This window comes from Staurois parvus, unplaced genomic scaffold (genome assembly GCF_062004578.1).
Source record: "Staurois parvus isolate SC_StPar_1 unplaced genomic scaffold, SC_StPar_1.0 ptg000746l, whole genome shotgun sequence".
In the NCBI taxonomy this organism is placed as follows: domain Eukaryota; kingdom Metazoa; phylum Chordata; class Amphibia; order Anura; family Ranidae; genus Staurois; species Staurois parvus.
The window spans coordinates 5,425,294-5,567,539 of record NW_028318542.1 but is presented as its reverse complement, the minus strand read 5'-3'; the positions used below and the strand labels follow the sequence as shown (position 1 = coordinate 5,567,539).

The following is a 142,246-nucleotide window of genomic DNA, read 5'->3' as shown; positions in this document are numbered from 1 at the left end:
AGCTCGGCCATGGAATCCCATTCCATGAAGCTCGCTATGCACTGTTGTACTAATCTGAAGGCCACATGAAGTTTGGAGGTCTTTAGCTATTGTCAGGGATCCCAGGCTGTACCGCGGCGCGCGAGTCTGCGCATGCGCGGTACGCCAAGGCGCACTAGCGTGCGGGCACTAGCACCTGGGCGCCCGCGACGGCAACAGCAGTCGCGCATATGCACTCGCGATCACGGACACGCACCCGGCACCAATGAGCGTGCAGGGCGCCCTATTTAAACAGACACTAAATATGTTCAAGTTGCCGTATGGTCTTTTCCTGTATCCTGTGTCCTGAGAGATTGCTTTTCTGCTGACCCTGTCTGACCCTGATTCGTTGACTGTCTCCTGGTCTGATCCCTGGCTTGCCTGACCATTCTCCTGTCTAATCCTGTATGTTTGATCTCCTGTTGCCGAACCTGGACCGTGACCCGTTTATTCTTCTGCCTGCCGCTTGTACCGACCTGCCTCCGCTGTTACCGACCTGGCCTGTCTGACTTTGCTCACTCCACCTCCTCACATCAGACTCTCACCTGCTACGTACCACCGACAAGTGCTTCTACCACAGCTGGTTGCACCCAGGGGCCGCAATCTGGTTTCGGCTTGCTCCAAGTCCATCCCCACCATCAGGGGCCCTGGTGAACAAGCAGGTCGGGACTTAGATTCCGCGCCCTGGGGAATTCTGGTCTGTGGAGCGTTAGAGGCTACCGCCAGTCGGTCCATAACAGCTATTGACTCTGCAGACAGTTGGCGACATCTGTGTACTGTGCACTTCAGCATGCACTGACCCTGCTTTGCCATTTTTTTGTGGCCGAGTTGCTTCCATTTTGTTATAATACCACTAATAGTTGACCGTGGAATATTTAATTCAAATATTTATTACATTTTCATATTTATAATTACATATAAAAAGAAAAAAGAGGAAAAAGAAATAAGAACATAACAATACATTTCATCTACAGTCTCATATAACATATAAAATTCTTAATCTTATCTCCTTCTGTTACCTCCTTTTTCTTCTTTTTCCCTTACCTCTACCCCTACACCCTACCACATCCCTCCACCCTCCCACTCTGCATTTTTCTCTTACTTCCTTCTCTATAAAATCAAGAAACTTCTCTTATCATTGCTTCATGTATATTCATTTGGTGTACAAAATCTTCCCATTTCTCCCATCTCCTATTATATATCTCCATCTTATCCTCCTGGATATAGTACAGTTTCTCCATTTTACTAATCTGATTTACTCTCTCTACCCAGTCCTTTTCTCTCGGTACCTCTAAACTATGCCAGAATTTAGGTATCAAACCCTTTGCTGCATTCACAAAGTACCATATACCCGAGTTTTTATATTTATTCACTGGTAAATCTGTTTTATGTAGTAAGCACACTTGTGGATCTAATCCTATCTTTATCCCTGAGATTTTCTCTATTAAGTTGACCGTTGTCTCCCAAAACTTTTGAATGCTTGGGCACTCCCACCAAATATGAATCCACGTGCCAGTCTCTCCACACCCACGCCAGCACTCTTGTGTTCTCTCTACGCCCATTTTGTGTTCCACAATTGGTGTAATGTGCCTTCTTACCAAACTCTTATAATTTACCTCCACCTCTCTCATGCTAATGTTCTCGTGTGTGAGTCTATATATTTTCCTCTGTTTATCCCCATCTATCTCTACCCCCAAATCCTTTTCCGATTTTTCTATGTACCTTGGTTTTACTTCCGTGACTAACTCAGTGAGAATTTTATAGATTTTTGCCGTGCTGACCGTGGAATATTTAGTAGCAAGGAAATTTCCAGGTGGCAACCTATCCTGGTACCACACTTGAATTCACTGAGCTCCTGAGAGTGACCTATTCTTTCACAAATGTTTGTAGTAGCAGTCTACATGCCTAGGTGCCACCTATGGCCATAGAGGTGATTGGAACACCTGAATGACAATATAGTGTATCTCCCTGGCACTAGCAATCTTTTCACTTTAGGTTGGGGAAGCAGACGCTTCATCATACTCAACATTGCATACATCCTCATCTGGGATATTTACAATAATGTCCTTTGAATGTCGGAGGTCTGTTCTACATGCCTGGCCTCCTCCCTCCAGAATCTGGGAAAATTGTGTCCCACTATCACAGGATATAGCAGTTTTCTTACCAGCCCAACCTCATATTAACCGGTGTACGACCGCCCTATAGTAGATATACTCCCACAGGGCCGCACTGTGCGTAGGATCACATATATATACGTCATTCTGCATTTCCGGGTAGGGGGCGAGCACCCTACCTGCGCTACCGATCATGGCCCTGGGTGTTAGTCACCTGATCCCGGTTGGTGATTACCCACCAGTGCCCGGTGATTACCAGTGGTCACTAACAGGGAGGAGGGCTGCATTGTTTATCAACAGCCCTCCTCCCTGTCAGTTTGGGCACACTGCTCTGGATGACTAGTAGAGCCATCCAGAGCAGTGTGCTTACAGTGCAGTGATTTCTTTCTTTTTTTAGCCCTGATCATTGTATTGGTGTTACTGTGGTTGCCAGTGACACTAAGTCAGTTCCCCCCAGTGTCAGAATGCCTGCCACAGTCCCGCTATAAGTCGCTGATCGCCACCATTATTAGTATTAAAAAAAATTTCCAGTATCTATGTTTCCATTTGTAAACACTGTAACTTTCACGTAAACCAATTCATTTGCATGTACTGGGATTTTTTTTAGCAAAGATATGTCGCAAAATACATTTTGGCCTAAATTTATGAGGAAATTGGATCTTTAAATTTTTTTACTGGACATGTTTAATAGCAAAAAGTCCAAAATATTGTTTTTTTTTTTTATAGCATGAAAAATAAAAAGAGCACAGGTGATCAAATACTACAGAAAGAAAACTCTATTTGTGTTAATAAAAAAACGTAAATTTAGATGGGTTCAGCATTGCATGACCGTGCAATTATCAGTTGAAATAATGCAGCACTGTATAGTAAAAAGAGGCCTGATCATTAACGAAGGTAAATCCTCAGGAGGGCAAGTGGTTAAATAGTTTCACAGATGGTGTTCAAGAACATGAGCATCAGTGGGTAGGTCCTTGTAACTCTATAAAGGCAGGTAACCCAAAATGTCTTTGTCATTGGCTGAACCTCAATAAGCAGGTTGTCCTCTAGCAGGGTCACCATACTCTCTTAGACCAGGAGAGCTGTAACCGAAACCCAGTTGTTGATCACAATGCATTTAAAGGACCCCTCTCCTTCAATGGGTTGTGCAGTACAGTCTTCCCGGGCAAAGAGAGACTGCAGAGAGCCTCACGTCAGCTGCTCAAATACAGAACACCACAAGAACGTATAAGTTGCAATACCATCCCTGAAATATGAAACGACAAGCAAGTAAAAATGTGAAAGCTGCTCTCGCTGCTTTAGGTAAAAGTCACAATCATAGATAAACACAGACTAAGGGCTTGTGTCAACGACATTATCTGAGATCATTTACATTGACAGGTGAAATTGAAAAGTCATTACATGTCTTTTTAACAGCCAAATACAACATTTTTGAAGTTCATTCAAGGGCACAGGATTCTTGGACAGCTGGGTCATACTGCCACCTACACGAGGATTACATGCTAGTGAACAAAAAAATGCCTATGCAGTATAACGAATATAATAATGATGTAGCGCTGTGTTAACTGTTTTAACCCTTAGGCAATAGAGATGTCAATATACTGTCAACCAAGTATATACTGTGATACTAATAAGTGATACATGCAGTATAAGACAAACATATATTTATCCAAGTGATCGTATAATCATAATCGTGGCACACAGTGATTCCCTACACAGGGATATGCATCACCTTAAAAGGGTGATCTATATAAATAGTAAAACAGTCCACAATATTTGGTGTTTAGCTTGTGTAACAATAGCCCACACAACAAATGACAAACTGCATGCTCCTGTGCCAGTGCAGGTAGTGAGTGATGCTCATATATGGCAGGCGTGCCCGCTCACCTTCCCCCTGCGACCCACAGGGGCCAAAAAGCCTTATGGATCACCCAGAATCCTACACAATTTGTCCAGACACGGATTGGCTCCACCGCCTTTAATGAGCTTTCCTCCACCTTCCACTATTCCTCCATGGCCAGGTAACAATATGGATGCTCATATATAGATATGATGTTTGGTAATCATACAACAGAAAAGCAGAGATCCTCCATAGTGTAATACAGCATATAAAGCTTTAATATATGAAAAACGCCAAGCAAAACTCACATTGCAGTTGCAGTACAAAACGCCTGTGTCACCTCACATGGGTGTACTAAGAACTTGCTGGTGTACAAAGATGGCGCTGGACCGGAAGTATGTTGTGCGTCATACGTCACCACGTCGCGTCTACACGTTACTCCACGCCCCTCGTAGCTTCATCAGGATCCTGACGCACGACGTACTCCCTTGCCTAAAATACACTTTATACATTCAATGATAGGTGGGCCTCCAGCACTACATGGGATAACAGATTCTGTGATGTGCCTGTCTATGCAGCTTTCCATTGAAATTAAAGGCATACACACCTAATGTCAGGAATTGGACTTGCCAATAATGGTGAGACTCACCTGCCTTGTGGGCTGCAGTACCAGGGCTGGCCAGCGGGTGCTCTCAGCAATCAGAGACTCACCCCTGCAATCAGCCAAACACCTGAAGCTGATTGCAGGGGTTGTATTTAAGGAATGGCCAGACTCACAGTCAGGGCCTTGGTGTGTGTTTTTCCATGGGCCCCTGTACCTTGTATCCTGTATTCCTGTTCCTGTCTGACTTGTTGCCGACCCTGCCTGATCCTGACCTCTGCTGACTTCTCCTGCTTGATCCCTGGCTTGTGACCCTGACCATTCTCTGCCTGACCCTCTGTACTGCGTTGCCCGTGAGTTACTGAACCCAGCTTGTGACCCCGACCATTCTCCCGCCTGTTCCTGGTACTCCGTTTGCCCGTTTGCTACTGACCCGGCCTGCCTGACTACTCTTTGTATTGTATGTATTGTTATCGGTGGGTGGTTTGGTTTGTTTGCACTGTGTTTATGTTTAGTTTTGCACTGCGTTTTGTATTGTTAGTCTTAATAAATTATATTGTTTATACCATATCTGAAGCCTGCGTTTCCCTGTGTCAGTCCACACACCTCTGGTCATACCTGGAGCCCTGACACCTAATATTCCATTCCTGCTGAGGTCCCTAGTGTCATTCCATCAAGGTAACCCCAAAAATGCCAATACTACTGGGAAACCAAGGTTTAAACAAATGCAAAATGGATAAGGTTTGAAAATATTTTTACATGTTGACATATTGATCACTCTTTTGCACCTCTAGACACTGGTTGGAGTTTGGTATTCATAAAAATTAGTTAGGGTATGTAGAAGGAGATCAGATGTAATACACTGAGGGAGGTCGTACATTGTATATAGCAGGAGGTCTGAAATTGTATACATGTTGGCGCGTGCAGTTAGCTTGTCTGCCACTAGATGGCTCTGGTCCCAGATAGTATGTAAAGGGAAAGTTGTAATTAGGTGTTAGCTGCCCTGTTAGGGAAATCCCCCTTCTAGTACTGCATTGGATGGGGCTTGTGCTCACAAGTGTTTGGTGGAGCCCAGGAGAGATAAGGTATGTGAGAAAACACCTCAGGGTTACTGAGATGTAATCTCCTGTGGTATTCATCTAAAGGGACAAAATAAAAATAGAAAAAAAAACAGCATTTTTAGTACTCTATAAAAACAACTATAAATAAATAAATCAGTAAAATAAGTCAAATTAAGTCAAACAGAATCAGGAAAGTAGCTGCTTCCCAACTGTGCATTCACTCCACAGTGTTAACAAATCTAAACCAAATACTAATATAATAAAGGGTTATGCAATGAGGATATATGATATTTGATTTGTTACGTCCTAAAGAGCCCTTTGCAGGGTTGAAGTCCCATGGAGGGGCCATGGGAGGCCTGGACAGAGTTCTCTTATGGAGTAGTGGTGGAAACCTGGGAATGTGTGCACCATCTGGGAGCATGGCCATCTGGACAGAGTCATAGAGGGATATTGGGAAAAGACTGATATATTATAGAAGGTGTTTGATCCCCCTGACACCCAGCTCCAGGTCCTGTGATGAGGTGATGGATGCTAATACTGTGGGAAGTGGTCCAAACACAGGGAAGTGGTCCAAAGACAGTGATGATCCCAAGGAGGAAAGGAGGTGTAAAGGGAAGATGGCTTAAATGTGCTTGTGTTCTACGCAGAAATGACAGGTACAGAATGTCTACTCCTAAGTGTGGCATTCCTTGATGAAGAATTCTGCTAGTATATCAAATGTGATGTCAAATGTGACAGAATCTTTGTGAAGTTACAGTAAATTGCAGAAAGTGCATTTTATATGTGGACATTCCTTTAATCTCATACTAAGGCCTATGACCAGCAGTATATCACAATATGGTGGAGGATAATCCAACTACAGGTGGGTGGCTGTCCTATCCAAGAAGAAGCAGGGTAGGGACTTGTACAGTTTGGTGCCAACAGCTGATCAATCATAGTCCCCCTTACACATAAAGGAAGGTTGAAAATTGTACAGCATATGGTTGGTCATGGTACATAGAGGGTGGTAGAAGATCAGTCATGGTACCTAAATGGTTGTTGGTCATGAGAGGGAAGTCAGTCACTGTACATAGATGGAGGTTTTATTTATATATATATATATATATATATATATATATACAGTGGGGAAAATAATTATTTGAACCCCTGCAGATTTTGTAAGTTTACCCACTTACAAAGGAATTAAGGGTCTATAATTTTATCATAGGTGTATTTTAAATGATAGAGACAGAATATCAACCAAAAATCCAGAAAAAAAATACATTATACAAATGTTATAAATTGAGTTGCAGTTCATTGAGTAAAATAAGTATTTGATCCCCAAGCAAAACATGATTTAGTACTTGGTGGAGAAACCCTTGTTGGCAAGCACAGAGGTAAGATGTCTCATGTAGTTGGTTACCAGGTTTGCACTCATCTCAGGAGGGATTTTGGTCCACTCTTCTTTACAGATCTTCTCTAAATCCTTAAAGTTTCTTGGCTGTCTCTTGGCAACTCGAAGGTTCAGCTACCTCCATAAATTTTCTATAGGATTATGGTTTGGAGACTGGCTAGGCCACTCCATGACCCTAATGTGCTTCTTCTTGAGAAACTCCTTTGTTGCCTTGCATGCTGGAATGCTGGCATGCTGGAAGACCATCTATGCCCCTTCTTCACTGTTCTGGCTGAGGGAAGAAGGTTCTCATCCATTATTTTACAATACATGGCCCGTCCATTGGCCCCTCATTGCGGCAAAGCCAGCCTGTACCTTTAACAGAAAAACAGCCCAAAAGCATAATGTTTCCACCTCCGTGCTTGGCTGTAGGGATGGTGTTCTTAGGGTCATAGTCAGCATTTTTCTTCCTCCAAACATGGCGAGTCGAGTTAATGCCAAAGAGCTTCATTTTGGTCTCATTTGACCCCAGCACATTCTCTCAAGCTTTCTCTTAATCATTTAGATGTTCCTTGGCAAACTTCAGATGGGCCTGCACATGTGCCTTCTTGAGGAGGGGGACCTTGCGTGCACTGCAGGATTTCAATCCATGGCAGCGTATCGTGTTACCAATGGTTTGTTGGGTGGCTGTGGTCCCAACTGCCTTGAGATAATTCACAAGCTCCTTCCATGTAGTTCTGGGATGATCCCTCACTTTTCTCATGATCATCCTTGCCCCATGAGGCGATAACTTGCATGGAGCTCCAGACTGAGGGCAATTGATGGTTATTTTGTATTTCTTCCATTTGCAAATAATTGCTCCAACAGTTGTCTCCTTCTCACCAAGCTTCTTGCTGTTGGTCTTGTAACCCATTCCAGCCTTGTGCAGGTCCACACTCTTGTCCCTGATGTCCTGTGACAGCTCTTTGGTCTCATGGTGGTGCCCAAGAAAGAGATTTTGGGACAGGTGTATTTTATACACATAATGAGTTGTCGTTAGGAGCAAATTCTTAAATTGACAGGACTAATCTGTGTGCCACATGAGCACATAGCCAGTCCATGGGAACCAGAATTATTGTTGGTTGGTAAGGGATCAAATACTTATTTTGCTCACTGAACTGCAACTCAATTTACAATTTTTTTTAATGGATTTTTGGTTGATATTCTGTCTCCATCATTTAAAATACACTTATGATAAAAATGATAGACCCTTCATTTCTTTGTATTTGGGCAAAATTACAAAGTCTGCAGGGGATCAAATAATTATTTTCCCCACTGTATATATATATATATATATATATATACAGTTGCAAGAAAAAGTATGTGAACCCCTTGGGATTACGTGGAGTTTTGCATGAATTGGGCATAAAATGTGCTCTGAACGTCATCTAAGTCACAACAATAGAAGAACACAGTCTGCTGCACATAATACTACACAAACATTAGATGTTGCCATGGTTTAATTGCACATAACATGTAAACATTCACAGTGCAGGGAGGAAAAAGTATGTGAGGCCCTAGCTTAATAACTTCTCCCAGAGCTAATTGGAGCCAGGAGTGAGCCAACCTTGACTCCAATCAGTGTGATGATATTGGATGTGTTGCTGACAGCTGTCCTGCCCTTAAAAAACACACACCTGTTTTGGGTTTACTGGTTTCAAGAAGCACTGTCTGATGTGAACCATGCCTCGCAGAAAAGAGCTCTCAGAAGACCTACGATCAAGAATTGTTGACTTACATGAAGCTGGAAAGGGTTACAAAAGTATCTCCAAAAGCCTTGATGTTCATGTGTCCACGGTAAGACAGACTGTCTACAAATGGAGAAAGTTTAGCACTGTTGCTACTCTCCCTAGGCGTTGTCGTCCTGTAAAAATGACTGCAAGAGCACAGCGCAGAATGCTGCATGAGGTAAAGAAGAATCCCAGAGTGTCAGCTAAAGACCTACAGAAATCTCTGGCACATGCTAACATTTTTTTTGACACATCTATAATAAGGAAAACATTAAACAAGAATGGAGTACATGGGAGGACACCACGGAGGAAGCCATTGCTGTCCAAAAAGAATATTGCAGCACGTTTGAAGTTTGCAAAAGAGCACCTGGATGTTCCACAGCACTACTGGCAAAATATACTGTGGACAGATGAAACCAAGATTGAGTTGTTTGGTAAGAACACACAACACTATGTGTGGAGAAAAAAAGGCACAGCACACCAACATCAAAACCTCATCCCCACTGTAAAACATGGCGGAGGGAGCATCATGGTTTGGGGCTGCTTTGCTGCCTCAGGGCCTGGACGGATTGTTGTCATTGATGGGAAAATGAATTTCAGAGTTTATTTATTTTGCAGGAAGACGTACGACCATTTGTCCGCCAACTGAAGCTCCGCAGAGGATGGGTGATGCAACAGGACAATGACCCAAAGCATACAAGTAATTCAACAAAACAATGGCTGCAACAGCACAGAATACGCCTTCTGGAGTGGCCCAGTCAGAGTCCTGACCTCAACCCGATTGAAATGCTGTGGCATGACCTTAAGAGAGCGATTCACACCAGACATCCCAAGAATATTGCTACACTGAAACAGTTTTGTGAAGAGGAGTGGTCCAAAATGACTCCAGATCGTTGTGCAGGTCTGATCTGCAACTACAGGAAACGTTTGGTTGAGGTTATTGCTGCCAAAGGAGGGTCAACTAGTTATTAAGTCCAAAGGTTCACATACTTTTTCCTCGCTGCACTGTGAATGTTTACATGTTATGTGCAATTAAACCATGGCAATATCTAATGTTTGTGTAGTATTATGTTCAGCAAACTGTGTCCTTCTATTGTTGTGACTCAGATGACGTTCAGAGCACATTTTATGCCCAAATCATGCAAAACTCCACATAATCCCAAGGGGTTCACATACTTTTTCTTGCAACTGTATATATATATATATATATATATATATACCGATCAGCCATAACACCGATCATCCATAACGTTCTGATCACTGACAAAGTGAATAACATTGATTATCTCTTTAAAATGGCACCTGGAAGTGGGTGGGATATATTATTCTGCAGGTGAACATTGATGCCCAAAACTGAACTGCATATTCCAGATGAGGTCTTACTAATGATTTGTACAGGGGTAAAATGATATCTCTCTCTCTGGAGTCTATACCTCTTTGAATACAAGAGAGGATTTTGCTCGCTTTAGAAACCTCAGCTTGGCATTGCATGCCATTATTAAGCTTGTGATCCACCAGAACTCCCAGATCCTTCTCCACCATTGATTCCCCCAGTTGTACCCCCCCTAGTATGTATGATGCATGCATATTCTTAGCCCCCAAGTGCAGAACCTTACATTTATCAACTGGAAGAACGGTCTGGATAAAAGCGCACAGATGTGTCCCAAAGGAAATAAGTGAATGGTATATGTCACCTATGATTGGTGGAGAAAAAACTCACTGCTGCCATGGTAAAAACACATTGGTTTGTGGGAGGTATAAACAGGAGCCAGGCGCTGTGTAGTTTTGTGATAAAAATAATACACCTTGTATGGAGGTGTGCCTTTAATAATTCATATGGTAAAAAAAATAAATAACCAGCCTATGGCTTTAGGAAGGCAGGTTCCAAGATGGATGGCCCGTCCACTCAGAGGGAAGCAGTGGAGTAGAATTCCTGTCAGTGCAGGAACCACATGTACCCGACGTCCCAGCATCCTGGATGACGTCACCACGATGTGGAGAGATGGAGGGGGGGAACTCTTGCTGGAGCCACAGCTTTAGAAGGAAGAGGCCGGTTGCCGGGACAACATGTTTTTGCATGCGCTTTGTCAAGTCTCTGAGATACCGGGGAGCAACCAAGGTGGGGGTCGGTAAAGGGGATACCGGGGAGGGACCAAGGAGGGTGCTGGGAAAGGGATAACAGGAAGGGACCAATGTGTGTGTGTGTGATATTTAAGGGGAGGGGGGATACAGGAAATTAATATTACTGCCAAGGCAACAAAGGAGTGGCCCAAGAAGAAGCACATTAAGGTCATGGAATGGCCTAGCCAGTCTCCAGACCTTAATCCTATAGAAAAGTTAGAAGGGAACTGAAACTTTGAGGTTGCTAAGTGACAGCTGAGAAACCTTAAGAATTTAGAGAAGATCTGTAAAGAAGAGTGGACTAAAATCCCTCCTGAGATGTGTACAAACCTGGTACCCATCTACAAGAAATGACTTACCTCTGTGTTTGCCAACAAGGGTTTCTCCACCAAGTACTAAGTCATGTTTTGCTTGAGGATCAAATACATATATTACTCACTGAACTGCAACTAAATTTATAACATTTGTATCATATGTTTTTTCTGGATTTTTGGTTGATATTCTGTCTCTATCATTTAAAATACACCTATGATAAAAATTATAGACCCTTCATTTCTTTGTAAGTGGGCAAACTGACAAAATCTGCGGGGGATCAAATCGTTTTCACTTCTGTACAGAATATATGCAGAGGTATGAAGTGAGAGAACTATGTTACAAATCAAATAGATAAGGCATTTACTGAGGAGATGTTGAAGGCCCAGAACCAAAAATCATTCACAGTACAAATTGGCAAGACAGAAAATCTTTTGGACTAGATTCCCATGTGGAGAAGCCTCCAGAAAAGAGAAATAAAGGCCCTTATTTGGCTGCCACCAGAGCACTGAAGGTAAACAGTCGGGTGGTACATTATATGATGATTCAGCTTCTAAAGGATAAGCTCACCTTTGGAATGGGTTACACCCATTTTTTAGTTTTTGGATTTTGGATAAGTGTATTGGTTTGTTAAAACTTGGATATGCTACAGGAAATTTTTGGCAAGGCAATGCGAGATCAATACAGCTTGACAACCTGTAAACTTTGTGTTTGGTTGCAGCTGCCCGAAATGGTGACCACCTGTAGGCAGAATATTGCCCAAAAAACAAGGGTCTTTGAGTGCTATTCATTATCCAATGCAGTGTGAACAAGACCTACACAAGTAGAATGCCAGTGCTGATCTGCTATTTATTTGTGGGAAATAATATCTTGATGTGTGAGATATTTTTAGTGCTACTCTGTTGGAATGAACGCAGAGGAAGTTACTTTGTTCAAGTAGTCAGCAAGCATTCAGGAATAATATAAACATTATAGCAGGGTTTTATTTTATTGAGAAACACACATATACATCTGCACAGTAAATCATGTTGAGATTTTATATTTTATTGCCAGTGGAATTGATAAATGCAACTCTAAAAATATAATTTTCTGTCTGATGAATAATGATGCAATAGAAAAGAAGCATTTGCTGTGAGATTTGTTGTCCAGGAAGCTAATGCCTTGACCTGACCCCCCTTCCACACTAAGCACCACTCTTATACAGTACATAACTGTCACACTGCTACTGTACCCAGTGGGAGCTGGTGTTGATCATTGTGCTGTTTCCCCTATGAAGCAAAGGCCAGGAAGCAGGGTGAGTAGCCTTTCTCACATCAGCTCTAGATATCTTCCCTAATGAATGACAAAGAAATTCACTGTATTGTTTATTTAACCACTTGCCTATGGGGCACTTTCATCCCCTTCCTACCCAGGACAATTTTTAGCTTTCAGCTTTCATGGAACACTGCCCATGTGACATTTTTTATCTTTTTTTGCTTTGTTTTGTTTTTTTTTTTCTTTTTAGATAGAGCTAACTTTTGGTGGTATTTAATCACCACTGGGTTTTTTTAATTTTTTTTCTAAACAAATGAAAGGACTGAAGATTTTGAAAAACCCTTTTTCTTAGTTTCTGTTATAAAAATTTGCAACTATGTAAGTTTTCTTCTTCACTGATGTGTGCTGATGAGGCTGCACTGATGGGTTCTGATAGGCTTCACTGATAGGACACATTGATGGGCACTAATAGGCTGTATTTGTGGGCACTGATGAGGCTGCACTGATGGGGCTGTACTGATGCAGCAGCACTGATGGCTACTGATGAGGCTGCTGTGATGGGCACCATCAGGGGCGGACCGACCATTCAAGCACTCGGGCACTGCTCGAGGGCCCCAGAGTCAATAGGGGGCCCCATGAAATGCCCCTGGTACCTTTTATAAGTTTTTTTGAGTATGGGCAAGGACACAAGGGCCCAATGATCCCCTATTGCCCAGTGGCCCCATGAGTTGTCAGTCCGCCCCTGGGCACCATTAGGCTGAGTGATGGACATTGAGCACTGATGAAAAGGCAAGGATGAGGCTGCATATCAGTGCAAGGTAGCACTGATATGCTGCACTGATGGCATTGATATGCTGCACTGATGGACAATGATTGGCTTTGATGAGGCTGTACTGGTAATCAGGGCACTGATGAGGCTATATGTCACCCCAAAATATCATATTTCTGATATGTGCCTGTCGTACCATGTACTTGGATGTTCTCCTTATATGCTTCTTTTGTGCAAAATGCCGTGTGTTCCTTCCAGCCCCCTGGTTTCCTATTTTAAACTGACTGCACTAGGCATGAGAGCCCAATGTGATCAGTTTTCTAGCTGTGCTGATAACTCAGCCTGCTCTCCTCCATTGATCAGACTTGTGCTCACACTCCTCCCCCGCAGCCATTTACTGGGAAGACCAGCGTGATGCTGCTTTTTCCCCAGCTCTCTAAGATCCGTATGCAACTGAGAACAGAGGGTATGTGATCACTTATAAAAAATGGGAAAAATATATTTATAATGATTTTTATCTATACACAAATGTTTTGCTTTTCATTTCTATTTTAAACTGAATGGGATTTTTTCTAAGGTGTGGGTTCACATATACTTTAATTTTATTTCAGTGTCTCAACCAGAAAAATCCATAACAGGAAGAAGGGAGCTGCTTGTGGGAAAGATGGGGTGGTTCCTTGAGGTAGGCAACATTCTATAAAACTCGAGGGATGAAAAACATCTCATAAAATCTGGGGACATTGGCAAATCCTGTCATGGTGGGTTTGATATCCTCATCTGTTAATTTAGTCTTAGAAACCAGTTTGAAGTTCTGTAGGATATTTGTTAGGAAAAGAAACAGCTCCATACGGGCCAGAGCTTCTCCAACACAGAATCTCTTTCCTATTAAAAAAAGAAAAAAAAAGACAGTTACATTTTGCTCTATATTTTTTTTACTAAGTGACTTCTCCACAAATGCTACTTTTCAATTTTGTAGTACAAGTCATGAAACAAAAGTAACAACTTGTTATTGGAGGATGAAAAGGAATTTGTAAACACTTGTTTTCAGGGCTTTTTTTTCAGAGAATAGGTGCAGGAACTCCCCCATTTTAGAGAATGCAGAACCAAGTATCATTTTTTGCTGCTAAATAGTTTTTTTGGAATTTGTTAATAGCAAAGGCAGTAAAATAGATCCTCTGTAGTTAGCAATAGACCCCCCCCCCATCAGCATAGTTTCCCTCCAGTAATAATAGATCCCCCAGCAGCCAGCAACAATAGACCTCCCCAGCAACAATAGCCCCTCCCCCCAGCAACAATGGACCCTCCAGTGATAATAGATCCACCCTAGCAATAATAGGCTCCCAACACCCAGCATCACTAGACCCTCCAGCAGCCAGCAACAATAGTTCTCCCCAGTAACAATAGCCCTTCCCCCAGCAACAATGGACCCTCCAGTGCCAATAGATCCACCCAGCAACAATAGATTCCCAACAGCTAGCATCAATAGAAGCCAGCAACAATAGACTCCTGCTTCAACAGTAGATCCCTCCAAGCAATTATGGATCCCCAGCAATAAAAGACCCATCACTATCAAAAATAGATACCCCACCAGCAACAATAGACCCTCCCACAAAAATAGATCCCCTCCAGCAGCCTAGATCCCCCAGTAGCCATCATCAATAGACCCTCCAGCATCCCTGGTCATTACTTACATTCAGTGCTGGAGGTGCCTGTGTTCCCACTGAAAAAAAGCCCTGTTTCATTTGTAGAAAATACTTCAAAAGTGTTGAGACCCTAGAAGGCTAAAGTGTTACCAAACTCACAACAGTAAAATTAGTCTGTATGTGCAGTAAAGCATGCTTGTTATACTCACTGTGGAACCTAAGGGGTTAATCCTCTGCATTGTGTAAAAGGGCTGTTTGATCCTGACTTCCCTTCCCCTCCTCTTGTTTGAAGCTGATAAGACAGACTGAACCTGTAACCCTTCTGCACATGATCAATTTAGTGTGTATTGCTAGATAAGTTTTTTTTTTCCTTGTGAGAGTGCATGAAATCAGCACAGGGCCAATCAGCACTGTCCAGACAGAGGTCAGGGATTTTGCATCCTCCTAGAGAAAACTCCTCCTACAAGCTTTAACCAGTGCTCAGCTGAAGTCACAAGATTACTATATAATGCTGATGGGAAAAGGTATTTAGCAGTTTATATTTAATAAAATAATTGCATTTCCATGTTCTGTGTACTGTGGGAGACTGGATATAGAGAATGCAGGGTCCGGGGAGACCAGATATAGTGAATGCAGGGTCCTGGGTTTAGTAACACTTTAAGCAACTAGCTTTTTAAAAAAAGTGGATTAGCAAAGGAAGCCTCCATATTTTTATAGGTCATCTGTCAGCGGGTTTGCCAGGACTGTTTTTCTGAAGCAAGCACTGAATCCTTGTTAGTGAGTTGAGATGTGAGGTCCAGAGGGATTGAGTCACTTCATCCAATCTTCTGAATATCATATTGTGGAATATGGGCTTAGAGCAGGTGCTGAGCAATGGCCTGCATTAGGACACTCAGGGTCACTGATAGGGGGCTAGCACTTGTCCTCCTGTACTGGGTCCGGGCCAGCAGAGGGAATCGTATGTGGGCAGGGAGGGTGATTGGCACTGGGGAGAGGGGGGCAATTACTGTAACCGATCCCCTGTACGGCGGTCAAGGCAGCAGCTGAAAGCTAGCTTCTTCTCTACTCATTTTGACTTGCAGCTGATACAGAAAGAGCCATACAGGGGATTGGCTCCAGCAATTTCCCCACATGCACCAATCACCCTCCTTGTGCACCATATGATTCTCCCTGCTGCCCAGTCACCCTGCCCCCCCCACCAGAGGGCTTCCAGCTACCTCCTCTTCTTCCATTCGGCAGCTGCAGGCACACAGTTGAATCCTTGAAGATGGAGAACGGGGGGGGGGGGAAGGGGCCAGTAAATATGTCACATTTTCTGCCCATTCCTTTCCTGAATGAACCCAATGAGTGATCAGTATTGATCACTCACTGTGTTCATTCATAACCAAAGCATAGTAAACTGTGTTTACTATGCTTCCATTTGTGAATGAGCAGAGGCCTCTGCATAGACCACTTTCTGTTCATTCACTAGTCTATGCAGCTATAATGTTGCAGAGAAAGGGACTGAGGAATGTATATCCTGTCAGGTCAGCAGTCTTTCCTATGATTGAGATTCCTACTGAACCAGACTGAGAGACCATTTAAAGGCTCAGGAACCCTTTGCAGGTGCTATGGCTTAATTAGCTGATTAGAGTGGGACACTTTGAGCCGAGAATATTGCACCTTTTCACAATATTCTAATTTTCTGAGATTGTGGATTTGGGGTTTTCATGAGCTGTAAGCCATAATCATCACAATTATGACAAATCACAGCTTGAACTATCTTGCTTTGCATGGAATGAGTCTATCTCATATATTAGTTTCACCGTTTAAGTTGCATTACTGAAATAAATGAACTTTTGCACGATATTCTAATTTTTCGAGTTTCACTTGTAAGTGATGATTGTCTTTTTTAAAAGATCCTTTGTAACCTTTTTGTCATAGGAAACATGTCAGAGGAAACATTAAATAGGAACTTCATTAGAAAGATTTAATTCCAAGAACTGAATTTATTCTCTTTTGAGAAGAGGAGATTTAGGGGGGATATGATCTCCATGTATAATACATAAGGGGGGATATGATCTCCATGTATAAATACATCAGTGATTCATATAGTGAACTCGGTGTAGAGTTATTCCCCCTGAGGTCATCACAGAGGACAAGGGGCCGCTCTTTACATCTGGAGAAAAAGAAATGTAATCTCCAAACACAGAAAAGGTTTCTTTACAGTGAGAGCTGTGAAAATGTGGAATAGACTCCCTCAAGTGTTGGTTCTGGCCAGCTCAGTGGATTGCTTCAAAAAAGTCCTGGATTCTTTCCTAGATACACAGAATATAACTGAATACTAACATTTATAGGTAAAGTTGATCCAGGGAATATCCGATTGCCTCTCGGGGGATCAGGAAGGAATTGTTTCCCCTGCAGGAGCAAATTGGATCATGCTTTGCTGGGTTTTTTGCTTTCCTCTGGATCAGCTGTGGGTGTAGGATTATAACTTTTTTTTTTATGGTTGAACTGGATGGACTTTTGTCTTTTTTCAGCCAAACTAGATATATCAGACTTTCATCAAGAAGGATACTAAAAAACAGGGCCCTTCACATTTTGAGAATTGTAAATGTGCCTGCAAAGAGTGACATAAAGGCTTCTTCTTAAAACAGCCATTGCATCAATCAGGTACTTCACAAACAAAGGATTATCAAGAAGGGTACCAAAAAAGCAAAACCTCTCTTATTTTGAATAAGAGAAAAAGTATTCATACTCCTGTATTGGTAGGTTTGCAGTTGTGCCATACGCTTTCTATTTACAGATGACGAATTGAACAGTGCTCCGTGAGATGTTCAAAGCTTGGGATATTTTTTATAACCTAACCCTGCTTTAAACATCCCCACAACTTTATCCCTGACCTGTCTGGTGTGTTCCTTGGCCTTCATGATACTGTTTATTCACTAATATTCTCTAACATACCTCAGAGCGCTTCACAGAACAGCTGTATTTACACTGAGATTAAATCACACACAGGTGGACTCTATTTCCTAATTAGGTGATTTCTAAAGGCAATTGGTTCCACTAGATTTTAGTTAGGGGCCATCAAGAAGGATAGTAAAAATCAGAGCCCCTGATTTTGAGTATAGTTTCACTTTAACCTAAGAATGTGGTGTCTGTTTAAAATGTAAATGTACCTGTAGAGAATGGAATAATGGCTTAGTTTTTCCTTAAAGCAGACAGGTTGCATCCATCAGGTTCTTCACAAAGGGTCATCAAGAAGGATACCAAAAACAGGACCCCTCTCATTTTGAGTATACTGACACTTTAACCTTTGAATTCAATGTCTGGTTACAATGTAAATGTACCTGCAGAGAATGGCATAAAGGCTTCATTCTTCTTAAAGCAGCCATTGCTGTCCAGGAAATGATTGGGGTTGAACATAGTGGGAGTAGTAAACTTCTTGGGGTCTTGGTGAACAGAACACAGTAATGGATAGACATCTGTACCCTAAAGACATACAAAAGGCTGAGTGACCCTGAAGGAGATGGCTTTAAAAAAATAAGAATTTAAAATAATATTTAAACAACAATTATGCATATTGTTAGGACGGAGTAAAAAAATACTTGATAAATAAAATATAAAACACCCCCTTAATGATTTCATATTTAGACCAAAAATTGTTATTTTTTTTGTCATAACTAGGGATGCACCGAAGTTCCGGTGGCCAAAACATTTCGGCCAAAAACACCCCTTTCGACTGTTGGCCGAAATGAAAAAAAGCACCGATAAAGGTGCCGAACTAACCCCGCCCCTCAAAGCTGCCCGTCCGCCACCGCCCAGGCCGCCGCTCGGTAGTTCAGTCTACCTTATGCGTTGGGCATAGAGATGAGTGAAGGAAAGATGGCTGCCACACATTTCTATGCCCTTGGAGGACCAGAGCAATGTCACTTCTGGTTCCGGCGTCTTTTTTTTTTTTAAAAGCACTAGATGAATACTTTTTTTTAATCTAGTGCTTTACATTGCGGAGGAGAGATGTGGGTCCTATTGACCCAATATCTCTCCATAAAGAGGACCTGTCACTAATTATTTCTATCACAAGGCATGCATGCATTTCTTGTGATAAGAATAAAAGTGATTACAATTTTTTTAAAAGGAACAGTGCAAAAAAAAATTTAATTTTTTTTTAAAGTTTAAAGTGCCCCCGTCCCCCCGTGCTCAGACACAGTGGTGAACGCATACGTAGACCATGCCCATATATGTAAATGGTGTTCAAATCACACATGTGAGGTATCGCCATGAATGTCAGAGCAAGAACAATAATTCTCATACTAGACCTCCTTTGTAACTTTACACTGCTAACCTGTAGAAATTTTTAAAGCATCACCCATGGAGATTAAGTACCGCAGTTTCATGCTATTCCACGAGCGTGCGCAGTTATAAAGCATGACATGTTGGGTATCTATTTACTCGCCGTAGCATCCTCTTACATATTTTAAAAAACAATTGGAGTACCGTATTTTTCGCTCCATAAGACGCACTTTTTTCCCCCCAAAAAAGGGGGGAAAATGTCAGTGCGTCTTATGGAGCGAATATAAAGCGGCCGGTCCGGTATTTCTGCCGCCACCATGTCAGAATACCGGGCCGGCCGCTCAGCTGTTCTCTCCTGCAGGGCCTTACCTGTTCCTTGCTCCAGCGCTGCACAGTCTTCCCGCGCTGGCTTCTGTGACGGCCGGGTGCCCACTGCGCATGTGCTGCGCTTTGTGAATGATCCGGTGTCTTCTGGGACACATGAAAGGTCCCAGAAGGCGCCGGGCCATTCACAAAGCGCAGCGCTTCTCGCACATGCGCAGTGGGCACCCCGCTGTCACAGAAGCCGGCCCGGGAAGAAGAGGGAAGGCAACTCCGCGGAAGTGGGAGCGGGTACCTGTCAAATTCAGGTACCCGCTCCCCCTCCCTCCCCAAAGGTCAGCAGTCTCTGGTTATTCCCTGTACTGTCTGCAGTCTCTGGTCATTCCCTGCACTGTCCGCAGTCTCTGCTCATCCCCTGCACTGTCCGCAGTCTCTGGTCATCCCCTGCACTGTCCGCAGTCTCTGGTCATCTCCTGTACTGTGTCCGCAGTCTCTGGTCATCTCCTGTACTGTGTCCGCGGTCTCTGGTCATCCCCTGCACTGTGTCCGCAGTCTCTGGTCATCTCCTGCACTGTGTCCGCAGTCTCTGGTCATCTCCTGCACTGTGTCCGCAGTCTCTGGTCATCCCCTGTACTGTGTCCGCAGTCTCTGGTCATCCCCTGTACTGTGTCCGCAGTCTCTGGTCATCTCCTGTACTATGTCCGCAGTCTCTGGTCATCTCCTGCACTATGTCCGCAGTCTCTGGTCATCTCCTGCACTATGTCCGCAGTCTCTGGTCATCCCCTGTACTATGTCCGCAGTCTCTTGGTCATCCCCTGTACTTTGTCCGCAGTCTCTGGTCAGCTCCTGTACTGTGTCTGCAGTCTCTGGTCATCTCCTGTACTGTGTCCGCAGTCTCTGGTCATCTCCTGTACTGTGTCCACAGTCTCTGGTCATCTCTTGTACTATGTCTGCAGTCTCCGGTCATCTCCTGTATTGTGTCCGCCGTCTCTGGTCATCCCCTGTACTGTGTCTGCAGTCCATTGATTCAGAATATTTTTTTTTCTTGTTTTTCACCTCTAAAACCTAGGTGCGTCTTATGGTCAGGTGCGTCTTATGGAGCGAAAAATACGGTACATATTGTTTTTTTTTTAATCAAAGTGTATTTTTTTCCAAAAATATATATTCATTTTTAAAAACTGCGGATTTTGGTTTTCGGCCAAGTGCAATTTGAATTTTCGCTTTCGGCGCCAGAATTTTCATTTCGGTGCACCATTATGACTCATAAAAATGTTATTGATTTGAAATGTGTTTGTTGACATGCAAAAACAAATGGAATTGACTACAGAGAATAGTGTTACAAAAATATTTTCACAGTGAGGAAAAATCTCCCCTACCTTAGGAATGGTATAGCCCTTAAAGTTGGTATCTTTTGTCACTAAGTGTGCAACATTTATTGGAAGAATATCAGTGTATCTCTGGATCTCGTGGATTACAGCATCAGTATATGGCATATTGTTCCGGTCTCTAATGTTTGGAATGCGATTTTGTCCAATAACCCGAACTATTTCCTCGAGTACTTTGTCTGGGAAATATTAATATAGATATAATGCGTTAGCAAACTAAGAGGTCTACAAAAAATTGCTGTGAAATGTCTCAGCAACAGCATAGATGTTGTGATGTGTCTAATGTATGTATTTTCTGTGATCCTCAGCTCCATCTAGTGGCTATAATGCAGTATTTTTCTGAAATACCTCAATCAGGAAAATACTGCATTATGGCCACTAGATAGAGCTAACAGTCATAGGAAATAAACGTTTTGGACTCATTATGGGAGTAATTTGCATTGAATGTGTGGATGCTGAGACATTTGCACACAAAAAAAATTAGGAGCCACCTATTCTAGATGGTTGAAAACAAAAATATATATATTTTTTTTTTTATAGGCAAAGGTACCGCCTTTCTCTTTTCATGAGTCTTTTACTGGTCAGTGCTTCCAGTATTTACCTTGTATTTCAGGATATCTCATAAGTATGAGGATTCCATTTCGCAGGGTGCTGCTGACTGTGTCGGATCCAGCAAAGAACAAGTTGAGTATTGTCAGTACCATGTTCTTTGTGTCAAAGTATGGATTGTCCTTTTCCTAAAAACATGAAATATAATAATAACAAAAGGAACTCAAGATTTCTCTATGTACAGAACAAACTGAGTTGGAGTTGAAAAGGAACGGTTGAGACTCCATTGAGGGGCTAGAGGAGAAAAAATACACTGACCAGCCACTTTATTAGGTACACCTTTCCAATTGCTTGCTAATACAAATTGCTAATCAGCCAATCACATGGCAACAACTCAATGCATTTAGGCATCTAGATGTGGTGAAGACGACTTGCTGAAGTTCAAACTGAGCATCAGAATGGGGAAGAAAGGGGAATTAAGTGACTTTGAACGTGGCATGGTTGTTGGTGCCAAATGGGCTGGTCTGAGTATCTCAAAAACTGCTGATCTACTGGGATTTTCACACACACAACAGAGATGCTAGGATTTACAGAGAATGGTCTGAAAAAAAAGAAAATAATCAGGGAGTGGCAGTTGTGTAGATGAAAATTCCTTGTTGATTTCAGAGGTCAGAGGAGAATGGGCAGACTGGTTCAGCTGCGGCATTCAGATGGTAGGGTCAGAATGTGGAGTAAACAACATGAAAACATGGATCCATCCTGCCTTGTATCAACAGTTCAGGCTGGTGGTGTCATGGTGTGGGGGATATTTTCTCGGCACTAGCAAGGTGTACCTGATAAAGTGGCCGGTGAGTGTATGTGTAAAAAAAAATAGATAATAAAGCAACATTTTTATTAAGAAAATATTAGAAATAACATCTCCTGCCCCTTGAACATAGCCATAATAGAGATAAATCCTTGACTGAAGTCTTTTCAGAAATTGACAGTTGTGGTGTTGTTAATCACCTGTGTCCTTCCTTGTGCTCAGTGTTTCTTTTCACTGTCCCCCATATTATTACAGTGCTCTTTTAGTGATGTAAGGGTTAGTGGGATCAACTAATGAGCGCAGCAGAGGGCTCTGGAGATTGGTTGGTTTCCCAGTACTTCAGTTGATGTTTCATCTTCACAATGATACATAGGTGGAATGAGCAGACTTTACTTTGCTGCAGTCAAGTTAAATAATTTAGATTGGTTTTTGTAGTGTCCTGCAATGACCATATAATTGTTTGCCTAACTAAACAGTCTTTGATGCCCCCAGTATATAGTTAATTCACATACTTGCAGCTGCTTGAGAAGAAAACAGTCAATATAATCCCGAGGACAGTTGGGATCAAACGTCTCCTGGTTTATCTTCACTCTCTTTAGGACAAAATTCCTCACTTTATCCAGATGACTGTTTACTTTCCAATGAGGTCCCGGAATGTAGTACATGATATTTGGAAGCATTTCCTGCAACTGGATCATACACAAAGGTAGTATTTTTACAAGCCTCCAAATTAGACAAATTACAAAATCTATTCAGCTGCATTTTGAAACTATTTATCAAAATCAATTGAGGTTTAACCAAAAAGCAAATTAAAAAAAAATCTATTTCAACTTACCAATTATTAGATGTGGTGACTGCATTAATTAGCTTTTATATGTGTTATGTTGATATGGCCAGGAAGTCTTACTTTAACAGACCGAGCTGTCCAAGAAAATAGCAGTTAGAGGGTTGAGACAAACCATTTAACACTGACATGGGTGCTTACAATGGTCAGCTTTTATTCATTTACAGTTGTACTCAAAAGTGCTCTACAACACCTTGACATGCCTCTTCATGCTTTTTTGTGGCATTGGTGCAGTAAAGGCTTCTTTCTAGCAACTCAACCATGTAGCTCATTTGTGTTCAAGTATCATCGTATTGTGCTACTTTAAACTATCACACCATCTTTTTGCAGAGCAGCTTGTATTTCTCTTGAGGTCACCTGTGGGGTTTTCTTTGTATCCCAAATAATTCTTGTGGCAGTTGTAGCTGCAATCTTTCTTGGTCCACCTGACATTGACTTGGTATCAAGAGCTTCACAAATTTTCCGCTTCCTAATAAGTGACCGAACAGTACTGACTGGCATATTCAAGGCATTGGACATGTTTTTATATCCTTTTCCATCTTTATAAAATTCCATTACTTTGTTATGTAGGTCTTTTGACAGTTCCTTTCTGCTGCCCATGGCTCAGAGCATCTACGTGTGAGCTAACAAACTCCTTGGCTACTTAAAAACAGACACTAGAAATTTATATTTCAATATTTTTATTGAGAAATAAGCAAACAATAGCATAAAACGAGATGGCATTAAAGTCCACCCACATGGCGGAAAGACATATAGAACACGATCAGAACACAGATAGGCACGCAAAAAAAGTGACTAACTAACAATGGCTATAGTGATATAGCCAGAAAGTGCCAACACCATCAAGATATTCAAGTTTCAGCAATCAATAAAGAATAAAGGGAGAGAAGAAAGAGAGAGAAGAAAGAGGAAACAACTCTTAAGGGAAAAGGAGAAAGAAAAAAGAGGGGGGGGGGGGGGTCAGCTGTAAGACTCTCATGATATAGAAATATAACTGATCCAAGGCTCCCAGGTTCCCTGAAATCTGGACACATCGTTATTGACAATACTTGTAAGTTTATCATTCACCATTATCCAATTAAGTTTTCGTTTTACACAGTCTAACGGGATAAAAGATTGTTTCCAACTTCTGGCTATGGTAATACGAGCCGCCAGCAAGAGGTAAAGAATTAGTTTTGTCGATTTTTTGGGAACGTGAGCGGGTAGTATATGAAACAAGGCCACTTCCGGTGATCTACGGATATTAAATCTTGTTACTGAATATATAAAATTAAACATGCGGATCCAGAACCTACTCACTACTGGACATTTCCACCAAACGTGGAACATAGTACCCTCCTGACCACAGCGTCGGAAACTGCTAGATGATACTGAGGGGTACATTTTGGGTAGGCGAGTAGGAACCAAATAGAATATAAGGCCCGTAACAGCTTTGTAAAATGAGGTCCAAACCCGAACTTGTCTAACGTCTGAAACAAATAGTCCCAAGACAGACTGTCAAACGCTTTCTGAATATCCAGTGATTGCAGTAGAATTTCCCTTTGTGATGACCCATCCCAATTGGACTGCACAGCTAACAGTAATGCTAGAGTCCGATGAATTTGATCTGATGTTTGTCGACCGCTTATGAAACCAGACTGGTCATCATGAATATATAGGGCCAGAAATTTATGGAGATGTAGGGCCAAGATTTTAGTAAGAATCTTTAAATCGCAATTAATCAAGGAAATTGGACGATAATTGGAGACCATAGAGGCGTCTATGAGAGGCTTGATGACACTGATGAACGCCCTATTTTCATCCGGGAATACCATACCCCCATCCAGCAAGTAATTAAAATAGAGGGCCATATGGGGCATCAGAATATCAGGGAAAGCTTTATAAGTATTGGGAAGACCATCCATTTCTGGGGCCTTATGAAGAGCAAGAGATTTTACAGCATTCCCGATTTCGTCACCTGAGATAGGCCGTTCCATCATCTCCCTGTGGGCCTCCTGGAGGGGGGGAAGCAAGACAGACCCCAAAAAGGTGTCAATAGATAAAGAAGTACTCCCCTGGGGCGAGCAATAAAGTTTAGTGTAGAAAGACTGAAATTTGTGGAGAATCTTACCAGGATCCTGGGATAGCGAACCATTTTCCAATCTGAGTTTGGGGAGAGCCGTCTGGGAATGCCTGGGAGTCAGCTTGCGTGCTAATAAAGTGCCAGGTCTGTCCCTCCAGGTAAAGAATTTATGATTAGACCAACAAATCTGTTTGTCAGCAATGGTAGTAAGACATAAATTAAGCTCCAGTTGGGCCTAGTCAAGTTTAAGTAACAACTGGGATTTTGCTTATGTTGGGTATCCAGGTCATCGTAAATTTGAGTTTGAGTTGTAAGTAGGTCATTTTGAGCTTTTTGAAGTCGAGAAGAAAGTTGAATAAAACATCCCCTGACCAAGGCTTTATGAGTTGCCCAATTAACTGCTGGGTTCGTGTCCTCTGCTTTATTGAGATCAAAAAATGCTTGCAAGTGTGAGGAGATTTCCCGACAATGAGAGGGGTTACCCAAGATTGAGTCATTTAGACGCCAATGAAAAGTCGTCTTACCAGGTGTCCCGGATGACAAAGTTATAGAAATTGGGTCATGGTCAGACCAGGACATGGAGAAAATTTTAGCAGTAAGAAGTCTGGGGAGTGAATGTGTATGAAGAAATATATGATCAATGCGGGAGTAACTGGTATGATCCCTGGAGTAATGAGAGTAATCTCGAGAAGTAGGATTAGCTTCTCTCCATGCATCAATAAAGTCATAGTGATATAATAGTTGGGCCAACTTATGGCTCCGTCTAGAAGGGGGCTGAAGCGTAACGGTTTGGGAACGATTCATAGTCTGGTCCAGTGCTAAATTGGAGTCACCGGTCAGAATAACATCACCCTCAAATTCCCTGGCCATAGAGCGTAGCAGGGACTGAAAAAATTCCACCTGATTAGTATTTGGAGTGTAATAAATTAGAAAATTGGTTAGGTTTCCGCCCAAGTGGCCTTTTACCAGAAGATAACGCCCCTCCTTGTCCCGGACAGATTTAGATTCGGTAAAGGACAGTCGGCGAGAAAAGCAAAGAGCCACCCCCCGTTTTTTCTCCGTAGCATTAGCAAAAAAGCAAACAGGGTAGTTTTTATGGATATATCGCGGAGAGAAGGAGGGGGGAAAATGCGTCTCCTGCAGGGCAATAATATCCGCCCCAAGGGAGTGGTACGAACTAAAAGCCTGTATGCGTTTGAAGGGGGAATTGAGCCCCTGAACATTGTGAGAAAGTAGACGAATCACTCCTCTAGTGGACCGTAGGGAAGTCATTATAAACAATCAAGGAACTAAGTAGGACAGAGACCCTCCATTCCTGACAAGTGAAAATATTCTGAAGTGTCTCTAAATGTCACCAGCTGACCCCAGAAGAAAACAGAGAAAGATAAGAAGAGAAGAAGTGGAGAAAAAGAAATGAGAAAAGAAAAGACATGCGGAGCACAAAAAAACGCACGTCGAGTAACCCAACAGCGGTACACGGAACAATACTAAATAAACGAAGTAGACTATGTACCAAGAAGAACAGAGCAATAGCCCTGTAGTGGAATGGATCTACCCAGAGAAGCGATCAGAGAAGAGTCTTCCAGTCAAGGAGAGCGCACCGACAGTAACAGTAACCCATCCAAAGTTTAGTGCATATAAATATGAGCAAAACAATCGAACCTTCTTAAATTATATTCAGCAAACAGATGCAATGTAATGGCAGTGGCCAACGTTCCCCAGGAGCCACAGAGATGCCACTGCCTATCAAAAAGCACAGTGAAAGGACCCCAAAAGGATAAGGAAGTTCAAGAGGCCTTCTCAGGTGGCTTCTGTGATCCCCTCTTCTTAGAATTTGGCATAGTCCACAATGGTGAGAGCGGCGGAAGGTGAGAAGGGGAATGGGATGCTGAACTGCGAGAGATAACACCCAGCTGAAGCAGCATGTTGGATTCAAGACAACACAGGGGTCTCATGTATGTGAGGGGCTTCAGAATAGATTTTCCGAGTGGAGAAAACAAAGTTTTTGGTTTTCTTCCAGTTTTGTAATTCCCGGACAAGGGTTTGTTAGTCCGGAGGCTTTGAAGAGATTGGGTAGGACGAAGCCTCTACCCCTGTGCCAAGGTCTTACCTGAATAAGGCCCTAAGTCTGATATTTCTGCCTGCTACCTGTATTATGGCCCATGTTTCTGCCTACTACCAGGACTGATATTTTGGCTGTGCTGACCATATGTCTGCCTGGACAACTCATTTGGCTGTTGCTGACCACATGTCTTCCTGCTTCTTGGACCAATGCTTTGGCTGTGCTGGCAATATCTCTGCCTGCTTCCTGTAGTGACAATGGACAGTATTCCTTCCTGCTGCCTGGGCGATTCCTTTCGCTGCCGCTATATCCCTGCTTGCTGCCTGGACCAATGATCTCCTCTGTGGACAACTGCACTACTAAAACCACAGATAATTTTTGTTTACCCTTTGCTCAGCAGAATGTATTTTGGGCTGTAATTCTTGGTAGGTACATGCTATGTTTTAGAAGCCTGAAGGTTCTACTTGGATGTTGGGCCTCTGGATGTGGCAAGGCTGTGCAAAGTCTTACACATGTAGTATTGCCATACTCGGAAGGAGTAGCATAATGTATTTTGGGGTGTAATTCTTGGTATGTATATGCAATGTGTTAGAAATATCTTATAAATGGACAACTTTGTGTACAAAAAAAATACATTTTAATTTTCTTTCCACATTTTCCGAAAACTTGTGGAAAAATTACATGTTCAAAAGACTCGTTATGCCTTATAGAATATACACTGGGGTGTTTTCTTTCAAAAATGGGGTCATTTTTTGCTTAATTCGACTGTCCTGGTGCTCCAGGGCCTTCACAAATGTGATAGTGAGGAAATTAGATTTGTAATTTATGTCTCTAGAACTCCTGTAGGTGCTACTTGGATGTTGGAACCTTGTATGTGGCCAGGCTGTGAAAAAGTCTTACACATATGGTATCCCCATACTCAGGAGGAGCAGCAGAATGTGTTTTGGAGTGAAGCTGCAAGTATGCATATGCTGTGTGAGAGGAATAACCTGTTAATATAACAGTTCTGTGAAAAAAAAACTAATTTTATTTACTTTCTTAATTTTCCAAAGAATTGTGGGAATAAAATTACAGGTCCAAAAAACTCACAATGCATGTTACTAAATACCTTGGAATGTCTACTTTCCAAAAAGTGGTCATTTGGGGGGTATTTGTACTGTGCTAGCTTGTTAGTGTCTCAAGAAGTGAGATAGGCCATCAGTACATCAGGTTTGATCAGGTGTGTTCAATTTTCAATGATTGGTACCTTTCCTTGAAGACTCTATAACTTCCACACAGGCCAAATAATATACACCGATTGGGATTATTTTTACCAAAGCAATGTAGCAGTATATATTTTGACCCAAATTTATGAAGAAAAATTACTTATTTGCAAAATTGCAAAGCAGAAATTAAGAAAAATGCGGGGTTTTTTAAAAAAACTTTTTGACTTTTTTAATTTACAGTGCAAAAAATAAAAACCCCAGTGCTAATTAAATACCACCAACAGAAAGCTCTATTTGTGTGAAAAAAAGGGCAAAAATTTCATTTGGGTACAGTGTTGCATGACTGAGTAATTATCAGTCAAAGTATGAGAGCGCTGAAAATTGGTCTGGGCAGGAAGGGGGTAAAAGTGCCTAGTATTGGGGTGGTTAAATAAAAGACAGCATTTTGGCATAATCGGTCATATTTTCAGTTTCAATGCCAAAATGTCACGATTACTGTTCATGTGGCAGCAACTCTCTGCAGTTGCACTTTAATGAGGGGGATGACTCAAAAACCTGGAAGAATCAGCTGGCACCCAGATGACATCAGACAACAACATGGCCATTCAGGACCCGCTGAGACAGACAGTGGCTTACATCACACAATGCTGTATTCGATGGGTGGATGAGTATGTTTTTTTGGAGACAACCGAGCATTCAAGATAAGATGGTGAAAACATTTGTAAAGGAAGGGAGAGAAGTTCCTCTTTAAGATCAATGTTCCTCAACAAGCCCGCACAACGTACCTGTCCACAAGAGCCACTCATGTCTCTGAATGTTGCACCAAACAACCTCAAGAGTTGCTGAAAGTTGTGATTATCATATTCAAAACGGTTTCCAAACACTATAGAGCAGATGACATTGGAAACAGCCTGGTTTAGGAGGTTGGATGGGTCAATGGATTTTTCTGCAGGCAAATTTTGAAAACATAGTTATTGTATAGGTTTACAACACTTCATACTTCACACTGTGTAGTTATGACACCATTGCCACATATGAGTGCTTTGGAAGGAGGCCACATGACGGACAATTCTAGAGAAGTCCCAGTCACTAATTCCATTGTGGTGCCTATGGGCACAAGCCTAAGGTGCATAATAACAATCCTGCTCTGGCTTAGAGGAATAGGTACAGTGGATACATTAATTTCCCAACTGGGACTACATATCAGCCATAGCTGAACCTCCAAAACTAACCCCAATCATGGGCTATTGTACATGGGCATATGAGAGGCATTCACTCTGCATTTTGTATGCATTTGCCATGCATCTAAGAAAAATTCAAATCTTCAAGAGTATCTCTTTAGAGTACATATATATAAAGTTCCTAAAATGCAGTAGGTGGCCCACATCTGATACCCTAGGAAACAATAATTAAGTGTCAGAAGGAGGACTTTTGTTATTGTCTAATGTAACCAAACAGATTTTTCACAATTGGATTGAGTGTTATATGAAATAATAACAGTTTTCCTTCAGATGTATATATAAACTGCTGAGTAAACTGTTGGCGCTATATAAATCCTGTATAATAATAATAACAAGTTCCATTAGGGAACATCAAGGAAAAATGTATCTACTTTTTCCTGAGAAACACTACTGAATTTTTTTATTTTGAACTACGTGTACATTATTTTCATATTCCATCCACACAGAGCGGACACCATACCTTCCAGAGATTTGATCTTTGCCACCAGGAAACCAGCCTCTTCTTGTATACGCTCCTCAATAGATTTCTTCCCCATCCCAAAATCTCTGAGCGTGGTAAGTGAAAACCTGCGCAAATCTTTCCAGTGTTCCCCATTGCTGAAGACCAGTCCTACAAAACAATAATCAGACGTACGTCAAAGGAGTGAAAACTGCAGTTGTCATATGCAAAGTGCAATGACCTCTAACATCCATAATTGCTTCCATTTAAATGGATATTAACTATTTTCTCTTCTAAAGTTCTTGTAAATGAGGCGTCACTGCCAGACTACATAGCCAGGTCCTTGTGACTAGAAAATGAAGAACAAGCAGCACATATACAAGCTATCCCTCAGCTCTCCCAACATATGGCCATTACCCAGTCCTATGTCCATTACTCAGTCCTCCTGCTCCTCGACCTCTCTGCGGCCTTCGGCACAGTCAACCACCCCCTCCTCCTTACCAAACTGCACTCCTTTGGCATCAGGGACGCTACTCTCTCCTGGTTCTCCTCCTACCTATCCCAATGCTCCTTCAGCTTCACCTATAACGCTGCCACCTCCCCCTCTCTGTTGGAGTCCACCAAGGCTCTGTCCTCGGACCCCTCCTCTTCTCTATCTACACCTCCCCCCTTGGCAAACTGATACACTCCCACGGCTTCAACTATCACCTCTATGCCGGCGACACACAAATTTACCTCTCCACCCCCCACCTCACCCCCTCACTCTCCGCCGGCATCGCCCACCTCATGAATGACATATCAGACTGGATGTCGCTCCATTTCCTCAAGTTAAACCTTTCCAAAACCGAGCTCCTGGTTTTCCCCCCAGCCCGCACCCCCCCTCCTTCCTCTCCATCACTACTAGCAACGCCACCATCAATCCCACCCCACACACCAAAGTCCTTGGTGTCACCCTGGACTCAAACCTTTCCTTCAACCTCATATCCAATCACCATCAAAGTCATGCATGCTCCAGCTCCGCAACATCTCCAAGATACGTACGTTCCTCACCCCAGACACCACTAAACAATTCGTACACCTCCTCGTTATCTCACGCCTGGACTACTGCAACTCCCTTCTCACTGGCCTACCCAAACAAACGTTATCCCCACTCAGCGGCTAGACTCATCCACCTCACCAACCGCTCCACATCTGCCGCCCCCCTCTGCCAATCCCTTCACTGGCTCCCGATTGCCCAGCGCATCAAATTCAAATTACTAACTCTGACCTACAAAGCCATTCACAACGCCGTCCCAAACTACCTAACTGACCTGATACCCAAATACCACCCTACCCGTGCCCTTCGCTCCTCATAAGACCTCCTACTCTCTAGCTCCCTGGTCTCCTCCCCCCACGCCTGACTGCTGGACTTCTCCAGGACTTCCCCCATCCTCTGGAACTCCCTACCCCAATCCATCAGACTGTTACCTACCCTCCTCACCTTCAGGCGCACCCTGAAAACCCATCTCTTCAGATAAGCCTACCCCACCCTCACCTAACAACGGATCTCCTCCACTTCTCCCACCACTCCATCCCCCACAGCCACTTCCTCCTGTACCACTATCCCCTCCCTCCTAGATTGTAAGCTCAAAAGAGCAGGGCCCTCGAACCCCTCGTGTATTGTATTGTTACTGTTTTGTCTCATATTCTGTCCCCCTCGCTATTGTACAGCACTGAGCAAACCCTTTGGCGCTATCTAAATACTGTATAATAATAATAATAATAGTAACATGTTCAATGTGGGCCTGATAGCAGTTTACAAAGCAATATATCCCTGATTGGCTTCTGGTGCTGCTCTTTACATCTCAGTTTACATCTCAATTACATGGGTCTGGAATTTAGGTATTTATGATAATTATATGTAAATACACATTTAAAGTAGGACGTGGGTCAAACCTTGGATGGGAATCTTTTCTGCAGGGACAGACAGCAAATAAAGTACTGTTAGTAACAGAATGAGGCACATTAAAATGTATTTCAGGTTTCATTCCTTTCACACCCCATCCCTTTTGTACGAGAACTTCAAAAGTCTGGTGAAAAGTCAACTATACTTACACTGCTTGCATTTAAAACATGAATTTAATGACATACTAATGATTGCAGAGCTTCATTAATGTGTGTCTTTTTATACTCCTAGAGTTCAGCTTTAAGGATATTTGTATGAGTCAAGAGTCGTCTCAGTTCACTTGATTTTCATTACTTAATGAATGAAACTGTTCTTTATCAATGAACTAGAAGTCTATTTATTACATCCTGAATTTGAAGGTAAATGTGCAGTCCCTGGTCCACAGAGCTGACCTGTTTGTCAACAGGAACTGGGCTATGATCACTCCTTCTGTCCTACACTTCCTCTCCTCCTCTCAAGTATGCAACCAGAGAGAGAAGTGGAGGAAAGCCCTGACCACCACCCTCAAAATCACAGAGAAGAAAAGGAAACTCAACTGCTGTGAATTGTGGGAAGTACTGAGCATGCTGGGTGCAACTATGACTTGTGGTCCAAAGGAAAAGTAAACACTGCTCTAGGTGGTGTTACTGGATCTATCCAACACACATAGAGGTGCTCGCCTCCGGAGACAGCAGAAAATCAAGGAAACTGGCTGCACACTCCACTAAAATGTTTAGGTTCATTAAATCATAATAAATAAATACATATCACAACACTGGCACACAAAAGAAGGAAAAGTGAATGTGTTTTGTAACTCTTTAAGCGCTTATTCATAACCGTCTGCTTTAATAAACATACACATTTTAGTGGAGTGTGCAGCCAATTTCCTTGATTTTCAACTGTGACGTGTGGGAGATGTAGTACCCAGACAGACTCGGTTTGTATTACAGATTGGCAATGGAACTACACATAACAGCAGGACTAGGCTCTGTGGAAAAGAAAGTCTATTCCGGGGCTCAAGGCAGATGTGGTGAGGACATTATGGGAGACATACTAGGCTGGAAACTGTTGGTAGAACATTTTGCCATCACATCTGATGTGAAAAGAGGCAGAGTAGCAGACACCTCCTGGTACACGAAAATGCCACTGTCTCTGACTGATGCTGCTGCCTGTTCATTGGGGAGAACGCCACTGTTCCTGATTGGTGCTGCCACCTGATTGTTATGGAGAACACTGCTGCTACTGACTTCACTGAGCAGCCAAAGCAGAACAGAGGGAGACTAACTGTCTCCCCAAGAGATGGTGAGAGACTGCTGGCCAAACCCTACTGCATCCCATTAAAGAGAGAACCATTAGGAAGAAATTACCCTGGGCCCCAACATGCTGGACAGTAGGGAAAGGGTTTAATACTGACTGGCAGACTGTTATTGTAACATTGTCTCTTAAGCAGGACCCTCCCTAGTATAGAGTTTAGAGGTAATTCTCTGGAGCATTGACTTATTACCAGCTGTATAACCCAACAGCTACTGTTTATACACTGCTCAAAAAAATTAAAGGAACACTTTTTAATCAGTGTATAGCAACAGGTCAATTGAACTCCTGGGATATTGATCTGGTCAGTTAAGTAACAGAGGGGGTTGGTAATCAGTTTCAGCTGCTTTGGTGTTAATGAAATTAACAGGTGCACTAGATGGGCCACAATGATACGATCCCTAAAACAGGAATGGTTTTACAGGTGGAGGCTACTGACATTTTTTTCACTACTCACCTTTTCTGACTGTTTTTCACTAGTTTTGCATTTGGCTAGGGTCAGTGTCACTACTGGTAGCATGAGGCGATACCTGGACCCTACAGAGGTTGCACAGGCAGTCCAACTCCTCCAGGATGGCACATCAATATGTGCCATTACTAGAAGGTTTGCTGTATCTCCCAGCACAGTCTCAAGAGCATGGAGGAGATTCCAGGAGACAGGCAGTTACTCTAGGAGAGGTGTGCAGGGCCATAGAAGGTACTTAACTCATCAGCAGGACTGGTATCTGCTCCTTTGTGCAAGGAGAAACAGGATGAGCACTGTCAGTGCCATAAAAAATGACCTCCAGTAGGAAACTGGTGTGAATATCTCTGTCAGAAACAATCAGAAACAGACTTCATGAGGGTGGCCTGAGGGTCCGATGTCCTCTAGTGGGCCATGTGCTCAGTGCCTGGCATCATAGAGCTTGATTGGCATTTGCCGTTGAACACCAGAATTGGCTGGTTTGCCACTGGCACCCTGTGCTTTTCAAAGATGAGAGCAAGTTCATCCTGAGCACATGTGACAGATGTGAAAGGGTATGGAGAAGCCGTGGAGAATGTTATGTTGTCTGTAACGTCGTTCAGCATGACCGTTTTGATGGTAGGTCAGTGATGGTGTAGGTAGGCATATCCATGGATGGATGCACAGACCTCTACAGGCTAGACAATGGCACCCTGACTGTCATTAGGTATTGGGATGAAATCCTTGGACCCATTGTCAGACCCTACGCTGGTTCAGTGGTCCTTGGTTCCTCCTGGTGCACGACAATGCCCAGCCTCATGTGGTGAGAGTATGCAGGCAGTTATTGGAGGATGAAGGAATTTATACCATTGAATGGCCCCCATGCTCGTCTGACCTAAATCAAAAAGAACACTTCTGGGATATCATGTTTCAGACCATCCGACACCACCAGGTTGCACCTCAGACTATCCAGGAGCTCAGTGATGCCCTGGTAGAGATCTGGGAGGAAATACCCCAGGACACCATCCACCATCTCATTAGGAGCATGCCCCGATGTTGTCAGACATGCATACAAGCATGTGGGGGTCATACAAACTACTGAGTACAATGTTGAGTTGCTGCAATGACATTTCAGCAAAATGGACTAGCCTGCTGCATCATTTTTTCACTTTGATTTTTTCTTTGAATTCAGTTCTCTGGAGGTTGATAAATGTAATTTCCATCAAACGATGGGGCATCCTTACGTTCCTAACCCACTCCATATCAGTATTGATATCCAGCATGATATTTTTCCCCATTGAGAGCTGATGTCCTAGATTGTAAGCTCCAAGAAGCAGGGCCCTCGAACTCCTTGTGTATCGCATTGTATTGTTATTGTACTGTCTCATGTATTGTCTCCCATTGTAATGTACAGCGCTGAACGAACTGTTGGAGCTATATAAATACTGTATAATAATAATGTGTATAATAATAAGTGTTCCTTTAATATTTTTGAGCAGTGTATATTTGTTGGCCAACTGCATACCCTGTTTGCTGTTGTTTTATATCTTTGTTTGAGGGGTTGTTACCATTTTTTTTCTCTGGTTGCTGCATATATATTGTCACAATAATATCCACTCTTCAGTCCAGGTGTGTCAGAGAGTGTGGTGCTACTTGCAGTGTTGTGGGCTCTGGGAACAGGGGACCTGAGAAAATACAGAATCCTTTGGGATTAAGCACTAGTCACTCATAAGTCATGCCTACTATGCTTACCATGTCCTTTGAAAAAATCTTCAAAAGCTGAATTTCTTCCACGTCCACTAAATTCTTCTGCTCGGTCCAGTAATGCCTCTTTTACAGTTTCATAACCGCTTAGGACAACAATAGGATTATGGCCAAAATAAACAGTATATATTGATCCGTATTTCTCTGCAAACTGAAATAGAATATGAGAATTTTATTATATTTGGCATATATTATAAAAAAATAGGTTCTTACTGACTACAATTTAAAAACATGGAGACTAGAAAGATCATCACTGTTGATAATCATTGGCATTATAGCTTTAACAAATCAACCTGTATACTTTGCCCATCACGACCCAATAAAAAACCTGGACAATTGTTGAAATGGTAATGCCAAAGTTTTGTTGATTTCAAACAATATGTGTCCAACAATAACGGCAAACCACTGTACAACATACAAATTATAGTTGTCAACAACAAATCAGTGCCAGCCACATATGAATTGTGGACACCCAATGTGACATGGCTTAAAGGCCCACCTAACAGTTTAGGACAGACATCTAATAAAGTATTTCTAATCCTAAAAACAAAATTTTAATGTAGTGCAGTCTACTAGTCCTTAGTTGTGGTGTCTGCACTAGTTTTCTTGTATATCATTGAGGTGATTCTGTCAGTAACATGCTTCCAATCTTGGGAACACAACTCTCATACACCCTTCTGTATTAGGATAACAGAAAAATAATAGGATCATAGGGGAGTCTAGATCTGTCTGACTTCTGAGGCCTTTCGTGTTAAGACCTGGTCAGTATCCCCTCTGATGATGTGCCTTAGCACGAAAGGCCTCAGGAGGAACTGACAGCCTGTGACGCCTCATTGCCGCTCTGACCACAAGGAGGTCTGGTGGCCAGCTGCATTTTAGGTCAGTAACACATTTTTATTCACTGTGTTTTCTGGCATTTGCCAGCACCATTACTGACCTGCCTTGTACCGAGTTTCTTTTACCAATAAAATATTTGACATACTACACTATGGGTACTCTCCCACTTTTTGCCCCTCATTGAGGGGTCAGCAGACACAGCTACATACTACATCCAGAGGAGGGAAGCCTTTACCTGGAAGGAACCTTTTGCCCGGCTGACTCATCCTTATCCTAAGGAGGCCCTGTACGTCCAGCAGATCGGTTGATGACACCTCATCCTGGGGGATAACGACATCTGTAGGATTTGTTATACACATGCGCATTTCCTATGCACGGTCGGTGAGTGCGCATTTCTGCCATTTTTTCCGGATCAGTCAAAGCTGTGTCCACCATATTCACAGACCGATTGCATTATTTACGAATTTATTGATTGAACTTTTTAGATCGAACTCTATACTTGTTGTTTTTTTAGCGCTGCACTTTATTTATTTACTTATACCAGAGGTGGTTGTGATCACCTCTAGTGCTATTAGCTGCTTATTTTTGTCTCCTCATTAGTAGCGCTCACTTTGTTACACAATAGAAGAACTTTATTAGTAGGGTTTACAGTATATTATGCTTTGAGGTTAAGAATCATAGACCATTTTAATGCAGGCAAGTTAGCCTAGCCATTAAAGTTGTGACAATCAGAAGAAATATGGTGGGAGAGTTGGAAATCACCAGGATGCAGGATGCAGCTCCATTGGGTGACCAGAGCTGAGAAGTGATGCTGTGTTCCTGTGATCACACAATCAAAGCAATCCCATCACTATTGTGTCCTCTTCCATAGAGTCCAGGCTACATTTAGTTTTGTCAGAGTTTTCTCAAAATTTTGAAAGTCATTTTGGGATATAGATGTGCTATAAATAATACAATCTGCACCACCAAAGGGCCCCGACAGTGGGAATCATTTTAGGTATGGAAAGATCCCGGGTGGTGAAGGATAGATAGGACTCCTCACCCCTCAGTGGGAAAGTCAGAGGATCTGAAAATCAGAATGTCCTGTACTTAGGGCAGAGTATATGATCGGAGTTAGTGATTAATAAAGGACAGGCTGCCTTTTGCAGAATCTGCTGGTGTTCTAAAACCTTTAAGATAACCTCTGAGTAGTACAACAAGGCAGTGCCAGAATGAAGAGGTAATCCTTGGTAAATCCAAATGTTCTGTAAGCACTCAGGATCTATGTAGTGTACTTGTTGGACTTGTTCTGTTTTTATGCCACATTACTGTTCTAAGAGATTGTAGATTTCAGTTATTTGGATACTACTACTGCCACACACACTCTCCAGCCACTTTTTTAGGTACACCTTGCTAGTACCAGGTTGGACTCCTTTTGCCTTTAGAACTTCCTTAATTCTTTTTGGCACGGATTCAACAAGGTGTTGGAAACATTAATCAGAGATTTTGGACCATATTGACATGCGTTACTGTTACCTTCCTATCATCTTGAACCAGTCTGCCCATTCTCCTCTGACCTCTGACATCAACAAGGCATTTTCATCCACAGAACTGCTGCTGCTCACTGGATATTTTCTCTTTTTCTGACCATTCTCTGTAAACCCTAGAGATGGTTGTGCATGAAAATCCCAGTAGATCAGCACTTTTTTAAATACTCGGACCAGCCCATCTGGCACCAACAACCATGCCACGTTCAAAGTCACTTAAATCCCCTTTCTTCCCCATTCTGATGCTTGTTATGTTTCTTTACCACGTCTAGATGTATAAATGCATTGAGTTGCTGCCATGTGATTGCTGTTAATTCCAAAACAACTGCTCACCTGTATCAAGTACATGCAGCACACTTCCCTGACCTAGCTATCAATTCCTTAGATGGGAGAGCTTGCAGGGCAATGTTAGCTTCATCGTAAATGGAGAGGGCAGCATTGGATGCAGTGGTGGCAGGGGTGAAAAACCTATATGGTGAAGTTACGTATTTTGCATACCAGAAGAAATTTTGCACTCCGAGTCAACAAGATGGTGATACTCTTCGCCATATGCATTGGCCATATAGGATATGTGGAAATGTCTGGAGAATACAGATGGATCTGATTGCACAGCAGAAGCAAATTCAGATCACGTTATGCACAACCAGTTGACCTCTGCAGTTTGTGCAAAACCTGAACTGAAAGATTGAGTGAGAGCAGATGGAACTGTTACATGCACCAGCCATGCTACAAGAAGCTATAGAATGTGGTCAGGAACAAAAAGAAGCTTGGGTGTCAGTCACCTAGGGGCCTGTGTTGCCTTTGACAAAGGAAGTAGAGGCTCCATCTCCATTACCAGCATTGAAGAATGCCATAAAAAATCTAGCCAAGTATTTAGCCTCCACTAGACAGTGGGTGACACTGATTGGAGAGGTTGGAATTGAGGGCTTCTGGACCATATTTCTAGTCACTGTAAGTGAGATATAGCTTGGATGAGAGGTTTAAGCAAACATTTTATCAAATCTGAGTGGTCATGGTGATGCATGCCTTTGCCTTCCTAGACATCCCTGTTTTTATAAGAATGAGTGTCCTATTAGAACTGGATTACCCGAGGTTCACACCTAAGCATTTTCAGCAGCATTTTGCATTTAAAATCTGGCCAGCAACAAGAAACATTTGAAAAATGGGAAAAGAAAAATGTATTACAAACGCGTCAAAAACGCAAGTGCAAAAATGCAAAACGCAATGCAGAAATGCCTCAAACGCAACCTGCATAGGTGTGAACCTAGACTAAGTAAGGCTACTGCAGGAGTCTTCAGCAAGACCAGCAAAGCATTTGTGAACTCAATTAGAACACAATCAGTTACAGAGGTTTGTTAAAGCTTGTCAAGCCAGCCAGAAAAAAAGCACACAATCAACCAAAAAACTTGGAGAGGTACTCATGCCCCCACACCAAAAGTTAAGGCTTTCTCTAGCCAAGAGATTGTTTGTCCACTTCAAGTTGGTACTAGAAAAAAAGAAGTCTCCAGACTCTGTCTATCATTCAACAGGGTAAAGGTTCACTTTGATATTTCACATGGTGCTCCAGGCGAGATCATGCCCCACACTCCACAATCACATCTCAGGTGCTGGCTCTGCTTGTCTGTACCAAAGTAATCAATTGAATCAGCAACAGGAATACTGCACCCCAGGATGCAAAATAAGATTCCTTTATTATAATAGCCAGCAGGAACAAGTTCTTTCATGACACGTTTTGCACTAGGTGCACTGCTTTCTCAAAGAATGCATAGAGAAAGCGCTATGCCTAGTGCAAAACATGTCAGAATAGAACTTGTTCCTTCTGGCTATTGAAAGATTGTTTTGCATCTAGATGTGTGGCATTCCTGTGTTGCTGATAGGTATGTTTCAGTTTAGTCAGTGACTACTTATTGATGCCAACAAAAGCTTTATGTTGACAGATAAAAAAAGATCCACTTTAAGCTGTGTGGCGCCGTCTTCTAATTCCCTTTATCGGATTTTAGAAATGAACAGTAAGACTCAACTGATTTTGGACAAAGGAAGCATTTCTATTATTATATTATTATTATACAGGATTTATATAGTGCCAACAGTTTGCACAGCACTTTACAAAATAAAGGGAGACAATACAGAAACAATACAGTTCAATACAAGAGGGTTAGGAGGGCCCTGCTCCTTGGAGCTTACAATCTAAGAGGGAGGGGCTAGTGGTATAAAAGGTAATAACTGTGGGGGATGGACTGGTAGGAGGAATAGAAGATTCCATTATTAGCTGAAGGCGGGATAGGCTTCTATCCTCTGTTTATACACACATTTATCTCTCTAATAGTGAACATTAGTAACAGAACTGCTATAGAATGAATTCTATTTTGCAAGACATTTTGTGCTGCCGGTTCAACAGAATTTGCCCTCCACTGTGCTGTGTAAGAGTTTACATGATTACATAATTTAAAAGCGTTATTGTAAACCCAATCCAAAAAAAGAAAAATATCCCTAGGGGAACATCATGGGACTTTACTGATACAGTATAGGACACACTCACATATTTTAGTTATAAAATTACATATTTTATTGAATACAACATAAACTGGACTTGTTTTTAAAAACAATACATGGCTAACCAGCCCAAATGTATCCACAATGTTCCCTATAGCATTATGTCCTCCAAAGGGTTGATACGTTTTGCTTATTAGCTTCCTCAGGATCGTAGAGATTGGAGGCAGAGAAATCAAATTTTAAAAATATATATATATATTTATACATATAAATATATATATTTTATATATAAAACATTAATCATGTACAGACATTTTCCAGAACTAACATGAACATTGAAAACTGTTCTTCGCAAGTCCACATACCAATACAGATGGGGATGCAAGGCATCAGCACACACAGGGAGTAGACAAAGCAGTCTTTTGTGGGCATCCATATTCATTATTTATCCTGATATCCCAAATATTATGGTATCCTGACCCACAAAAGTAATATTAATAAAATAAATAAAGCAATAAAGAAGGGGAAAAGGGGGAGGGGGAGTGAACTCAGCAATCGAGCAACAATGAGCCACTTACTTGATAGAGGGGCAAACAACAAAATAATTCATATGTAGGCGTATATAGATGAGTCCATATAGGGCATATGATCTATGGAACCTCTTGTATAATAGTCTAAACATGACAATATATAAAAAAACAATTAATCAATAAGTCAAGGTTCCTATAATATGGTTGGGGACTCATAATTACCGATACCCCCTTTCAAACACATACCTAACACTCCCACTGTCAAAAAGCGGAGGAAGGTACCCGTCAGGCTCAATATTTAACCTCAATAATGATCAATCCAATCTTTTAAATGTTCACCTGTATCCATGAGGAATCATCCCTGGCTGGCTAACTTTGATGCGGATTTACCCACGACGAGACACACACAGTTTTGTGAACATAGAAAGAGGATTTTTGATGAGACTTTTTGAACATGACACCATTTATTATATTATAGGCATTGTTGGTGAAGGGATGATTCCTCATGGATACAGGTAAGCATTTAAAAGATTGGATTGATCAAAAACAAAACAATACTAGACAGAGTGTCCCATATTGAAACAAAAATGGAGGACTTTACATCCACTATAAATGATCTCGTAGATGCCCATGATGATCACGTGGAGGAGCACAAGTGAATCAAACATAAACTGGTGAATCTAGAGGATAGGTCCCGCCGCAACAACGTTAAAATTCGTGGTATATCTGAATTGGTACAGGCTTCTGATTTACCTTCTTATGTCCAAAGCATTATCAAAGCCCTATCTCCTGAGTTAAGAAATATTGAGCTGGTAGTCAATCGCATCCATAGACTCCCCAAACCAGCATTCCTGCCTGACTCAGTCTTGAGAGATGTTATACTGCGCATTCATTTTTATCATGTAAAGGAGCAGCTAATACAATAAGCTAGAACCCTGGGAACACTTCCCGAGGCTTATACGCATCTTCAGCTTTTTTGCAGATTTCTCACAGCATACACTCCAGCGTCACAGTCTACTTAACACCATAATGAAGGCTATGCGGAATCACAAGATCCAATACCAATGGGTAGCCCCAGCTAAATTGCTGATTACACATAATGGTGCAAAACATGCTGTATCCACACTAACTGATGGCCTAAACCTGTTATGCTAATGGAACATCTTTACTCAACCCCCTGCCTCATCTTCAACAAGGCCAAATATGAGTAGTATATAAGTAGCGCAGGAAAAGTATCGAGGACATGCCCATAAAGGTTCTTTCTATAAATGCCAAAGGGCTTAATCACCCAATGAAAAGACCTTCTCTTTGGTAATTGGCCAAAGACTCTCAGTGTGATATCATATGTGTACAGGTAAAGCACTTTCATGTGTCTCATCAACCTGCCTGTACCAATAAAAATTTATCTCACATATTCATGGCAAGCGCTCCAGCGAAAAAGAAGGGAGTCCTTTTAGCAATCAAAAATACAATTTCATTCCAGTTACATGACATTATTGTGGATCAAGATGGCCAGTATCTTATTCTTCTATGCCCTTTTAACAACTCCAGATATACAGTAGTTAACGTGTATGCACCAAACATCCACCAGATACAATTTTTACGGAAACTCTATAAGAAGGTTAGTGCCATACAGCAAGGATCTCTTCTATGGTGCGAAGACTTCAACTCAATTCCTGACCCACAGCTCGACTCTTCAACCTCAACTAGATGAGGAAAATCTAATGTGGGACCATTTCTCACAAGATCTCAACTTCACGACGTATGGAGATGTGGGGGAAAGAGATTACACTTTCTTCTCGGCTTGCCATAATTCTTACTCTCTCATCAATCTTTTCCTAGTATACCAGTGGCTTATACAAAAATATCAAAATCTGAAATTCTACCCAGCACCTGGTCTGACCACTCGCCTATCTGAATTACCATCGAGGATAATCCAAAGTCTAATCCTACTTATCTTTGGCGGTTGAACACTCTTCTTCTGCAATCTGCCCATTATGCAAAAGATCTTTGGAAACACCTGGAGGAGTTCTTTCGGATAAACAAGGTCTCGGTTTCTGACCCATATATATTGTGGGCCACTCATAAAGCCTATATGCGCAGTCTTTTCATACAACTTGGAGCCAGGGTAAAAAACTGGAGGATGCAGAGCATTGACAGTCTAATAGCAGAAAGTCAAACCACTGATACCCTTAATAAACAACAACCCCAGCCTACCCTTAAGACCAAGCTAGGTAGACTAAGACTAGAGCTGCGATCCCTTTTATTAGAAGGGTTTGAAGAACTGTGAAAGCGACTGAAAAAAAGTTATACTTCAGGGCATATAGCAGGGAAACTTATGGCTAATTAAATTAAAGGTTAACGCACTAAATCACATATCCCTTATTTCCACCACCCCAGGGGCGGACTGACAACTCATGGGGCCCCCGGGCAATAGGGGATCATGGGGCCCCTGTGTCCTTGCCCAAACTCAAAAAAGCCTATGAAAAAGGTACCAGGGGCATCTCATGTGGCCCCCTACTGACCCCGGGCCCTCGGGCAGTGCCAGAGTTTCCAAATGGTCAGTCCACCCCTGCACCACCCTATTACACAAGAGAGATTAACCAACCTACAAGCAATAGCCGAAGCCTTTAGCGCATATTATAGCGTGCTTTATAATCTGAAAGATGAGGCATCATTACTACAACCTGACTATACTGTCATTCAATCCTTTCTAAGCTCGGTGCAGCTTCCAAGTTTACCTGACTCACGATTAGAGTATTTGAACTCCCTGTTCACTCACTCAGAGATAGATAAAGCTATTAACTCTTTCCCAAACAATAAATCTCCTGGCCCTGACGGCTTCATAGGAGAATACTATAAGCAATTCAAGGATATTATTACTGACCCTCTAACTAGGGTTTACAATGCTGCTGCCTGTTCTGCCTTCTTCCCGCATGAAATGTTAAAGGCATTCATTATTACACTACCGAAGCCAGGAAAGGAACTCAATACTCCTCAACATTTCCACCCGATCTTATTGAATCATGATCTTGAATTGTACACTAAAGTAAATGCAAATCGTCTGATTGATATCCTCCCAACTATTATGCACCCAGATTAATCAGGCTTTACTAAAGGGCGACAAACCTCAGACGCCACCCGGCACATGATTAACATCATTCATCACACCACTCCTCATAAAATGCCTTCTCTGCTCTTATCTTTAGATGCAGAGAAGGCATTTGATAGAGTACACTGGACATACTGTACCTAGTCATGACCCAGCGCAAATTTGGCTTTCAAAGTCATATTTTCTCAGCAATCATGGCATTATACTAACAACCTACCGCCCAGGTGTACTGTGCAGCTATGCTATCTAAAGCATTCAATATCACTAATGGCACTAGACAAGGGTGTCCCCTTTACCCTCTTATTTTCAACCTTCTTATGGAGCCACTTTCAGAAAAAGTAAGATCTCAAAAAAAACATCACAGGTTTCTTTATTGGTTCTAAGGAGCATAAACTAAATCTTTTTGCAGATGATGTCATCCTTATGATAACCAATCTTGCCTCTTCCCTGGCTTTGGTGCAACTCACAGTATCTGAATTTAGTGCTGTTTCATATTACAAGGTAAATGAAAATGAGTTGTTTATTTTAAATTTAGGACTACCTTCTTTACAGAAAAAAATCTCTTACTGCCATATAGCCCTAAGTCTGGGCTGAAGAATCTATTGCCTATCTTGGCATAAAATTAACTAAAAATGTATTATCCCTATTTCAAGCTATTTACACCCCCTTCCTACACAGTCTCTCATGGGAACTTGAACAGACTACAAAATATATGCTCTCCTGGACAGGGAGGTTAGCGGCATTTAAGACGCTTCAGTTGCTATATCTTTTCAGATCAATGCCTATCCCGATTCCGCTGTCATATTTCGATTCTCTACAATCTCTATTAAGCCGGTATTTATGGCAAAACAAAAAGATAGATGCTCCTGCACAAAACTGCTGAAACACAGATCAGTTGGATTTTAGGGATTATTATAATGCAGCGATATTGGCGCAAAGTTAAATATGGTTCTCACCAAATACAACTAATCTCTGGAAAGATATCAAATCGCTTCGAATCCCGGGACACAACTTATATGTTTGGTTGCTTTTTGTGACATGGGTGAAATGTAAAGATAAAACCATCTCCCTTACACTATTTGCCTCAGTTTTGACTTTACGCTACTTCCTCCAAAAAGCTCTCTGGGACTATCTCCGACTACCTTACCTCTCCATATATCAATACTTCAACTACTCATTCCCAAAATCTATAAACAATCTAGTATGGAAATACCTATTTAACGAGTCTATTATTTTGAAAGGCATTCGACTTTTCAATAACCTTCTACAGGACAAAACTACCTTTAAAAAGCTTTCTCCCGTTGAAAGATGGGAACTAGACATCGGTCGTACATTTGAGGATTCTCAGTGGTTGGAAGCATTCAAGGCTAATTTCAAAGCTACCCATTCTACCAACCTTTGGGAATTCACTCATAAGATTAACCTCCACTGCTACATCAACCCAACTCTCACAAACAAGATAGATCCAGCAGTCTCACCCCTATGTTGGAGAAACTGTGGAGCCATTGGAAACTTATTTCATGTGCTATGGGATTGTCCTAAAATATCGTCTTTTTGGGTAGATATATCAAATCAATTATCTGAGGTAATTAGGATGTCCTAACACCAGAATTTGCATTATTAAACACAGAAATAGATACATTTCTGCCATTCTATCATTGCCTTGTCACACATTTTGTTGGCCACCAGACTAGTAATAGTCCAGCATTGGAAAACAATTGACCCCTTAACTAGAGCTGAAATGAACACTTCGATACAATCCCATGGCACTTACGAACGTATGTTTGCATCCATTGATGGTAGACTAAAAGTCGCAGAGAACAACTGGTCTTACTGGATTAATTGGTACTCACAGGTTTATAAATATACATCTTAAGTGATTGTGAATGGTTATTCCCCTTTCCTATGGTACCTCGTTTTGCTTTATTATATTCCATACTATCTTACTTAATGTATAGTTAACAGCATTTTGCAAATGGAACTGATGTACATCCTAATAACAGCAGTACATTTTTTTTTTTACTGATGTGTGCCTTATGTTATAAAAAAACATTTTCTTCTCTCCTTCTTTACCTCTTTTTTATTATTTTTTTTGTCTCTGTATTTGTCAACCACAAAACTTCAATAAAATCATTGAAATTAAAAAAGGCTTACAAGAAGATTATGACTTTCTAGAAATAGAGAAGTCATATAACACATGAACCAAGAACTGCCTCTGGTCAGCAATGGTCTTTCCCAGTCAACAAACAAGCCTGAGCACAAAGAGATCCAATAGCCAAATAAGCAAACTATAGTCACCCTCCTCACATTTGGTCCTCTCCAAACATCACATACTGCATATGTTAGAAAGAGAAAAGATAGAGCCTGGATGCTCCACATAGTTTGAAATCAATTAATACATTTATTAAAAATAAGTTAAAAGTACTCACAAAGATAATAATGAACAAAGCTGTATGAAAATGTCCCTTCTGGATCACATTTCTGGATACATGGTGATGGCAGATGTACCCAGAAGTGTGTCTGCGTGATCCTGAAGGGGAATTTTACTGAGGGGTCTCATACTTTCTGCATGTTAATTGCAGAATAGGAGTTGCTTGTAAAAACGTTTCTTAGCATAAGGGTGAACACCTAATCAATAGCAAACACCCAAGCATTGGATTAGCTTCTCTTGTCTTGCAGAGCTTTTTCTAACTGGAAGATTTCTATGACTGATTCAGAATCTTCTTTCTTCTACACAGAAACTGGTATGATTATTGTAATACTTTCTCATACCCAACTTCAGAGAAAAAAATTATAATAGAGGCAGATCTCATAATGCCTCCTGTCCTCTAAGAGCTCTGTCATCTAAACAATGAATCCAAATATCTAGATTATGTTTGCATTAAAACTGACCTCCATTAGGGATTGGACTAGTTTCCCTCTCTTTATCTGTAGGACGTTTCCCACAATGGGCAGCGGTGTTGGTCCTGGTGGCAGCTTACGTCTCCGATACATGGCATTCCATGATGAGTAGATGATACAGGAGATGATCAGAGCTAGGAGCAGGGTGCTTATCCATGTGATGTCCATCTTGTATGAAAGCAGAATGTCAGAATACTCTTCAGAACCACCTTTATGTAGTTAATGAATAATTCCTTAGCAAACAATTTTCTTTTCTAGGTTCAATTTCCACTTATTGTTTACATAATGAAATGTTTACAGCTACAAACCTAAGCAACTGGTTGGCATCATTCCTATTTTCAGCTCTGAAATGATCATTAATATGCAAAGCAACATGCAAAGTCTATAGCAGCCTTTTTCAATCAGGGTGCCATAGCATTCTGGGGTGCCTTGGCATAATGACTATACATTGCTCAAAATTGTCAACAAACCAATAATTTTATCAAGCCTACCTTTTTGTTACACCAATCCAAAGATGCAGCTTTACAACCTTGGGCACTGTATGGATCATCTCCTGGCGTCTTAACAACTGATGATTCTTTGGAGTATTTGGTCATTCTGCTCCCATACAAGATGGACATCACATGGATAAGCACTCTATGCCTGCCCCTATTCATTTCCTGTATCATCTATTCATCATGAATGCCATGTATCGGAGACACAACTTGCCACCAGGACCAACATCACTGCCAATCGTGGGCAAAGTCCTACATATAAGGAGAGGGAAGCTAGTCAAATCCCTAATGGAGGTCAGTTTTTTTTTTTAAATTTTTATTGAGTTTTAAAATGTTATACGGTATAAAAAAAATGGTGAAGACTTCATCGTAATACCAACGTAAGCCAGGCTACTTACACAGCTGTTCTACAATGTAAGCTGTGCTATATGAGCACTGACTATACATAATACCGATCGTTGGAATACAGAATGGAAAACAAAAAAGCAAAATCAAAGTACATCAAATACATGAGACTCAAATACTCTGGGGGGGAAGTCATGCACTCTGGGAAGTCAGCTTTATTGGAAACACAATCTAGAGATTTGGATTAATTGTTTAGATGGCAGATCTCATAGAGGATGGGAAGCATTATGAGATCTGTCTGTAATATCAACATTTTCTCTGAGGCTTGGGTAAGAAAAAGTGTTATAATAATTTCTCCCCACTCTGTGTAGAAGAAGGAAGATTCTGAATCAATAAAGCTGGAACACGCAGTAAAGTGCAACAGAGAAATGCTCCACATAGTGTAAAACTTCCAGTGTTGAGAAAATGTATTGGATACAATTGCACTTACATGATAAGGAATAAATTCCGCATGTAAAAAAATGCCAGAGGAGTGTTTTCCATCATCAAAGATGGCTGCTAGCCAGTTCCGCATGCATGGTAGCATGTGTGCGTGCCTCTTTCCTACGCGTTTCGTCAGGTTCCTGACATCACATTCTGGCTTTATTGATTCACATTGAAGGGTCTGGAACCAATATTTAGGATATGGGTTAGACAATTCTCTGTCACTCTTTTGGGGCTGTTTTTGGAGGACCATTTTATATCCATTATGTTACCAATATCATATGAAAGAGTGCTGATTGACCACTCTTAGCAGGGGGTCACAATCCTTCCAGTAAGCCTTGCATGTGAGTGGATGGCGTCACACTGGGTTTTTTTAAAGTTTCCTGATTTTATCACAGCATTTGGGATTGATTTGATCACTGTTTAAATATTAGTTATTTATTTTTATTCATTGTACAACTCTCATGAGTGGGATTTCTCTGATTATTAACAGTTACGTTTTCAAAAGTAAAATACCAGTCATAGCATTTGACATGTAAATTTCAATACATAGATTATTATATACTCATTATGAATACAGACATGACCAGGCAAAAGTGATCACAGGATTGCTGCATCAGTCCTCCATTGGCACTTTTGCTCCTTGGGAATAGAAGTGGCATCCCAAATCACTGGTCCCCACCAACCTACTTTTACCAAGCCTAAGGAATGAATTCCTTGGCATTGACATTACATAGGCATATTTGGCACTCTTAAAGAAACACAGTTGCATAAGCAGGTAAGGAGTAAGGTAAGCAGGTAAAATAAGGAGTTTGCAGTGAAAACACAAAATCATAGATCAGTTGATATTCCACCTTGTATGGGCTTCATTCCAATTTTTCATTAATTGAAATGGTTCCCCAGTGTTGATGACGGGACTGGTGTGTTCCACTTTTCCTTTGTGGATGCACATGTTTAACATTCCTGATGCACCTTATGCACTCAAGTGAACAATAAAAGTACCTCCAAACTAATGTTTTTGTGTGTTTAGTACAGGAATATCCACTTGTCCAATGTAATATTAAACAGACTCCTATAGCTGTTGACTGTAGATTCACAAGTTGAAAAATGTCTCACTTCTCATTAGGGAGTCATATCCATTGATATAGAAGTCCTTTGTGAATCCTGATTTTGTCCAACTGCCTCTGTAGTATTTGGAGCATTGGTGAAAGCTGAAGTTGTCCTGGAAAACTAAGTCTCCTGCTGCTTTCTTTCCTTGTGAGAATGTACCTCAGAGGCAGCTTACTGAAATTGGCTACTTTATATAACTGACATTGTGCTTGTTTTTTGACTGTTGACTTGAGATGGGACAATATCATCCTCCTCCAAGTATTGTTCAACATCCAATTGGGGCTGTTATTCTGGATAATATGAGAAGGCATCAACATTGATGAGCAGTTTTCCAGGTATATAGTGAAAAGTATAGTTGAAAAAAGCTAGACATCCCACCAATTGTTGTCCAAGGGACACCAGATTAATGGTTTTTAAGTAAGAGAAGGGGTTATTGTCCGTGTGAATGGCTACTAGTCTGCACACAAGTATTCAGCAAATGTCTTAGTTATGGCCCATATAACAGATAACGATTCAAACCCGAAGAAGCTGTAATTAGTTGCATTATGTACTGTAGGCTGCAAGCTTTTGCTAGCATAGTCAATAACTCTTTCAGTCCCATCCTGCTGCTGAGCAAGCACAGAACCTAAACCTTGGATGCTGCCATTGGTGTTTGAGAAAGTTTTTTCAGTTAGAAACAAAGGAGAGTGATGCTTTTACAAAAGGTCTTGCAAAACAATACATACTATATTATACTGAGAAAATACTTTGATGCGGTGCAGTTGTCCTGTCCCCTTAGCAGAAAAACACCCCCAAAGCAGACTGTTTCCACCACCATGTTGACAGTTGGGATGGTGTTCTTGGGGTCATAGGCAGCATTCCTCCTCCTCCAAACACAGCGAGTTGAGTTGATGCCAAAGAGCTCGATTTTGGTCTCATCTCACCACAACACTTTTAACCATTCCTCCTCTGCATCATTCAGATGTTCAGTGGCAAACTTCAGACGGTCCTGGACATGTGCTTTCTTAAGCCGAGGGACCTTGCGGGCACTGCAGGATTTCAATGCTTGTTGGCGTAGTGTATTAATAATTGTTTTCTTGGTAACTGTGGTCCCAACTGCCTGGAGATCGTTGAAAAGATCCTCACGTTTAGTTCTGGGATGATTCCTCACTGTTCTCATGATAATTGACAGTCCGCGAGTTGAGATCTTGCATGGTGCACCAGACCTAGGGAGACTGACAGTTGTTTTGTGTTTCTTCCATTTGCGAATCATTGCATCAACTGTTGTCACCTTCTCACCAAGCTGCTTGGCGATAGTTTGGTAGCCCACTCCATCCTTGTATAGGTCTACCATCTTGTCCCTGACATCCTTGGACAGCTCTTTGGTCTTTGCTATGGTGAAAAGTTTGGAATCTGATTTTTGGATTGCTCCTGTGGACAGGGGTCTTTTATACAGGTAACAAAATGAGATTATCAGCATTCGCTTTAAGAGACTGCTTCTAATCTCAGCTTGTTACCTGTATGAAAGACACCTGGTAGACAAAAATCCTGCTAAATTATAGGGGATCAAATACTTATTTCCCTCATGAACATGCAAATCAGTGCATAGTTTGTTAGACATGCATTGCTTTTGAATTTTTTGTTGCTATTCTGTCTCTCAGTGTTACAATACACCTACCATTCGATTTTTAGACTGATCATTTCTTTGTGAGTGGGCAAACATTCAAAATCAGCAGGGGATCAAATACTTATTTCCTTCACTGTATATACTGTTTATTTTGGTCATAAACCTACTGTTGTCCTATGCAGTTATGAAACTATATAGGAGGCATTATTGGACTGAGCGGAATAATTCAGTGGAAGTGGAAGGATGAACGTTTTAATAATTCTTGATGCCAGTGCATAGTTTGTTAGACATGCATTGCTTTTGAATTTTTTGTTGCTATTCTGTCTCTCAGTGTTACAATACACCTACCATTCGATTTTTAGACTGATCATTTCTTTGTGAGTGGGCAAACATTCAAAATCAGCAGGGGATCAAATACTTATTTCCTTCACTGTATATACTGTTTATTTTGGTCATAAACCTACTGTTGTCCTATGCAGTTATGAAACTATATAGGAGGCATTATTGGACTGAGCGGAATAATTCAGTGGAAGTGGAAGGATGAACGTTTTAATAATTCTTTCAAAGGTCAAGATAAGTTTATTTCAACATAGGGATGTAGGTATGACTTAGATTACAATTTAAGTTAGTGTTGGTAACTTTTTAAGTCTTCTTGAATACATTTCCAATTAGGGATGTGCAACATTGGTAATTTTCCAGCAGAACTTCAACCCTAGGAGAAACGCATTGGCGCAAATAGGTGATATTTCACCTGGAATCATTTTTTTCTTTTTTTTTAATAATTTCTTTTTTATTGAGTTTTAAAGGACATACAACAAACAAAGAGTTGTGTATAGTTGTGAAATAACAGTCACAAATCAATGAAAGAACAAAAAGAAATAGGCGCATCGATGAAGTACATATACTGTACATACAATGTCAGTGCATAACAGTGAATTAGCCAGCAGTATCAGACATTTGAGTAGAGATATCGGAAAAAAAACAATCCCACGGTTCCCAAATTGATTCAAAAAGAGGGACAGAGTGAGCATGTATAGCAGTGAGGTACTCCATTCTTCTAATCTCAGTGATAACCTTCAACAATTCCGACCACGTAGGAGATGTAGTAGATAGCCAATGCATAGGAATGATTCTCCTGGCCACCATTAAAACATGAGAGGATAACCTCTTGGCAGATTTGGAGAGGCCTGTAAAAGGCAGGCCCAGTAAAAATTGAATGGAATCAGATAGGATATGGACCCATAAAAGTGACTGCAAAAGGTTAAGGACCTTTCTCCAGAAAGGTGCAATGTGTTGGCAAAGCCAGAAAATGTGGAAAAGAGTGCCAATTTTCTCACCAGATTGCCAGCAGACAGAAGAAACACTCAGATGTGGGCATGGAGAACCTCAGGCGTCTTATACCAAAACATCAAAATTTTATAGGTGTTTTCTTTATATACCACATATACAGAAGATACTGGATTCATTTTGTTGCATGAAATTGCATTTAAGTAGAAATCCCATTATTTCCAGATAGCTGGTCACGTCTATGAGTTGCAGTTTACTATACATGTAAAGGAGCTATTTGCTTCTAGGCATGTGCGTTACCACGCTCCCTGCAGTGCACACAACACAATCATAATTCAGCCTAAAAATTGTGCTCATACATACAGTACGTTCTTACTAATTCAGTTCATGTACATTGACCTGCTAGGACATGCAGAGAGAAATATATTGCTTCCAATGTTTTCATTTTCTCTATGATTCTATGGAATTTAAGGGGGAATCCTCATACAACAAAACAAAAAAAAAAGGAAAGAAAGTCCTCCTAATAACCTATACTAAGTCCTTAATCTCAGATGGCTGCTTGGCTGGCCAGGAAAGGAGTGAGGGTGAGCATGCACCCCCCAATGGTATGAGACCACATGCCATCAACATGGGGGGGGGTGGGTATCTTGCCAGGGTTCACCTCCTGGCAAAGTACGTTGTCTCCATGTTGATGATGACAGGGCTCTCATCCCCACAACCCTGGCCAGGTGATTGTGGGGATCTCTAGGCAGGGGGCTTATAGCAATCCGGAAGTCTCTTTGAAAATAAGGGGTCCCCCAGATACTGCTCCTTATGTGAATGATACTGCCGCCCCTACTCATTAACCCCCAAGATAGTGCTCCCCACACTTACTAACACAAAGAAATATAACCTAGAAATAAAGATGCCCAAACTTGACAAGTCCTTTACTAATAAAATAAAAACACAAATATACCCTCACTGTAAATCTATCGTCAATCTTAAAGTCCACCACTCGCCGACTCGTCAAAATCGGTGCAACTGATCAGTATCAACAGTACTGCTCAATATCTATAGTGTCTCCCTTTATTTTATAAAATACTACGCAAACTGTTGGTGTCATATAAATCTTGTATAATAATAATGTGATAGAAACATGGTGTTTTCACAAATGTTCACACCTTCAAGAACCATCATGTTCTTGGACAATCACCATCTACCTTGACACATACCATGGTGATTTGATTAAGGAGAATGAATTACTTGAGTGGCTATACGTGCTGAAGTATGTTCCTGACTAGGGGCGGACTGACAACTCATGGGGCCCCCGGGCAATAGGGGATCATGGGGCCCCTGTGTCCTTGCCCAAACTCAAAAAAGCCTATGAAAAAGGTACCGGGGCATCTTATGGGGTCCCCTGCTGACCCCGGGCCCTCGGGCAGTGCCCGAGTTTCTAAATGATCAGTCCGTCCCTGTTCCCGACACTCATTAGAAACCTAAGAAGCCGTTGGAATCAGAGTCAAAATGTCTGCAACATTACAAGACTTGTTGAATGTAGTTAACTATTACTAGCCACGCTATGATCTGGAATAAACAAAAACTTTCTAAGACATACTGGTTTATTCTAGCAAGTAGAAAAAAATAAAAAAACAACATAAATCATGCTACTTTTATCACAATCTTTGGACTATTAATTGTTTTTGGGGTCATACGGACAGGTCTTTGACCACTGCAAGATAGCGGGAGTACAAATCAAGCACTAATCAAGAGAACTCAGTATGACTTGGCAATTATGTAAACTGTGGTTACCTTTTGACTCTTACAAAGAACATATAATTCAAAAGAAACATACCAAATGGCTTAGAACTGTTTTCAATACCACAAAGAGTGATGGCATAGTAACTCCATAGCACCAATTACAGAAAAGGTTTAGTGAGTCTTTTCATCCAGGGCAATTGAGGATCAAGTTTGCTCTGTAACAGTAGACTTTGCATGTTGCTCTTTGCAACACATAAATAAAACTTTTAGAGATAAAAGTAAGAACAGTGCCAACCAACAGCTGAAAATGTTTGTAGCTGTAAATATTTAATTAGGTTCACAACCAGAAAAAACTGTGCCAACTAAGACTAGGTTCACACTAATGATGTGAAATTAAATCCACTTTGCAGTGTAATTTGATCAGGCGATTTGATGCGGTTCAGAGGTGATTGCATTTTTTCACGCAATTTGGATACAATTGCAATTTCTGGTCTCTCTCTCTCCCCCTCCCTCTCTCCTTCTCTCTCCCCCTCCCTCTCTCCTTCTCTCTCCCCCTCCCTCTGTCCCCCTGCCTCTTTCTCTCTCTACCCCCCTCTCTTTCTTCCACCCCCCTCTCTCCCCCTCTCTCTCTCCCTCTCTCTCCCTCTTTCTCTTCCCCCTCTCTCTCTTCCCTCTCCATCTCTCACCCCCTTCTCTCTCTCTCTCTTCCCTCTCCCTCTCTCACCCCCCTTCCCTCGCTCTCTCCCCCCATCTCTCCCTCTTTCTCTTCCCTCTCTCTCTCTCTTCCCTCTCCCTCTCTCATCCCCCATTCTCTCTCTCTCCCTCTCTCTCTCCCTCTTTCTCTTCCCTCTCTCTCCTCCCTCTCCCTCTTTCGCCCCCCTTCTCTCTCTCTCTTCCCTCCCCCTCTCTCATCCCCCCATTCTCTCTCTCTCTCTCCCCCTCTCTCTCCCTCTTTCTCTTCCCTCTTTCTCCCTCTCCCCCAGGGAAGATATAGACTTGTTGAAATCTAAAGACAAATTGCATGCTCACCACGCTGCTCTAAATTTGTACAGCGGGGGTCCTCACACATTTTAAAAAGGGGGCCAGTTCTTGGACCTTCACACTGTTGGGGGGCCGAACTATAGTTTGAAAAAAAAATCTGAACAAATTCCTATGCACACCGCACATATCTTATTTGTAGTGAAAAAAAACAATACAATATTTAAAATGAACTGTACACTATAACACACTGGTCACCGTAATACACTGTACGCTGTAACGCACTGAACACTGCAATGCACTGTACTCTGAAACACACTGGACACCTCAATGCACTGTACTCTGTTAACACACTGGTCACCGCAATGCACTGTACTGTGTAATGCACTGGACACCACAATGCACTGTACTCTGATACACACTGGACACCGCAATGCACTGTACTGTGTAACGCACTGGACACCGCAATGCACTGTACTCTGATACACACTGGACACCTCAATGCACTGTACTCTGTTAACACACTGGTCACTGCAATGCAGTGTACTCTGTAACGCACTGGACACCGCATTGCACTGTACTCTGATACACACTGGACACCGCAATGCACTGTACTGTGTAACGCACTGGACACCGCAATGCACTGTACTCTGTAACGCACTGGACACCGCAATGCACTGTACTCTGTAACGCACTGGACACCGCATTGCACTGTACTCTGATACACACTGGACACCGCAATGCACTGTACTGTGTAACGCACTGGACACCGCAATGCACTGTACTCTGATACACACTGGACACCGCAATGCACTGTACTGTGTAACGCACTGGACACCGCAATGCACTGTACTCTGTAACGCACTGGACACCGCAATGCACTGTACTCTGTAACGCACTGGACACCGCAATGCACTGTACTCTGTAACGCACTGGACACCGCAATGCACTGTACACTAAAACGCAGTGTACTCTGATACACTGGACACCACAGTGCACTGTAGGTTCTGTAGGTTCATAACAAGATGTAGATCCCATATTGAATGTACCATCTCCCCATTATAAATACTGTCATTAATGACATCTTTTCAGTATACAGAATGGTTCCTCAAGGCCTCTCTGTCCAACTCCCTGGGCAAACTAAAAAACTCAGCTTCCTGATTTACAGTTTTCTGTTCATATACTTGCACTGTATATACTCTCTCCCTCTCTGTTTGACCTGTGTTTTACTGGGGGGCCGACCACCCTCAATATCCTTTTCTACTATCATTTTGTTAAGATGTATAATGTAAGAGCACAAATAGGTCATATCATTGGAAATACTTTCTTATTGTAGTTCTGTATGCCTATAACATATAACTAGTTCGCTCCTCCAAGTCATCCAAGCCATAAGCCTTAGGTTGGTTATCTCCTCCTGTTCCATTTGAGACAGCTAACCAATATGTAATTTTTGGCATTATTTCTGTCTTAAACCACTTGCCCTCCAGAGGATTGACACCCCCCTTCCTGACCAGGCCATTTTTTGTGATATGGCACTGCATTACTTTAACTGACAGTTGCATGGTCATGCAACGCTACACCCAAATGAAATTTACTTCCTTTTTTCCCCCACAAATCGAGCTTTCTTTTGGTGGTATTTGATCTCCTGTGTGTTTTTTATTTTTTGTGCTATGAACAAAAAAAGGCTGACAATTTTGAGAAAAAAACAATATTTTTGACTTTTTGCTATTAAACATATCCAGTAAAAAATGTAGAAAATCAAATTTCGTCATAAATTTAAGCCAAAATGCATATAAATTAATTGGTTTACGTGAAAGTTATAGTGTTTACAAATGGCTGTATATATACTAGAATTTTTTTTTAAATTGTTTACTAGTAATGGCAGCGATCAGCGATTTATAGTGCAACTGTGGGGCTGCGGTGGGCATTCTGACACTGGGGGGAACTGACTTGGTGTCACTGACATCCCCAGTGACACCAATACAGTGATCAGGGCTAATAAAAAGCACTGACAGTATACTAATGGCACTGGGCAGGAAGGGGTTAACATCTGGAGCCATCAAATGGTTAATTGTGTGCTGTTTTACTATGAGGCTGTGTGTGTGTTTCACTGTAAGCACACTGCTTTGTATGCAGTGTGCATGAGCTGACAGGGGAGAGATTTGTGTTGTTTATACACAGGTCTCTCCCCTGTAAGAGATACTCAGCGATCACCGAGTGCCGGCAAGAAATCAATCAATTGATTGATAGCCGAGGCTGTGAATGGTACCTGGAACTGCAAAATCACGTATATATACGAGATTTTGTGCACCCATGCTGCCCTGTAGTTGTATTTCTGCTATAGGGCAGTGCGGAAGCGGTTAATACAAATAGTCATGATTGCTTCAACTAAATATTGTGGATACACTCCAAAAATGCCATGCCCCTATTTCCTAAATAGAATATATAGTTAAACGCCCTATGGGACTTTTTGGGCACTCGTGTCACAACTTATAGTAAAAATATAATACTCATTATTTACATTACATCATACGAAAAGTGTACGACACAGTTTGTCATAAATGGTATGGTAGTTATGATATGTTTCCATTCAACCAACGCGTTTCAGAGATATACAACACCTTCCTCGGGGATATCAGGAATTCCACATCTCTATAATGTACAGATTGTAAATAAAAAAAACATGTATTTTGTTTCACACACCATACAGTAGACTACACGTATATGCTACATTTAAAGAACAATTATTGCATGTAGAAAAGGCCATAGTGTATAAAAACAACAAATATAGAAATTACCATTACAACCAGGTGGACCAAGATGCGTTCAGATAACCAAGGCTCATGGACAGTACAGGGGGATAAAGAGGCACCCAAAGACCACTGGGACCTAAAGGACGTCAGTCCTATAGTGGAAAAAATCATTTCTATTATAATGTCCATATTTTTTTTAAAAAAGAGAACAATCTTATTATTCCATTGATATCCCGACAACACAAATAATCAAATAATGACTCCTACCCGTAGTATATCATTTCCTTAAGGTGTGCTCATAAACGTTTAGTATTTTCAAACTTCAATATCATGTATTTGTTTTGTCTGGAAATAATAATAGAAACAAACAATGACCATCGTCACCAGGCATTACTATTTTGTTAGATAGAAATAAAATTAGAGTCAGTTTCTATTATAGGGACTGCAGAATAGGATAACTCAATAAGACAAAAACAACCAAGGCTTGCACTATGCCAGATAGTGAGGGAGGTAAGATGGATTGCACTAAAGGATTTATGGGATTAGGAGGATGTAAAACATATAGTCTAGCAAAAAAAATATTTAAAATTATTAAGCTTATATCAGAGCAGGGCATTCAAATGACTGCTAAATTTGCTTACCTACAATCCCAAAAGCATGGAATAACATCTGCAGCCCCACAGGGCCAAATGTACTGCCTGGTAGCACCGCTTAAATAGGAGTAAATCATCTCCAAATTGCCAAAACCTGAATCTCATGTTTGTTTTTACTTTGCCGCTGTCTGACACCAAAAATATGGCCCCCTGAGCTTGTGCGCGGCATCACACTGTCCCGATCTGACGCGATTGCGTCATCACATCGACATTGCAGGATGATGTCACGTGCATCAAGTCCACCAGCATGCACCACCACCAGCCCAAAGGACACGCTGGAAAGGTGAAAGGGGGGGCATATAGAAATGTAAACTGCACTTCCATTCTTATGGATTGTTTATATTATAAGATTATTTTGCTTTACCTTCAGTTTTCCTTTGCTATGTTCTGTATACCTAAAATGTTAATAAACATATATCTAAAAAAAATTGCTTTGGCATCGCACTGCATATATGTGAATGGCCTCTATAAAATGTTCATGTTATTTCAATTGTCATGAGATTCCAGGCATTCTGGAATAAACATTTTTCTATTACATAAAAGTAGTTCTTTAGCATATTCGGACATTCTGCTCCCATACAAGATGGATATTACTTGGATAAGCACCCTGCTCCTGGCTCTGATCATTTCCTGTATCATCTACTCATTATGGAATGTCATGTATTAGAGACATAACATATCACCAAGACTAACACCACTGTCACTTGTTGGCAATGATCAATAAAAAGAGGGAAGTTAGTAAAATCCCTAATAGCAGTCAGTTTTAATGGAAAAACATTCTAGGGGTGTGGATCATTATAAGTGGCAGATATCCCAGAGAGAAGGTTTTCTGAGATCTGACTGTAAGATAACAACATCATGATATTTCTATCAGGATTTGGTAAAGCCAGCCATTGATAGATTTGATCCATCTATGGGCAGACTGGTTGTACTGAAGTCAATCCATCGAACGACTTCAGTACAACCAGTCTATCGAATATTTTTCATGCGATTACTGCCGGCAGCTATAGCCGCCAGCAGTGACCATTGTAGTCTTTTGGTGGGGAATACTCCCATCAACACTGACTGTGTTAAAGAGAATAAAGCATTTTTTTCCTTCCATCCATGGTGGAAGGAAAGAAAATTGCATAATCTAAGGGCTGCTTAGGTGTTTCCATGTTCTGTGAAACCATGTTTCCATGTTATAAAAATCTCGCAAGACAGGAGGAGCTTTTCCAATACTCCTGTGTGATTGTTATTTATTTGGTGTTAACCAGGGATAAGCTCAAGGTTCAGTCTTTGAACAAAACTTTGGCTGTTTGGATTTTTACCTAACAGCAGACCTTTTTACTTGGGAATAATAATAGTATATAGTAAGCGCTCATATACAATACAAAGCAGCTGAACATATAGGAAAACACATAAAAGTCCCAAAATACATAAATAAAAGAAATGCAGCGCTCTTAAAAAGTGAAAAAATGATAATAATAAACACAGTCCAGTGAAAAACAGTGCTCCTTGTTTCCCAGTGTAAATGGTAGAATTTCGCACTAACCAGAACGCGCATAGGTAATGCGCATATGTGTATATATATCCTGAAGATCCTCTCTCCACTTGAGTCTGGTCAGGTATATGGCTGGGAAGAATGGAGATCCTACGCCCTCATGTGGTGAGAAGTGATTCAGCAAGTCAGAGCAATAGCGATCTAGGTAAGCCTCCAAAGGAACTGGCACAGGAATCCCCAGGGCTACAAAGATGGAAAAAGCTCCTTATGACTTTGACCCGTGCGGGTCAAAGCGCTTTACTGGATCCTTCTCACAGATCCTCCAAGCCTGCTATCATTCCAAATGATTGCTCCTCGTCGCACTCAAATCCCTCAAGGGGTCAGCACTCCACTAATGGCTCCTCTCCAGGTAAGATCAAGTGTAGCACCAATCTCTCATATGAGACATAAAATAGATCCTCCCATAGTGCAGTAGGTTTATTGAAAAGTAGGGACAATAACAGAAAATGATACACTCACTTAGCAGCAGTTTCAAGCCGTTTCAAGGCCGTGTGGTCTTACCTGTTTCCTGAAGTTCCTGGTCCCACATGGTATTGTGAAGCAACGCGTCGGCCTGACGTAGTGACGCACTTCCGGTGTAGCGGCCATCTTGGTACACCCGCTGTACACCCATACATCTGTTCCCTCATCCGAAAGTGGGGTTGGAACTTGAAACTGCTGTTAAGTGAGTGTATCATTTTCTGTTATTGTCCCTACTTTTCAATAAACCTACTGCACTATGGGAGGATCTATTTTATGTCTCATATGAGAGATTGGTGCTACACTTGATCTTACCTGGAGAGGAGCCATTAGTGGAGTGCTGACCCCTTGAGGGATTTGAGTGCGACGAGGAGCAATCATTTGGAATGATAGCAGGCTTGGAGGATCTGTGAGAAGGATCCAGTAAAGCGCTTTGACCCGCAAGGGTCAAAGTCATAAGGAGCTTTTTCCATCTTTGTAGCCCTGGGGATTCATGTGCCAGTTCCTTTGGAGGCTTACCTAGATCGCTATTGCTCTGACTTGCTGAATCACTTCTCACCACATGAGGGCGTAGGATCTCCATTCTTCCCAGCCATATACCTGACCAGACTCAAGTGGAGAGAGGATCTTCAGGATATATATACACATATGCGCATTACCTATGCGCGTTCTGGTTAGTGCGAAATTCTACCATTTACACTGGGAAACAAGGAGCACTATTTTTCACTGGACTGTGTTTATTATTATCATTTTTTCACTTTTTAAGAGCGCTGCATTTCTTTTATTTAGACCTTTTTACTTGATCAGCAGTCTACAGGTAAAACTCGAAAAATTAGAATATTGTGCAAAAGTTCATTTATTTCAGTAATGCAACTAATATATGAGATAGACTCATTACATGCAAAGCAAGATAGTTCAAGCCGTGATTTGTCATAATTGTGATGATTATGGCTTACAGCTCATGAAAACCCCAAATCCACAATCTCAGAAAATTAGAATATTGTGAAAAGGTGCAATATTCTCGGCTCAAAGTGTCCCACTCTAATCAGCTAAATAAGCCATAACACCTGCAAAGGGTTCCTGAGCCTTTAAATGGTCTCTCAGTCTGGTTCAATAGGAATCACAATCATGGGAAAGACTGCTGACCTGACAGTTGTGCAGAAAACCATCATTGACACCCTCCATAAGGAGGCAAAGCCTCAAAAGGTAATTGCAAAAGAAGTTGGATGTTCCCAAAGTGCTGTATCAAAGCACATTAATAGAAAGTTATGTGGAAGGGAAAAGTGTGGGAGAAAAAGGTGCACACGCAGCAGGGATGACCGCAGCCTGGAGAGGATTGTCAGGAAAAGGCCATTTAGAAGTGTTGGGGACTTTCACAAGGAGTGGACTGAGGCTGGAGTCAGTGCATCAAGAGTCACCACACACAGACGGATCCTGGACATGGGCTTCAAATGTCGTATTCCTCTTCTCAAGCCGCTCCTGAACAACAAACAACGTCAGTAATCGAATCTTACCTGGGCTAAAGAAAAACAGACCTGGTCTGTTGCTCAGTAGTCCAAAGTCCTCTTTTCTGATGAGAGCAACTTTTGCATCTCATTTGGAAACCAAGGACCCAGAATATGGAGGAAGAATGGAGAGGCACACACTGGAAGATGCTTGAAGTCCAGTGTGAAGTTTCCACAGTCTGTGTTGATTTGGGGATCCATGTCATCTGCTGGTGTCGGTCCACTGTGCTTCATTAAGTCCAGGGTCAACGCAGCCGTCTACCAGGAGATTTTGGAGCACTTCATGCTTCCTTCCTCAGACGAGCTTTATGGGGATGCTGACTTCATTTTCCAGAAGGACTTGGCACCTGCCCACACTGCCAAAAGCACCAAAACCTGGTTTAATGACCGTGGGATTACTGTGCTTGATTGGCAAGCAAACTCGCCTGACCTGAACCCCATAGAGAATCTATGGGGCATTGCCAAGAGAAAGATGAGAGACATGAGACCGAACAATGCAGAAGAGCTGAAGGCCGCTATTGAAGCATCCTGGTCTTCCATAACACCTCAGCAGTGCCACAGGCTGATAGCTTCCATGCCATGCCCTTCCTGTCAATGGTTGTTTAGGAAGTGACAATTTCCAGTATCTGTTATGTTCTGAGCAACCAGTGACTTCATGCAACCCCATTTATTTACTGATCAGGACACCCCAGCCATATAACAAAGGGGTTTGGATAGAACTGACATCAATGACCAAATATGGTCAAATGGTCAATGAAATCACCCAGGAGACCCCAACTATGTATATTTAACGGAGGGAACTGGAAGATGTTAGAATTGGTGAGTGACAGGACTAAATTGTGTCTATAGTCAGCGGGATTCTTTTCTTTTAGGTCGTCGGTCATCATTTATTGTAATTGATGTAGATCTACATAGTTGGACAACATGGTTGATGATGAATGTACATTGTAGGACATTTTTTTATTTTATTTTTTTTGTAAGTAATTGTCAAAATGCATTGTGTAATTATCTACTGTTTCCATTTTCTTTTGTGAATGAGGTGGGGGTACATTCACATGGGGCCGAGGTATCTGGAGGTTTCTGCCCGATACGTCCTGAATTCTTTCTGTGGCAATAAGGACCCACTCACTGCCAGAGGAATATGAAGAGGAACTCTGATGTCAAGTAACCAGACAATTATTGCTGCAAATGCTGCTGTAATTAATGTATTAAGATATTTACTGTATGAATATGTGTGTGTGTGTGTGTGTGTGTGTGTGATAGTTGAGTGGACTCCAAGAGGGTAGAAAGCTAGAAATGGAGCGGAGGGTGAAGGTCAGCTGTAAAAACCGATTATCCTTATTCGTTAATTGTCAAATTTGACTATGTACAAGTTACAGCAATGAAATTAAGCTATTAATACCACCAAGTTCAATTCAGGTGATTCATCTGTTTTTATTGTATTTTCTATTATTGTATCCATTTACGGATTGAACTTTGGAAATGATAACAAACTATTTGTTAAGCAGTCAGTTTGCCAGCAGTGCATATAAAAGAATGAACAAAACTCATTTGATTCATTCTGCTGTGTGAAGCATGGAGGTCACATGGTTGCCAACATTGCTTCTGGCTTTGACCATCTTCTGTATGTTCATATATTCCTCACGGAAGGCAATGTATAGAAGAGGTAACTTGCCTCCTGGGCCTACACCTCTTCCTGTTATTGGGAGTGTCCTGCAGATTGAGAGAGGAAAGTTGGCCAGATCTTTAATGGAGGTCAGTGCTTGTGTCTGCTTTTCTATCCCTTGGCTGTTTTGAACTTATTTGAATGTACAGGCAAACCACATGTGCATAAACCCAGCGGCTTGAAAATATACTCACACGTTTGCTTATTATGTGGAAGCATATAGGTCCCTGAAAGGGTGAATTTGGACATATCTGCACTTTTCATGATCTCTATTTACCTGCTATGATCATGCCATTCCAGATAGCCATAATCACAATGAAGGTGCTTTGAGTCATAAACAAGGGCTTCCAGCTTGTGATTACTGTCATTTGGCAGCAGTCATATTACATTATTTATCCCGATGACATGCAACGTGCGCTATGATAGACAGGATTCCCAAGCTTGGGAGAATTTGTGCCCTATTGTTGGGACCAGTAAAAATAATTATTTTTTTTGGCCTGGCACATTGGGCAATGGTCATTAAGTGCGATGCTGTATAATGGAGGATCGATGGTGAACTTAGTTTGGCCAAATAGCTGGCTTATGCCTTGTTCTGGCGCCAAAAGATTTATCCAAAGCTACATAACCAATCTTGTCTCGATATATCACCCAAACTCTCCTCTCCACTCCTCCCAAGACCTCCTACTCTCTAGCTCTTTTGTCTACTCCTCCCATACTTGCCAACAGGACTTCTATAGAACCCATCCTCTGGAACTCTCTACCTAAATCTGTCCAACTATCTCCACCACCTTTAGACCATCCTTGAAAACCCATCTCTTTAGGGAAGCCTATCCCACCTCCACCTAACAACTGAACTCTTAATTCTTCCATCAACTCATCCCACACATCTATTACCTTTTGTACCACTTACCTATTAGATTGCAAGATATTATGAGCAGTGCTTTCCTAACCATTTGTATAATATTGTTACTGAAGTGTCTACCTTTATATTGTAAAGTGCTGCACAAACAGTTGGCACTTTATAAATCCTGCATAATAATAATACCAATAATAATATTAAGTAATAATGACAAGCCCTGATGAAGGAGGATACTTTGGCCCCTGAGGCACGTTGGCTACTTCTTGAATACCTATTATCACTTCCTAGTTAAGAATAAAGCTGGCCATAGACAATTCGAATTCTGGTTGGTTCAGCAGAGAACGGCCGAGGTACAAACCATGTATGGGCAGGATGAATGTACCCAAGTTGATTGATCAATCAACTTGGGTACAACTAGCCTGTAAGACTTCAAATGTGATTATTGCTAGCAGTTATCATAGCCGCTAGCAGTAATCGCTGTGTTCTGAAATCCCTCCCCCCACCCCCACTGGGAGAACACAATGGTTCTGTGGGAGGGATTCCCTCATCAACATTGACTGTCATTGCAGGAAAGAAAATCGCTCCGTCTAGGGCCAGCTTAAAGATATATAGACATTTTATGTGATTGGTGCTCACTATTTTTTTCCATTTGGACTTCTACAGTCTGGAGTCACCTACCTGGTGGAAACGACCTCCCTTTTGTGTTTTTCTCGAGTGGCCAAAGTCAAGCTAATGAAAGCTACTATCCTCCACTATTTGATGAAAGCAAAATTTGAGTCCAGTGCCTCAAGTTTATGTTTCAGTTGAATTTGAATTGGTAGCAGCCTCCTGCAATCCCCTGTACAACAGTTCTTGGCCTGGGAGAGGGAAAGCAACAGAAGAAGCCAATCAGTTATGCTGCAGTTCTCCTTTCCTAACAAAGAGCATGCTGATAGGAGAACAGAGGAAAGAGGCAGGTTCATTAGTTATTAACTGCTTCTCTTTTGCATAGAGGCAGAGAGGAGACCTCTGGGTGTTACTAAACGACAGCAGAAAAATGCAGGTCTTCTGTCCTGCCAGGTTGAATGTGCTGTGTGGCAAAGCTGTATACAAATCAGAATTAGATGGGCAAAAATATAAATCCTTTGGTTGTCAAAACTGCTCCCAAATGTGCATTGTATCTGTGTATTTATCTGTTCCTCTCTAAATGTTATCTAAACCCAAAACCAAAAATGTAATATACTGTATTGCAGCTTACCAGTGCTTAGATCTGGTGGCTTATAGATACACTTTATATAAAATTAATTTGCATACATTGGGATGTATAAGAATGTTAGTCTTTACCCGCACATGGTGAGATGATATTTGATTATATTTGTATGGTTTTGTTACCTTAGTCTTGCTGACTGAACACATTTGTCATTTTCTTCAGCTTGGCCAGAAGTATGGTTCAGTGTATACGCTTTATTTTGGATCTAAACCAGTCATCATATTGTATGGATATGAAACAGTCAAAGAAGCTCTTATTGACCATGCAGATGTCTTTGCTGACCGAGGAAATCTTGCAACAGTTGATGATCTTGTTTCTGGGGTTGGTAGGTTTTTGTCTAAATTGGCCTATTAACTAAATGTAATTATCTAGCAATAGTAATGAAGCTGAACTCCAGGAATTCAACCAATTTCTAAAATGCATTGGCTAACTATGGGTTAAGTCCAAGGAGCTGCATGTCACCTCGTGGATGTATCTCTTTCATTTACAATTTACATTTTACTGAGCGCCAGGAGTTCAGTTATCAACATATTTATGGCAGTGAAATGGTTCAGATTTCAGCTCCTGCAGTTGCAGGGTCATTTGCAACTGCCTGCCTACCCTTCCTCTCTTCTTGCCCAATCACAGAGTGCTTTGTATTATATCAAACTATTCACAAAATACAAATCCTTCTGTGAATGGGCATTGGAAGACAAGGGCAGGTAGAGCAGCTGATGTGTGTGAGAAAGCAGTGTCTCTTCTTTCAGAGCCACAGAGTGAATTGTGGAGGGGGATTGTGGAGGAAGGAGCTGTGGAGAGGTGGTGGTAGGGTGGGTTGGAGGTGGGTTCTGTGAAGTGAGATTGTGAAGGAGGAAATGTAGGTTGCAATTTTGGAGGAGGGGATTGGGAGATGGTGGGGTTTCACACACCTTTGACGTAATATACCTAATATACAGTACGTAATGTTTATTACTATCATCAAGAAACTGAATAGAATAGAATTTCCTAATGAAATTACTACATTCAAATTGTTCTTGTCTCTTTAACAGCTTCCTGCAGAAGTACTGATATAGGAATGCACAGGTGCTCAAAATCACATATATCTATGTGATTTTGCAGTTCGGACCAGGGGCAGACTGACAACTCATGGGGCCCCGGGCAATAGGGGATCATGGGGCCCGTGTCCTTGCCCAAACTCAAAAAAGCCTATGAAAAAGGTACCAGGATCATCTCATGGGGCCCCCTACTAACCCCCGGGCCCTCGGGCAGTGCCCGAGTTTCCAAATGGTCAGTCCGCCCCTGGTTTGGACCCACGTTGCCATTTGCGGCCTCTGCTGTCAATCACCGGATCCCGGCTGGTGATTACTTGCTGGTGCCAGGTGATAGCTGAGCATCTCCGACGGGGAGGAGAACTGTTTGTAAACAATACAGTTCTCTCCCCTCTGAGCTCTTGCGCATGGCTGTGCATATCACAGCCATGCAAATCAGCGTGCTTACAGTGAAGCACTAATACAAATACAGTGTAAAATGGCACACAGCACACAGTTATCCCTTTGATCGTGTGGTGGTGAGCCAGAGCCTGCACCTGTTGTAGATTGATCTGGATTGTATTGCTTGAGCCGTATACCTTTGTTACCTGGTCCTCAAAGCCTTGGAACAGGTTGGGCTCTATAAAGATCCTCAGCCAAATCTCTCAAGAGGCACAGAGGTATCGCAACCAGTTTCTGGAATTTGTATGTGTAGTAGAAACATGGAAATGTACTCTTGTACCATTGTGTGGTGCTGTATACCCTTTTGTCTTTACATTTTGATGCAGCAACATTTTGTTCTAATAGGTATTTATTTTCTCTAATACAGAAGAATATGAAAATTATATATATATATATATACAGTCAGGTCCATAAATATTGGGACATCGACACAATTCTAACATTTTTGGCTCTATACACCACCACAATGGATTTGAAATGAAACGAACAAGATGAACTTTAACTGCAGACTGTCAGCTTTAATTTGAGGGTATTTACATCCAAATCAGGTAAACAGTGTAGGAATTACAACAGTTTGCATATGTGCTTCCCACTTGTTAAAGGACCAAAAGTAATGGGACAATTGACTTCTCAGCTGTTCCATGGCCAGGTGTGTGTTATTCCCTCATTATCCCAATTACAATGAGCAGATAAAAGGTCCAGAGTTCATTTCAAGTGTGCTATTTGCATTTGGAATCTGTTGCTGTCAACTCTCAAGATGAGATCCAAAGAGCTGTCACTATCAGCGACGCAAGCCATCATTAGGCTGAAAAAAACAAAACAAACCCATCAGAGAGATAGCAAAAACATTAGGCGTGGCCAAAACAACTGTTTGGAACATTCTTAAAAAGAAGGAACGCATCGGTGAGCTCAGCAACACCAAAAGACCTGGAAGACCACGGAAAACAACTGTGGTGGATGACTGAAGAATTCTTTCCCTGGTGAAGAAAACACCCTTCACAACAGTTGGCCAGATCAAGAACACTCTCCAGGAGGTAGGTGTATGTGTGTCAAAGTCAACAATCAAGAGAAGACTTCACCAGAGTGAATACAGAGGGTTCACCACAAGATGTAAACCATTGGTGAGTCTCAAAAACAGGAAGGCCAGATTAGAGTTTGCCAAATGACATCTAAAAAAGCCTTCACAGTTCTGGAACAACATCCTATGGACAGATGAGACCAAGATCAACTTGTACCAGAGTGATGGGAAGAGAAGAGTATGGAGAAGGAAAGGAACTGCTCATGATCCTAAGCATCCCACCTCATCAGTGAAGCATGGTGGTGGTAGTGTCATGGCGTGGGCATGTATGGCTGCCAATGGAACTGGTTCTCTTGTATTTATTGATGATGTGACTGCTGACAAAAGCAGCAGGATGAATTCTGAAGTGTTTCGGGCAATATTATCTGCTCATATTCAGCCAAATGCTTCACAACTCATTGGACGCCGCTTCACTGTGCAGATGGACAATGACCCAAAGCAGACTGCAAAAGCAACCAAAGAGATTTTTAAGGGAAAGAAGTGGAATGTTATGCAATGGCCAAGTCAATCACCTGATCTGAATCCGAATGAGCATGCATTTCACTTGCTGAAGACAAAACTGAAGGGAAAATGCCCCAAGAACAAGCAGGAACTGAAGACAGTTGCAGTAGAGGCCTGGCAGAGCATCACCAGGGATGAAACCCAGCGTCTGGTGATGTCTATGCGTTCCAGACTTCAGGCTGTAATTGACTGCAAAGGATTTGCAACCAAGTATTAAAAAGTGAAAGTTTGATTTATGATTATTATTCTGTCCCATTACTTTTGGTCGCTTAACAAGTGGGAGGCACATATGCAAACTGTTGTAATTCCTACACCGTTCACCTGATTTGGATGTAAATACCCTCAAATTAAAGCCGATAGTCTGCAGTTAAAGCACATCTTGTTTGTTTCATTTCAAATCCATTGTGGTGGTGTATAGAGCCAAAAATGTTAGAATTGTGTCGATGTCCCAATATTTATGGACCTGACTGTATATATATATATATATATATATATATATATATATAAAAGAAACAGTTAAACGATGTACCACTAATTGTTTGTGTTGTTACCCAGTAATTGCTGTTGCTAGATCCTTGTTAAATGGAACAAGCTGATTTCAACGTATGAAAATATAGTGATGTTTATGTCACTGATGTTGGATTGTTTGCAAGTATTTGAAAGGAACACCAAATAGAGGATTGTAGAGTGCAGTAGTGTCTGCAAACAGACTTCATGCTGTTTCCAGTAGTGAATTCTGGGTTTCATGGGTTTAAATAACTCACATAATAAGGTTGTAAAACTGGAGCTGCCCATGTGAATAGCAGTTGTCATACATGTGTGTCTAGGGCCTTTGCCCAGGCTTCTGTGTTGTATCCTTTTTTTTTTTTTTTACTTCTGGCAATATACTGATGCTCATTGTCAGAAAACATCACACCTATAATGTGGCTTTATCTCTTGTAGGCCACTTTACAAATTGCATAATAAATCCATGAATGTAGACTGATAGCCTGTTTGCCCTTAGATGCTAAGGAGAAGTAACTGAGCTAGAGCTACCCAAAACTCCTCGCCATCAATACTAGATCTTTGCAAAACCTCCAGTTTTTTTTTTACTGAATGTAACTAACAGCAATTGAAGCCTATTTCTAAGCAAAGCAACCCCTGGTCCCTACAACCCAAACCACCAATACCCATTCTTGTTGCTGCTCACTGCATTGTGACATCATGATGCTGCAATAGGCAAGCTTCAGGACCCTGTTAGGACCCCACCAATGGACTGAAAACCAACAGGAGCAATGTAGGCAGAGCAAGAAGACACCTGGCCCACCCTTTGAAATCCGAAACTATAGACCAGTAGATAGAAGACCTGGACCGACCACAATACCATTAATTTGGGTAAGTAAATGGGGATTTTAGGTGATTTTTTAAAATACAATAGTTAGATCAGTTAAAGGAAAGTGGAATGGATTAAGTTTTTATATTTCATATTTAGACTGGAGATCAGCTTTATTATGTATTAAGCCTAGAGATGAGCGAATCGAACCAGGCGAACCGGAATTCGAGTCGAATTTCAGGAAATATTCGATTTGCGTCGAATCCGAAATTTTGCCTACTTCGGGTGCGCGAATCGAACATTTCTCGATCAGCCGGCAAAAGTGTCCCTGCAGTGAGCTCCGCTATTTCTGACAGTTCTCTGACAGAAGGAACACATGTTTAGCGGTTGAAACATTGTATCTATTAGTTTACATTTAGGATACAGATGTTTCAACCGCTGTACATGTGAAGAAGCTGTCAGAGAACTGTCAGAAATAGAGGAACTCTGCACATACACTTTTTGCCGGCTTGGAATTATTCTTCTTTTCATCCTACTTCTTCTTCTTCTTCATCCTCATCCTCATCCTCAGAAGAAGAAGAAGAGGATGAGGATGAAGAAGAAGAAGAAGAAGAAGAAGAAGTAGGATGAAAATAAGAATAATTGCAAGCCGGCAAAAAGTGTATGTGCAGAGTTCCTCTATTCTGCAGATACACTTAGAGGAGCTCTGCAGATACACTTAGAGGAGCTCTGCACATACACTTTTTGCCGGCTTGGAATTAATCTTATTTTCATCCTACTTCTTCTTCTTCTTCTTCATCCTCATCCTCATCCTCAGAAGAAGAAGAAGAGGATGAGGATGAAGAAGAAGAAGAAGAAGTAGGATGAAAATAAGAATAATTCCAAGCCGGCAAAAAGTGTATGTGCAGAGTTCCTCTATTCTGCAGATACACTTAGAGGAGCTCTGCACATACACTTAGAGGAGCTCTGCACATACACTTTTTGCCGGCTTGGAATTAATCTTATTTTCATCCTACTTCTTCTTCTTCTTCTTCTTCATCCTCATCCTCATCCTCAGAAGAAGAAGAAGAGGATGAGGATGAAGAAGAAGAAGAAGAAGAAGTAGGATGAAAATAAGAATAATTCCAAGCCGGCAAAAAGTGTATGTGCAGAGTTCCTCTATTCTGCAGATACACTTAGAGGAGCTCTGCACATACACTTAGAGGAGCTCTGCACATACACTTTTTGCCGGCTTGGAATTAATCTTATTTTCATCCTACTTCTTCTTCTTCTTCTTCATCCTCATCCTCAGAAGAAGAAGAAGAGGATGAGGATGAAGAAGAAGAAGAAGAAGAAGAAGTAGGATGAAAATAAGAATAATTCCAAGCCGGCAAAAAGTGTATGTGCAGAGCTCCTCTAAGTGTATCTGCAGAGCTCCTCTAAGTGTATCTGCAGAATAGAGGAACTCTGCACATACACTTTTTGCTGGAAACCGCTGTATGGAGGGAATGTCCGAGAACTGTCAGAAATAGACTATTTCTGACAGTTCTGGGACATTCCTTCCATACAGCGGTTGAAACATTGTATCTATTTGTTTCCATAAATGGATCCATTTATGGAAACAAATAGATACAATGTTTCAACCGCTGTATGGAAGGAATGTCCCAGAACTGTCATAAATAGTCTATTTCTGACAGTTCTATGACATTCCCTCCATACAGCGGTTGAAACCGCTGTATGGAGTGAATGTCCCAGAACTGTCAGAAATAGTCTATTTCTGACAGTTCTGGGACATTCACTCCATACAGCGGTTGAAACATTGTATCTATTTGTTTCCATAAATGGATCCATTTATGGAAACAAATAGATACAATGTTTCAACCGCTGTATGGAGTGAGTGTCCCAGAACTGTTAGAAATAGTCTATTTCAGACAGTTCTATGACATTCCCTCCATACAGCGGTTGAAACCGCTGTATGGAGTGAATGTCCCAGAACTGTCAGAAATAGACAGAAACTGTCACAGAACTGTCCTTCTTCTCATCCTTCTCCTTCTTCTCATCCTTCTTCTCATCCTTCTTCTCATCCTTCTCCTTCTTCTCATCCTTCTCCTTCTTCTCATCCTTCTCCTTCTTCTCATCCTTCTTCTCATCCTTCTTCTCATCCTTCTCCTTCTTCTCATCCTTCTCCTTCTCCTTCTTCTCATCCTTCTCCTTCTCCTTCTTCTCATCCTTCTCCTTCTCCATCTTCTCATCCTTCTCCTTTTCCTTCTTCTCATCCTTCTCCTTCTGCTTCTCCTTCTTCTCATCCTTCTCCTTCTTCTCATCCTTCTCCTTCTTCTCATCCTTCTCCTTCTCCTTCTTCTCATCCTTCTCCTTCTTCTCATCCTTCTCCTTCTTCTCATCCTTCTCCTTCTCCTTCTTCTCATCCTTCTCCTTCTTCTCATCCTTCTCCTTCTCCTCATCCTTCTCCTTCTCCTTCTTCTCATCCTTCTTCTCATCCTTCTCCTTCTCCTTCTTCTCATCCTTCTCCTTCTCCATCTTCTCATCCTTCTCCTTCTCCTTCTTCTCATCCTTCTCCTTCTGCTTCTCCTTCTCCTTCTTCTCATCCTTCTCCTTCTTCTCATCCTTCTCCTTCTCCTTCTTCTCATCCTTCTCCTTCTTCTCATCCTTCTCCTTCTTCTCATCCTTCTCCTTCTTCTCATCCTTCTCCTTCTTCTCATCCTTCTTCTTCTCCTCATCCTTCTCCTTCTTCTCATCCTTCTCCTTCTCCTTCTTCTCATCCTTCTCCTTCTTCTCATCCTTCTCCTTCTCCATCTTCTCATCCTTCTCCTTCTCCTTCTTCTCATCCTTCTCCTTCTCCTTCTTCTCATCCTTCTCCTTCTCCTTCTTCTCATCCTTCTCCTTCTTCTCATCCTTCTTCTTCTTCTCATCCTTCTCCTTCTCCTTCTTCTCATCCTTCTCCTTCTTCTCATCCTTCTCCTTCTTCTCATCCTTCTCCTTCTCCTTCTTCTCATCCTTCTCCTTCTTCTCATCCTTCTCCTTCTTCTCATCCTTCTCCTTCTCCTTCTTCTCATCCTTCTCCTTCTTCTCATCCTTCTTCTTCTCCTCATCCTTCTCTTTCTCCTTCTTCTCATCCTTCTCCTTCTCCTTCTTCTCATCCTTCTCCTTCTTCTCATCCTTCTTCTTCTCCTCATCCTTCTCCTTCTCCTTCTTCTCATCCTTCTCCTTCTCCTTCTTCTCATACTTCTCCTTCTCCTTCTTCTCATCCTTCTCCTTCTCCATCTTCTCATCCTTCTCCTTCTCCATCTTCTCATCCTTCTCCTTCTCCTTCTTCTCATCCTTCTCCTTCTCCTTCTTTTCATCCTTCTCCTTCTCCTTCTTCTCATCCTTCTCCTTCTTCTCATCCTTCTCCTTCTCCTTCTTCTCATCCTTCTCCTTCTCCTTCTCCTTCTTCTCATCCTTCTCCTTCTTCTCATCCTTCTCCTTCTCCTTCTTCTCATCCTTCTCCTTCTCCTTCTTCTCATCCTTCTCCTTCTCCTTCTTCTCATCCTTCTCCTTCTCCTTCTCCTTCTTCTCATCCTTCTCCTTCTTCTCATCCTTCTCCTTCTTCTCATCCTTCTCCTTCTCCTTCTCATCCTTCTCCTTCTTCTCATCCTTCTTCTTCTCCTTCTTCTCATCCTTCTCCTTCTTCTCATCCTTCTCCTTCTCATCCTTCTCCTTCTCCTTCTCCTTCCTCATCTCCAAGGGCATTTAAATTAAAGGTACAGTGTTCTGCACTAATTTAAAGGCTCTCTGAAGCCTAGAAACCCTTTTTATAAGTCATCTTCGTAGCGGAGAAATTCGCATCGAATCGAATTTCATACTGGAATTCGCCGAATCAGCCGAATCGAATTTTTCAATACTTCGCTCATCTCTAATTAAGCCTATCTTTAATATAGTCATTGTTTCTTAGGAGTGGCCTTTAGCAATGGAGAAACATGGAAGAGCCTTCGACGATTCACTCTCATGACTCTTAAAAATTTTGGAATGGGCAAAAGAAGTATTGAAGAAAGGATCCAGGAAGAAGCTCGATGTCTGGTAGCAGAACTAAAATCTTACAAAGGTATACAACTTCCCATAGTACTTGTCTTTCTACCCTCATTTTAAAGTTGGATTGGTTATCTAGCTAAGGCCCTGTGTCAGCAGGATTTTGTTCCCTTCATAACTGCTCTTCTCTTCATACAAATCAATGAGAATGCCAAAGAAACTTGATGCCGAGTGATGCAGCTTTGAAGGAGGGCAAATACAGGTCAGAATGAGACCAGCTGCAATTAGAAATGCACCTGTCAACTCTACATGATTTCAAAGGCCTCTTAAATTGAACACTGTATTGATTCATCAACTCAAGTCCTAAGGCTAGCAATACATATGAAATTGGTGTTGGCCCAAAACATGTTTCTTAAGATCTTTCCATAAACATGCACAGTACATCCCAGGGTGGGGTGGGGGGGCTGGTAAATGTTCATCTACATTGTATTTTTGTGAACGATGGTAAATAGTAAAGGTTTTCCATGATAATGTCTTCACCAGGAGTTTTATACAGTATATAAATATGCATTTTCAGTGTAAATAATGTCTTTTATTATCTTATCTTATCTTTTTATACAGGTTATTGCCTTCCATCTGTTATGCTAAGTAACATATCACTCTCTTTGTATGTAGGCAAGTGCTGTCTGTTTTCTCCTTTGTAGGTGGCACCCAACCAGAGTGGTACTGCAGCTGGAGAGGAAGTCAAGTGAAACTTTGTTTCTCTATGGTTTCCTCGGTCTCTTAAAGCAGCGTTACGGTTGGCTACACTGCATCCAGGTGACCTTGGTGGCCATCTTTGGTTATGCGGTGTCTTTTTAAGTACATGCCTCCTGGTTTTGGCGCACATTTGCAAAGTGGCTAGTGTAGGAAGAGTTCACCAATCTCTCAGGGAAAGGTTCCATAGGACTAGAGACATGTAGGGCCTACATCTACACTCCCGCAAGCTCCCTCTTGGGTTGGACCAGCCACGTCACACTCCACCTCCTTTGGCAGGCGCTGCCTTCAGCTCAGGCCTAATACCGATGACTCTTCATTGAATTGACTGTTCCCAGATGGACGTTCTCCTCGTTGGGTTGTTGTAACTGTTCTACAAGTTCTTCTACTTCTGTTTCTGCATCCCAGGTCTCAGTATCATTACTACCGACGTACCACACTGCACCTATCCCACACATGTGCAGATTTCTACTTTCAATCTATTATGCTAGGTAGCATACGGTATCCCTTATGCAGGTCCTTACCTTCCATCTATTGTAACATTCCACTATCTTCTTGTGCAGATTATGGTCTTTCACCTCTTTTGTTATGTACTATATGACAATTTTATATTTTCTTATATTTTTTATTGGCTTCCATCTGTTGTGATGGGCAAAATATCCTTTTCTTCTTATGCAGGTTATTATCTTTCATCTATTGTGCTAACACAAGGATAAATATTGAAGGTCCCAGAGTGCCTCCAGGCACATTCTGCCAAACCAATCACATGTAAACATAAAAGAAAGCTTATTTAAAAAAAACTCATCTCACATATCTATATCTGCAGGCAAATCCATAGACCCAACTAAGATTTTGGCTAAGTGCGTTTCCAATATAATCTGCTCCATAGTCTTTGGAGATCGATTTGAATATGATGACAAAGACTACAGTATTCTCTTAAGTATACTTAATGTGTGGTCAAGAGATATGAGCAGCACCTTTGGGCAGGTAGGTGGATTATAAATTTTACTTTTCTAAAGCATTCAATTGGCAACGTACTATGAAAACATACCTTGTTATGAACCATTTATTTTTCTTGTGACATGCCATTTATAAATAAGAGTGACAGCATGGGAGCCTAGTTTCGATCGATGACTAAATCCATTACCATTGGTCTGTGAAGAATGCAGTCACCCAACATACTAGGGCCTTTTATCTCCGAGGCAGTTACACTCTGACAGGAAGAATCAATGGCCTACCAGAGTGCTCAGCTATGTGCTGACAGCCACAAGGGACGTGGTTTTTTTTAGATCGTGACAGCGGGCGGGGGGAGAAGATCCCCTGTTTGTGGTCAAAATGGGGACTCGGGGGAAGCGAAGGCTGGTGCATCTGTAACATGTTACACACTGGATATGGGTTAAACATGGAACATGTTACAAAAGGTGAGCCTACCACCATGTCTTTGGGATTTGAAAAGAAAACTGAAGTACCTGGAGCAAACCTATGCAAACACAGGGAGAACATGCAAATTCTTTGCAGGTGTAGCACTCAGCTACTAAAGGGCCTGCTGATTTGATCCCAAGGTTCATTCTCCAGTTGGTGTACTAGCAGCCAGGCACACAGTGCCAGTCACTCTTCAGGCCCAATAAACAGTCTAGGGGTATCTTTTTTCTGATTCTTTATTAAACTTGAATTTGGATAGGTGCAAGGTAAGGGTGGGATACTCCTGTAAGGCAAAGTAACTACTCAAAGACACTTCTCACATCCTCAGATCTTACAAGCACAGTCCTTGCAAGCAGCAATGGATAGACTGAACTACATAGGGACAACATAGGAAATGTCCAGCTTTGAGCACAGACTGACACTGATTCTCAAGGGATAGCTGCAGCACACAGTCACTGGGATCTCACACACTGGTCTGTACGTATGAATGTCCTTATACAGTTGTGTAATAGCAGTGTGTTGAAAAAAGTGAATCAAGCTCAAAATCCTTCTAATAGCTTTTATTTCCATACACACAAATGCATTGGGAACACTACACATTCTATTTCAAATCAAAACATGAAGAAAAATATATCAAATTTGTGTTTGTTCCTCTAAAAAAATTGAAGAAAGTGAATATTAGAGTGTTCAAAAAAATAGCAGTGTTTGTATTCTTCTTTACAAACTCAAACATTCACTATATAAACTGAAAAATGTTTGAAGATTTTGCTTTCTGTGTACTGTGGCTTGAATTCATTGTTTGGGGGTCGTCTGACAAACTGTCTCCGGCCACTAGACCCAAAAAGAACAATCTTACTTTCATCAGTCCACAAAATGTTGCGCTATTTCTCTTTAGGCCAGTCAATGTGCTCTTTGGCAAATTGGAACCTCTTCAGCACATGTCTTTTTTTTCAACAGTGGGACTTTGCGGGGGCTTCTTGCAGATAGCTTGGCTTCACATAGGCGTCTTCTAATTGTAACAGTACTCACAGGTAACTTTAGACCTTCTTTGATCTTCCTGGAGCTGATTGTTGGCTGAGTCCTTGCCATTTATTGGCTATTCTTCTATCCATTCAAATGGTAGTTTTTCGCTTTCTTCCACGTCTTTCAGGTTTTGGTTGCCATTTTAAAGCATTTGCGATCATTTTAGCTGTGCAGCCTATCATTTTCTGCACTTATTTATATGTTTTCCCCTCTCCAATCAACTTTTTAATCAAGGTATGCTGTTCTTCTGAACAATGTCTGGAATGACCCATTTTCCTCAGAATTACAGAGAGAAATGCACTGTAACCAGCATGTACAACATTTGCTGCCTTCCTTCCTTAAATAAGGGCAATAATTGCCACCTGTTTTTCAAAGAATGAATGACCTCACTAATAGAACTCCACACTGCTATTATTTTGAACATGCCCCTTTCAATTAGTGATTCAATTACACAGAATCAGCAGCATGCATGTCGTGACTGTTGGGTCTGTTGGATTTCTATTACTCTACTACACCTGCTAGGAAATTATTTGCCATGTAGAGATATAATTTCTAACAAAAACAGTGATTGATCAGGTTAGTGATGTCTGACTGCTATTATTTTGAACACAACTGTATATCTGGATGCCTCATTCTAATATCAGCCAGACATGCCACCTGTGAACTCTCCAGACCAGATCCCAGTAAAATCCTGTCAAATAGCCCCTCAGCTGACTCAGGTGGGACCTCAGTGAGCAGAAGAAAAGCACAGCTGGACTGCCCAGAAGGGCAGAAGCCCTTCAGGCTGGAATCATCTCCTCCTGGACAAGACCACCTCTGCACTAGGCCTCATACTATTTATGCACTCTTCTAGCCACCTACTGGGCACCTTCCACCAAGGATTGGCCGGGGCCACATAAATATTCAGCTGCCTATTTGACTCTCCCAGCCCACGACATTCCAGAATCCTTCAGATGGCAGGGGAAAGCAGTCAAACTGCACATAGAACAGCCCAAAATATACACAAGCTGCTCAACTGATTGCAATAGAGCTAAAATAACTAAATTTACCTAACCTAGCTAGCAACCTACCTAGGAGGGTGCTGAACAGGGAATATCCTGGTCAAGATTCTAACCAAGGATCCCAGTGTTGCAAGATATAAGCGCTAAACACTAAGCCACTTTGTTGCCATCCTCTCTTGTAGATGCACTGTACACTAATAAATTACAATAGAAGAACTGGAAATCTACCTTTCTTGCAGGAAAAGGCTCATTCTATGCTGGGCACAAAACCAAAACAAGAACATTGGTCACCCCATCCTTACAGTGGATCAGTGTTAGACATTTAGTTATCTACTTCTGTGGAGATCACATAATCAGTGCTCTGCCATTGCGTTTTGTGATGATTGTGCGCAATAGAGGCATGGATGCAGTACACGACAAGCCATCTTGTTAGGTCACGGCCATGTTGTCTCTCCTGTTCTCCCTCCTCCCTTTTGAATGTAATGTGGGTCTCTAAGTGAAGGAGTTCAAAAGTGCATATCGTCCTAGATAAGCACAGCTGGATGAGCTCCATGGCTGTAAACCACTAATTAGTCTGGTTCCAGGAGGTCTGCTTGAAAACCACTTTCCTCTGCCCAATCGTAAAACAATAATAGGCCATTAGGACTAGAGTGTGCCATAAAACGTACATTCCACATTCATTTTTTCAAACACATTCATAAACTTCAGCAGGAATTGGGCACATTAATATAAAGTATATATTCAAACAGGTCATTTTAATGTGAGTCACATGACACCTTACATCCCTATGTAGTGCCTACAAGAGGGTAGAAAGCTATTTCTTTTATCTGGAGTAGAAGGATATGCTAAAGTTTGGGATCTGTGCGTTTGGAATATGATTCTAAATATTAATCTGCCAGTTGCTAGGATGCTACCTGTACCTATTGAAGGTTCTTGACCGTAGTATGAACTTGTAAGGGATTTGGTCATAACCTTGGTTACCGCCTAACACCCATCCCCAAATGGGGTGATTGGCCATTTGTTCTCAGGAGACACCCCTTTGAGATAATAGAAAAGACTGACAGCCTGGAGAAAAATGAGCTCTCCTTTTAACATCGATCAGGAACATCTAACAGACTTGAGAGCAAAGGCAACCTTTTGTTCGGACGATTGGACTCAAACCAAGGACTTTTGCAAGTATTCTACCTTCTGAAACTTTTCTTTTATTTCTCTGTTGTTTTATTGCTCTCTTTATATATTTGTTACATCTTTTTCTATAAATATTTTAATTGCACCATTTTGACCTTTTTAGTAATAAATCCCATTTTCTGAAAAGTGTTGAACTGTCTCTAAAGCTTTTAATGCAAACTAAAGAATCCCTGCCTCTGAAGAGAGCTACTGTATGTAATAATCCTCTGAATACATCTGTCCGTGGTGACAGTGTGTTACAGACGCTTATGCTAATATTATAGTGTTACTGTTAAGATTTGTGAGTTTCCTCCTTCTCTGTAAAAAGGTGGCGGTGGCAGTGTGAAGGGTTAATTGTGTAATTAACCTGACCCAGTAACAATCGCTCTCAGGCTGCTGGCACATAGATTGTGGCCCCGCGAGCTGGAAAATCTTTGTGCAGGGCGCAGCTGAGAGTGGCATTGTTACGCAAGTGACAGCGCGGTGTGAGATCGGCTGGTCCTTCGGTCACAAGTTGGTGAGGAGGGCTGGGGTCTGACGGCACGCACCGTTACAAGTTTCATTACCATCATCCGGGGCAGATTGTTTTAGCAGTAACTACAGGAAAATTTTTTGCCAGTCTTGCCTCATAACATGTTAAAGTGGAAATATTGAGCATATCCTTATGGACTCACAGTAATACAATGTATGATGATGGAACATACAGTACATTATAAACTTATCTACATTGCCTTTGTAGGTTATACCTTTGTGTGCTTCCTTAGCTACAGGTTCTTCTCCCCGGGTTAATGAAGTATATTCCAGGACCTCATAAACGGATATATCAACATATGGCTCATATGCTGAACTTTGTCACACAAAGAGTGGAGAAGAACAAACAGACACTGGATCAAGACTCACCCAGAGATTTCATAGACTGCTTCCTCATCAAACACCAACAGGTATCACCAACAAAACCACAGAACAGTAACTAGCAGAAACAATAAAAAAATGTGTCCATGTTTTCAGAAAGTATGGATAGCAGGTGCCTGAAAGGCAATATTCCATTAGGTGTAATGCTTAGAGTGCCTTCATGTCACTATGCACAGGAATGCAAAATGTGGATCTAATTAATTAGCAAAGGAACCTTATCTTGTAGAATCCAGCACCTTCAAAGTGTATTTAGAAGCAAACATGTTTTCATTCGTTTTGGATACAGTGATGAGGGGTTAGACCGCATATTAGGTTTTTATTGCTTTATGTATCTCCAATAGGGGAATTCAGCCTCCCCATTTGTCCTGGTGACCATTGGCACTGGGACTGAAAATGATTTGTCACCCAAACAGGAGGGGAAGTCTTGCAATAGGGACACTTGTTCTTGATTTAATTTACTTTGAAGAGATTTCTTCTCACTTTGTGATGTGTCTAAAGGACAAGAAGTGAAAGGAAATCCCCTCAATGGCAAGCTGATAGAAGAAGAAGATGACAGTTGGTATTACTCTATCCAAAATTAGAAAAAAATTTAAAACTTTAAATTTTAACTGAAGATATTCTGAGAGGTTAAATACATCTGTAAGTTTATGTCTACGAACAGACATATTAGACCGAATGTCACACCACTTCCTGAAAATCAATCTATCCAAAACCAAGCTCATAATATTTCCTCCCCCACGTGCCCCTTCCCCTGACTTCTCTGTCAAAATCAATCGCTCAACCATCAACCCGTCCCCACGTGCCATGGTTCTAGGTGTAATCGTTGACTCTGATCTATCCTTTCCGCTCACATCCAATCATTGTCCAAAGTTTGCTGCCTCAACCTCCGCAACATCTCAAGATATGTTCCTTCCTAACCAATGACACCACAAAGCTTCTAACTCACTCCCTGGTCATCTCCTGCCTCAACTACTGCAACTCCCTCCTCATTGGCTTACCTTTACATAGGCTATCCTTCCTTCAGTCCATCATGAATGCTGCTGCCAGACTCTCCCTCTCTGCCAATCTCTCCATTGACTGCCACTCACCCAAGGAATTAAATTAAACATACTTAGAACAACAAACAAAGCCACTTACAACTCCCAACTACATCACTAACCTTGTCTCAAAATACCAACCAAATCATTCTCTTCATTTCTCCCAAGACCTTCTGCTCTCTAGCTCCCTTGTTGCCTCCTCCCATGCTTGCCTTCAGGACTTCTCTAGAGCTGCTCCCATCCTCTGGATCTCCCTTCTCCAATGTGTCTGATTATCTCCTATTCTGTCTACTTTTAGGCAATCCCTAAAAACTCATCTCTTCAGAGAGGCCTATTCTGTCATCACCTAGCGACTGTACATGTATTTTCTCCATCAGCCCATCCCCCACATTTATTACTTTTTGTATCTCTTGACCTTCCATCTAAGCTCTAACATGCATCTGATCTGTCCTGTATTAAATTGTATTGTAATTGTAAAGTCTTCAAAAAAATAGGTTGCTCTTAAATACATACAAAAGTGTAACAAAAAAATAAATAACAAAACAATAAGAAACAATATTTTATATCAAAATAAAATCCAGCAAAAACGAAAAAGTCCAAAAGTTCAAATAATGAATAATGTCCAAAATAATTCATCACCAAGTAAATCCACCACCAAAAATGGTTAAATAGAACTCACCAGAGTAATATGCTGATTGTTGAAAAACCAGCACATAGTACTTGTTGTTCTGGGAGAAATGAATAATATGGTGACAACAACACTGAAGAAGCAAGGGATGAACTCCAACAGATGCTGGATTTTATTTTGATTTAAAATATTGTTTCTTATTGTTTTGTTATTTTTTTGTTACACTTTTGTATGTATTTAAGTGCAACCTATTTTTTTGAAGTTTTGTATATCCTATAAGTTTATAGGCTAGGTTTTGCAGCTTACTGTTTTATACAATGTCCGTGGCGCAGGTTCTTTATTTATATAATTGTACAGTCTGCCCTTATGTTGTAAAGCGCTGTGCAAACTGTTGGTGCTATATACTGTAAATCCTGTAAAATAAAATTTGTTTATATGTAAAGTATTAAACCTATCTTGTTGTTTTTTGTGTCTTAAGGAGAAAAATAACCCCAGTTTCAGCATGGTGAATATGTTAACGACAATATTTAATCTGTTTATTGCTGGGTCAGAAACTGTCAGTATCACTCTACGACATGGATTCCTGGTGCTCCTGAAGTATCCTGACATACAAGGTAAATGGCTTCCCTGGGGTCTCTTGTTTTGAGATTCTTATAGCTTATTGTGGTAATGAAATTATTAGAAAACATGGTGGATCTTATAAATAATAAATTATAATGTAGCGCTATTCACATAATAAACAAGTGCATATAAATATATGTACCAAGTGTATCAATTAGTGAAAAATACCAAATCAACCTTATAACTTCAACCCTTGCGGGTCAAAGCACTTTACTGGATCCTTCTCACGGATTGGAGGGATAGCAGGCTTGGAGGATCCATGAGAAGGATCCAGTAAAGCGCTTTGACCCGCAAGAGAGGCTTATCCAGACGGTGGTCGGATTGTCATATCCACTTGCACACAAATATCAGCAAGAGTGTGTGTCATCTAAGTGTTACCATCGGCATATTTTGGACTTTAAGAGCACTGATTTTGTTGTTTTTGTATTGTGGTTCCACTATAGTATGTTCACTATATGCATGCGTGATTTTATATATTATTTACACTGAATGGATTTGTATAAAGAGATATATATGTTTTCCATATGATTTAGGTCATTATAATTATTTTTGAAGATTGTATTTGATCAGCATCAATTGTTTTCAATTATCACCTTCACATTTTGCGTTCACATATAATTGTTTGGATTTTTGCATGAAATCACTTGGTCAATAGTTGATTTGGTATTTTTCACTAATTGATACACTTGGTACATATATTTATATGCACTTGTTTATTATGTGAGTAGCGCTACATTATAATTTATTATTTATATGTCTATGGTAATCATTGGTATATGATTTAATGTTAGCAGCTTCTCTTCTATATGTATAGAGTTGAACACTAGTGAGCGCAGGAGGTTCACATCATTATGGTGGATCTTCTACTATGGACAGCACAAACTAATCCTGGTTCCCAACCTACTGTCCTTCGGTACTTGTTATACAGCTCTTGAAAACCACATTCAGTAGTAGGAGCATTCATTTGTACAGAGACTTTAATGGCAGTGATTTCTAGCAATTTCTTAGGCTAGATTCACACTTGTGGGCTGGTTGCACATGTGGGAATTGCACCTGTTCCCGCACCCGCAACCACCTGGAGCCGAATGATGCTGCTCTTACAAGATGCGCGATGCTGATATTTATTCTGAATGGCACCCCCTGTGCATCTCAGCCTGGAGCATGACTGCAGGTGTGGGAATCGCAGGGAAACCGCATGGTCTATTTGCGGTTTCCCTGCAGGCAACATTGTCTAAAAGGTGCATGCACTTTTTTTTGTGCAGAAACGTGGGCGAAACAGCCCATGCCTGAGCAAGCGTGGGTAGCATGACCTGCAATAGTGTGAACCGAGCCTCATAGCATGCCCAATTTTCTAACTCCTGCCATGTATCTCCACTGTTCATATGCACCTGTTGCATATCTTCAGTCTCTGACTGTCTCCTACAGCATGTCCGCAGTCTCTTACCACACCTGTAGCATATCCTCAGTCTCTGATCTTCTGTAGTATTTCTGCAGACACTAAGGGGTTGATTTACTAAAACTCGAGAGTGCAAAGAAACCAATCAGCTCCCAGGTTGTATTATCAAAGCTTAATTGAACAAGCTGAAGTTAGAAGCAGATTAGCTACCATGTACAGCTGCACCAGATTTTGCACTCTCAAGTTTTAGTAAATGTACCCCAATAGTCTTTTGCAGCATTACATATGTATGGACTTTTGGTGGTGTTAGGAGCTAATGTTCAGGTTCCCTATACCTCTGAAATTGAAAATCAACAGTTTAGATTAACCTGCAGCCTGTGGACTAGATGCAGCCCTTTGCTAGCCTTAACTGGTCCTTGGGGCATTTTTCCTACCCTCGACACCAATGATGGAGCACAATACTGCCCACAAAACGTTTGATGACCACTATTCATCTCACTGACAATAACAATGTTGAACTATTTGTTCCAATAAAGCATAGAATGGGGCTCTATTTCTCCCACTAACATCAACACTAGGGCACTGTTCTCCCACTGACACCCACAATGAGGCACTATGCCTTCCACTGACACTAATGAGAGGGCACTATCCATTCCACTGAAATCAACAATGGGCCATTATTCCTCCCACTGACACCAAAGATGGGATACTGTTTCTCCTATTGAAACCAAAGATGGGGCAATTTTCTTCCCACTGATACCAATACTGGGGAACTATTCTTCTCTCTGATGTAATTGTGATGGGGACAATTCCTCCCACTTGCATAAATGATGGCACATTATTCCTTCCAATGACACTAACAATGGGCCATTGTTCCTCCCTCCATTGGCCACAGGCACTAGGTCATTTTTTACTCCTGATGCCAGGGCATTTTCTACTCCCACTGACCATAGTCTCACTCCACTAAAGTCTGAAATACAGTGAACTCAACCTCTGTTTAAAATGTAGGACCACTAGATTAGATGCTCCTGGGTAGCAGTACATTTTTTGTCATTTTTTTAAATAGTCACTTTCTAAGCTTTGTGGAAAAAATTAACTATAGAAGCTGATTGATTGCTATTGACACTTTTTATTAATCCCCCCAGAGTCTTAGTTCAGGAGGTCACCAAACGTTTCATTACAAGGACCACATTGTATATGTTACAAATATTTGCAAGCTGCAAATCCCCATCAGCATCCTCCCTTACATCAAGGTCCCCATCAGAGCCCCCCTCTTGAAAGAGAGCTCACTTCAGAGTCCCACTTACATCAGGGTCCCCAGCAGAATCTGCCCTTTTATCAGGATCCATATCACATTGTCCCATTCATCAGGGTCCTAATCAGAGTCCCCCTCACATCAAAAGTAGAGACCATAAGTAGAGACCATAGGCATTCTCTGCTGACTTTAATACAAAAGCTATGCACACTGGGAATAAGCCACTGACCCTAGCTACAGGCTGGATAACTTCACGTAGAGACCTGGATGTGGTCTGAGGGCTGTAGGTTGGACCCTGTTTTGATGTACAAAGTATATACACAGAAACTAACTGCACCCATTAACATTTCATAGCCAAAATCCAGGAAGAAATACACAAGGTAATTGGTGAAAATCGCTCCCCAAACATGGATGACCGAACTAAGATGCCATATACTGATGCTGTGATCCATGAGATCCAGAGATTCTGTGATGTGTCTCCAATGAGCCTTCCTCACGCAGTTACACGGGACACAGAGTTTAAAGGATATACTATTCCAAAGGTGGGTTATTTTTTTCCCTAGATATATAAACCAGAAAATGAGACAAACAGTTAAATATACACATAAGATACATGTAATAAAATGTTTTAAAGTGAAAATATGGCCATAAAACAAAAAAATTGCACAGGGGAAGGATTTTTTTTCTTTTATTAAAAGAAAGGTTTGACTAAATACACAGCTCACTGTAAAGCATCTGCCAGGATGAATTAACTCACATGCACATGTGCACGGGCAGGCATTTTTCTCAGGGAATAGGTGCAGGAACTCCCCCTTTCCGAGTCACCCCGTGTGTCCACCCCCTACCCATCTCTAAGCACCATTCCTTGGTTCCAGCCCCTATCCCCCTCCCCAGTACAGCTCCTTTTAGAGAATACAGAACCAAGTATCATTTTGTGGTGCTAAATTATTTTTATAGAATTTGCTACTGTTAACAAGAAGGGCAGTAAAACAGATCCCCTGTTGCTAGCAACAAAAGCTCCACCCCAGGAAAAATAGTCTCCCAGAAGCCAGAATCAATAGAACCTCCAGCAGCCAGCAAAAATAGACTCCAACCCAGGGGCGGACTGAAAAATCATGGGGCCCCCAGGCAATAGGGGATCATGGGGCCCCTGTGTCCTTGGCCAAACTCAAAGCCTATGAAAAAGGTACCAGGGGCATCTCATGGGGCCCCCTATTGACCCCGGGCCCCCGTTCAGTGCCCGAGTTTCCAAATGGTCAGTCCGCCCCTGCTACACCCTCAACAGTAGATCCCTCCCAGCAATGACTTAGCCCCCTGCAACATAAGATGCACCCTCAGTAACAATAGATCCACTAGCAACAACAGACCCCCCGAGCAACAATAGACCTCTTGGAAAAATAGATCATCTCCAGCAACAATAGATCCCCCAGCAGGCAGCATCAATAGACCCTCTGGTGTCGGAATTACATTCCCCTGTGTTCCCGCTGAAAAAAAGCCCTGCACAAGAGATGTGTCATCCTGCACCATACCATCAAGACCCCTAAAAAAACCCACACCCAGAAGAAACTGGGAAAAGCTAGGAGCTCTTAGACATCCCATCGCTGGAGCAGGTTGAGTATTTTTACATTTTAGTTCCACTTTAACTTAAAGGATTTAGCATTTTGCTCAGCCAGTCATAGTATTTCTGCTAGTATAATCAGGTCAATGTTTCCCTGCTGCTGCAACTTTTAAGCAATGCAACTTGTCCAGCATCTTTCCCCAGCCACATTTTATTTTTTATGACAAGCCTGTAACTTGTTTTTTCCCTCTGTGGAAGGTAAAGAAGTTTCTCAAATGCTTTTCTAAAGTACCTGTAGATAGACTTTGGGCCAAACTCCCTGTGAAATTCATGCTAATATTTTTGATTTGGAAATCTTCCTGGTGAACCTAAAGAAGAAGCTCTGCCATCCTGACCTGGAAACTTACTTTTACTTGGGTGCTGTGCATCTTGGTACCAGATGGTGTAGCTTCAGGCCCAGTTATTCCAGAACCCATTAAGATACACATGTGCTTTTGGTGGTTTATGTAGTGTTGTAGTGTTATGGATTAGGTTAGGGATTATGGGGGACAATTCACAAAATGGATACCATTACTGGATCGCAGTATGCGGTAAGATTCCGCACAGCGTTTTTCATAAAGTTTGTTGGCATTCACTACAAAACGCTACAAAATGCTGCATTAGTTATTTTATGAAGTAATTCAGTATTTTAGTAGTGAAAACATGCAGTAATGTAATGAGTCATCAGCTGTAAGCAGCAATTAAAAATTAAGAAAAAAAACAGCATGAGGTTCACCATCAATCCTTACCAGGCCCTTCAAGTCTCGTATGGCAATTAAATATTAAGAACCCCCCCCCCACACTAAAATTAAAAGAAAATGGCGTGGGGTCCCCCCAAAATCCATACCAGCCCCTTATCCAAGAATGCAGCCTGGTAGGTCAGGAATGGAGGGGATGAGTGAGCGCCCCCTACCTGAACCATACCAGGCCACATGCCCTCAACACAAGGGGGGAGCTTTGGGGCAGGGAGGGGCTCTTCCCATGGTTGATAACATCACAAGGGGGCGAAGCTACTTAAGAACTGTCAGGCGGATTAAACGTTTGTTGAGAGCGAAGCCTCTATATTATGATAATGGATCTACACCGGGGAACATTTTTACATTTTTGTTTTTTTAATAAAGGGCTTGTCAAAAACTACCTCCTGTGTTTCTATACACTACACTTACCCCATGCACACACTTGTTAAAAGGGGCTGCCAGATTCCGATAAGCCCCCAGCATTCAGAAAACCACTGTCCAGGGTAGTGGGGAGGAGGCCCTTGTCCCATTAACATGGGGACAAGGTACTTTGCAACACCCTCCATGTTGAAGGCATGTGGCCTGGTATGGTTCAGGAGTGGGGGCTCTTGCTCGTCCCCCCCCCCCATTCCTGACCTGCCGGGCTGCATGCTTGGATAAGGGTCTGGTATGAATTTTTGGGGGGACCCAGAGCCACTTTTTTAATTTTGCTGTGGGGGTTCCCCTCAATATGTATTCTAGACACGAAGGGCTTGGTATGGATTGGGGGGAACCGCACGCCATTTTTTTTCTTAATTTTTGATTACCAATAATTAAAAACCCCACTGACAACTGATGACTCATATCTGATATCAACTCCATATCTGGCAAGTTTTGACATCTATCTGTTTGTGAATTATTTGTGTATTTAGGGTACAGATGTCTACCCACTGTTGTGTTCTGTGCTGCGGGACCCCAAACATTATGCTACACCCCACAAATTTAATCCTGGACACTTCCTGGATGAAAATGGATGTTTGAAGAAGAATGAGGCATTTATGCCCTTTTCTGCAGGTACTGTTGATTTAACATATAAAGTTTACCAAGATACCCACTATCAGATTAAACCCCTTCTTGTGTGAATTAAAGCTTCCTGCACCTCAAGTTAAGTAACCTGAAAATAAAACTTTAGATTTTTATAGTGCAGCACTTACCCCTTAAACAATCAAATATATGTTGGTTTTATAACCTGAAGAATACATCACTCCCAAAATCAGTTAGTTGAAATCCTGCTCACCTTTACGGATGACTGTAGCTTGTATTCCAAAGTCATACATGTTTTTCTCACCAACTGGCATTATTTCGTGCTGCCATATGCTTCTGTCTCCTCCTCCTTGATACTCTGTTATATACAGAGCAAGTAATGGTTCCATTTATTTTATCTTGAGCAATTTCACAATTACTTATTTAAAAGAATAAAAGCACCCACATTAAAACATGCATTCAGCTTGCACTCACTTGTCTGTATAAAGGCAATAGCTCAGATGGTTTGCTTTAAGAGCAACAGCACTCTTTCCTGCTACAAGACCCAGAAAGTCTGGCTTGATGGCGTCATCAACAGCTCCACCCTACACTTTACAGCAATATCTTCTGATGTGAGGGAGCAGTAGGTCTAGCATTAGAGGTGGGTTCCTGTCAGCCAGATTAGGGATAGCAAATGGACACTCACAAAGCCTCTGGAGGGGGATTTGCTTCAAAGGACGATCAAAGAAAGGTCAGCATAAGCCTTCACAGATTTCTTATTTGGCACAAACCTGTGCACCACACTGGCTTGGACAGCACCCTTTCTGTATATATTGTAATCTTTGGGGTTCAGAACACTAGCCAGCCATTTGTAAAAGTAATCAGTCTTTATTTTTCCTCCAAAAAACCAAGCAAGCAAAAGCAGCTTCTTCAGCAAATTACATAAAAACAGGTCATAACTGGTTTACATAAATTAACATAACGGTTCACCACCTGTATACTGGCACCACATCAGGGTTTATGGTAACCGCCTGCTTCGAGGTCCATGAAAGGTCTATAGGTGTCTAGGCAGTGTCTCAGTAGCCAGATAGTTCACAGTCCTCTCACATGCCTCTTCTTCCACTCAACAACTCACACAGACCTGCTGACAGCTTCCTGCACTTTACCAGAGTACCCACAATCCGGCGTGGAGGCTCTTTCCCACCCAAAATCTCTCAGAGCCTCCAAATGCTGGGTTCCATTTAAGGACTTTATAAATAGTTTCCCCCTAGTTCAACCACCAAACCTTAAAGACTTGGGAGAGGATCTGCCAAGAGGAATGGGCCAAAATCCCTCCTGAAATGTGTGCAAACCTGGTGGCCCCTACAGGAAACATCTAACCTCTGTGACTGCCAACAAGGGATTTGCCACCAAGTATTAAGTCATGTTTTGTGAAGGGGATCAAATACCTATTTCCCTATTGAACATGCAAATCAGTCATCATTTGTTAGACATACATTTCTTTAAAATGTTTTGTTGCTATTCTGTTTCTCAGTGTTACAATACACCTACCATTCAATTTTTAGACTGATCATTTCTTTGTGAGTGGGTAAACATTCAAAATCAGCAGGGGATCAAATACTGTATATATGTATATACAGTTGTGTTCAAAATAATAGCAGTGTGTTGAAAAAAGTGAATAAAGCTCAAAATCCTTCTAATAGCTTTTATTTCCATACACACAAATGCATTGGGGACACTACACATTCTATTCCAAATCAAAACATAAAGAAAAAAATATCAAATTTGTGTTGTTCCTCTAAAAAAATTGAAGAAAAGTGAATATTAAACTGTTCAAAAAAATAGAAGTGTTTGTATTGTTCTTTACAAACTCAAACATTCACTATATAAACTGAAAAATGTTTGAAGATTTTGCTTTGCTTTGAATCGCTTAATTAATATTTTGTTGTATAAGCACTGATTCTGAGAACTGCTGTACATCTGTGTTGCATGGAGTCACCCAACTTCTGGCCCCTGTGATCAGGTATTCCAGCCCAGGATGACTGGACGACATTCCACAGTTCTTCTCTATTTCTTGGTTTTGCCTCAGAAACTGCATTTTTGATGTCCCCCCACAAGTTTTCTATTGGATTAAGATCCGGGGATTGGGCTGGCCACTCCATAACGTCAATCTTGTTGGTCTGGAACCAAGATGTTGCACGTTTACTGGTGTGTTTGGGGTCGTTGTCTTGTTGGAACCCCCATTTCAAGGGCATTTCCTCTTCAGCATAAGGCAGCATGACCTCTTCAAGTATTCTGATGTATTCAAACTGATCCATGATCCCCGGTATGTGATAAATAGGCCCAACACCGTAGTATGAGAAACATCCCCATATCATGATGCTTGCACCACCATGCTTCACTGTCTTCACAGTGTACTGTGGCTTGAATTCAGTGTTTGGGGGTCGTCTGACAAACTGTCTCCGCCCACTAGACCCAAAAAGAACAATCTTACTTTTATCAGTCCACAAAATGTTGCGCCATTTCTCTTTAGGCCAGTCAATGTGCTCTTTGGCAAATTGTAACCTCTTCAGCACATGTCTTTTTTCCAACAGTGGGACTTTGCGGGGGCTTCTTACAGATAGCTTGGCTTCCTTCCTGAAATAAGGGCAATAATTGCCACCTGTTTTTCAAAGAAGGAATGACCTCACTAATAGAACTCCACACTGCTATTATTTTGAACATGCCCCTTTCAATTAGAGATTCAATTACACAGAATCAGCAGCATGCATGTCATGACTGTTGGGTCTGTTGGATTTCTATTACTCTACTACACCTGCTAGTAAATTATTTGCCATGTAGAAATATCATTTCTACCAAAAATAGTGATTGATCAGGTTAGTGATGTCTCATTGCTATTATTTTGAACACAACTGTATATGTATCAGAGTCAGAGGAAGAACACTTCTCTTTCCTATCCTAACTCTAATCATATTTATCTTAATGGAGTAATTGACAGACAAACAGAGAACAGTTAGTACTTGGCTTTCTCTACAGAAAACGTGGAATTCCCTAAAAGTCTGGACCCTGAAATAAAAATGTACTTGAAAAAAAAATCTTATTTATTGAGACACTCTCCTTTCTTTTCCTGTAGTGATGACATGATTCTCTAGGGAGTTTTAATTAGAAAACAATTTTGACAGAGAATGGCTAGTGGTGGGCTTTCTCATTAGAAAATATTTAGAATGTTGTGCAAAATCTAGACAGGAAATTAAATATTAATTTGCAAAATAAATAAAATCAGTTTAAAGCTTACATACTTAAAAAAAAATTATGCAAAACAATAGTTTTTCCTTATATGATTCAAAATATTGTTTCCATTTTGTTCACACAGGGAAACGGATGTGTCTGGGAGAAAGTCTGGCTCGAATGGAGTTGTTTATTTTTCTCACTTCCGTATTGCAGAGCTTCACATTGTCCTCTGAGATGACCTTCACAGAAGAAGACATCAGCCCTAAAATGAGTGGTTTTGGCTCCCAGCCCACTACATACCAGCTCTCATTCAACCAGCGCTAAATGGAACTCTGGGAACTGCATTTAAATCCTGCACCTCTAAGATACTATAATCATAAACATTGTCGCTATAGTTATTATTGGAGAGCATGTAATAAAGAAAAATCTGTTGTGATAGCACTTCATCTGAACCATTGCAGCTCTACAATTATTTGGGTTCTGATCAGGCAGAGCAACTGTAGTTTATACTATTAGCTGTTTTACTTTATTCCTCATATTTTTTAAACCAAGTTTATTATGATTAAATAATTATGTACAACCTGAATATAATATTAGCTATTAGCTTTTGGGATGGTATCACCAAGGTTCAGGGGGTATGCTTTTGGGCCCTCATGGGGGTAGAGAAGTTGATATTTTCTCCTTGTGCCCTAGCCTTGGTCTTTTGTATCTCTAAACTGATTACCAAAAATGTAAAACCACAAAAAAAAAAGGTTTACACATTTTGTTTTAGGAAAAAGAGCAACTTGTCTATACTTTTCTGCAATTTATCAAACATTCTTAAAGAAAAGACCTGGTTTGCACTAGTGCGATTTCAGATGCCACTTGAGTAGAAAAGAATCGCATGACAAGGAAAATCACATTGTTTCCAATAGTGTCCATTCATATCAATCTGACTCAGCGCAAAGCGATTTTAGAAAAGGTTCCTGTACTACTTTGATGTGATTACAGTGCAGTTTTGGCCCCATAGAACATGGGTGTCAAACTGGTGGCCCTCCAGCTGTTGCAAAACTACAAGTCCCATCATGCCTCTGCCTTTATGAGTCTTGCTTGTAACTGTCAATCTTACAATGCTTCATGCGACTTGTAATTTGGCAACAGCTAGAGGGCCACCAGTGTCATAGGACATACAGATATACACTATGATAAAACAGGTGTGCAGCGCTAAATGTAGATCAATAAAGATTATGAATAGTGATAGATACAAATGCCAAATGGCATATTAACCTCCCTGGCGGTATTCGCGAGTGTAGCTCGGGGTAGAGTTTCAGTACCAAAACCGGTAACCCCGAGCTACACTCGGGCTTACCATGCAGCGTTGCATAGGGAGTCCCTGCAGAGCTTACCTTGTCCTTCGCTCCCGCGATGCGTCCCCTGCAGCGTCCCCGGCCATCTCCTCTGGACGATGCCGGCTTCCGTGTTCCGGTCCCTGTGACGTCGGGACATACGGGCGCCATTTCAATTTTTAAAAAATTTCATTTTTTTAAAAATGATTATTACATAGTAAAACATTGCTGTTTCAAAACATTTCACATACATTTTGTCCCGAGTGCTTTGTCTTGCGCCCTGCCTGCAATTTTACTGGTCTTTCTGCCTGTAAACTGAGAAACGTCCATGGCATTCAAAAAGCATCTCTTTATGTCAAAATCGGTTTTAGACCGGCTAGAGAACAGCGATAGTAAATTAGAACCACTTGCAGAATTGAGTGATAATGATTTGTGGGGAAATTCTTCATCAGACACTGAAAACGATTCTGCGACTTTGCTCAGTGATGTGCGAACTTGGCGCTATATTTCAAATTTCAGTGTTTTTGGTTTGATTATATTATTTAATTAAATGTATTATTATTATATTATTATTTTTTATGATTATTTATTAAATTATAATTTATGATTTTGTGTTTCAAATTTTATCATATCCGGAATGTTTATTAGACTCTTGTTCGGACAGATTTCAGTGAGTTATTCCTAAATTACAGGCCTGCAATAAAAAAAAATACATATTTCCATGCAAAAAATTGTACCGCTTTCAGCACCAACAATCGGAAATAATCATACCGCTAGGGAGGTTAATGTCCACAAAAGGTGATATTGTGCCTGTTAGTCCACAGCTGACAGTGTTACAACCGTCAAAGGACCGAGAGATGCAAAACAACACTCGATGTTCCGTGATAGATAATCTCTGATGTGAAGTTGTGGTACAATAATGCACTTACCAGAAGTACATACAATCTGAGAGTTGACGGTTGTAACACTGTCAGCTGTGGACTAACAGGCACAATATCACCTTTTGTGGACATTAATACACCATTTGGCATTTGTATCTATCACTAATCATAATCTTTATTGATCTACATTTAGCGCTGCATACCTGTTTTATCATTTGTTACTGAGGTGCTGAGGATTGCCTTTTTATGCTAGCAGCTCCCCATTGTTCTCACTTATTTTTGCCATTTATATTGGGTTGCGCTCATTTATTCATTTACTCTAGATATACACTATATTGCTAAAAGGATTGGGACACCTGCCTTTACACCCACATGAACTTTAATGGCATCCCAGTCTTAGTCCATAGAGTTCAAAATTCAGTTGGCTCACCCTTTGCAGCTATAACAACTTCAGCTCTTCTGGGAGGACTACCCACAAGGTTTAGGCGTACGTCTATGGGAATGTTTGACCATTTTTCCAGAAGCGCATTTGAGAGGTCCGGCACTGATGTTGGATGAGAAGGCCTGACCCGCAGTCTCCGCTCTAATTCCTCCCAAAGGTGTTCTATCGGGTTGAGGTCAGGACTCTTTTCAGGTCAATCAAGTTCCTTCACCCCAAACTCGCTCATCCATGTATTTATGGACCTTGATTTGTGCATTGGTGTGCAGTCATGTTGGAACAGGAAGGAGCCCTTCGCCCCTTCATATGCAAACTTAACCATGGAATACTGGGAGTTTTATACATCTGGAACAATAATCCACATTCCTCTCACATTGTTTACTATGGCAGGTACATTGATGATGTCATCATCATTTGGGATGGTGATGCTGAGAGTGTTCAACAGTTTGTTACCCACTGTAACGCCAACAACATGGGTTTAACATTCACCTCTGAGATCAATCAAAACACCCTAGCCTTCCTGAACCTGCTTATGTGTCATGAAGACGACCGTATCTTTACCAAAAATTATTCCAAACCAACTGCTGGCAATTCCTTTTTACATTACAAAAGCTGTCACCACCCCAGCTGGTTGAACAATATTCTTAAAAGTCAGTTTTGTAGACTTCTTTACAACTGTACTAAACTCCAGGACTATCAATTACAAAGCATTACCCTTAAAGACAAATTCCTAGAAAAAGGATATCCACCCGCTATCATTGATGAAGCCCAATCACTTTACAATATAGGTCCCACCACCACCCGTTGTCATTCAGGAGAGAGTAACCCCACCATCATGTTTACAACCCAATTCCACAGTCGTCACATATATATGGAAAAGATAGTAAGAAAACATTGGGTCATACTTCTACAAGGCCCACATCTGCTCAACAGCATAGCTACCAAACCCAGGTTTGCCTATCGGAAAGCTTGTAATGTTAAAAGCAAATTAGCGCCCAGTAAACTAAAACCCATGAAGTCAAACATTGTCCCCCTTCGTCTATTCTCTATCTTTGGCATGTATCGATGCAATAAACCTCTCTGTCTAACATGCCCATTTGTCCAACATGGTCAAAAAGATTTCCACATAAAAGGCAAAACATACAAGTTTGCTGCATTCCACATATGTTCTTCAGAATTTGTGGTTTACTGTCTGGCATGCCCCTGCGGCTTATATTATGTAGGTAGAACCATCCGCACTCTATGTAAACGCTTTGGGGACCATCGCCGCCTCATCGAAGACTGTATTGACAAACAGCATCCTTCGACAATTTCTTGAACCGCATGAAAAATCCACTAAAGGATTAAAAGTCTGGGTCATTGAGGCCATGCCCACCGACCTCCCCAGAGTTGAGAGATTTCAGCATTTATGTCGCAGGGAAACATACTGGATTTATATTCTGAAAGTACTATCACCTGGAGGTCTGAATGAGGACTTTTGAGATTCACACCATTCTATAGAATCACACCATCCTATAGAATTACCATTTCCTACCACCTTTATATCTTTTCATTATTTTTATATGCCTCCACAAACAGATATATGTACTTTCATGCATATTTGTATAATCACCCTCCCCCCCTTTTTTTCTTGTTTTTTTCCCCCTTCCCGATTGCCATATTTGTATGTAGTCTTTGTCTATTTATATTCTCATTTTTCTTCAGATACACCTTCTGTAAGATTATACTCAATTGTTGTGCACCATAATTTTCATTAATGGTGCAAATAACCAGCTAACTATCCACCGGTTTATTCATTTACCTAGTCATTTATTTATCACGGATGTATTTACTCATTTTCCTAGTTTAGTTCATATATCTAATATCTTTTACAAAGCTTATTCTAAATGCCATGTAAGCCTCATGTATCTTATACTTATATCCATTTTGCTCATTGCTTATTACTTAGCCCACTGGGTAATTCTCGTCACTGCTCTGCGACAACCTGCTTGTGGATCCCCTCTCCTTCTTCCCTCCATGTCCCACACACACCTTGCACATTTTTTCCACACATTCCCCTCCTAAGCACAGTTCTGTGTTGTTTTTTATCCTTTTTATTTTAATTATTGTTTTTATTTTTTGTCCTCTACTCCATTTTTTAATAGTCTCTCCCCCTTTCCCTACTCCACATTGTCTTCGGGGGGCGTTCACATTTGTCTCCTCAGGCCGTCCCTTCCCTGCCCTCTTTTTCATGTTTATTCGGCTCCACCTAGTATTTGGCTTCGGTCTTGAAGAAGGAGCTCTGAACATGCTCCAAAATGCGTCACCATTCCACATCCACATCACTTTCGGTTGCGGTCTCCTGGACAGCGTGCGTTCCGGCCTGCGTTCCAGCAACCCCTGGAACTTGCGGTGGCCATCTTGGATATCCTATCCTCAGCTCCCCTGCAGCTGCTGGCTGGCATAGTGGGTTCTTTCACAGTGGATAGAGTCTCCGCATCCTGACAAATTTACTGAGCATGTTTCTACTGCAAGTTTGTAAGTGTTTCTAACTGTCATCATTAAAGTTCATCTGGATATACTGCACTTAGAAGCGCCTTCCTGTTTTATCCAAGAGCCATCTCCAAACTGTTCCCAAAAAGTTGGGAGCATGAAATTGTCCAAAATATCTTAGTATGCTGACGCTTTAAGAGTTCCCTTCACTGGAACTAGGGGGCCAAGCCCAACCCCTGAAAAACAACCCCATAACATAATCCCACCTCCACCAAACTTTACACTTGGCACAATGCAGTCAGGAAAGTACCATTGTTCCTGGCAACCACCAAACCCAGACATGTCCATCGTATTGCCAGAAAGAGAAGCTTGATTCATCACTCCAGAGAACAAATCTCCACTGCTCTAGAGTCCAGTGGCAGCGTGCTTTACACCACTGCATGTGACGCTTTGCACTGCACTTGGTGATGTGAGGCTTGGATGCAGCTGCTCGGCCATGGAAACCCATTCCATGAAGCTCTCTACACACTGTGGTTGTGCTAATCTGAAGGCCATATGAAGTTTGGAGGTCTTTAACTATTGAAGCTGCAGGCAGTTGGCTACTTCTGTGCAATGCGCGTTTCAGCATGCGCTGAACCCGCTATGTTATTTTACGTGGCCTACCACTTGGTGGCTGAGTTACTGTTGTTCCCACTTGCTTCCAATTTGTTATAATTCCACTAACAATTGACCGTGAATATTTAGTAGCCAGGAAATTTCACCGATGGACTTATTGCCCAGGCTTAAATTCACTAACTCCTGAGCGATCCATTCTTTCACAAATGTTTGTAGAAGCAGTCTGGATACCTAGGTGTTTGATTTCATAAACCTGTGGCCATGGAGGTGATTGGAACACCTGAATCCAATGATTTGTAGGGGTTTCCCAATACTTTTGGCAATATAGTGTATATCAGAGTTTCATCCAAATAGCACTACATAATTGCAGTGAAACGTGCCTCAAAATCATATAGCAGCAGTGTGAACCTAGCCGTAGTTTGAAGGTGTTATATTTTTTATGCTGGGTCTCTTTTCTGTAAAACATAATAAAACATCAGTGAGCAATCCATTTGTTTTCACTGGAATTTCCAGTAACAGAAAAATTGATCCTTCTGGGAACCACTAGTACCTTTATCTCCCATACAGAATCCTCTTTGCTCAATGATTTCTCCCACCGACCCCTACATCCCTGCAGGACACAAAAGTAACTTAGGGATTGGGTGGAGGAACCATTGAGTGAGGAGGACTCTACAAGGGAAATTTACCCTCTATATTTGTCCTTGTGAATATTTATTTCAGTACAAAAGTGAGGTGAACAGGAGTCTTATACATCCAAAAGTGTCTGCTAAAGACACTTGAAAGAAGGATTTATTTTTAATCGAACGCTGTTAAGTGGTGCAGGCACTGACCAGGATTGGTAAGTGTCCACTATTCCAGGGGTGGAGAACACGCGGTTCTCGGCCAAAATGAATGCGGCTCTGGAGCGGCCGGTCCGGTATTTCCACCGCGGCCGTGTCAGAATACCGGGCCGGCCGCTCAGCTCTGCAGCGGGACCTTATGGAGATGATTGCTGACCTTTGGGGAGGTGGGGAGCGGGTACCTGAATTTGACAGGTACCCGCTCTTACTTCTTTGTTCTTTGATCTTACCTGTTACTCTATCCAGCGGCGCGCTGTCTTCCGGCTTCTGTAGTGTGGGCACTGGGCATGACAGCCGGGTGCCAAGTGTGCATGCGCAAGAAGCGGTGCTTTTTGTGAATGGTAAGGCGGTACCTGGGACACATGACAGATCCCAGAAGCCGCCGGACCAATCAGCTTCTCGCTCATGCGCACTGGGCACTCGGCTGTCATGCCGAGCGCCATTACAGAAGCCGGGAAGACAGCGCGTGGCTGGATCGAGGAACAGGTAAGATCAAACAAAAACTCTGCAGAAGTAAGAGCGGGTACCTGTCAAATTCAGGTACCCACTCCCTCCTCCTCAAAGGTCAGCAGTCATCTGTACTGTCCGCAGTCTCTGGTCATCCCTGTGCTGTCCGCAGTCTCTGGTCATCCCTGTGCTGTCCGCAGTCTCTGGTCATCCCTGTGCTGTACGCAGTCTCTGGTCATCCCTGTGCTGTCCGCAGTCTCTGGTCATCCCTGTGCTGTCCGCAGTCTCTGGTCATCTCCTGTACTGTGTCTGCAGTCCATTAGTTCAGAATTTTTTGGTGTGGCTCTCTGACTTTCACAGTTTAAAATTTTGGCTCTTTGTGTCTAACTTGTTTGCCACCCCTGCACTATTCTCTTTACATAGAGAGCTTTTAGTTTAAAGCAAAATGCAAATGGGAATTCATAATCTAGTGAACACCTGGCAGAGCTCCACATATGCCTGGCATTTGTTTGAGTCTAGTGTTGATTTTGCAGCAAACAGCAACTTTTATCAGGAGCTATAGTTTGCTTTGATGTATGCTGTTGTCTTTCACCTGGATCAAAGGGAGGACTTTTAGTGAGGGTCAGGGACTTATCTAAACTTTACCAAGGTGAGACATTTGCCACAGTCAGTTCCTCAAGTGGTAAAAAAAAAAGTGAGTGAGCAGAATGGCCTTGAAGTGAATCAGCAATTTCTGAGAGTAAAAAGTTTGTCAAGCACCAGAAATTCTGTCTTGTCTGTCTTGACTAGTAGGCAGTGTGTGTAGTGAAAGAATAATCAGAAAACCATCCATGAGTGGAATGAATCAAAATTAGCTTAGATGTTCCACCACCAAAATTGAGGCACAAAAAAAGGATCTGGGGACTTAGTAACGAAAATAATTTGGAAGCCAAGAAGCTATCATTCTAACAACAGAATACCTGAAAAAGTGTTGGTTTCTCTTATAATTATTTTCAGCATCCCAGTTGAGTCCATGTTTCCTTTTCTTTACCTCTGTATTGGTGCTTATTAGGAATAGGCCAAATAAGCACCAATCAGTTTGAGGCAGGTTCACAAAATTCAAGTAAAGTTCAGGTCCTGAATCAAAACCCCAAGTCAACAGGAGCCGAATGGCAAAGTACAGTATATGTAAACCCTCACCTTGTAAAACAACCCATTCAGTTTTAAATATAAATAAAAGGCAAAACATTTGTGTATAGTGTGACATGGGGTAGTTAGATCTTGTGGTAGATGTGTTATTTTAGTGATTCCATGGCAGACAGGAGCTGTCTATAGGGCTTGGTAGCCCACTTTTATTTAAAAGAAAGCAAAAGTTCACAAACGAATGACTTCCCATGCAGAGTATCTTCTCTAACTTCAGCAGAAATGCACACACCGGAAATTGCTGGCCCATAAGCTCACTCAACTTCAATGGCAGTACCATTCTGCACCTCTTACCAATCTCTCTGTGGTGTCCAGTTCTTCTGGATACTTGGCTCTTTAGCCTTTAGTCATAGTGCCCTGCTGCAATGCCCGCTTCTGACCTCTTATAAAATGGAAAGAATAAAGGTTCAGAAGTGGCCTGAGCCAAATTCAGCATCAGAAAAGATATGTTTTAGTAATTAAATGAGCCACATGGCAACCACGATGTAACTTTAGCCATGACAGACCATGTAACTGCTATGGGGCCCGGAAGCAAAGAGGGCCCAATACTATCTTGCTACACAGTGATATTGTAGGTGGAAATAGCATTTGACAAATAATTTGAATGAAATAATTTATATAAAATCTGTGAATCAGTACACAACTACTATGAAAGCAGATCACATTCTTTATCATTAAAAGAATTGGATTTGAGATGAATACTAAAGAAACAAGGAGCCCCTTAATGGTTTTGTTCTAATGCCTCATTGCTTATAGTTATAGCCCTGCATGAAATGGAAATATCTCTCTGGCTTCTATTTTTCTACTCAGTAGGGCAAAGTGTAGCAGCCTTGGAGGCCCATTATTGCTCACAGGAACAGGATCAGATAATCACACATAATATCACAAGAGGTGTAGATATCAGACGTACAGTTGGCAGAAACCTGAGTGAACCTGGATGCCCTATGCCTGGCAGTTATGGAAGCAAAATGTGAATAAGTGAGCAGGCTGCAGCCTGTTCCTGAAATCATTATGAGACTTACAGTTAGCATGTGCATTCAAAGTATTGAAAATGTGTTCTGTCTCTACTATAATCCTCAGGCTGACTAAATAATTACTTAGTAAAACCAAATTTTCTGGTACCATGATAAATATAGGCTTTGGAGTTGATTTACTAAAACTGGAGAGTGCAAAATCTAGTGCATCTGTGCTTGGTAGTCAATCAACTTCTACCTGTAACTTGTTCACTTAAGCTTTGACAAAAAAATCTGGAAGCTGATTGGTTTCTATGCAGAGCTGCACTTGATTTTGAGCTCTCCAGTTTTAGTAAATCAACCCCTTTATGTCTGCACATAGGTTGGCCCAATATCCTCCACTTGAAATTACATAGTAGTTTTGGTTGAAATTCTTTACTTACCAATATCAAGCATTGTAAGTCACACCATTATTGGAGAAATAGAAGCCTAGTACTTTTTGTGTATTAACGTTTTATAGATCATTAAAATAATATGACAAATATTCAGAACCTTCTTGACAGGTTTTGTCAAGAAACTGAAAAACTGTTGGGACTTAAACAAGCAACTTTACAGTAAAGAACACAATTATATTGAGGTTACACAGATTAAAAAAGTGATAACAGACACTTAGCGTTGCACAAATGCCATCTTATAAGGGATGGGTACATTGGCAAAGCCAGTCATCCTAGGGTAGATGTCAGACTCGGAGAACTGAGTATCTGAAGTCAGTGTAAATTTCTGTAAGATGGTGGTAAGGAACAGGAAAAGTTCTGTTCTAGCCAGTCCTTCCCCAAGACACATTCTTTTACCTGTAGAGAGATAATAGAAGAAATATATTTCAATATGTTTAGTTGCTTTGGTAGTTTTGCCAAAATTTTCAGTTTTCCCAAGGGCCTTTCACACGGGTCATATCTATTTCAATCAGCAGGGAGTTTGCACACTGATCAGGGCAGAATGGACTGATTGTCCATTCCGGTTTTTCTTAATCTTTGATTATGGAAAAAAGAGAGCTTAATGGACCTATGTTAGGTCTATAGGCAGGCGGATGTAAATAGACATACATCCGTATACATTCTTTATCTCCACTCTGTCAGGTTTAGGTCCAATAAAACCATAGAAGAATACAAACCTTTTTTGTTTTTTTGGGTACCTAGACAGACTTGGAGGTTATCAGATGTAAACTGATGCAGGCTCGTCTATACTCACCAGCCACTTTATTAGGTACACCTGTTCAATTGCTTGGTAACATAAATTGCTAATCAGCCATTCACATGGCAGTAAATAAATGAGTTTAGGTATCAAGACGTGGTGAAGACGACTTGCTGAAGTTCAAACCAAGCATCAGAAGGGGGAAAAAGGGGATTTAATTGACTTTGAAAGTGGCATGGTTGCTGGTCCAAGATTGGCTGGTCTGAGTATTTTAAAATCTGCTGATCTACTCGGATTTTCATGTACAACCATCTCTTGGGTTTACAGAGAATGGTGTGAAAAAGAGAAAATATCCAGTGAGCTGCAGTTATGTGGACGAAAATGCCATGTTAACGAAAATGCCTTGTTGATGTCAGAGGTCAGAGGAGAATGGGCAGACTGGTTAGAGATAATAGAAAGGCAACAGCAACTCAAATAACCACTTGTTACAACCAAGGTATGCAGAATACCATCTCTGAACGCACAACACATCGAACCTTGAAGCAGATGGGCTATAGCAACAGAACACCACACCAGGCACCACTCCTAAGAACAGGAAATGAAGGTTACAATTTGTACAGACTCAAAAAAATTGGACAATAGAAGAATGGAAACATATTGCCTGGTCTGATGAGTCTCAGCAACGGCATGAGATGTCAGCAGCAACATTCAGATGGTAGGGTCAGAATTTGGAGTAAACAACATGAAAGCATGGATCCATCCTGCCTTGTATCAATGGTTCATGGATGTGCAGCCAACAAATCTGCAGCAACTACGTGATGCTATCATGTCAATATGGACCAAAATCTCTCAGGAATGTTTGCAACACCTTGTTGAATCTATGCCATGAAGAATTAAGGCAGTCCTGAAGGAAAAAGGGGGTCCAAACCTGTACTAGAAAGGTGTACCTAATAAAGAGGCTGGTGAGTGTATTATCCACCTGCCAATAGAATACGATTGAGCCTCCAATCAGACCAGCCTGAAAAGAAACTTACAGGTTGATCTGATCAGAAAAGCCCCATGAAAGGGGCTCATTTCCTTGACTTACAAGTCTGTATAGACCTTGAAATGAATTTACAGGCAGTATGTTCAGTAAAAAATGGCATTTTCAGAAAACATATTAAGATTTATCTTTTTTTTATTACTTGAATATATAAGTGTCACTAAATTCTATTAAGTATGTATTCCTAACTCAGAAAAGCCCCTTCTATTGCTCTCAACCTTCTCCAAATCTCCAAATTCCTGTTTTTCTTACTGAATTCCTCCCAGATGGTGGCTACATTTTCCATGGTCCCACTGTGTGTAGGAAAAGAGCAACCCTCTTTTGCTCTTGCCCAAGAGGGAGTAGGGATTTGAGTGATCATAGAGAAGGGTTTGGAAGCTCACAGAGGACGTTACAAAGAGGAAACAGAACACAGTTGGCTCCATGCCCAATAACATTTTTTTACGTGCAAAAAATACTGGAAGAAATGCTGGATAAAAAAATGCTGTTTTTTTAGTAGCATGTTAGTAACGTTTTAGTAATATTTAGAAGACTTTAGGCGCATTTGGTAGTGTTAGCCTTTCAGCAGTGTTTTTACAGTACATGTAGAAAAAAGCTAGAAAAGAAAGCTGTTTTAGTAGTGTTTAGCAGTGTTTAGGGGTGCTTAGGAGCATTTATTATTTTTTTCTGCTCCTAAACACTGCTAAAGCACACCTAACAGCTTTTTTACTAGCTTTTTTTCCTCTTTCCTCTACATGTACTGTAAAAACACTCCAGAAAATTTTAACCAGCGTTTTTTCCAGCATTTTTTTAGTTAAAAAAAACACTAGTATGCATGGAGCCTAAGAAACAGCATAATGTAAAATAGATTACAGGACCATTAAGTATTGCAGTTACATAGTTAGTCTGGCTGAAAAAAGACAAAAGTCCATCAAGTTCAGCCATAAAAAAAAGTTATAATTCCTACACCCACAGTTGATCCAGAGGAAAGCAAAACAAAACCAGCAAAGCATGACCTGCTCTGTGCAATGGAAATGCACAGAATGGCTCAAATCTCTTCTTCTTGGGTTCCCCGCCAGTGCTCCTCCTCTTCTTGTTGTGCCACCATAGAAAGCCGCTTCCTATTGTGGCACACCTGTTTGCTCGATCCAAAGCCCTGCCAGGGGCGGACTGACCATTTGGAAACCTGGGCACTGCCCGAGGGCCCGGGGTCAGTAGGGGGCCCCATGAGATGCCCTTGGTAGCTTTTCATAGGCTTTTTTGAGTTTGGTCAAGGACACAGGGGCCCCATGATCCCCTATTGCCCAGGGGCCCCATGAGTTGTCAGTCCGTCCCTGAGCCCTGCTGTCTGTGTCCATTGACACAGATAGTGAGGCTTTGCCTCGCTCCCTGCTCCCTCATCACAGGGATTTGATTGAAAACAGTGGGAACCAATGGCTCAGCCAAGCCTGTGAGAGCAGGGAGAAAAGAAGGCAGACTCTGCAGAGGGGCACTGCACTGGATTGAATGAGGGCATCAGCTTATTAAAAGGGGGGAGAGGGGACAATATTAATACCTACTGTAAATATTTTTTACCTTAACGAAAGGAATGTATTCAGGTAAAAATGTTTAGGCTTTACAGTCATAGAGGGACTGATCACATGTTTTTAGTAAAGTTAGAGCACTATATATACATATGTGTATACAGCATATGTAGATAAAACAACATAATAATAAAAGAGATAAAGTTCCAACATATTCAACATGGAACACACAAAGTAACTCCCATTGTCTCATACTGTACAGCCAGGTCCTAAAGTGTAGTCTTATGTGCTTTTTATGTCAGAATTAGCTTCTTTTTTTGTTTCTCTTAAACCAGCCCTGTTGAAATCTAAATATGGACTTATTCTTTACTTCTGAAACAATGTAATTTAAGAGCACTGTATATCATAGGTTCAATAGATCATCATACCTATAGAAAATGGCACAAAGGCTTCATTTCTCAGGAACTTTCCATCAGAGTCTAAGAAATGGTTTGGGTTGAATCTACGAGGGGTGGCAAAATAATTTGGGTCTTCCAGGACAGAGCACAGCAAGGCACAGACTCCAGTACCCTGGAATAATACAACAAAATGTTACTAAGATATAGACCTGCAGATTGCTCACTGGCTTGCATTCACCATTATCTCAACGACTGCTAAGTTTAGGTTAGGTATTAGTGCCAAGTCTTGTAATCATGACTTTTAAAGTGGTTCTAAAGGCTGAAAGTTTTTTTTACCTTTATGCATTCTAAAAAACCTTCAGTGTGCAGCTCCCCTGCAGCCCCCTTCCTTTACTCACCTGAACCCGATCCAATGATGTGTATGAGAGCAGAAGCTCTCCCAGGTCTCTGACTCCTCATTGGCTGAGGCACAGCAGCAGAAGCCATTGGCTCCCACTGCTGCTGTCAATCACAGCCAATGAGGAGAATTTGGGGGGCGAGGCCAAGCCATGCTCTGTGGCGGCTCGGGAGCCAGCATGCACAAGTGAACCTTTACGATCACTTTAAAATTAGCAGTGCCATATTTCTTGCAATGATGAAGCAAGAAGGGGGTGTAGAAGATGTAGCTCTCATTGGGTCCGTGAAGTACAAGACCTATTTATTGCTGCACCTTCCTACCATTTGTAAGCATATTTAAATTACATTCTGTACAGAAAGAATTGTTTTTTCTTTTTCCATTATCTATTTGGTTATCAGTTCTTTAAAGGCTTTAATATTTCTTGTTTTTAATACTTCTCACATTTTAAACAATGATTATGATATTTATTTCCTATATTCCTTCTGTACTGAAAGTATTGTAATTGTACTGTCTCCCTTATATTGTAAAGCGCTGCGCAAACTGTTGGCGCTATATAAATCCTGTATAATAATAATAATAATATTTCCAAGGATTATGTCTTGTTATGTTAGTCCTTATGAAGGGGAATTGTCTTCCGCCAAAATGTGTCGGATGCCTTTTATCTTCCTGTTTTGATATGGTTATCATCAATAAACAATTATAGACTCTTAATATGACCCTCTGGTGCTCTAATTGTTGATTTGATTTGGTTTACTCAGTTTGAGAGGACATCACCCATTTTGGGGGGGAGGCAATTTGTGACAGAAGCAAAGTAGAGCCTTTACCACCTCTTCAGTGGCAGATATGAGATCAGAGTCCTGCACCTCACATCTACTACATCTTTAGAAGTGCAGACCAAGACAGGGTAATGCAGGCCATAGATGGGGAGAAAACCGGCCGATTTTTCTTTAAAAAAACGAAAAATCGGTCGTTCAAGCGGCCGACGTTACCAAGAACGGTAAAAAAAAAATCATCCGATTTTCATCCGGTCTACAGCCGGCAAAAAGTGTCACTGCAGAGAGCTCTGCTATTTCTTTGACAGTTCCTTGACATTTAGAGTGGTTGCAACAATGTATCTATTTGTATCCATTTAGGATACAGATGTTTTTATTCAGAAACAAATAGATACATTGTTGCAACCGCTATAAATGTAAAGGAACTGTCAAAGAAATAGTGGAGCTCTCTGCAGGGACACTTTTTGCCGGACTGGAATTCCTCTTCTTCTTCATCCTCTTCTTCTTCCTCTTCTTCTTCCTCATCCTCTTCTTCATCCTCTTCTTCATCTTCTTCTTCTTCTTCCTCTTCTTCCTCCTCTTCATCCTCTTCATCCTCTTCTTCTTCTTCCTCTTCTTCCTCTTCTTCCTCTTCTTCCTCTTCTTCTTCTTCATCCTCTTCTTCTTCATCATCCTCTTCTTCTTCATTATCCTCTTCTTCTTCTTCATCCTCTTCTTCTTCTTCTTCTTCATCCTCTTCTTCATCCTCTTCTTCATCATCCTCTTCCTCTTCTTCTTCTTCATCTTCTTCCTCTTCTTCTTCCTCTTCTTCTTCATCCTCTTCTTCATCCTCTTCTTCATCCTCTTCTTCATCCTCTTCTTCATCTTCTTCTTCCTCTTCTTCATCTTCTTCTTCCTCTTCTTCTTCTTCTTCTTCTTCCTCTTCTTCTTCTTCTTCTTCCTCTTCTTCTTCTTCATCCTCTTCTTCTTTATCCTCTTCTTCATCCTCTTCTTCTTCTTCTTCCTCCTCTTTTTCTTCCTCTTCTTCTTTATCCTCTTCTTCATCCTCTTCTTCCTCTTCTTCTTCCTCTTCTTCTTCTTCTTTATCCTCTTCTTCATCCTCTTCTTCATCCTCCTCTTCTTCTTCTCCATCCTCTTCTTTTTCCTCTTCTTCTTCTTCTTTATCCTCTTCTTCATCCTCTTCTTCTTCTTCTTCCTCTTTTTCATCCTCTTCTTTCTCTTCTTCTTCATCCTCTTCTTCTTTTTGTCTTCCTCTTGCAGGTCACTGTAGATTTTTTTATTGGTAAAAAGATCGGACAATTTGCCCATAATTGCCGCGAAAATCGGCCGATCGGCAAAATCGGCCGATTTTTTTCCAACTTTACCGATAAAAAAAATCCTCTTCTTCTTTTTGTCTTCCTCTTGCAGGTCACTGCAGATTTTTTTATTGGTAAAAAGATCGGACAATTTGCCCATAATTGCCGCGAAAATCGGCCGATCGGCAAAATCGGCCGATTTTTTTCCAACTTTACCGATAAAAAAAATCTGCCAAAATACCGAAAAATGGCCGAACAATTAGCCCACTAACGATCCGAAAATCGGCCAATTTTATTTTCGGCCGAAAAATCGGCCGATTTTCGACCCATCTATGGCCTGCATAAATGTAGAAGGGATCAGCTGCAGAGAGATTACAGGCAGTACTGGTGAAGTCCTTTGCTTCTCTTTGACTTTTTTTTGTGCAAAGTTTCCACAGTTTAGGTTCTCTTTACAGTCCATCTAAAAACTACCCTCTCTGAAGGGTGACAACGCTGCACAGATTTTACTGTTTAATGAACAGTGTTGTCTTCCTAATAAATCCATTATGGGAAAGTAAAGATCTGCTCTTAAAAAAAAAGAAAATGAGTGAAGTTAAAATGCTAGACACCAGATGTATAAATAAAGGTCATGGGGCATTAGAACAACATTTAGACCACATTCACATCTAGCCACAATGAAACCGTGTTATTGGTGTCTTTTTTTGCCACGTTTTTGGAGCTACATCGTTTGGTTGCATGGGCTGCCCTCTACTCTAAAATTGGTGCATTCCGGGAGCCATTAAGAATGAATGGCACCCAAATGTGTGTTGCAAGTTTTGCCGCAGTTTTAGAGCAATCTGGAATTGCAAGCAGAATCCTGTTTTTCTGTGTCTCTCAGATGTGAATGGGGTCTTCTCTTTCACGGAATGGATCTGTCAGAATACTCTGTGAATAGTTATAAAACATGTCCTTGTCCACCAGTACATGACCCTATCTTCTTCAATATTCACATCACTTATTTACCTTTGGAATAGTGTATCCTCTAAACATAGTCTCCTTGATAGCAGAATGGGGAGCATTCATAGGGATCACATTGCTGAATCTTTGGATTTCATGGATCACAGCCTCAGTATATGGCATCTTGCTGCGGTCCTCAATATGTGGTTCTCGATCCTGCCCAATCAAATGGTCAATCTCCTCTTGGACCTTAACTAACACCATTACAAAAATGTTTTAAAATATTGATTGATTGAATTAAAGAAAAGCAAGCAAATTAAAGATAATTCAATTGCATTAGTGTTTTTCCTTAGGAACACCTATAGCAAAAACATAAAGTTCACTATTAGGAAGTGTACTACCATTATCTGCACTTTAGAATCTGACCTTTCTTATCCAGAGAAGCAACTGCCAATCACAACAAGTACCCAAGTTTTACATTTTTGCACAACTATTTATATCACTCACAAAGGCTTCATATTTTATAACTTGTGTGCTACTTGAAATTCTCAGATTAATTCATTGTAGATTTTTTTTAACTTCTATTATATGCCATAAACAAAACAACAAAAACTGAGGTTATAGATATTAGTGATTGCAAGTAAATAATAGTGGGTGTACATTCTACGTAACATATCTCAAGATTTAATTGGGACCTTTCAGATATGTGGAATATGATGTCAATACAATATTCATTATTACATAAATTAAAGTTCTGTTCTTGGCTAAAACATCTTTTTGTAGATATGAATAGGGTGAGGAAGGAATAGACCTTCTGTCAAGTTCTTTTTACTGTTTTTGTCCTCATTGGGGAGACTCACCCTCTATTTGTATTAGTGACCATTATTATCAAGAAAGAAAATGAGAGATATTCTAAAATGTTAAGATTGTCCCCAGATCTAAAAGTAAGATGAACTGTCTAGAGCAGGGTTCAATGAGAAATGAGAAATGTTTGCCTTACAGATAGGTTTCCACTGAGACCATTGATCCTTTTAGCTATCTTTAAGGGGAGAATAGTTCCCAATGTCAAAGTGTAAGGAGCATTTTTCCCACTGACCATGACATTAATGTATCATGAGTTGTAGATATAGTCATTTTTAGCAGGGGTTCCCTGAGACTGGAAATTTATCTCAAGGGTTCCTCTGCATTGAAGAGGTTGAAAAAAGTTGGTCAAGAGGGAAATTTTCATCCATTTGGGAGATTTTCTGTAACTATATGTTCCATCTATGGGACAGGAAGCAAAGGAAATGTTTCACAAAGTTGCAGAGATGGCAAGGCATTTAATCCTTCTCTACTATATTCAAAATTAAAGAAAAGTTTTGACTCCTGTTGATTCAAGAAATATGCGATTTGCTTTGGGATTTTCTTTCTGTTAGAGCAAGTTGGACCATGCTTTATAAAGATTTTCTGCTTTCCTCAAAATAAATGTGTGTGGTTACATTTCTGAGGATTCAGGGTTTTATTGCATTTATTTTTTACTTTTGTTTGAACTCAGTGGACATATGTTTTTTTCAGCAAAATAACATATTCCAGATTTATGTACTTGCAAACTGTGCCTCAATTAGTACAGTGGGCTAGTAATACTTTGCAGGATGTTTTTAAGATTAGTTGGGACTGCCACATACTGTATGTCAAGATGAAATTTTGAATAATTGCATGTATTGAAACAAGAATTTTTATGCTTCTTCCTGAGTGGTCTTTCAAACCAGAACAAACTAGCACACATTAAATCAATCATCAGTTTGAGTTGACACTCATTATGTTCATTATATAAATGACATAAATGCCAAACAGCAGACTGATGCACCCAAGATGCAACTTGCAGGACTTTATTGCAACTTGCTGCCATACAACACAGTCATTTGAATAGTTAATTAATTTTTTTATATCTGTATATATTTATGTCATACACTCCCCCATCATCTCACGCCTGGACTATTGCAATTCCCTTCCCAAACGAACGCTATCACCACTCCAGTCGATCCTAAACTCAGCGGCCAGACTCATCCACCTCACCAAGCGCTCCACATCTGCCTCCCCCCTCTGCCACTCCCTTCACTGGCTCCCGATTGCCCAACGCATCAACTTCAAGCTGCTAACCCTGACCTACAAAGCCATTCACAATGCCGCCCCAAACTACATTACTGACCTGATACCCAGATACTACCCTACCCGTGCCCTCCGCTCCTCACAGGACCTCCTGCTCTCTAGCTCCCTGGTCTCCTCCTCCCATGCCTGATTGCAGGACTTCTCTAGGACTTCCCCCATCCTCTGGAACTCCCTACCCCAATCCATCAGAATGTCACCTACCCTCCTCACCTTCAGGTGCACCCTGAAAACCCTCCTCTTCAGGGAAACCTACCCCAACCTCTCCTAACACCCGACCTCACCTCACAACCAACCTCCTTCATTCCACCCACCATTCCATCCCCCACAGCCGTCTCCTCCTGTGCCACCCTCCCCTCCCTCCTAGATTGTAAGCTCGAAAGAGCAAGGCCCTCGAACCCCACGTGTAGTGTACTGTTACTGTCTTGTCTCATGTTATGTCCCCCTGCTACTGTACAGCACTGAGCATACCCTTTGGCGCTATATAAATACTGTATAATAATATAATAATAATAATAATAATAATGTCCATGGCATGTGCCAACTATGGGAAATGCATCACAATTTATAATGCACCTGGTGGATACAAGCAGCAATGCACGTTTTTAAGTTTTCAAACACATGTCCCATGTCAGAAGGATAATAAAAAAAACATTGCAACAGAGAACTAGGAATGTGCGCCTGAGCATTACTGTCAAACTGTTAGTCATAGAGTTAAAATTTAACTGATGGTGCTAAATGTAGTCTGTGCATCTATTAAAATATTTGGCATGATGTGCTGAAACGTGTGTACAAAGAACCCACATATGGTCACCTCAATCCAAAGACAGTTTCAGATGGCCTTCTGGCAGATACTGTAAGTTAGAAAATAACCCAGTGGGTGAGGCCCCACTGGAGAAGAAGTCCTCAAGAGAACATACTGCGGCTTAAAACTCAATGTTTATTGGCATGGTAATAACAAATAGCACAAAACTCCAGCTCCCTCCACCTTACACATATAAAACCATGACAACGTTGCCATCAATAAAATAAACCAGAGAACACCTGTACCGGGATCCCGGCTCAAACCACATGCACTCCCACAAGCATTACACACCCGATCAGCAGGTAGAATTAAATGTCAGCGGAAATCTGAAGCCACTCAGTACACTATACTTGGATTCACTTCCATATATCTTTGTTCCTGGGGTCTATTTGATACCACTATCATTATCACTATTTTTGATCCTGCCAATTATATGTATACTGCCCCTTGAATTTCTCCATATGTGGAAAGTATTCGGTGTTCTATTGACATCACGTGATCCTTCGGGCTCCCTGACATTTTATTCTGCCTGCTGATCGGGTGTGTGATGCTTGTGTGAGTGCATGTGGTTTGGTCCGGGATCCCGGTAAGGGTGGTCGATGGTTTCTTTTATTGATGGCAATGTTGTCATAGTTTTATATGTGTAAGGTGGAGGAAGCTGGAGTTTTGTGCTATTTGTTATTACCATGCCAATAAACATTATGTTTTAAGCCACAGTATGTTCTCTTGAGGACTTCTTTTTCAGTGGGGCCTCACCCACTGGGTTATTTTCTTACTGTACTATTTTGGTCCTGAGGACACCACCCTAGGATTTGGGTGAGTCAGCATTCTTATTATATAAGTAGTTGAACTTTTATGTGCTTGGGGATATCATTTTAGTCTGTTGTTATATCAGGTACTGTAAGTTACCTTCAGTGACAATACTCATGCTCTATTGCATCTCAGTAATTAAGGTTGCGCTCTGAACTCAAAGGTACCTTTAGAATTAGACTCTCTGTCTGTTTTTTTTTTATATCTGTTTGTATCTTGGTGAGGAGATTTATCCTCACTTTTGGATCTGGTGATCATTGTCTTAGACACAAAAAAGTGTGTCTTGAAATACGAGGTGAAGGGAAATCTTCCAATGGGTCATCCAGTGATTCAAAATTTTTAAGAAGCCAAAAATGCAGAAGTAGCTAGGAAATGTCTTTTTTTTTTAAAAATAAAACTGTTTAATTAACACACCTTGTATATCGGGGTACTTCAGGAGTATGAGGAATCCATGTTTCAAAGTGGTAGCTACAGTTTCACCACCAGCAAAAAACAGGTTGTTAAGAGTCAGAATTAAATTCTTCATGTTGAATTCTGAGTCAGGATTATCCTTTTCCTGAAAACATAAAGAAATTATATATTCAGAGGTCCTTTATATACTGATGATCTCATATGTTCCTGCTTTTTAACCACTTGCCCTTCAGAAGATTTACCCCCCTTAATGATCAAGCCATTTTTTGCTATTCAGCACTGAGCTTTTTCAACTGGTAATTGCATGTTAATGCAATGCTGTACCAAATTGAAATTCTGCCCTTTATTTCACACAAATAGAGCTTTCTTTTGGTGGTATTTGATCACCTTTGGGTTGTTGTTTTTTTGTTTTTTTTTACTCTATAAACAAAAAAAGACCAAAAATGTTGAAAAACAAAAATGATATTTTCTAATTTCTGTCATAAAAATCCAATAAACTCAAATTTCACCATAAATTTAGGCCAAAATATATTTTGCTACATGTCTTTGGTAAAAAAAAAAATCACAATACATGTACATTAATTGGTTTGTGTTTATAGCGTTTAAAAACTATGGTATATATATATATATATATATATATATATATATATATATATATACACACTAGAATTTACGCAACTTTTACTTTCTGATCACATTTCCTGATTTCCTGAGGTGCTAAAATGCCAGGGCAGTACAATCCCCCCCCCCAAAAAAAATTACCTCTTTTTGGAAAGTAGACACCCCAAGGAATTTTCTGAGAGACATTTTGAGTCCATGGAATGTTTTATTTTTTGCCACACATTTTTGGAAAATGACAACTTTTTTTTTTTTTACTCAAAGTTGTCACTTAATCGATATATTGCTCATCCATACCATGGGTATATGTGGAATAACACCCCAAAACACATTCTGCTACTTTTCCTAAGTATGAGGATACCACATGTGAGAGACTTTGTGGCAGCTCAGCTAGGTACAGGCCCCCAAAATCAAATGACCACCTCCAGGCTTCAGGGCATATTTCCACCTCCAGGCCACAGGGCATATTTCCTCATATCGCTTCTACGCTGCCTATCACAGTTTTGGAAGCCTTAAAATACCAGAATCCCCCCCCCCCCAATGACTCCTTTTTGGAAAGTAGACACTCCAAGGAATTTGATATAACATTTTAAACATTTTTTCTTTTTTTTTATATATTATTTTTCTTTTTTTTTAATACTTTCATCAGAGTAGTGCAATGTTACCATACTTTCTGATTAATTTATTCCTGATTCTGATTTATAGATAAATGGGAACAAGATCTGTTCCCATTAAATCTACACCTCAGGCTAGATCCAAAATACCAGGGGCGTAGCAACAGGGATCTCAGGGGTTGCAATTGCAACCTAGCCCCATGCTGCAGGGGCCTGTACAACCCCCCCTGCAGGGTTGCCAACCAGTGGGCAGGTATAGTTTTACGTTTTAAATAATCTGACCTGCTAGTGCCATGGCACTACCACTGGCCACTGCTGCCCTCTACTGTCAACATTATTGGTTGCTAGGACCTCCTGGTATCCTAGCAACCAATCACATGCATTCACAGGCCCCTGGAAAAGGAGGAGGATATAATGTCCTCCTCTCTGCTCGGCATCCTACTGCCTCGCCTCCCAGTATCCAGCCTGCCAACAACGAAGCTCACTAGGGTAAGGAGGACCCGCTTGGACTGCTAAGGGGAAAGTGATGAAGGGGCACAGCGCTGACAGTGAGTGAGTGTGTGTGTGGGGTACTGTGGCAAGGAGAGAGGGTTTAGTCTGGTGCAGTCATGCCTCATGCTGTGTTGACTCTGGGGAACAGCTCTACAATAATCAAACAGAGACAGGAGGGGAGGGCAGTGTTAACAGGGGGGTGCTTTTCATGTAAGGTAAAAGAACCCTGTGCTGTGAGGAGGCTGACCTGACCCCCTTCTAGAAATACTTGTTATCTGGCTGTCTGATTTAAAGGGGAACTCTACATTCTCTGGGGTAAAAGAGAGCTCTGATGTGAGGGAGTCTCTGAATACCAAAGAGTCCACAAAGATCCCCCGTAAAAAAAGAGAAAACAGGTGGCACAAACACCTAGTGCATTATCCAAGGTTTATTGAAAAATAGAAAAGACGAAAACATACTCACAGACATAGCATGTACTCTAGTAGCTCTGAGGAAAGGGAATTGTCCCCGAAATGCGTCAGTTTCGACCACACTGACAGTTGGAACACCCTGTCCTCTGTTGCAGCCATCTCTATTGTCATACAAAGCTTTACATACATGCTATGTCTGTGAGTATGTTTTCGTCTTTTCTATTTTTCAGTAAACCTTGGATAATGCACTAGGTGTTTGCACCACCTGTTTGCTCTTTTTCCAGTTGTTGATTCCCCCATCTGAGGAGGGCTGCATCCCTGAAGCACTATCCATAGGCCACTCCTGTCCTGGTTCCCTTGGCCTCCTTTTGGAATTTGATTCCTGGAGCGCTGGAGAGTACACACTGTTATCCAGAAAGATCCTCAGCAGAGTTCCCCTTTATAGTGTATATAAAGAAGGACTCTTGGGGATCTCTTCGGACTGTGATGTAAGTGAGGACTTTTGTGCCATTTAAGTGATTTGGTAACCAGCCATGGACCACAATGATATGAAATGGTTCAGAATTTGGAATTTTTTTATTTGAATAACATAATGTACATTTTCCTCCTGCAGCTGCTGAATGCCAGCTGTAGGGAGAGGAGGAGAAGCTTTCTGGAAAATTGAGAGAATCAGTTCTTGTATATGCCGCCCCCGCCGCCCCTCCTGTCCAAGTGTAAAACAGCATGTCACATGGGCCCCCTGGACCATGGGCCAGGGTCACCATTGTGACCCCCTGATGCTACACTGGAGGTTTTGGCGATAAAAACACATCTCTACTATGGGATTTTACTGCCCCCAAACCACAAATGTAAACAAGCCCTTACTGTCCTCCTATAAGACTGCTTTCACACTGATGTTACCTATACCGCAGGTGCTTCGCAGTGGACCGGTGGCTTTCTTGCAAGTTAGCTGAGCTTTGCCATAGACTTCTTTTTTATCTTGTGGGTGTGGTGCATTTTCTGAAAGCACATCAAAACTCCTGCATTCAGGTGTTTTGGTGCGCTTTCAGAAAGTGCACCAAACCTGCAGGACATGATAAAAGTGCGCTTCCCTGGTTTGAGGTGGAGGGCCACATCAGAGGGCTCCGAGGGCGATATGTGTCCCATGGGCCACAGGCTGAGCACCCCTGGACTAAGGCCTGAGCAGCTGATATGTGTCAGTTTTCTGTTGGATTTTATGCCTTATGTTTAAATAAACTGCTATTTGTTGGAGGATCTTTACTGTGGTACCAAGTTACTAATCAAGTGATTACCATAACACATACTATCTGCAAAATAACTGTGCTTAATCCCTTGATAAATAGGGCAGATCACTCGGTATCCTGATTCTCACATCAAACCTTTTTACGCTGTGTGAGTACCTGCTGCATTTTGATGAGGAAGCAATCAATGTAATCTCTGGGCTCATTTGGGTCCAAGGACTCCTGGTTTATCTTCACTCTCTCGGCTACAAAATCATTCAGCTCCTCCAGCAGCGTTGTGATTTTCTGGTGAGGGCCAGGAATGTGGTTCATTATCATTGGAATCATGTCTTGTACCTGCAAATACATATTAGAAGTATGTTTCATTGTTTAGGGGAATGTGACGGCAATTCCATCTTATGCCATGTTGTTTTCTCATAAAGTAGTGTGCATTACACATCAGGGACCATTTGTTGTTGTTATCTGCATCTACAATCTTTCCTTCTCCCTCCCAGCGGTGTGAAATGCTCCAACAATGCTCAATGCTCAAGAGTTGGTTCTGGTCACCTCAGTGGATTGCTTTAAAAAAGTCCTAGATTATTTCTTGGATACACAGAATATAACTGGATATAACATTTTATAGGTAAAGTTGATCCATGGAATAACTGATTGCCTATCGGGAGATCAGGAAGGATTTTTTTTTCCCTGCAGGAGAAAACTGGATCATGCTTTGCTGGTTTTTTTTGCCTTCCTCTGGATCAACTGTGGGTGTAGGGTTATAACTTCTTTTTAACCTCCCTGGCGGTATGATTCTTTCCGATTTTTTGTGCTGAAAGCGATACCATTTTTTTGCATGGAAATATGTAGTTTTTTATTGTAGGCTGTAATTTTTAGGAATAACTCACTGAAATCTATACGAAGAAGAGTCTAGTAAACATCCCGGATATGATAAAATTTGAAACACGAAATCATAAATTATAATTTAATAAATAATCATAAAAAATAATAATATAATAATAATAAATTTAATTCAATAATATAATGAAACCAAAAACACTGAAATTTGAAATACAGAAGCAAATTCGCACATCGCTGAGCAAAGTCGCAAAATTGTTTTCAGTGTCTGATGACGAATTTCTCCACGAATCATTATCACTCAATTCTGCAAGTGGTTCTGATTTACTGTCGCTGTTCTCTAGCTGGTCTAAAACCGTTTTTGACCTAAAGGGGCGCTTTTTGGATGCCATGGACGTTTCTCAGTTTCCAGGCAGAAAGAACAGTAAAAATGCAGACAGGGGACAGGACAAAGCACTCTGGACAAAATGTATGTGAAATGGTTTAAAACAGCAATGTTTTACTATGTAATATTCGTTTACAAAAAAATGAAATTTTTAAAAAATTTTAAATTTGCCACCCATACTTTCCGACTTCACAGGGACCGGAACACGGAAGCCGGATGCCGGCATCGGCCAGAGGAGATGGCCGGGGGCGCTGCAGGGGACAAGGTAAGCACGGCAGGGACTCCCTGTGCAACGCTGCATGGTAAGCCCGAGTGTAGCTCGGGGTTACTGCTTTTGGTACTGAAATTTTACCCCGAGCTACACTTGGGAATACCGCCAGGGAGCTTAATGGTTGAACTGGATGGACTTTTGTCTTTTTTCATCCAGACTAACTATGTAACTATAAAGGTCTCTCACAATCAACATATTAATTTATTATTGCCGTGTAACCATGACTTTAAGATTAAAGTGGTTGTAAAGGCTCAAGGTTTTTTACTTTCAAGGTTTTTTACCTAAAAAACCTTCTATGTGCAGTAGCTCCCCCAGCCCCCTCAATACTTACCTTAGCCTCATCGCAATCCTGCAATGTGCACGACAGCCTCGGCTGTCTCAGGTCTCTGCCTCCTCATTGGCTGAGACAGCAAGCAGGAGCCATTGGCTCCTGCTGCTGTCAATCACAACCAGTCAGCCAAAGAGGAGAGAAAGGGGATGGGGCCAAGCCACAGCTCTGTTTGTGAATGGACACATGAAGCAGCGGATGCCCCCATCACAAGCTGCTTGCTGTGGGGGCACCCGACAGAAGGGAAGGGCCAGGAGAACTTGCAGGGGACCCAAAAAGAGGAGGATCTGGGATGCTTTGTGCAAAACCACTGCACACAGCAGGTAAGTATAGACATGTTTGTTATTTCCCCCCCCCAAAAAATGAAACTTTAGAATCAGTTTAATGTGAGGTTTATAATAGTATATACTAGAAAATAAAATACAATATAATGGTGGGCAGCACAGTGGCTAAGTGGTTATCACTTCCACCTAGCATTGGTTCGAGTCCCAGCCATGACACTACCTGCCTGGAGTTTGCATGTTCTCCCTGTGCCTGCGTGGATTTCCTCCAGGTACTTCATTTTCCTCCCACACTTCAAAGGCATGCTGGTAGGTTAATTGGCTTCTGTCTAAATTGTACCTACTATGTGTGAATGTGAGTTAAGACCTTAGATAGTAAGCTAATATATATGTAAAGCGCTGCGTAAATTGACAGCTCTTTAGAAGTACCTATTATTAATAAATAAAAATGTGATCACTTGGCAGGTGCTCAATTTAGTGTGGATGGAGGTATCCATTATGCTTAGTTTGTTCAGCCCATAGGCTGAAAAAAAACTTCAAACCTTTGTTTACATGGCCAGCTTTACAGCGAGAGATTGTAGCTTTAAGGAGGAACATGGAGTCTGCCGTTCTCCCATGCTGGCCCTTTGGCTTTGATACTTCCAGTCAAAAACCTAGAAAAGGCATGCAAATAAGGGGTTCAGACTCTGACTTTACTGATTTCCATTCTTGATCCAGGTCATTGGGATTACTGAAGTAAAAGGGCAACAAATATTCTAAAATAAAGTGTTATTGTTCCTTTCTGGTAATTCTTCATATAATTAAAGTTGAATTAATCTTTCTCACTGAACATTAATTATTTTAAATCCGTATGCTGCTAGCAGTAGTAAAGGGATTGGAAAGGTATATTATATATACTTGTTTTATATTTCTTCTAAGTACACCCTTCTGTCTGCATGCCTGAGTTAAGGGCAGATGGATTCTAGGAAGTAAATGCTACATTTGCCCTCACTGAAGATGGCCGTGGCTATAAATGCTAGGGATTTAAAGCATGGTGACATGGATGGGTGGGAGAGTTTGCTTTGAATATTAAAAATTAATTAGTGTTTTCAGTTTGTGGTGCTCAGATACAGTTTAGTTCCTCGTTAAAGAATGAAGGGTACTAATTAGTTTATAGCTATAACAACTGAATTTCTGTGGCTCTGTTCATCTGGTACCTGTCCCCAGGTGGAGCTCATGAGCTCAAATGTTTCGTAGAAGATTTTCAGCATTCTATGGAACTTGGCCTCGTCATACTGGAAGCGATTTCCAAACACGATTGAGCAGATTACATTGGATACAGCTTTGGTGATGAGAATAGCTGGGTCAAACTGGAGCTCTGGAATGAAATGTGGAAAATTGGAATAGCGCTTAGAATCATATTTTATTTATAATGTGTCTAAATATTCTATAGAGTTTATCTGCGGGATACACAGTAAAAATACATACAGCACTTTCTGTTACATTGTTGTCAGCCTGCTGTATATGCACTTTCAATTAGCCATTGGATTGCCCATTTCGTAAACCTGTCAGGCAGCTCAACACAGTGGTGTATTTAGGTTTCGTGCTGCCCTTGGCAACAAACAAAATCTGCTCCCCCCCCCCCCCCCCCCCCGGAGAGACCCTGACTCCGACCAACACCCTCCCTCCTCCCCAGCGAGAGAGAAGACACTCACCTTTACAGCTCTGGACATCCCCGGGAACAAGAGTCAGGCTCTGTATACACCATCAAGCAGCCCGCAGCCTCTCTCAGAGCCCGCACATGGCAATATTTAGTCACAGCCTACTTCCACCGGTGGCAAGTTTGTAGCCGTTTGGCTAAATTAGGCTTTAGTACTATCTATATATACGGGTAACATACCCTTACATTTTGGAAATCCTGTGCCTATCTACCTCAGTTTTGGGGAATTTTTGAACTCCTATTGGAGGAATATGTATACATGTGTTGTGGCATGCAAAAACAGTCTCATATATTTTTAAGGAACCGCACTACTTTCTCATTATTATAGCCCTCGATCCCCTCATGTTTTGCATTGTATTGGTATTGTTCTGTCACATGTTCTGTCCCCCTTTGTAATGTACAGCGCTGAGCGAACTATTGACGCTTTATAAATACTGTATAATAATAATAATAATTATTTGAGCAATTTTTGGAAACCCAGATTTGGGTCTATATATTCAAGTATACATAGACTGTGTCAACCAGTCCGGACTCTATACATTAGCCACCTGACTTCCCACCCCCATATTCACTTTTTCATCCAGACCTGATCTTACTTCAAGTGAGGAGGAGTCCCCTTGATCATTTGTATAGTAATATTTAAAGACTTTTTTACCCATATTTTAGTCTCATTCAGGTTTGCTGGTAGTTTGATATTTATGTCTCCTATTTATACACTTTTAGAATCACTTACTACTGTGGATACATTTCCATTTGGGGTGGTGACCCAGGAAGGCTATATATCCATCCTTTCATGATGGTCAAGTTTATGAGAAGGTAATGGAATAACATATATACCTGTCATGGGGTTGTTCTGTTATTGCATATGGTTAGTTCATATATCCCTTTTTTTGTTCCCTCTACTAAGATCCTTTCTTTTCTGGTTTTCCATTTCAGGAGGTCATTCTATTCAATGTGGTGGTCACCAAAATATTTCTTGAAGAATGTTCTCCCTATGCAGATACCGTATGGAAAATATGAAAACTCTTTGATCTAGTAGTTAGGAACTTCATTGCCTTATGTGGATTCCTGATTGCCGTATAACTATTGGATCTGGAGACGCCGAATGTTTTTAAATTTAGTGATTTTATTATGACTTGTTTACCATGTCTGTCTAACCTCAGTATGATCCATGTGATCGAATAAAACTTTTTTGTAATTACTAATTACATTACTCCGCTTGGATTTTCTAATAACCACTCTGTGTGAGCAGTATTGCACTTGTCATACTGATATTTTTTATGTTATGTATATCGGGTTTATAAATCCACACTAATTATTAGTAAGACGGAGATATCTATATGACACATATTTACGTGTCATATTAGGTGGCTATTCTCTTTTTATCTCTCAGATCCCACCTGGTCCCCATGTTGCGTGTGTCCCTTCTTCCATCCCTTCTTTTGGGGGACAGCGCTGCCCCCTTCAAAAATGCTTCTGGCCCTCTGAAAAATGCTGCCCTAGGCAAATGCCTTGTTTGCCTTGTGGCAATTACGCCCCTGCATTGACCTACTGATCTGAAATTTTAGCTGGTGTGCAGTGGGTGATGCAAAGTAATATTAGCCCTTTCAGGGGACGGCGCTGCCCCCCTTAAAAATGCTGCTGCCCCTCTGAAAAATGCCACCCTAGGCAAATGCCTTGTTTGCCTTGTTGGTAAATAATCCCCTGGCTCGACAGCCTATTGAAGGAGCATGAGGCTAAAAAGACTGCTCCTAATTGCAAAGGGTTAGCATTGTCAGCCTGCAAAAAGAAGTATTAACACTTCAGCTGGATCAGGTACCCTTAAAGTGTTACTAAACCCACAACAGTAAAATCAGTCTGTATATGAAGGAAATCATGCTTGTTATACTCACTGTGGAACCTAAGGGGTTAATTTTCCACATTGTGTAAAAAGACAGCTTGATCCTGTCTTCTCTGACCCTCCCCTTCTTCTACTGTCCCCAATCCATCTGTTGATAGTACAGAGGTCTAGGAGTCACAAGCTCAGTGTAGTGTGTATAGCTAGTTTTTTTTTTCCTTTGGTAAGGTGCATTTGATCACCACAGGGCCAATCAGCGCTGTCCAAACAGGGTCAGGGGTCATGCAGCCTCACAGGACAGTCAGAGGAGAATGAAAACTCCTTCTGCAAGATTAACCAGTGCTCTGCTGGACACTGATAGAAGTAACAAGACTGCTATATACTGCTGATGAGAAAAGGTATTTATCAGTTTATATTTACTACAATAACTGCTTTTCCCTGTTCTGTGTACTGTGGGAGACCAGATATAGTGAATGCAGCGTCCTGGGTTTAATGACACTTTAAAGGGATCCATCAGCCAATCAGGTGAGCAACATGGAAAAATGTTAATTCCAAAATGCTCTGATTATCTGTTGAGAGATGTAAAAGAGAGAGGGAAGAGGGAAATGCAGTCCCATTTTTTTTTTGGGGGGGGGTGATGTAGTGCCCTCTAGCCCCCTGACATTCTTTAAAACTTAATACATCGAGACATTAGATAATCTAACTATGATTTGCTTGTTACAATATATTACCTTTGTATGTTCTGATTTCCTCTACTAGACAGCCACATTCCTCCTCAATACGTTCTTCAATGCTGCGCTTTCCCAAACCGAAATTTCTCAGTGTTGTCAGAGAAAAGCGTCTAAGTTGTCTCCAACGATTGGCTTCACTAGCCATTAACCCTGAAAAATAATGAGGACCCACATATGTTTTTCCATTATAGCTGGGTACAAAAAAGCATAATCATCAGGTTCCTACTGGACAACTTCCAATTATTTCACATACTCTACAGATACAGGACATTCCAACATTAACGGACTGTTGTAAATAAAAAGAATACAATTTTATTATATATAATAAAGATATACTGCAGATACGTGGTCATCAAACCAGGGCTGGATCTAGCCTATCTGATCTGGGGTGCAGTAAAAAAAAAGTCAGGGGGTAAATGGCAACACTGTGTGTGTGAGTCTCTTACAGTTTGTCACACAGTGTCACAACCTGGGAAACACTAGTATGTATTAGGCTGTCAGTAGATTAAGGTGCTTAAACAGAACCTATGTCACCTTATATCTGATGTCCTTATCAGAGTCCCTCTTTACATCAGGAGCCCTCATCAGAGTTCCTCTTTACATCATGGCTACTCCACCTTAATCAGTGTTCCCGACAGAGTACCCTCTTACATCAGCTGCCCCCATCAGAGTGCCCCTTACATCACAGGTTCCCCATCAGAGTGCCCCCTTACATCAGGGTCTCTGAAAGAGTCCCCCTTACATCACTTTTCCCCATTAGAGTGTCCACTTACATCACTGTCCCCAATAGAGGCCCCCTTACATCACTTTTCCCCATCAGAGTGTCCCCTAACATCACTGTCCCCAATAGAGTCCCCCTTAGATCACTTTTCCCCATCAGAGTGTCCACTTACATCACTGTCCCCAATAGAGTCCCCCTTACATCACTTTTCCCCATCAGAGTGTCCACTTACATCACTGTCCCCAAAAGAGTCCCCCTTACATCACTTTTCCCCATCAGAGTGTCCCCTTACATCACTGTCCCCAATAGAGTCCCCCTTACATCACTTTTCCCCATTAGAGTGTCCACTTACATCACTGTCCCCAATAGAGTCCCCCTTACATCAGTTTTCCCCATCAGAGTGTCCCCTTACATCACTGTCCCCAATAGAGTCCCCTTTACATCACTTTTCCCCATCAGAGTGTCCACTTACATCACTGTCCCCAATAGAGTCCCCCTTACGTCACTTTTCCCCATTAGAGTGTCCACTTACATCACTGTCCCCAATAGAGTCCCCCCCTTACATCAGTTTTCCCCATCAGAGTGTCCCTTTACATCAGGGATCCCCATCAATGTGCTTCCCTACAGCAACTGTTAATGTAAGACTGGCACATGGATCAGTTGATGCACTCTAAGAGACCTGGGGATGCACAGCTAAAATCTAGTGGGGCACAGCGCACCCCCAGCCGCCCCCCCCAGATTTGGCCCTGCATCAAACTACAGCACATGGGCTACATCTGGCTCTCTGCAAGACTTTATCCAACCTGCTGCTAGGGTTAGTGGTATATCCTTTCTGTGCACATGAGGTCAGCCTATGGTCTCTTCTTCAATCAACTTCCCCTGCACTGCCCAGCTCAGGCTCCTCCCTGCTCCATTGTCATCATCCCAATCATTTGTTGAAAACAACCATTTATGTGCTTTCCCCAGTATTCACAGGAACGTCCTCTGACCAGGGGCAGACTGACCATTTGGAAACTCGGGCACTGCCCGAGGGCCCGAGGTCAGTAGGGGGCCCCATGAGATGCCCCTGGTACCTTTTTCATAAGATTTTTTGAGTTTGGGCAAGGACACAGGGGCCCCATGATCCCCTATTACCCAGGGGCCCCATGAGTTGTCAGTCCACCCCTGCCTCCGACCACAATCGCTCTGCATCCCGCCTCCTGCCCAGGGAGTGGAGGAGCATTGATGTAATGAGGGACTTTGATGCCAAGATTCTCAAAGATTAGTGTGAAGACCGTACTTTATACAGGAGCCTTGATGAGGCAGTGCGGCTTCCACATATATTTATATACACATATATATATATATATATGCACGTATTCAGAGAGTAGTGGTTACTGAATTATACTCTCAATGGTCTAGGGTTGTCAGGTTCAGTGTTGGGACCCTTACTTTGTAATATATTTATAAACGATATTGGGTCTAGAATTAAAAATCCCATTTCAGTCTTTGCAGATGACACCAAGCTGTGCAGTGGAATAACGTCCTTACAGGATGTCTCCAATTTACAAGCCGACCTCAATGCACTGTTTAATTTGGCAACTATGTGGCAAATGAGGTTTAATGTTGGTAAATGTAAGGTTCTGCACTTGGGGGCTAAGAATATGCATGTATCATACATACTAGGGGGGGTACAACTGGGGGAATCAATGGTGGAGAAGGATCTGGGGGTTCTGGTAGATCACAAGCTTACTAATGGCAGCAATGCCAAGCTGCGGGTTCTAAAGCGAGCAAAATCCTCTCTTGTATTAAAGAGGTATAGACTCCAGAGAGAGAGATATCATTTCCCCCGGTACAAATCATTAGTAAGACCTCATCTGGAATATGCAGTTCAGTTTTGGGCACCAATTCACAAAAAGAACATTGGGGAACTGGAGAAAGTACAGAGAAGGGCAACCAAACTGATAAGAGGCATGGAGGAGATCAGCTATGAGGAAAGATTAGAGGAACTGAATGTATTCTCTCTTGAAAAGGGGAGATTAAGAGGGGATATGATCACCATGTATAATACATAAGGGGTGATATGATCACCATGTATAATACATAAGGGGGGATATGATCTACATGTATAATACATAAGGGGGGATATGATCTCCATGTATAATACATAAGGGGGGATATGATCTCCATGTATAATACATAAGGGGGGGATATGATCTACATGTATAATACATAAGGGGGGATATGATCTACATGTATAATACATAAGGGGGATATGATCACCATGTATAATACATAAGGGGGGGATATGATCTCCATGTATAATACATAAGGGGGGATATGATCTCCATGTACAATACATAAGGGGGGATATGATCTCCATGTATAATACATAAGGGGGGGATACGATCACCATGTATAATACATAAGGGGAATATGATCTCCATGTATAATACATAAGGGGGGATATGATCTCCATGTAAACATAAGGGGGGATATGATCTCCATGTATAATACATAAGGGGGATATGATCACCATGTATAATACATAAGGGGGGGATACGATCACCATGTATAATACATAAGGGGAATATGATCTCCATGTATAATACATAAGGGGGGATATGATCTCCATGTAAACATAAGGGGGGATATGATCTCCATGTATAATACATAAGGGGGATATGATCACCATGTATAATACATAAGGGGGGATATGATCACCATGTATAATACATGAGGGGGGGATATGATCACCATGTATAATACATAAGGGGGGATATGATCACCATGTATAATACATAAGGGGGGGATATGATCTCCATGTATAATACACAAGGGGGGGATATGATCACCATGTATAATACATAAGGGGGATATGATCTCTATGTATAATACATAAGGGGGGATATGATCTCCATGTATAATACATAAGGGGGGATATGATCTCCATGTATAATACATAAGGGGGGATATGATCACCATGTATAATACATAAGGGGGGATATGATCTCCATGTATAATACATAAGGAGGATATGATCTCCATGTATAATACATAAGGGGGGGGGGGATATGATCTCCACGTATAATACATAAGGGGGGATATGATCACCATGTATAATACATAAGGGGGGATATGATCTCCATGTATAATACATAAGGGGGGATATGAGCTCCATGTATAATACATAAGGGGGGGGGGGGATATGATCTCCATGTATAATACATAAGGGGGATATGATCTTCATGTATAATACATAAGGGGGGGTATGATCTCCATGTATAATACATAAGGGGGGATATGATCTCCATGTATAATACATAAGGGGGGATATGATCTCCATGTATAATACATAAGGGGGGATACGATCACCATGTATAATACATAAGGGGGGATATGATCACCATGTATAATACATAAGGGGGGATATGATCTCCATGTATAATACATAAAGGGGGATATGATCACCATGTATAATACATAAGGGGGGATATGATCTCCATGTATAATACATAAGGGGGGATATGATCTCCATGTATAATACATAAGGGGGGATATGATCTCCATGTATAATTCATAAGGGGGATATGATCTCTATGTATAATACATAAGGGGGGATATGATCTCCATGTATAATACATAAGGGGGGATATGATCTCTATGTATAATACATAAGGGGGATATGATCTCCATGTATAATACATAAGGGGGGATATGGTCTCCATGTATAATACATAAGGGGGGATATGGTCTCCATGTATAATACATAAGGGGGGATATGATCACCATGTATAATTCATAAGGGGGATATGATCTCCATGTATAATACATAAGGGGGGATATGATCTCCATGTATAATACATAAGGGGGGATATGGTCTCCATGTATAATACATAAGGGGGATATGATCTCCATGTATAATACATAAGGGGGGATATGATCTCCATGTATAATACATAAGGGGGGATACGATCACCATGTATAATACATAAGGGGGGATATGATCACCATGTATAATACATAAGGGGGGATATGATCTCCATGTATAATACATAAAGGGGGATATGATCACCATGTATAATACATAAGGGGGGATATGATCTCCATGTATAATACATAAGGGGGGATATGATCTCCATGTATAATACATAAGGGGGGATATGATCTCCATGTATAATTCATAAGGGGGATATGATCTCTATGTATAATACATAAGGGGGGATATGATCTCCATGTATAATACATAAGGGGGGATATGATCTCTATGTATAATACATAAGGGGGATATGATCTCCATGTATAATACATAAGGGGGGATATGGTCTCCATGTATAATACATAAGGGGGGATATGGTCTCCATGTATAATACATAAGGGGGGATATGATCACCATGTATAATTCATAAGGGGGATATGATCTCCATGTATAATACATAAGGGGGGATATGATCTCCATGTATAATACATAAGGGGGGATATGGTCTCCATGTATAATACATAAGGGGGATATGATCTCCATGTATAATACATAAGGGGGGATATGATCACCATGTATAATACATCAGTGGTCCATATAGTGAACTCGGTGTAGAGTTATTCACCCTGAGGTCATCACAGAGGACAAGGGGGCAATCTTTACATCTGGATGAAAAGAGATTTAATCTCCAAACACGGAAAGGTTTCTTCACAGTGAGAGCTGTGAAAATGTGGAATAGACTCCCTCAAGAGTTGGTTCTGTCCAGCTCAGTGGATTGCTATAAAAAAGTCCTGGATTCTTTCTTAGATACACAGAACATAACTGGATACTAACATTTATAGGTAAAGTCGATCCAGGGAATATTCGATTGCCTCTTCGGGGATCAGGAAGGAATTTTTTTCCCTTCAGGAGCAAATAGGATCATGCTTTGCTGGGTTTTTTGCCTTCCTCTGGATCAACTGTGAGTATATGATTACACCATTTTTTTTTATGGTTGCACTGGATGGACTTTTGTCTTTTTTCAGCCAGACTATGTAACTATATGTAACTGTATGTAACTACGTAATTTACAAATATTGTGCAAACAAGACCTCTGTTCTGAATGAAAATTGTTAATGCCATTGTGGTTTTTTTTGCCACAGGCTAGCTGGTAAGTGTGACAGGAAGTTTGTTTGGATTCTGTTGGGCACCCTGATGTAGGGGGGACTCTGATGGGGATTTTTTTGACCTACTAATATAAAATATATTATATGGCCCTCGTACGGAAGAGGTTGGAGAGCCCTGCTGTGGATCACAAGAACTTCAACTGACTTTGTCATTGAACATGATTAGCAGGTTTTTTTCACACTGTATAGATGTAGACTGCTAAAATTTAGTTATCTTTACTAAATTCTTATAGTTTTCTATCCCCAGCAGACTGTAAGTGCTTTCTATAATTCATTCATTTCAATTTCCAAGAAAAGTTGAGTTAACAAAAAAATTCCCATTATTTTCTAACCATTGGGTATGCAGGAATGGATGGAGTCACATGACCACCAATTCTGAAACTATGCATATCAGATAGCTAATGGGTGCTGACGGGGGATATACATATATTAGTACTAGGGCTTGTTAGTGCATAAAATGTAATTGTGAGTGACAACGTTTTTAAATATTTTTTATGGTTTGCATGTTGTGATGTATGAGTACCCTAAACGTCTGTTATGTAGTTTTTTTCTGGTACTAACCATCAGATATGATCATTTAAATACACTACTATTACTTAGTGACAGAGGACACTTTACTGTTTCTGTATGTTTTTAGCCTTGGAAGGCTTTGTCTACAACTAACAGCCCTACGGCCTTGTAAGATCTTCTTGATGATCCATCTACTTTGTACAAATTTAGGCTACTAACTTGCAATATTCTGACAGACCTGACCACTAAACATGGCTATAAGTCATTTCTAATAATCTCTTTATAGACACTGGACACCATAGTGTGTTTTCTTTTACCATATCCTTGGAAGACTCGATCTACTGTTGGCTGTCTTCCTCGTCCTGTAAAGTCTTCTCCATGATCCACCAGTGCCTCCTTCACTGCATCATAGCCACAAAACACAACCACAGGGCGCGGCCCAAAGTAGAAGGTGTAAACAGATCCATATTGCTTACCCAGCTGTGTACAGAAGACATCAAACATTGGAAAAGTTTAATATATGTGTTTTTTCTATAGTAACTGCAAGACACACACATTATCACATTCATAAAAACACACACCAACATACCTCCCAACTTTTGAACTTCAGAATGAGGGGCGCTTGAGGAAGGAAGTGACCTGCAGCATGCGTAACGCGCCGTGTCAAAAATGGGTGTGGCTTAACAGTGGGAGGGGCCTTATGGGCTTCCTTGTACCTATAAAATATGCTTTGATTGCTATGCCACAAGCAAGAGTCTTACGGACACAAACCCCAGAACAATCATTAAAAAAAAGAATAAAAAGCTTCCATTACAAATGGTTTTGCACAAACTGTGGGAAAGTACGTTACACAAAGTGTGGAAGGATAAAGGAGTGCATTATGCACAGAGGGCAGGATTCAGGAGTGCATTATGTACAGAGTGCAGGATTCAGGAGTGCATTATGCACAGAGTGCAGGATTCAGGAGTGCATTATGCACATAGGGCAGGATTCAGGAGTGCATTATGCACAGAGTGCAGGATTCAGGAGTGCATTATGCACAGAGTGCAGGATTCAGGAGTGCATTATGCACAGAGTGCAGGATTCAGGAGTGCATTATGCACAGAGTGCAGGATTCAGGAGTGCATTATGCACAGAGTGCAGGATTCAGGAATGCATTATGCACAGAGTGCGAAGTTCAGGAATGCGCTTCATACAGAGTGCAAGATTCAGGAGTGCGTTACGTACAGAGTGCAAAATTGAACACCCTTGCTATAGGTGTAGTCCATTTACATACCTCATAAAATCTAATTGAAAAGCTCCCAGAGATGGCATAATCCCTTCCTGCCTTGTTGCTAGACTGTTGCTAAGACACGTTTAGCTGTTACTGTTCACATGCATCATCACAGGAGCAAGCTTTCAAACACCAACCAAGAGCTATTGCATCAGGGGAGAGAAAGTGTATGTGAGGGGGTTTTAATCAGAGAAAGAGCTCACTCCTGTGATGGTGGAGTTGAAAAATAACAGTTGGGAGTGTCTTGGCGATGTCTTAGCAACAAGGCAGGATGAGGAGATGCCATCTCTTTGAGTTTTTTAGTTTAGACTTCATGAGGCATGTACATGGCCTACACCTATTGCCTATTAACTAACTTCTGAACCTTTTTTATTATTTTATAACAAATAACAAATTCACATTTTTTTGCAGGTAAAAAAATGTGCATTTACTATTTTTTTTCTGTAACAGCCTGCAGAGCATTGCACTCTCGAACAGCAGATCACAGGTGCAATGCAAGGCTCCTGCAGACTGTCAGTGTAAGCTATCTGCTGGTACCTCGTACGAGAAGGCAGTTACGCACTGACAGGAAGAATCAATGAACTACCTAGAGCACTCAACTGCGTCCTGGTAGTTCATTGAGAACTACAAGCCGATAGCCGCAGAGTTCTGTGAATGAATGACGCAATGTGTAGGCGGTGCTCTTTTTAAATAGTGACAGCGGGTGATGGGAGACGATTCCTGGCCTGCTGTCACAGGGAGGAGCTGGGGAGCAGCTGCAGGAATGAGAACATGTTACATGTTCAACCCTAAAATGGGTGGAACATGTATCAAGTTCCCAAAGGTGAACTTACTCTTTAAACATCAATAGTAGCATTACTTTCTCCCTTACAACATTGATGGTCATTGGCTAAGCTGTTAATCCCGGTTTGCACTAGTGGTCATTCACAGTGCTACCTAACTCCCCGTGGTGGTGCTCAAATGTAATATTACTTAACCCCCCCCCAACCTCCCCCCATTGGCGGCCAGAGGAAGAGTTGTTTTGCAAAAGGAACCAACAGGTGGCTGGCCAAGCCCAGGACATGGCGGGGTGCACACAGAGAGCCACATGTGGACCTTCTTCTACAGTGTAGATGAAAGGAGGAGGAAGGAAATAGGGATAGAAAAATATAAGTAGGTTAAACTTCAGCTTTAAAATAGAGAAAAGGTTAAAACTATCCATGTTTTTGCCTCCCCACTGCTCTTATACTTGCTGCACACAGTTTGTAAGAAATCTCAAAGGAAATACCTTTTCTAATATTCTGTTTGAGTGTCATAGGTAGTTCCATTGAAATTTCTTACAACGTGTGTGCGGCAAATATAAAAGCAATGGATAGGCAATAGTTAAAGTGGAACTTTACCTAAAAGGGGAAGTTTTGCATTTCCGCCTCCCCCTCTTTTATTTTTTGGGGGGGAGCAGGTACCTAGTTTTGGTATATACCTGTTCCCACTTCTGCCTCTTTGCTCACAGCCTTCTGGAACATGTCACAGGTCCCAGAAGGCTGCAGGACCATCATGAAGCACAGCCTGGCTCACACATGTACAATGAGAAGCCAGCTGTGAAGCCACAAGGAGTCACAGCCGGCTTACCTTAGTAAACATGCTGGCGGCAGGGATCCGAAGACCAGCAAAGAGGTAAGTGTACTTTTATTAAAAGTCAACAGCAGCAGTATTTGTAGCTGCTGACTTTTAAGTTTTTGAAGGAGACTGAAGCACCTCTTTAACCACTTTCTGGCTTCCTACCACAGATATACTCCCCCGCACCAGACAATGTATATGCACATGATGCAGGCCCTCTGGTTATGGAGTACGCACCCGCCAGCCTGGGTAAGTTGATATTCCCTACCGCATATGCTGACTAGCTGGTGCCGGCCAATGATTTATGGCTGGAACCCACTGATCAGCTCAGCAAATGACAGAAGGACAACAACACAGGGATCTCTAAAGACAGGGAGTAAAAACCAGGGCATTGCTTATTAAAAACAGCACACAGTACACACATTGCACATTGTTAGGCACACACTTAACCCTTTGATTGCCCTTGTCAACCCCTTTCCAGCCAGTATCATTAGTACAATGACAGTGTATCACTGATCACTGTATAAGTGTCACTTGTGATGTCAGTGTCATTTAGTCAGTTTTCATCCAGTGTCAGTTAGTGTCAGATTGCCTGCTGTACTATATCAGTCCCACTATAAGTAACTGATTACTGCAATTACTAGTATTGAAAACATTTTTAAAAATTAATAAAAATGACATTGAGTGATTTCTAAGTTTGTTGTACATTATTCTGGGAGCATTACAATATTTTACCATGTGATTAATGAATGTACTCTCATTGCCAGTTGGGAATTGGCCTTGAATTGCTATCTGTTTTCCTTAATATTACTTCCACTGGCTCAAATGTTTTACATTTTTTTGTATGACTTCATCTTTCTTAATAAACTTTAATGTGACAAAAGAAAAAAAAATTCAGTATCTATACCATTGTTTGTAGATGCTATAACTTTCACACAAACCAATCAATATACACCTATTGGGATTTTTTTTACCAAAAACATGTAGCAGAATACATTTTGGCCTAAATGTATGAAGAAATTTGATTTTTTAAATGTTTTTATTGGACATGTGTTATAGGAGAAAGTAAAAAATATTGTGTTCAAATACCACCAAAAGCAAGTTCTATTTGTGTGAACAAAATGCTGAAAATTTATTTGGCGTACAGTGTTGCCATGACCATGCATTTGCCAGTTAAAGTCGCTCAGTGCTGAATAACAAAAAAATGGCCTGGTCGCCAGGGGAGTAAATCTTCCAAAGGTGGAGCGGTTAACCTGACTACAGCAAAGTAAGATCTGCCCATGCCCCCTTTCACCATTGTGAGGAGAATGAATCACCAACTGAAAGCTCCTGAGAAGCCAACAATTCCATGAAAGTTGACCTCTGGAGCCCTCTGCCACTCACATTAGTTTATCCCAGGAACCACAACAACACTAAAGGACACCATAGTATTTGGGTACAATGTTACATGACTGCGCAATTGCCAGTTAAAGTAACACAGTGATGAATAGCAAAAAATGGCCTTGTCATGAAGGGTGTAAAACCTTCTGGAGCTCAAGCAGTTAAGACCTGGGTTAGTCAAGCTTTTTCCTCTACTGCAGTGTTTTTCAACCTTTTTTGTGCAAAGGCACACTTTTTTCATGAAAAAAATCACGAGGCACACCACCATTAGAAAATGTTAAAAAAAATTACCTCTGTGCCTATATTGACTATATATAAAGTAATTCTCTTGAATAGTAATCAAACACAAAGAAATTATTTTATAATTATTTCATCCCCCCATATAGTATTTCATCCCTCATACAGTAATTCATCCCTCATATAGTAATTCATCCCCCATATAGTATTTCATCCCTCATATAGTATTTCATCCCCCCATATAGTATTTCATCCCTCATATAGTAATTCATCCCCCCATATAGTATTTCATCCCCCCATATAGTATTTCATCCCCCCATATAGTATTTCATCCCTCATATAGTAATTCATCCCCCATATAGTATTTCATCCCCCCATATAGTATTTCATCCCCCCATATAGTAATTCATCCCCCCATATAGTATTTCATCCCCCCATATAGTATTTCATCCCCCCATATAGTATTTCATCCCTCATATAGTAATTCATCCCTGATATAGTAATTCATCCCCCATATAGTATTTCATCCCCCCATATAGTATTTCATCCCTCATAAAGTAATTCATCCCTCATATAGTATTTCATCCCCCACAGTACTATTCCCCCCCCCCCCCTTCTAGTAAGCCAAGTCCCCCGTGTCAATTCACTTACCTTTTGCGTTCCTCTCGCTGTCTTCCCGCGCCGTTCGGGTCTTCAGGGCGGACTGTGAGAGGAGCCTAGCTCCCCTCCCCTCACGTTCGGCACGCTGCCCCGCCTACACACATCCTGACAGCCACATCCGCAAGCCGGATTAAAAGGTCCGCGCGGACTTTTGGGGCTGCCAACCGAGAGGAGGCAGGGGAGCGGCCGACCGAGAGGAGGGAGGGGAGCAGGCGCCCGGCACACAGAAGAGCCGCATTAGACTGGGTAAAGAGCCGCATGTGGCTCGCGAGCCGCGGCTTGCCGACCACTGAATCATTAGATTCTAATGATTGGTCTATTTGTGAGCCGAAGCCACATGTTACAGATGAAATTGGAATTTTTCCCACGGCACACCAGACAATATCTCACGGCACACTAGTGTGCCGCGGCACAGTGGTTGAAAAACGCTGCTCTACTGCAAGGTAAGCTGAAAGGTTCTTCAATACACGCACACTTTGTAAATACACTGTACTTTCCTTTAACCACTTGCCGTCCGCCTGCTGTTTATAAACGGCAGGGCGGTGGCAGTCCAGGGGGGGTTGCCGTTCCTAAACGTCACCCGCCTTTTCTAGCTGTGCGCGCTCCCTGGGAGCGCGCACCACCGCGATCCAGTGTCCGCTGTGTCCTCTGGACACAGTGAAACACCGATCGTCGGACGGGACCTCTGTACGAGGTCCGGGTCATGTGATCACTGATTGGCGAATCAGTGATCACATGCAAAGTAGTAAGCAAGATGTCACTTGTGACATCATTGCTTACTACGTGTGAAATCTGTGCATGATCACAGAGGTCACATGGTACAAGGCTATTCACAACAGCCTTGTACCATGTGACAAGCTGTGACCAATCACAGCTCACTCAGTACTTCTCAATGACTGCAAGAATGCAGACAGAGAGAAAGAGAAATGATTGCTTTTACATCCTATATGGGTGTAAAAGCAATCAGTGTAAAAAAAAAAAAAAAATCTTCATCACCCCCCACAAGGGTGACAGTATGTAAAAAAAATAAAATAAAAAAATAAAATAAAAATGTAAAAAAAAAATGTTTAAAAATTATAATTTTTGGTTATAAATTAATTTGGATTTTTTTTTTTTACTAAAAAAAAAACGGAATAAATTTTGGCCAAGATTTATGATGAAATATTATTTATTTGCAAAGTTTTATTTAAAAAAACACTTTTTTTTCAAAATTTTTGGACTTTTTCATTTACATAGTAAAAAAAATAAAAATCCCAGCGGTGAATAAATACCACCAAAATAAAGCTTTATCTGTCTCAAAAAAATGGTAAAAATTCATATGGGTAGTGTTGCATGACCGCGCAATTGTCATTCAAAGTGTGATAGCGCTGAAAGCTGAAAATTGCCCTGGACAGGAAGGGGGTAAAAGTGTCTGGACAGGAAGTGGTTAAATAGTAAAACCGACTAACCTCCATGAGAGTGTTTGCCATGTCTCCATTCCTGACTTGTAGAAGGTTCCCAATCAGCGGGAGGGGGGTAGGACCTGGTGGAAGTTGTTGCCTCCTAGACACCTGATTCCAGATAAAATACAGAATTATTAGACAAAGCAGAGCAGTGAGGAGAAGAGTTCCACATTCTGAAGCCTCCATGTTTGTTAGTAAAAGATTTCATAAGGGATTTAACTGCAGCTTCTGTGTTTACATGGACTTCATCCAAGAGGCCAGAACTTCGAGCTCTTTGAATCCTGCAGCGCTCGCTGATTGGCTGTTTTCCACTTGCAAGAGCTGACAAAGAATAGGAGGAAGGGGCCAGGGCTGGGTACTGTCTAGGAAAGCAAATTAATGATATTAAATAATTAAACTGCGCAAATACCCCTCCCTGATCGTGTACGAAGCAGCAAACACACCAAGAGGATATCCCCTCTAAATCACAAATCAAACAAAAAGCTTGTGTTGCGATTCTGTTCTACACACTTTATAAGGACTTTTTTTATCTATTTTCATTTAGATTATCTATTTTGTGGCAATGGTTCAATTTTGAGCACTTTTTCGTTTATCCTTTATTGGACACACATTATTTGTACATTATTTATGAATTTTCTTGATGTATTCAAATTTCACTTAGCGCAACACAAGCTTTTTGTTTGATTTAAAAAAGCAAATTGCAATTTACAAATGTCATTCTGGCAGTTACATGGATGCAGCTAAAAACTGAATAAAATATAAACGCTAAAAACTATATAAAATGATAACTGGGTGGGGAGGTTTTTTTTTTTTTGTGTGTGTGTGAGTTTTGTGTTTCCTTTTTTGTGAAGTCCTGCGTTGCGAGAATTGTATGTACAGTTTGTTGGTATTTGTTGAGAAAAAATAAAAAAATAAATGAAATAAAAAAAAAAAAACTGAACAAAAAGGTTGTTAAGGGATCCATGTACACTGCAGCTGATAAACTCATGTTCAGGAGCTTTTCTGCGTTTTTTTTAGCAGCCCCTGAACTCTCCCTAATGTTTTCCTATGTGTCCATGTACACATCGTCATTTACAGTCGTTTACAGGCAGTTGAGTTTACAGTCTTTTTTTGAACGCACCAAACTTCAGGAGTAGATTTTATCTGCGCTTCAGATGCTAAACGCTTGTAAATGCATGTTTATTAACCGTGTTTACAAGCGTTTGCGTTTAGAAGCGTTTTTTAACTGTTCCATATCCAGACGCTGTCCAGAGCCTTTTTTCATCATCAGAAATGCATGCAAAGCGTTTTCCATGTATTCAAATGGACCCGGTACACCAGCGCAGTCAGTTCCAGGTTACACATGAATGAAAAAATGGTAGAACGTGCCGCATTTTGCTCATGATGGGATCCATAGTGAATACAACCAGAAAAGACAGGTCATCTCAACACATACTGCTCTCTCTGCTTCTGCTCTCTCAATTTCTCTCAAAATGTCTGAAATAGTAAATTTTTTACTGTCTTTCAGTACATTCTGGGCATTTGGGAGGGTCTCCTGAGGTTATCTTTAAAAAATGCTTCTAAACACAAACGCTCATAAACGCGGTATGAAAACGTGGCTAAACAGACGTTTTTTAACTTGCATTTCCCAGCAGTCAGTTTTCATCGTTCACTGGCTCACTCCACCTTGACGTCACTCCACCTTGACGCGTTTCGTCATCGACTTAAGACACCCCTTATGACTAAGTCGACGAAACGCGTCAAGGTGGAGTGACGTCAAGACGGTTTCCCGGAAACTGGAAGTTACCTGGCGGCCATTTTGGATAAGGGAGAGATCGAGCAGGTGTACCTGGACGTTTTCCCTGGATGACCGTGAGATTCCTGTACTTCCTGTACTCCCTCAAATGCGATTTTAAAGCTTTGGCAATGTGAGCAGTTTTAATAAAGTTCATGTTATTAATTTTATTGGCGGTATCACACTATGTCCTGTATGTTTTTTTGGAGACACTGTGAGCAGAGTGTCTGAGGAGTCCAGAGAGTGTGGTGGTTGCAGGATACAGCAGAGGTTCCTAAGCAGTTCAGCCTGTGGAGTTTCTGGATTTCTATAAAGCCTATTATATTGGGAAAGTTGGTAAGGGTATCCTTACTGCATTTAGAAGTGTACACTTTTTTGAATTTGAGTTTTTGTGATGTGGCACTAAAAGAGCGGTATATACACTGATGTGTTTTCACTGATCACGTTTGGTTCACGTTTTTTCACCATTTTTCACCTATATTCACTGTAGGAAGTATATATAAAAGTTTTTTTACATATTTAATTTTACAAAAGATAATGCACTATATGAGTTTTCTTTTTTTGAGGTGGATTGTTTATGAATATCGTTGGAAGAACTGATTGGACACTCTAGTGAACTTGAAAAAGAATTGTAGTGGACTGTATATTGGTAGTGGATTTTTATAATTTTGAAAATTTGGGGATTAAGGTGATTGTAGTATGATTTTTTTGGAGTATTTGTTAATAACACTGTCACTTATATAATTTGGTACACTTTCAGGGGAAGGTGTTGATTGTGTTAGAGGGTAATTATAGTATTAAGGAGGTGGTTGATTTATGATTATTTGAATGGGACCAATTACTATTTGATTTTTGTTTCTAATCTGTTTTTTTTCATAATGAAAGGAAACTTGCCATAAGAAGATTACTGCATGAAGTCACTTACTTCAGATCTTTGGAATTCTAAGTACTGTAGAAATATAAATCACCCGCACACCATGGATCTTGAAAAATGTTGTCCGATCGTTTATTGAAGTGGTCACATTGAAGCGTTATAGTGCAGCATTTCAGAGCTACGCAAGAACCCGTTAATAAAGTGCATCTTACGCTGTACAAACATTTACTGTGCATCCACCGATCAAAAGCTGCACAAAGAGCCTGAACTCTGAACTCTGATGTCCTGTGATGTCATACAACCCGCTAAAACTCACCAAATATCAAAGTAAATGTCAAACTAAATTCACTAGTACCAAATACATAGCCCTAGTAGTGGGTATGAGCACTGCACAGATGCCGATGACCAGGGGCGGACTGACAACTCTTGGGGCCCCTGGGCAATAGGGGATCATGGGGCCCCTGTGTCCTTGCCCAAACTCGAAAAAGGTACCAGGGGCATCTCATAGGGCCCCCTACTGACCCCGGGCCCTCGGGCAGTGCCCGAGTTTCCAAATAGTCAGTCCGCCCCTGTGCGTTCTGGTTGCTGGTACTGGAATCGCATTGGTTCCCGCATCTGCAACCACCTGCAGCGGAATTGCACTGCTCTTACGAGACGCGCAGGGCTGCCATTCATTCTAAATGGCGTCCTCACACAGCTCAGCCCTCCAGTGCGATTGTGGGTGCTAGAACCTCAGGGAAACCATTTGGTCAAAAAGACTATGTGCTTTCCCTGTGGCTGCAATTTCAAAAAGGCGCGTGCACCTAATTCTGTGTGGAAACGTGGGCACAGCAGCCCCTTTCAAATGAATAGGCTGATGTGCCCATGTAAACGCAGACCCAGGGGCGGACTGACCATTTCAAAACTCGGGCACTGCCCGAGGGCCCGGGGTCAGTAGGCGGCCCCATGAGATGCCCCTGGTACCCTTTTCATAGGCTTTTTTGAGTTTGGGCAAGGACACAGGGGCCCCATGATCCCCTATTGCCCGGGGGCCCCATGAGTTGTCAGTCCGCCCCTGCGCAGACTACATGGTCCACTACCACAGATTAAAGCTGAACTGCAGACAGATATAAAGTTCATAGCTAAAGAGGTTCTTCATTCCAAACTAAATCAATACATGTATTTTTAAATTGAAAGCTGTGCAATTGCAAGAAATAGAGAGATCTAGGTCGTCCATACATGGGTCGAAATTTGACCGATTTTTCAGACCTAAGAATAATCAGGCAATTTTCGCTCTGTTAGTGGGTCTATAGCACCGGCCGGTTTTTATGGTACCTCCCTTTTTTGGTGATTGGGCATGTTGGAAAATTTGTGAAAAAAGACCGATTTTTGACTGAATGATGGTCAAATCGTACGATCGTTTTTCCGAAAAGAATATGCGAATGAGTCGTGACATGGAAGGAACAGAAGTTTTGTCTGTTATATGGGGTACACTTTATGACTTGGTCGGCCGATATTCAAAATCATTGATGGCACCATCAGTTTACCGAGCGAACAACGTTTTCGATTTTCAGATGAAAAATCAGTCGGAATTCGAACCATGTATGGCCTGCATAAGTCATCAGTCTGCTGCTTCTCCTTTGACTGTCGAGTTACATGCTGGAGAGGGACAAGACCTACTTGTAGAGAGGTGGAGCTAGCCTCCATTCAGTAGGTGGCGCTGTGCCGCTAGACTGATGGATCGGGATCTTTAGCCCGAATTCACACTATGCCGTACAGGACACCACATGTAATTCGCACAAGAATTGCACCGCTTTCCTGTGCGAATTACATGCAAATATCTGTGCGGTTCGATTTGAGCCATACACTTTTTTATTTATTATATTACAGGTACTTATATAGCACTGTCAATTTATATACATATATATTAAATATTCGCATCAGTCCCTAACCCTCAAGGGGCAAAACTCACATTCATACATACACATACAAGGGCCAATTTAGACAGGATCCAATTAACCCACCAGCATGTGTATGGAGTGTGGGAGAAAACCGGAGTACCTGAAGGAAACCCACGCAGGCACAGAGAGAACATGCAAACTCCAAGCAGGTGGTGTCGTGGTTGGGATGCAAACCAGTGACCCTCGTACTGCCAGGCGGAAGTGCTAACCATTTAGCCACTGTGCTATATGGCTCAAATTGCATTGCATCCGCGCCAAAAAGGTGCAGGACCCTTTGTTAAATCTGCACCTGAATTGCATTCCATGGGTGTTCCCACCCATGCAATGTGATTTCTGGCAATCACATCGCGTTTTGCGATTTGTTTCGGGGGGTCATTAATTTATAACGGATACCTGCACCAGATCGCATGAATACGATTGCAATGCAGTGCGGGAAAAGCACAGGATTCACAGCATTTCCCGCACCACATTGGTGTGAACCCGGGCTAAGAGAAAGATTGTTCCTTGAGAGATCCCATAGTTGTCAAAGGTTGCATCTGTCTAATGGGACCCTGAAACTTCTGATGACCTTTGGCAGCCATCTTGGTGTAGAACTCTATATATTAGAGTGCCTGTGCCATTTGGGCTCATTTGGGCTCCAGGAGTGAGTTCATAGGTGAGGAACAGAGACCCTGTTTTGTTAGGGAGAGATTACTGGTTGAGTAGTAGTTTCTCTGCAGGCATTCTGGTTATCCAGTCACCATTTGGGGATCTCTGCCTTATGGGTTAACTCTGTGTATCACCTGAGCCCAGTCAGTTCACTGGGTATATGTATTCACATCTGAGCGTAGCGTTTTTCATTGTTTTTTGTGTGCTCCAACAGTTGATCTATTTCCAAGCTGCTTGGCAATTGCCCAGTAACCCTTTCCAGCCTTGTGGAGGTCCACAATTTTGTCTCTGGTGTCTTTTGACGGCTCTTTGATCTTGCCCATGGTAGTAGTTGGCGTCTGACTGACTGTGGGGTGGACAGGTGTCTTTAAAGAGCTCAGACAGGTGCTACTAAGTTAGATTAATGAGTGGAGTAGAGGTGGACTTTTTAAAGGCACAGTAACAGGTCTTTGAGAGCCAGAATTCTTGCTGTTTCTTAGGTGTTCAAATACTTATGTTCAGCAGTGCAAGACAAATAAATTCTTTAAAAATCATTCAATGTGATTTCCTGAATTTTTTTTTTAATTCTGTCTCTCAGAGTGGGAATGCACCTACAATGTGAATTTCAGACCCCTCCATCATTTCTAAGTGGGAGAACTTGCAAAATCGCAGGGTGTTCAAATACTTCTCTTCCTCACTGTACGTAATTCTGCCGCCCTGTAGCAGTATGTCTGCTATAGGGTGGTCCTTAAGCGATTATTATTATAAATAATATTATTATTAATAATAATAATAATAATGTGTTTGTCCAGGTTTTTATTATTATTATTATTATTATTAATAATAATAATGATAACAATAATAATAACAATAATAATACTTTTTTTAATGTTAGGGGTTAAATTATTATTTATTTATTTATTGATCATTTTATCTTATTCATATGCATATTTATTTATACATTTATGTATTCATATATTATTACTATTTTTTAACATATTTTCATTTGAGCAGAAAATCACGCAAAAACGCACCAATTACGCATGACTAATGCACCATAGATAGTATTGTCCACTCCTAGTTCCACCATTACCGATCCATACCCCTCCCCACCCCTTAACCGATTAAACTTTACAAAAAAACATGACACCATTTTGGAGTAAAATGGCCAACATGGCCTTTTATTAACAACTCACATTTAAATACATCAACCGTTCCTTATAACGGAAACCAAAGAATTGTTGTTGGTCTTCGAAGGCACCCCCAAACGATCCGAAATGCACCTGCGGACCCTATACACTAGGCCTCCAGCCGCAACCAACCAGCTCGGAGACAACCATACCGTCCGCAGTGCAGCACCACCACCTTCCAGTTAAACCTTGGTTAACTGGGAATGTCCACCGGGAACCCCATACCACCGATGGGTCCCACACCATTGTTTTACCTTCCAAGATGAGAACCGCCTCCAAAGACCAACAACCGCCCGCGAACCAACATAACCCCCCTTTTTTTTTTTTCTTTCCTTCCCCCGGGAGGGACCCGATACCCAACAAAACAGGGAGGGCGGGAGGGAAGCTCTGATCCTTTCTCACGTCCAGCTCCACAGAACCCCCCACCCTAAGGTGCCACAGACCCCACCTACACTCCACCTCTGCCAACCAGATAACCCCACAATCAAAACCCAACCCCCTGGAGCTAACTTTAACCCTTTCCATT

General features: G+C 41.4%; 3 protein-coding genes across 5 annotated transcripts; 1 reads left to right on the top strand and 2 right to left on the bottom strand.

Annotated features, from left to right (window-relative positions):
- Positions 1 to 12,174: 12,174 nt before the first annotated feature.
- LOC149445153 (cytochrome P450 2G1-like) lies at positions 12,175 to 47,064 on the bottom strand. Its single transcript, XM_089654217.1, has 9 exons — positions 46,888 to 47,064; positions 35,486 to 35,648; positions 30,078 to 30,227; positions 29,162 to 29,322; positions 22,716 to 22,892; positions 21,451 to 21,586; positions 20,841 to 21,028; positions 18,201 to 18,342; positions 12,175 to 14,110 (listed from the first exon to the last, which is right to left on the bottom strand). The coding sequence occupies exons 1-9, from the start codon at positions 47,062 to 47,064 to the stop codon at positions 13,923 to 13,925; spliced, it is 1,482 nt and encodes a 493-aa protein (XP_089510343.1). The 3' UTR covers positions 12,175 to 13,922.
- Positions 47,065 to 58,925: 11,861 nt separating this feature from the next.
- Positions 58,926 to 92,225, top strand: LOC149445152 (cytochrome P450 2G1-like). Of its 2 annotated transcripts, XM_089654219.1 has the most exons (10): positions 58,926 to 58,997; positions 63,500 to 63,604; positions 65,786 to 65,948; positions 73,915 to 74,064; positions 75,571 to 75,731; positions 80,122 to 80,298; positions 82,413 to 82,548; positions 85,561 to 85,748; positions 88,452 to 88,593; positions 91,916 to 92,225. In XM_089654219.1, the coding sequence occupies exons 1-10, from the start codon at positions 58,926 to 58,928 to the stop codon at positions 92,095 to 92,097; spliced, it is 1,476 nt and encodes a 491-aa protein (XP_089510345.1). In that variant the 3' UTR covers positions 92,098 to 92,225. The 2 variants fall into 2 exon arrangements, with proteins under 2 accessions (XP_089510345.1, XP_089510344.1); XM_089654218.1 differs by lacking the exon at positions 58,926 to 58,997 and having other exon boundaries at positions 63,425 to 63,604.
- Positions 92,226 to 100,096: 7,871 nt separating this feature from the next.
- On the bottom strand, positions 100,097 to 135,565 carry LOC149445151 (cytochrome P450 2G1-like). Of its 2 annotated transcripts, XM_089654214.1 has the most exons (9): positions 135,322 to 135,558; positions 129,045 to 129,207; positions 122,373 to 122,522; positions 119,302 to 119,462; positions 116,166 to 116,342; positions 112,635 to 112,776; positions 108,527 to 108,714; positions 105,090 to 105,231; positions 100,097 to 101,777 (listed from the first exon to the last, which is right to left on the bottom strand). In XM_089654214.1, the coding sequence occupies exons 1-9, from the start codon at positions 135,499 to 135,501 to the stop codon at positions 101,596 to 101,598; spliced, it is 1,485 nt and encodes a 494-aa protein (XP_089510340.1). In that variant the 5' UTR covers positions 135,502 to 135,558; the 3' UTR covers positions 100,097 to 101,595. The 2 variants fall into 2 exon arrangements, with proteins under 2 accessions (XP_089510340.1, XP_089510341.1); XM_089654215.1 differs by lacking the exon at positions 105,090 to 105,231 and having other exon boundaries at positions 135,322 to 135,565.
- Between the last annotated feature and the right edge of the window lie 6,681 nt (positions 135,566 to 142,246).

What these genes read in the sequence shown, in the direction of transcription:
- LOC149445153 (XM_089654217.1), bottom strand. Translation starts at nt 47,064, where the DNA reads ATGGACATCACATGGATAAGCACCCTGCTCCTAGCTCTGATCATCTCC. An exon ending in AGGGCTATACCATTCCTAAG is followed by an intron (nt 18,343 to 20,840) that starts GTAGGGGAGATT and finishes GTATGTCTTTAG; the next exon opens with GGTACAGATGTCTATCCATT. An exon ending in CTTTATGCCATTCTCTGCAG is followed by an intron (nt 14,111 to 18,200) that starts GTACATTTACAT and finishes TTTTTTTAATAG; the next exon opens with GAAAGAGATTCTGTGTTGGA.
- LOC149445152 (XM_089654218.1), top strand. Translation starts at nt 63,425, where the DNA reads ATGGAGGTCACATGGTTGCCAACATTGCTTCTGGCTTTGACCATCTTC. An exon ending in TGGCCAGATCTTTAATGGAG is followed by an intron (nt 63,605 to 65,785) that starts GTCAGTGCTTGT and finishes CATTTTCTTCAG; the next exon opens with CTTGGCCAGAAGTATGGTTC. An exon ending in AAGGATATACTATTCCAAAG is followed by an intron (nt 85,749 to 88,451) that starts GTGGGTTATTTT and finishes TTGTGTATTTAG; the next exon opens with GGTACAGATGTCTACCCACT.
- LOC149445151 (XM_089654214.1), bottom strand. Translation starts at nt 135,501, where the DNA reads ATGGAGGCTTCAGAATGTGGAACTCTTCTCCTCACTGCTCTGCTTTGT. An exon ending in TGAGCTCCACCTGGGGACAG is followed by an intron (nt 116,343 to 119,301) that starts GTACCAGATGAA and finishes ATGTATTTGCAG; the next exon opens with GTACAAGACATGATTCCAAT. An exon ending in TCCTCATCAAAATGCAGCAG is followed by an intron (nt 112,777 to 116,165) that starts GTACTCACACAG and finishes TTATGTTTTCAG; the next exon opens with GAAAAGGATAATCCTGACTC.